The sequence below is a fragment of the Galleria mellonella genome, unplaced genomic scaffold (genome assembly GCF_026898425.1).
Source record: "Galleria mellonella isolate WM207_F2 unplaced genomic scaffold, CSIRO_AGI_GalMel_v1 utg64, whole genome shotgun sequence".
NCBI classification, from domain to species: Eukaryota; Metazoa; Arthropoda; class Insecta; order Lepidoptera; family Pyralidae; genus Galleria; species Galleria mellonella.
In genome coordinates this window covers 9034670-9178848 of record NW_026442133.1, presented here as the reverse complement: position 1 = coordinate 9178848, position 144179 = coordinate 9034670, and the positions used below count along the sequence as shown (strand labels likewise).

The 144179-nt window shown below is 30.8% G+C and overlaps 4 protein-coding genes across 5 annotated transcripts; all 4 read right to left on the bottom strand.

Annotated features, from left to right (window-relative positions):
* Window positions 1-4214: 4214 nt before the first annotated feature.
* Window positions 4215-11379, bottom strand: LOC128201898 (uncharacterized). Its single transcript, XM_052900236.1, has 4 exons — window positions 11342-11379; window positions 8601-8879; window positions 5488-8556; window positions 4215-5025 (listed from the first exon to the last, which is right to left on the bottom strand). The coding sequence occupies exons 1-4, from the start codon at window positions 11377-11379 to the stop codon at window positions 4215-4217; spliced, it is 4197 nt and encodes a 1398-aa protein (XP_052756196.1).
* Window positions 11380-29085: 17706 nt separating this feature from the next.
* LOC113509311 (pyrokinin-1 receptor-like) lies at window positions 29086-134694 on the bottom strand. Of its 2 annotated transcripts, none has more exons than XM_052900148.1 (6): window positions 134468-134694; window positions 72873-73696; window positions 65700-65806; window positions 62654-62761; window positions 43746-43922; window positions 29086-36592 (listed from the first exon to the last, which is right to left on the bottom strand). In XM_052900148.1, exons 2-6 carry the CDS (start codon window positions 73663-73665, stop codon window positions 36389-36391), a joined length of 1389 nt encoding a protein of 462 aa, XP_052756108.1. In that variant the 5' UTR covers window positions 73666-73696; window positions 134468-134694; the 3' UTR covers window positions 29086-36388. The 2 variants fall into 2 exon arrangements, with proteins under 2 accessions (XP_052756108.1, XP_052756109.1); XM_052900149.1 differs by having other exon boundaries at window positions 36442-36592; window positions 43741-43922.
* On the bottom strand, window positions 67431-69142 carry LOC128201870 (uncharacterized). The gene is made up of 2 exons (XM_052900150.1): window positions 69110-69142; window positions 67431-68780 (listed from the first exon to the last, which is right to left on the bottom strand). The coding sequence occupies exons 1-2, from the start codon at window positions 69122-69124 to the stop codon at window positions 68463-68465; spliced, it is 333 nt and encodes a 110-aa protein (XP_052756110.1). The 5' UTR covers window positions 69125-69142; the 3' UTR covers window positions 67431-68462.
* On the bottom strand, window positions 97494-101380 carry LOC128201869 (uncharacterized). Its single transcript, XM_052900147.1, has one exon. It carries the CDS (start codon window positions 101253-101255, stop codon window positions 97629-97631), a length of 3627 nt encoding a protein of 1208 aa, XP_052756107.1. The 5' UTR covers window positions 101256-101380; the 3' UTR covers window positions 97494-97628.
* Window positions 134695-144179: the final 9485 nt, after the last annotated feature.

Here is a 144179-nt window from a genome sequence, read left to right as displayed (position 1 = left end):
GCCATCAATTTTGCCACTAACTTTGATAATGCAGTGAAGAATATCACTCCGAAATGTACTGTCAGACTTTTAGATCCAGGAAGCTATAGTAAACAAACTAACTGCAGCATTTATTATCAAAAAGCTTCAAGTGAAAAAATAAATAAAATTATCGATAAATTAGACTATAGAAAAGCTCCAGGTCTTGATAACATTAAAGTGTCAGATATTAAAATAGTTAGTAAGGCGGTATCGGTAGCTATTGCTAACCTCATAAATTCTAGTGTTAAAACTGGCGTATATCCCGATGAACTAAAGATTGGTTGTGTTAGACCGGTATTTAAGAAAGGGTTAAGAAATAATTATTTAGACTATCGTCCCATTACCTTACTTTCTACAATAGACAAAATAGTTGAAAAATATGTTTGCGAACAAATTCATAAATTTTATCGTAAGCAAGATGTAATTTACCAAAATCAATTTGGTTTTCAATCGGGTAAAAGTACTAGTCAGCTGTTATCTAAATTTACAGATGAGATTAATGAACATCTCAATAAAAAACAATACGTGTTGGCTTTATTCATAGACTTTTCCCGTGCTTTTGATACCCTAAAACATGCACAAATAATTACTAAACTTGATGAGTCTGGTGTACGTGGGCCTTTACTCAACTGGTGCAAGAACTATTTACAAAATCGTAAATTCACCGTTAAAATAGATGATGTATACAGTGATCATGTACCAGTAACTGAAGGTACGGCACAAGGATCTGTATTAGGTCCGCTACATTTTTTGTCTTATGTTAATAATATGCATAATATCTTGAAACACAGTTCATGTTACCAATTTGCAGATGATACGTGTCTAGTATTGTCTGACAAAAATATTCAAAAAGCACGAGACCTTCTACAATCTGATGTCAATGTCCTTCTTGAATGGTGTCATGATGCCGGATTGGTATTAAATCCAATTAAAACACAACTTTTGATCATAAAATCACCCTATTTAAAATTTCGTCCTCTATATAAACCTATCATTGCTCACAACCACAAGTGTCTACATATAACTAATGAAAGGAACTTTTGCAGCTGCCCCGCTATAACGGTCAAGGACAGCCAAACATATCTTGGCTTAACTATAGATAGTAAGTTTAATTGGAGTAAACACATCGAAAAAATTTGTAACAAATTAAGACAATTTTTAGCTAATATAGTCATCCTTAGACACCGAATTCCCTTTAAAGTAAAACTGATGCTGTATAATTCATTGGTCGAATCTTATGTTCAATATGGGTTGTCAAGTTATGGCCGCACTTATAAAACATATTTAAATGATATTTTTAAACTTCAACGTAGAATTTTAAGAACTATTGTATCTCCCAAAATTAAGATGCAGTATTATGACGATGATACTGGTCTTTTTCGACATTGCAATATTTTACCTGTACATCTACAATTTAAATACACATTTCTTAAGGAAAACTTTTTTAACAATAAATATTGGAACGAAATTAATCATGCTGTATATACGAGGGCGGTCGCACGGAAGCAACTTTGTACCAATAGCGCTCGCGTAAATAACTGTTATGGTGAGCGTACGGCTGACTACCTGGTTCCTCGATTTATTAATGAACTACCCACCGATGTACGAGATAATATTACTATTAGCAACATCAAGTGTAAATTAAAACGATACTTCTTGCATGGTTTTAATACAATCTAAATAATTTTAATGTATTTAGTATTAATATAAACCTACGTGGTTTCTAAATGCTAATGGAACATAAATTCTGTAACTTGTATTTTTATTGATAATAAAATAAAAAAAAAAAAATAAGAAAAATAAAATTATTAAAGTTTTAGTTATATAAAGAAAACTGGTATTGTGTATGTTAAGTGTAATTATGAGTATAATTACAGAAGAAAAACGAAAAAAAGTTAACCCCTGTCGGTTTTTTGTCACGTGTGTATGTTTTAATGGTTATATGATTTAAATAATTCCTGATATCAGTATATATAATAGAAATTTAAAAAATGACGACCGAGATTTTTGATAGAAAAATGAACAACATATATGATGAGATCCAATACGGACACTTTTATGAAATTTTGGTTATGTCGGTATCGTATTTCCACAATAAAGCCGGTGAATTTTCGTTTCGTCTTACGAAAATTTTACAGGTTTTTTACGCATACGAATTTATATAATTTTGTTTTATAATAGCTTATCTTTTACCTCTTTGAGTAACAATTACAGTCACTATTTTTATTATATATATTCTTTAACATATATACGATGATCTTCGCCTGGAGTATCCATGTCTTTAGTTTTCAGTCCACGAGTTACTCATGCTATCTTTATGCACGATGTTATCTTTATGCAGCCGAATTTTTAGCTTTATTATATAGTCTTGGGTCGTCATTGCACAATCTGTCTAGGTTGAACACGGTTAGCATGTTTTATGCTACCCTTAATGATGACCACTTCTGCATACTGCGCAACCTTGACTGTCAGATCTTTCAGTTGTCATTTTTAATTTCAGGTATACCAATTATTTCTAAATTAAGCATACGCTCCCTTTGTTGGTAGATGTTTATTTCATTTCTTAGCTAACCCACCTGGTTATTTAAACTATAAACGTTTTCATTCGTTTTCATTAAAGTTTTATTTGCCGATTCTAACTCGCATACTCGCTTTTGCACATCGCACTGTAGGTTAGTTAGACTTTCATACCACCATACCATCATTAAAATCATGTATGTCTTTAATAATTTTAGTTTGGCATACCTGCAGTTTTGAGATTGTTGATTCGAATTTGTCGGAGTTTTAATTTTTTCGAGAAACTTTTCAAATAATCACTCAATTTGTTCGCAAACAAAATCTTCTGGTTGTTTTCTTTTTCGAGATGTGAATCTCATTATATTTTCAGCAGTTAGGATTGGATTTGATGAATACTTTGTGGGAGTTCTCTGCACCGACATGATTACGAGTATGATTTGATATGATGATAGCAACAGTAGTCACTGGGAATTGTGATTTTTTTTATATATAATATTTATATTTAATTAGATCAATTTTAACGTATTTTTAATTTTAGAGTATAAAATTCAAGTTTTAGACTGTAATTATCTGTCAATTTATCTGGTGGGTTTTATAGGAGAAATCTAGGTGTGGCAGGGATAACGAAAAGGATTTGAGGACTCACCGTCTTGTCGTGGGCTATCATATGATGTCCTGTGCAGGCGCCTTGATTTCTTCCGTCACTTTGTCACCAATGTACACACACTAAAATATTGTCTATAACACAGCACTTCAAAATTATGTAAGCGGCAACGCTTTAAATGTTACAGTTTGCAGCACAACAATTTTATTAATATTTTCTTAAACACGTAATTACTCGTTGATTGCGGAGGTCACATTGACGGTTAGGATTGAAGACAGCTCTGAAGTTTCTTATAATCTTCCAGCGTCCTCATTGGTTGTTATAACTCGGAGGTAAAGACGATGACGGTGATTGGAGAGGATAGGATCAAGGGAAATGAATTTAGCACTAGGTATCGATTATTATTATTGAACTAGCATATATAATGAGAATAAATTTATAATTGTTACGAAAAATATATAAAATTAAAGAAACGCGCGAACATGCACCCAGCCTTGAGAATACGTAGTATTTTCAACCTAGTAATATATTAAATAAGAATTTGAGAAGATTTAATTAAATTATTGAGATGGTAAAGAGCAAAGTTTTATTACGGGACGTTTGTATATGCCACTACATGTTTTTACTAACGCGACGCGTACCCTACCGTCTGTCCCGGGATAAGTTTCCATAATTATGCCCATAGGCCAACGCAATGGAGGTACATCGTCTTGATGTACTAACACAACCGTGCCGGGTTTTATATTTTCAGTACTAGCAAGCCACTTCTGTCGTACCTGTAAAGTATTAAGATACTCCAAACGCCACCTTTTCCAATAGCTGCTAACTATATTATCAAGTAGCTGCTTACGTTGTCTAAGACTTCGAATGTCCTCGGATACGTTTTCAATGGGTAAGTGCAAAAGGGGGGAGGCCATAATGAAATGCGCAGGAGTTAGCGGTTCAGGATACGGTTCCTCCGTTAGTACGCAGAGAGGTCTTGAATTTAAAATTGTCTCTATTTGTGTTAAAACAGTTAACATTTCCTCGTACGTGAGTAATTGAGAACCGATTGTACGGAATAAATGGGTTTTTATACTTCGAATATTTGATTCCCAAGCCCCCCGAAGTGAGGGGCGCGGGGCAGGATCATATGCCATTCAATACGGTTATTAAGCATAAGATCATGGAGTTGAGCTTTTGCACCAACGAAATTTGTTCCATTATCAGAATAAAGACATGAGACCGGTCCACGCCGTGATATAAAGCGTTTAAAGGCAGAAATGAATATATCAGATGAAAGGTCTGTGGCTAACTCGATATGCACGGCTTTTGTTACAAGGCAAATAAATAGGCAAATGTAAGCCTTTTGTGACTTTTGACCACGGTGTCTGCGTAACGTTATTTTTATAGGTCCAGCGTAATCCACGCCGGTGTGCACAAAGGCTTTCGTTTCACGCACGCGGTACGGAGGCAAGTCCGCCATTTTTGGCGCCTTGCTTGATGGAGAAGCTTTAAAACACTTGTTACAGGAGTGGACTCTTTGTTTAATTACACTTCTGGCTGATATAATCCAATATTTTTGTCGTAGTAATGAAGTCAATAATGAAGCACCAGTATGACAGTACATACGGTGATAATTGTCTATAAGCAGGTGAGTAATATGATCATGTTTAGGCAGTAATGCGGGATGCTGAGCTTCGAAAGGTAAGTTACTATTAGATAATCTTCCTCCTACTCTAATAACTCCACTTTCATCGATAAAGGGGTCAAGTTTACGAAATTGTGATGAAGGTAAGTTATTTTTATGTATATCTTGAAAAAGCGATTGAAAATATAATTGTTGAACTCCGCGAATAAGATGCATTTCTGCGACGTTTAAATGTGAAGACATGATGCGAGTACTACACGGTATTAATTTTGTAAATTTAAGTATATATGAAATAATGCGTAATATTTTATTCCAGGAGGAGAACTTCAGCGCAAGCTGGTGTAATATAGAGGCGGGGGCGGAGGTAGTACAGGTAAGGGTATTACTTTTTATTTCAGGTAACTGCTCACAATTCACTGGTTTAAATGGAGATATTGGCCATTCGGCCAGAGGGCGCTGTAACCAGACGGGACCGTGCCACCATAAAGGATGCGATATCAACTGGTCAGGTAATAAACCTCTAGACAGACAGTCACTAGGATTATCTGTCGTGTTTACGTAATAAAAATGCGAAGAGGCAAGATTTTCTTGACACTTTGCTACGCGGTTACTTACAAAAACGTTCCACCTATGTGGTGAAGAATGGATCCATGAAAGGGCGATTTGTGAATCGGAAAATGCAAAGATTTTATTAATATTAATGCGGGAATTATACGTGTCTAAGACCAGCTTTACAAGTTTTGACATTAAAACAGCAGCACATAATTCCAGTCTAGCAAGAGTTACCGTTTTTGTAGGTGCGACTTTAGATTTTGCACATACTAAAGCGACATGCACTTTACCTATCGGATCCGTGACGTGTAGGTACACTACGCATCCATACGCCTTCATGCTGGCATCGGAAAATGCAACTATGTTGGTAGTACAACCAACTTCCACATTAACGTGTCTAGGTATCTTCAACGAAGAGAGATGTTTTAATTGTTGTATAAAATTATGAAAATTTGTTTGTATATCCATTGGTGGAGCATCATCCCAACCAATGTGTTGGATCCACAATTCTTGTATTAAAAGTTTAGCAAAAAGAATTACTGGTGCAGCGAATCCTAAAACATCCCATAGACGGGCAATAGCCGAGAGGATAGTACGTTTAGTACATTTCTCGTCTATAGAGCATGTTGAAAAAGTAAACACATCCTCAGAGGGAAGCCATTTCAATCCGAGTATTTTTATACTATCATTATTCGAAAAATTAATAGCGGTTCGGTTAGATTCAGGAACAGCAGATAAAAGATCCACAGAGTTACTCGCCCATTTAGTCAAATGAAAGCCGCCCTCCTTAAATAATGCAATGAGTTCGCGTGACAAAACCACTCCTTCCTTAAATGTCGAGACGGAGGTAGCCAAATCGTCCATATACAGTTCATTAGTCGCTACATCAGCTGCACGCGGGTACCCGGTCCTCTCATCTTCTGCCAACTGCCTAACAGTACGCATGGCTAGGTATGGACTGCATCGCAGCCCGAACGCGACACGATTAAACTGAAACTCACGAATAGGCTCTGTAGAATTAAAACGGTACAATATCTTTTGATATTTTCTATGTTCCTTACGAACTTCGATTCTTAGATACATTTGTTTTATGTCGGCGGTTAGTGCAATAGGAAATAAGCGAAAGTTCAATAAAAGAATTAATATATCGGCTTGTAAGTTGGGTCCCGTATGTAATATATCATTTAGAGATATGTCATTATGACACTTGGCGCTTGCGTCAAGGACTATGCGTAATTTTGTCGTCTCTTTATCATTCCTAATGACGGGGTGATGAGGTATGTAATACCCTTTACCATATTCGTTACTAGTGGGCAGAACTTCCGATAGGTAATCGTTGATAAGATATTCTTGTATGATCTCATTGTAACTAGCACGAAGAACAGGATCTTTCAATTTACGTTCTAAAGAGAGTAAGCGACGAGTAGCTACAGAACGGGAATCACCCAATATGGAGGGATCCTTAGAAAATGGCAGTGAGGTACAATATTTACCCGTAGAATCACGTGAAATTGTGTCACAGTATATTTGCTCGCATTCAGTCTCCTCCGGACTCATAAACCTTTTTGAAGGAACTTCTTCCAGTTCCCAAAATTTACATAATGTTTTATCTAAATTATCATTTTGTGTTTCCTGTTCCGAACATATGAGAAATGTTGAAGAGGCGGGTGCCGTATCGGAGTCAGCGGTTGAGGCGACTTCCCCTATAAGAATATATCCGAATACGGTTTCAATAGCGGCCGGTGCGGGAGGTGCAATAATTTTACCACCTAATAATAAATATGGGAACAATTGAGCCCCAAGTACGAGTTCAATCTGTCCAGGCGTATGCCATAGTGGATCAGCAAGCGGTATATTTAATAAACTACTAATAATCGTTGCATCGATCATGACGGAAGGCATATTCTCCGTTATGACGTCGACGACAAGCGCATCAATAGTGTAATTATACAAGTTATTTTTAGAAGAAACACACAGCGGAACCCAACCGCGAACGGTCTGCGATGCGGATCCTATACCTTTAATAGATGTATGTACATTAAGTGGAATTGGTTTTAAATTAAGGCGTTTACAACAAGCGGTTGTCACGATATGGTTTTGTGACGCGTTATCAATAAGACATCTAACATTTAACTTCTGTTTACAATCATTTAAAACGTTTATCTGTGCCGTGCTAAGCAATATTGTATTGTTGTTATTAATAACATGCGCGCGGGCACACAATGAAACTTGGTTATTAACGCACGGAGTCAGCTGAGTCGGCGGCGGGAGCTGCGCGATTGGCGGGGTTACCGCTAGCGGCGGGTGCGCGGGGCAATTACACAAAGTATGAGCGGGAACCTCAGCTGTGCTAACCGACGGCGCTGCAAGTAATGCGTGCGAGCAGGACGGCGGCGTAAAGGGTTGTTTTCGATTATTTAATTTATTGCTCAGACTAGTTTTATGTAATAGTGTATGATGTTGTTTGTTACACATTTTACAGTAATGCGAAGAATTACAACGCGACACAGTATGTGACATACTCAAACAATTTATACATGCACGTTTGTTTTTGATAAACTCAAAACGTTGTTCGACCGGAAGCGATTTGAAGGTTGTACATTGGTATAATTGCAAATGATCACCATTGTTGCACATTGAACAAGATGCGATATTATCACGTGATAGCAAAGTTTTAGAGTAGTGGACTGTATTGTTATGACGCGGGCTGGCTACGGTAGGTATAACCGTAGGGCGGTTACTAGTACGATCTAATATCTTTACTTGACCTTTAATAAATTCGACAAATTCCGAATAAGAAGGGATTTCCTTATCTCTAATTGCCATTTCAAATGCCTGTGCGGTTACTGAGTCTATTTTTCGTAAAGCAATAGTTAATAGCATGAAATCTTTAAGATCGGTAATTTTTAGCTGTTCTAAGGCCGACACCGCGGCGCTAAACGATTCAATAAACGTGTCAAGCGAAGCAGCATTATTAATAGCAGGTTTTATATTCATTAAAATAGACATGTAATGAGATCCTAATGCTCGTTTGTCTTGGTACTTATTAACTAAACTTTGCCAAATACTAGCGTAGTTCTCTCCGGCTGGTACAATACCGGCCGTCAGTTTTAAAGCAGGACCTGACAATTTACCCAACAGATAATGTAATTTCTGTGAATCAGATAGACCTTCATTATCATGTACATTAATCTTGAAACACTCGTAGAAGCTTGGCCAAAGCTCAACCTGGCTATTAAACGATTTAAGCTCAATAGGGGGAGGGGTATCCCTGACCTTCCCTCCTGGACCTTCATCCGAGAGCCCTGCGACTGCGATTGCATCAATTGAGAACGAACTCTTTGAATTCGCGTATAAATATCTTCAAATGCGGTAAGTTGAGAATAATTAGGTACATACGTAGGATCCTCATCAATTTTATATTGATTTATCGTATCTATATTAGCAATAAATTCATCACGAATCACAGACAATGTTTCTGTGTCCGCCATGAACGCCTCCGTAGAACGAAGCTCAGGACTAGAAACGTTTACCTTTTTTGCCGAATCATGCAGTCTATTTATACGTTGGAAAATACAATTAATTTTAGCGTTTAATATAGAAATTTTTGCATTCATTTTTAGAGATGACAATTAGCGTTAGATATAAAATTTGATGAATATTTGATTTGATATTTGATGAATTAAACGAAATAAAAAATGAACTACCGACAAATGAAATAAAAAAGTATGTGGGTACACAGATGCGGCTTACCAGTACTCGAAAATAAAATCGACAGGTATGTAGCGGTATTAAAGAAATATTGCGATTGGTATGTAGGCATATAAAGAACAATGCGGTTTTAGCGATGAATGTGACTAATTATATTTACGCGGTTTATATTGATATAGAAAAGGTAGATATATATATTTTTTTGTAAAGCGGTTAATTATTACTGCGGTATTGAATATAAACTAGGATATGTATTTTAGCGGTTGTGAATTAGAAAATAATAGAAATAATAACACGTTGTGCTGGTGGGCGGATGCGATCAATTATTAAGAGGGTACAAAATGGCGGATGCCGTGTAATATTAAGATGATGAAATGCTAGTTCAAGCTAGTTTTTTTTTTTTTTTTTTTTTTTTTTTAAATCCGTTTCGATAGGTACCATCAAATGGTGGGTTTTATAGGAGAAATCTAGGTGTGGCAGGGATAACGAAAAGGATTTGAGGACTCACCGTCTTGTCGTGGGCTATCATATGATGTCCTGTGCAGGCGCCTTGATTTCTTCCGTCACTTTGTCACCAATGTACACACACTAAAATATTGTCTATAACACAGCACTTCAAAATTATGTAAGCGGCAACGCTTTAAATGTTACAGTTTGCAGCACAACAATTTTATTAATATTTTCTTAAACACGTAATTACTCGTTGATTGCGGAGGTCACATTGACGGTTAGGATTGAAGACAGCTCTGAAGTTTCTTATAATCTTCCAGCGTCCTCATTGGTTGTTATAACTCGGAGGTAAAGACGATGACGGTGATTGGAGAGGATAGGATCAAGGGAAATGAATTTAGCACTAGGTATCGATTATTATTATTGAACTAGCATATATAATGAGAATAAATTTATAATTGTTACGAAAAATATATAAAATTAAAGAAACGCGCGAACATTATCTGTAATAGTAAAGTAATAAAGTAATTTATGTGTCTATTCAATTTATACTCGTACCCATCGCAATTCACATGTAATATGGTGATCAAAATATAAGCGGTTAAATCAAATCAAATAGTTCTTAATGAAAATTATTATTATACTATTAAATTTGTATAAAATCTAATTAAGAAATTGGAAAATGCAATCGAAAGTAGTGTATATTCTATTACATATCTATTGGAAGTCCTCGAAAGATCTACTTTCTAAATTGTTTACGATTTCGGCGAATATAATCGCATTTCTACCATTTAAAATGAATAGTTGTATTTTTTTCAATAACTATTAACATACCAAACTTACTAAAATCGTTTACTTCCAAAATATGCCCAATATCCATAAAAGAGATTTTTTTACATTTTAACCATTTCTTACTTTTCCTAAAGTCTTTCTTCCCATCAAAACAGCAAGAGAAAGCCTTATTTTTCTGATATTTTGATAAATACGACGTCATCAAAATGTGTATCCCAAGGTAAACATGGCTTATTCTTATTTCATTAAATTCTATTCACTTATATTAAAAATATTTATTCAATAAATTAACAGAATTTAAATATTTTGTTGAAATTATCACAGAACTGCTCTCTAATTAAAACAAAAATATAAATTAATCGAAACATCCAATTATTTAGTCATTTTTTTATTTATACTATTGGATATTGACAGACTATCTTATAATCTGATCAATTATTCGAAAATAGATGTCATAATTATACTTATAATCTTACTTCTTATTTATATAATAAAATTATGTCTATACGTGAAAGATATTTGAAAAAAAATATGTATACAACACATATATATATATATATATATATATATATATATATATATATATATACATATGTATGTATATATATATATGTGTGTGTATAGGTTTTTATATAATAAAAGATACAATAAAAAATAGAATAGAATTTTGATATGCCATCTAGAAGGGACCTATTTCATTAATTTTCGTATTTCTGGATATCGCATGATATAATGTATGAAGTAACTAGCAAAATGCTAGTAAAGTTATATAAGTACATCTTTTTTTATCACCTTATATCAAAATATAGTATACATTTTAAGAACTAAATCAGGCTTAATAGAGCTTAATTTATTCCGGCTAAATCATAATTCAATTTTAATTAGTATTTAGTTTATATAATTCTACTCGAAAAAATTCATAGAATCGCCATAACAGTATTATACTATAAATAATATTTTCGAAAGAATTTAGTGCGAAAAGGGGTTTTACAACAATAAGTAGCTTTTGTAAAATAAAAGCAAATAGTTTCTTAGTAATACAGTTTTAATATAACATAAGTTACCTTCGTTTTATATCTTGATGTTGTTGTGTAGACGTCATGATTTTACAAAAAATTAAATATTATTTTGGCATGTTTCAAATCTATTAAACGATAATAATAATAATAGTAACTTATTTGCCAGAAACATAGATAATATGATGTTACAGTTTATTTTTTAATGTTCAGCATTTTTCGCCATATTTAATAGATTGCAAATGTTTATAAGTACTGTCCATCAAACATAATGAATCCGTTACATTATATTTTTAATATAATTAACATTGATTAACATTCTAATATTAAATTATTTCAAATTAATATTTATAAGAATACTTGTGTCAATATATTTAAATCCAGAACAAGTCCAAAATTAAAATCCCAAAATATAATAAATGGTGAATGTGAATGTGAGAAAGACTTTGTTTTCCGCGCTTAGCCTCTCATTTGGGCCGTTGTGCGTATGAGTCGTGGCTAGTACAGCCAACCTAGCTCCGCCCAGAAGCGCAGAAACTTCCTGGGTTCTTCACAGGCCTCACGGAGCGACCTCACCGTTCCGAGGATTTTTAAACGTTGATGGGCCACAACCTCACATTCCAGGATTACGTGAGCAGCCGTTTCTTCAGCATTGAAACAGCCTCGACATAGAGGGCTGTCTGTGGCTCCTATTGTGTATAAATGTTTGTTTAATGGACAATGGCCCGTTATTGTCCTTATCATTATTTTGAGGTTTTTTCTATCTAGATGTAATAAACTTTTTGATAGTCATTGATTCAACGTAGGTACGGCCAATTTTGATTGTCTGCAATCAGTAGCCTGTATCCATCTTTGATTTTGTATGTCAGCGGATCGTTGACGAATCCATATTCGAAATTGCGAGAACGGAAGAGGAAGAAGTGGATACGAGCCTACCACCCTCGTTCCTGAGCCTCTTCTAGCCAGTTCGTCAGTCTAATCTGTGTATAAAACATCTCTTCGTTCAGCAGTATGATTAGTCATAATTTTAGAATTTAATCATAGGATATCTTTCGATACACGGCATAGCTGGAGCATGATGTACGTAACTTTTGTTGAGATATGGTTCCATAGCTAGATAGCGTAGCTCACTTTAATTACACAGTGTTACTTGTATATCTTATACTTATACTTGTATATCGCGGCGTAGCTACGCTTTGTTACGAATCGGAACTGCCAGTTTTCACTGACATAACGTTACTTGTACTCAATATTAGGTACTGTGGCCAAATTATGAAATTGTTTTCTAGCTTCGTCCACGTGATATAACCAAACTTCATTCAAATTCTTCTTTCGTATATTGCATGAAAATTATCAAATATTAAAAATAATAATGACTTAAACAATATAAACATTTCAATAATTATTTAGATGACTTATGTTGTCTATGTATTTTTGAAAACTATTTATTACAGAACATATTTTGACATTATTAAAAAATATTTTGTAACTTCTTACTATATTTTCTGATAATTTTAATGTATAAGCGATTATTTAAACATAGACTAAAGTTAGAAATAGAAATATAGGTAAATATTCAGTTTAACCGTCTCTAAAAAATAAGAAAATTACAGTTCAAGCTCTATTTTAGTATTGTATATATCTTAAATATCATCCTTAATACTTCTGTAAATTAAAAATAATATTTCATTATTGCCGTTCTTTTTGCATTAATAAATCATCAAACATAAAATAAATATATTTTATATCTACACACAGACTTAGTATAAATCTCAATCAATAATCTGTTACAATTATAATAAACAGTCAATATTAAAATAATGAATAGCGCTGAATTCTATTCTCTATTGAATACGCAATTTTATTTACTGTAAAATGAAGAATGTGAGTATGGTATACCACAATAGTGGCTAAATAAATATACAATCCGCCTAATCACAAATGATTACCCTAGTCTATGGACATCTGCAATACTATGGGTGCCACGTCTGTGTTTCGGGAATTGCGTCTCGACTTTTGCACCTTATCAATAATTAACTAGTATTTAAATAAGATTATAATATGATGCCAGCTCTATTTGAGTAGATACAGTAGAATCTCGTTCATGTATATTCGATTATCCAGACTTATACATTCTCTCGACTCTAATTACCGATTTAAAAATGATATTTTTTTATTAATATTTACCTATAGATAATGTATTACATAGGTAGTATGTAATATATTATCTATAGGTCACATTTTTTTATGTCGTATTGACTAAATGAATGTATTTAAACCCCTTTATATAATAAAAAAAATATTAAAATTTAATTATTGTTTCATTTGACTTTGAAATTGATTATCTATATTTTCGATTATATGGAATACCTCTGGTTTTATTTGATTCGGATAATCAAGATGTACTGTACTTAGAAAAAAGAATACTGACAATAAAAATAATATTTCATTCTGTGGTGTTATTTTGATTTATCTTGCAATTGCCCAATTTTGGGAAGCACGAGCTTGAAAAATGTAAAATCACCATTGACATGAAGACGATAATTTTTTTCTCAGCATCGTAAAAACCCGAATTGTTATGTAATCATTTATAATATTGATAACGTGATGAAACACTAGTAGTTTATTATAGTAACAACGTACGTAATAGTTTACATAGTAACTATTATTTCCCAAAGCACACGAACATTTATAATAAATTATTTCCAAAACCATTTCTTAATACTGTAGTTATTATTTACAAGAAATCCCTGTACAAAATTGCCTGTTACTGAAACTAGCAATTTCGGCTCAATATTGAATAGTCTATTTCTTCCTTAAAATTATTCTATTATAAATATACAAAAGTGTGAATAGGATTACATAAAAGGTAACGTATCTGTTGTTAAGGACGCACTTTTGTGAATCCAAACTATTGCTATAAATCTTCACAAACTTATAAAAGCCATCATACACTTATTCTTTATATACGGAAGTCTCTTATTTAGTTACAAAAAAAATCTTTGCAAATTATTTCTTGAGTTGTAAACAGTTTGCAGACAACCAAACTAAGGACAAAATATAACTTCCATAAATTTTATTGATTTTAAATTTAGATTTTCTACTAACGTTCCTTAAATAACTTACTACTTACATTGGTATCGTGAAGTAGATAGGTACTTTGCATATTTATATTTATCACAATGATTATAATTTTATGCTGATTATTATAATAAATACAATGTTGCAAATATTCCACTCGTTTCACTCCCTTAGTATCGTCAGATAAGTAGAAGTCAAAACACAATACTTCAATGTAAGAGACGAAAAACTGAAAAAAAAAAATCTTTAGACCAAGTTATCTTGCCAGCCTAAATCGATTATATTTGAATTATATTTTTTAAACATTTTTTAAGGTCTTTTATTCTATAAGGTCTGCTCCATCATAGCCTAACCTTTATTAGTAATTTTACATACTAAAAATAGACAAAATTATTAACACAGAAATATAGCAATATATATTTTACTTGAATTATATAGATAGAGCATCGAGCCTCAAAAACGGGTCAACTTTTTTCGAAATTTTGTTGAAACAAAAAAAAACCAGCCAGCTTATTTGACAATAAGCTGACTCGTTTTTTTACACATTAAAAAAAATGCAGAAATTATAAGACAAAACAAATATAGAAGTTATAAAGGAATCACTCGTAACTATTTATCGCACAAAATTGTATGAAAAAGTTGGCCTAAATAATCTATTTTACCTTTACTGTATATCAATCCGCGAATATATTTAGCAATCCAAGAATACGCCACCCCTTCCTTTCTCGTGGATGTCGTAAGAGGCGATTAAGGAAATTGAATTATAGAGAGATGAGCAGCAGCGTCCCTCTTAACTAACCTAATAACTTAACCTAATAACTACTAAATACCTCAACAGATTTAAATATATGTGGCTATTTTTTTAAATAGTTTCTTTTGGGCAAAGTAGTTAAATTTTTTTTTTTTAATTATAATTATACTTATTAAATTAATTCACAATAGTAAAGCTGTGTTTTATTTATATAGGCTGCTGAAATATAAACAAAGGCGATATGTCAAAAAATGTATAGAACAGATCTGCATGCAATATGAAATTCCCTTATACATTGTTACGGCTAAAATTTTTCCATACTAATCATTTGAATTCCCAAAGTTTTCCAATAAACAATTTACAATTAAGCAATTGCAATATTCAAAACTCCAATCGGTATACATACAGGATCGATTCGTCCCCGTGTAACGGTTCGTCATATGTGTAAAAATACACATATGACGAACCGTTACACGTTAACCGTAAAAACGCCGTCTTGTGGAGAAGTGTTGAACTTGCAAGAAATTTAAATAATAAATTAATATTTTAATGTTTACAGAAAAATTTATAAAGCTAGAAAACGATCTAACAAAATTAATACTATATGAACGTCCATTTAATATTAATTTATGATGTTTGATATTGATGCATTGTTAAATCGATGATCAAAATGGCTACGGTAACCACTTACCATCGGGTGGGCCGTATGCTCGTTTGAAAAAATTGTACATCATAATGGATCTGAATAAATAAATAATAATAATTTTCATATGAAAATCATATATATTACAAAATTTATAAATTAGAAAATTTAATAAATTTTGAGTAGGATTTAGTGAACTTATAGGCAAATACAATAAGGACTTAAAATTAATTATTTCTCTGTCGAATTTTACAGAAGAATAGGAAGTTGGAAACATATTCTACATTTTTACGTGAAAAGGGCGCATTGCGTATATAAATTAATAGAAATTCAATAATTATAAGATATTATTTAATGATAAAAGTTAGTAATAAAATAAGAAAGCATTATCGTGAAAATATGATTACTAAATTAACTTTAAAAAGAAAATCTATTTAATCGGACACTAAATTTACTACCACAGATACACTATGAATTGAATGATATTTTATGTACATAGGTGAGAAGAATTTAAATTTATCTCCTGAATAGGAAAAATAATGGAAGAAAGGATAGTAATTAATGTTATAGTAGATTAAAATTTAAATTATATATGTGATGAATTTGATAAAACTATGATATTAGTATATGTTTTGATTCGGAATGATTTTGGAGGAATAATACATTTATAATTTATGAAGGTAGTTGGATAATGTAAAGCGTGGTATTCCGGCGCGAACCGATAGAAATAGAGCACATAGGTAACCTAAATTGTGGATAACCTAAGAGATGTAGAGCACAGCGGGACTCTCGCTCATATATGGAAACGCCCGCCTGGGGAAGGACCTCCACCTTGCAGAAGTTCGCAGCCAAACAAAGCTGTTTTAATAGTGTTGTGTTCCTGCGGTGAGTAAGGTTTCCAGTTTCATCTTGGGGAGGGGTTGTGCCGATATTTGTGGGACCAGCGTGTTTTAATACTGTCTTCATGTTGGGCAGGCGCGAGGTGCCGACACGGCGTTCAGGGAGACCCGGTGAAACGGTTGTTCGCTGGCCGCCCGCAGGTTGTTGGGTTCCCGAACCCAGGGATTACTTAATCTCCGCCCTAGATTGAACCGCCGCCTGTGCATAATCCCTGGTGTAGTGGTCGTGCCGGAGGACGAGACCGGAGTGGACCCGGCTACTGTATCAGTGGGGGGACCGGGAGCCCTTCCGGCCGCCGTGTTGGCAATTTGCACAACCTATTTAGTGCGGGGACGGAGTGGACACCACTTCGTTCCTTTGATATCGGCACAATCTTTCCCTATTAACCTCCAAATACCCCTATTATTTTATGGCCATATATCTAAAAAATAGACCTCTGCTATTGCAGGTGTTCATAGGCTACGGTAACCACTTACCATCAGGTGGGCCGTATGCTTGTTTGCCACCACAGTGGTATAAAAAAAAAAAAAAATAACCAATAGGAAATTGGAGGGAAAAATGAACGAAGGATAGAGTGACGAAGGAATGACGAAGGGAAACCATATAAAAGAGCCTGAATGGAGGGGCTCGGTCTCTTTTCTCATTCGGCGCGCTAGCAGCGAAAATTGTAAGAACACTCATCGGATCCGTAAGGAAGGCTCCCCTTCGTGCTGATCGAGACTCTGCCCGATTCGCTCATTTATTTTAAATGTTATAGTGTTAAATTTAATTAAATTCGGAAGTCGCGAGTGACTCCTGGGTGGCGTAATGCGGGTTCCCGATTGCTGGTACCTGATTAGCGTGTAGCAGGTTCGAAGTTGGCATAATCCAGTGAATCCGTTCCGTTTTCTTGACTATACTAATCCATATTATTTCTTCGTGTTTTCAGGATATTTAGAATAGGATTCAATCAACTTAGAGTAGTTTAAATTCATTATAATCAAGTTTTAATTTTAATAATTTAAATTCAATTTTACATTAGATATAGGAATAGCTAGGGTTTTAATAGGGTTTTCAGCTAGCGAAGATTATTGAAATTGAGAAGAACTTTTATCATTAGGTTTAGCGAATAGCTAGGTATAGTTTTATAAATAATAAATTCAGAAGGTATTTAAATATTAATAGATTTTGCTCAATGATTTAGGACTAGCTAGGGTTTTGCTAGAGATTTCAGCTAGCGTAGGAGAATATTTAAGATATTAAAACATAAACTGATTAAGGAAATAATGCTTTGTGTGACCTAAATAATTATTAATTGTATGACTAATAATGTTATTTTTCTTATTTCATAATTTGGTTTATCGTGTTGCTTTGATATTAGAAACGATTCGTAATACTCTGATATCAAGACTCCTTTAATCCATCTGTGGGACGATTGTTGCTTTATATAGTGACTTATTGTCATACAGATGCGTTGTTCTGAGCCTGGTTCAACGTCAGAGTATGGTATAGGGAACAATTTGCAATCTGTAATATTCTTAATTCACTGTAATCCTCGAAACTATTCATGCTGATATATTACCTGACTACTTAATATGAATTATCGTAACATTAATCTGCCTATGAATATTTTATAAACATGCTATCTCTGAATTACTCATTTGCTCAATACCATTTTCGTCAATCTATAATTCGCGTTGTATTTTTATTATACGTCTGTTACCAAGTCCATTTTGGTTAGATTTTATTTTAACGTAATGCTAGTGTAGGTCTCGAACGTATTACATTGAATTAGAATTTATAATAATTTACATAATCAAGTAAATTGGATTCAACGTTTTGTTATTGTTTAAAAAAAATTTAGTCGCTTTTAATGATATTTTGAAATAACATTTTATTCAAACAATAATACAATACTCTTTCGATAAGTCTATTTCAGTAATTCATTTAACTAAAATTAGGATATTGGTAGCCTTGTTTAAATAGTTATTATGGTTTTATTTCATCTATTAGATCAATTTTTATGATGCTTTATTTAAATGCCATTTTGTTGTCTGTTAAGTTGAATTTAATGATTTATTTTGTTCTCGATTAAGCCCATTTTAACGACTCTTTTATCTAGTTATTATAGTAATGTAATACTAATTATGTAGATTCGATTATTCTTTACTTAAATATTATTTAACTTTATTATCCAAATAAACAGAATTTTAACCCGAATTTAGCGAAATCCTTATCTAAATACTACATTTTATATAGAGCGATTTCGATTAGGTCTATTTTGAAGATTTTTTGTATTAACCATCTTTTACATTATCTAATAAACTGATGATAATTACTTTTTATCTAACCATTAGTCGTTCCCAGCGGCATTACCCGCTTCTAACTATGTAGTTTCGTATATCATTCCCAAAAGTAGTACTCATAATTCCAATTTTATATATATATATATATATATATATATATATATATATATATATATATATATATATATATATATATATATATATATATATATATATATATATATATATATATATATATATATATATATATATATATATATATATATATATATATATATATATATATATATATATATATATATATATATATATATATATATATATATATATATATATATATATATATATATATATATATATATATATATATATATATATATATATATATATATATATATATATATATATATATATATATATATATATATATATATATATATATATATATATATATATATATATATATATATATATATATATATATATATATATATATATATATATATATATATATATATATATATATATATATATATATATATATATATATATATATATATATATATATATATATATATATATATATATATATATATATATATATATATATATATATATATATATATATATATATATATATATATATATATATATATATATATATATATATATATATATATATATATATATATATATATATATATATATATATATATATATATATATATATATATATATATATATATATATATATATATATATATATATATATATATATATATATATATATATATATATATATATATATATATATATATATATATATATATATATATATATATATATATATATATATATATATATATATATATATATATATATATATATATATATATATATATATATATATATATATATATATATATATATAATATATATATATATACTAGCTAACTCGGCAAACGTTGTTTTATCATATACATGTTTTCTAGAACTGTATATGAAAATTTATCGTACTACAATTATTATGTTCGATTGTCATCTTGCAACCCTAATGCAGAATATAAAGATCGCGATTAAAAAACAGGGAATAATCGTAAAAGCGTGAAAATTTGAATTTGTATGTATTTTTCAATGCTAAATCATATTAAAATAAAAATACTAAATTTTGTCAAAAAAATTAAAAAAAAAAATTTTAGTGGTGGGTCACCCTTATCATTGTGTGGTATAAAAAATAGATGTTGCCCGATTCTCAGACCTACCCAATATGCACACAAAATTTCATGTAAATCGGTAAAGCCGTTTCGGAGGAGTTTGGTAACAAACACCGTGACACGAGAATTTTATATTCTTTTTTTTTTTTTTTTTTTTATAGAACTTACAATGGCAAACAAGCTGACGGCCCACCTGATGGAAAGTGGTAACCGTCGCCTATAGACATGAGCAGTACCATGGACATAACAGAGTATACTGTTTCGCCCATGATACCCCACATGCGTTGCCATTCCTGAGGACTCAGGTGTTATTCCTCTGTACCCAGTAAATTCACGCCATATCCCACCCTTCAAACCGAAACACAGCCATGCAAACACAACTGCTTCACGGTTGAAACACGAATGGGACAGAGGTACCCAAGCAATCGACTTTTGTACAAAGTCTCCCTCTGTATATTAGATATATGCTAATTATGTACCTAATACCTTCATAAAGTTTCGGCCATTTCAACTGATCGGTCATTTCATAGCATTTCGTACACGATTATTAAGATTGAAATATTTTTTTTATTTTTGAACCGATTGAAATAAAACAAACACTAAATGTCTAGTAAAGTAAATCGCAATGCATTAGTAAAAACCGCGTTTAAATTAGTTGAGCCGTTTTTGGGATTGTCGTGCACAAACGTACAGAGAATGTTATGCACGACAATCCCAATCCATCAAGTTCTAGAAAACATTTGTTTTGGCTTTATCACATTCATAAATATAATGGGTTTTTTTCTATTTACGTCTTCCATGTATGGACGGCGACCAGTTGCAATTTTATTATATGTATCGATCGCGAAGCCGACTTTAACGAATCATTTATCTAAATACTGAGTTTACATAAACCGATTTCATTTATTTTCCTATTTAGTTATTATAGTTATGCGTTAATTATTAGGTATACTTGATATTTCTTAACTTAAACTCCGTTTCAGTTCATTATCCAAATAATCTTAATTTTAAGCAAACTTTAATTTTAAGCGCATTAATTTATCTAACCATTTCTAAATAGTTATTATAGTTATGTGGTATTTATTTATTACTTTACTACTAGGTAGATTAGTTTTTTAACCCTAGAAGCCTAATCTATCTCAGAGGTTTGTATGCCTAATTATACGCTTCGGAGGCGTACATTATAAATTTTAACCTGTGAGCCAAAATATGCGTATTTATGTCCCAATTTTAAAGGTATATGTAAGGGTGGAGTATTATCTTATAATAAAACGCAGTTTTATCGAAGTTGACAGCAATCATAGTTTTTATTAAAATTAAATAACAAGTACTAGTACCTATTTGCTATAAATTTACTTTTCAAGGAATAACAAAAGTATTGTTTTTATTTTTAATATTATAATTAACTTTTTTACCATTAATGGATAATGCCTAATTTAATCTTTAAAAGTAATCAGACTTTTAAAAACTACTTATCATTTTGGAGCAGTCTATACAGCCATCAACTTTATGCACACAGAATGTTTGCATCGAATGCACACTAATTTTGATATGCTTTTTTTTTTGTATGAGCAAAAAATACAACATTTACGCTTTTTTACTTCAAGTTCACCATACTGTAATCATTCGCTAAATTATTTGGTTTTACGAGTATTTGGTATTTATTCATCGTCATCTTCTGAAACTGATTCTGCCATAGAAAAACTATTTTCTTCCTTTTCTAATATGGTTAATATATTGTCATTATATGCCTCTGAGATCGCGACATACTGGTATTTAAAACAACGCCGTACATATATAAGACCATCGAAAAACTTAAAAAAGAGAGATTAGTTAAAAGTTACACAAAGCCTAATCAAACGTCTCGCAGGCGTGCAATAAATACCTCCGTAAATCAAAAATGGCAGGATTTATTTTAGCGACGTAGATGTCATCGACAAGTTCTTGTCAGTCCCTGAGTTAGTTGAATAACATTGCTAGATGATTACACATTTATTAATTTGGCCAAATGATCAAGTGTAATGATCTAATTATATTTATGTCACTGTAGTGATTTAATTATATTTATGTGTTTAGGGTTTAAAAGGTTGACGACCTATATTACTTTCCAAAATATTTTTATGAAGGGGGGGGGGGGATCATTACACCCGTATTGAATTACTTGAGCTCTTTAATTAATCGAACAGGCAATATATTTCTTTTCTTAGAATTTTATTCTAAATAAAAACTAAAAAATAACAGTATTGTAGAAATCCATTAACTTGTAAATGAAATCAGTTGTTTTGCGTTAGAAAGAACACAGTATAAATTTTCAACATAGTTATGTTCTATATAATATGGACCGTCACAGAATTTAACTTTATCAAGAAAAAATAAAATAATGAAAAAATCAATTCATATAATTGACAGAAATATACGCCTAAAAAGTAATATAATATTATAATGTAATTGAGAATCACTTTTTTAAAGTCGATGGAAAGCCATAAAATTACCTTCGAAAGAATCCTGTTTTTAAATAATTTATACTTCAGACAGTTTTTTTTAAGAGATCTTTTAAAATGTTAAAGTTTTCTATTCAATAATAATTCTAATAATAACTCTACGTAATAAAAAATATTTTAAGAATTATATACTTACATAAACATACTGATCTTGGACAGTGCTGGTAACTGCATACGCTGCTAAAAAGGATCCTGCTGAATATGGTTCCATAAGCATAGAAATTATTACTTTATCTACGCTATAAGCCACTTCACATACAAGCGAAGACGCTGTGATGTTTTAATTTACAAAGACTTGATAGTTAACACCAAAGTACCTAGTACAAATCTGTGAACTAGCTGCTCCACAACTCACCGAGACACCCTCCTGCACATAGACCATCTTTTATTACGAATCCCGCGGGGGCAAAGTCGTGATTTACAGTTATTATGTAATACCTACCTATTTGCTACAAATCATGGCTTTGCTCACAGGATTTTATATATAAAAACAACAGACAAATGACAGACTTTTTCGCGCCTTGAAAGTTCAAATGAAAAACAGAGGTGATTTCAAATTTGGCTTTACTACCATTTTATGGATAAAAAATAAATGAGCATTGAATGTGGTTCACAAGTTATTTCACAAGTCGTGTTCTATCTATTACTTTATTTATTCACCAGAGGGAGACTTTGTACACAAGTCGATTGCTTGGGTACCTCTGTCCCATTTGTGTTTCTACCGTGAAGCAGTTGTGTTTGCATGGCTGTGTTTCGGTTTGAAGGGTGGAATATGGCGTGAATTTACTAGGTACAGAGGAATAACACCTGAGTCCTCAGGAATGGCAACGCATGTGGGATATCATGGGCGAAACAGTATACTCTGTTATGTCCATTGTACTGCTCATGTCCATAGGCGACGATTACCACTTTCCATCAGGTGGTCCATCAGCTTGTTTGCCATTCTAAGTTGTATAAAAAAAAATCTCTCGTAAGATGCTTCCCACACAAAGATTCGGCTTTACTCGTATGATACGATGCTGTATTCTGCGTCGAAACCATGATGACCTGCTGCATTTACCATGTTATCATATGAAAAGACTTGACATTTTACTTGCATATATACAATTAAAAGATTTGAAAAGGGACTTTAATTTTCTTTGTCCAAAAGGAGTATTCCAAATTTCAATATTTACCTGCTAGTCCAAATGGGGTGTCATATGAAAGGACTGTATTTGTTTTTTGTATAATTATTATTAAGTTATGATTAAAAATGTGAGAAACAAAACAATTCTCCCATCTTATCTCGGAAGTTTTTGAAGCTAAAAAGGTATATTTAATTATTACAGAAAATAAAAGTGTATCAGCACCGTTTTTGAGAAAATAAATTTATTACATAGTCTTTGATTACAATTATGATACAAAATATAAAATTACAAACAAATAATAATAACTATTAGCTATTTGTTTTGTACAATAAATAGTAACAAAAGTAGTTTTATATCATATTTAAACAGGAACTATATAGTCTATGAATGCGATCAACCGAAAAAAGAATGTTCTTCTCTCAACGTTTGGCCGCGCTATGTCGGCTCACTAAGTGCTTTTTCACGCTACGTTTGAAGGATTCGAGGTTATAGAATCAAGAAAACACGTTACGGAAAAGGTAATTCCACAGTGTTACGGTACGTTTCACATAAATATTCGCCAAGTTATTTGTAGGCAGCGCGCGGGCGGAAACGATATGTAAGACATTTCTTGTATCAGTCTGGCCAATTCAATTAGAAGTACCTAATTAAATATCAAACAATATGAGATAAAAATCACAAAATTGTGTTCTATCTCTTTAATATTTTCTTGGTACTGACAGTTTATAAATGTCTAAGTATGCAATAGGTATACAGTATACAAAATGCGTTTTTCAATATATGTAATTATACAACAGAAAATCAAGAGTAGGTATCCTACAAAATATATATTGAAAAAATAATATCAAATTTTAGGCCTCTCTAAGTTGGTAGCTGAACACGTGTTTGTACGTATTACGAAAGTTTGTAAAGATGGATAGATAGGTATTTATTACTGTTTCACACAAAAACTACTGAACGGATTCGAATTAAATTTAGTACACGGAAAGGGTATATCGTAACTTAGCACTTGTGATAATGCCTAATATTTTTGTTTCCCAATATATATGTGGACATTATTATTTTTTAACTATCATAAATCATAACTGATACCTGTACTAGTAGAAATACAATTACTTAAATATCCGTTTTAATAACATTTTCATCTGTGGAGTTGCCCAACTAATTTCTGACTCGATAGAAGCCCTAAACCATGAACCCATCACGTGAGATATGAAGATGGAAATTTGAATAGAGTCAATTAGAAATATATCTCACACACATACTGGAAGTTATGTTTTCATCCCTCCGATTCTTAAAAAATTTTTAGAAAATTCACATCTCCCCTCTTAAGGAGAGGAGATGGCAAACTAACCCCCGGCTGAAGCACAGTCGGCCGGGGTTCAGGGGCCCAGGGAGAGAAACCGGCGTACAATGCGGGCAGAATCTAAGAGCACCGCTATCTGCATCTTTCCCGGGAGTAAGCCGCCTCGGAATCCCAACCGTCTGAGATGTTATTCTAGACTGGTTGAGATAAGATCGCTCACCGACAAAACGATTGGAATGATTTCGGTGGACGTCACCCCCACATTTCCGTCACCTCATGAGCCAGGTCGAGATATTTTCTCTTTTTCTCGGTTTCGGCTTTCACGAGGTTCTCGTCATGCGGTATGGTGACATCCACCAAAAACACCTTCGAGAGTGCCCGATCCATCACCATTATTATTATTCTCACTAATAATATATTATAAATGTACAAGGAAGAAACTGCTCAACCAATCCTCTTGATATTTTCCTTTTTCTATTTAGCATGGTCAATCAACATATACCACTCATGCGAACGAAATCACAATTGTGTATTATATTGTTCACGTAACATAATTCTTGTATGCAATGTATGGGCTCAAGGTATGATAATATAAAGTAGTACTAGGCAGGTATATAGATGCTATATTCTTATAAACTGCTAGTTGTTAAATGACGGTCATATATTTGTCCCAATTGATAGGATCAAGCGAGATGCAAATAGATCAAATTGACATAATATATGAACGTAGGCAAAGCGCTTATCGAACGGCATCAATCAGTTGTCTATGCGAATATAGAACATGGTGTCATGGGCTCAAATATACAACGAATTAAATAAACAAATATACACTCGACTGTACAATGTTAGATTAGGTAATAGAGGAATTGGTAAGTTTTCAACCAAGCTGACAACCTACCAGACGGAAAGTGGTAACTGTCCCCTATAGATACGAGCCATGGATATCACAGAATACGCTATAGCTATAATATCTCAATATCAATGTCTCGGGGGGAAAGGGATTGTTAGCAATGGAGTTTGACAGCCCCATTGCTAGCAATATGCCTTATTAGGTCGATCTCCACGTGGTTCCCCTTGGAAACCATCGTGAACAATTCTTGCTGAATTCGTCACGATGGGCTAACTGACCTGCTTCATCCTCACCTATCATACTTCACTGGTGCCCCGCCGGTGTATACCGATAGCGCGGGTGGGGTTGCCATTTCATTATCATCCATAAAAAAAAAAAAATATCAATGTCTCGGTGCCCTGTAAGTTTATCGTCTTATTCTAAAATACTTGTACTTACTCTTCAAATGAAAACTATAAGAATATAATAGTCGAGCAGTAGAGCAATATATGTTGGAGTTTTAATAGTGACAACTATTGACATAACTATTGACATTGAGATTTTTTAGAACAATGTATTATTTTTAAGTTTGTTCTGTGTCAGATTTTTATAAGACATGCCTCGTATTTTTTTTTTCACTAAACTTATTATTTTATATCACAAATACATATATGTTTAATTACTGCATCCTGCTATTTACAACAATATAAATATATCTATGCAAGCATAGATACTTGATGGTAGAGACACGAGTGGAATAAAGATACTCATACAAATCACTTTTGTGCTCTCTCTTCGCGCTAGTAAAATTAAATCAAAATTTATTTGAAAAATTTGGGATTTTAATATTCACAATATCGACGTGTTCTCACTGAGTTATTAATTAACTTTACAAAACGTACCTCTAAATGTTTTTAAAAATGTACACTTTCACGAAATTCTTAAGCGACAGATGTGAAATAAGTATCAAGGGGCACGACAAAAGTTAGAAAGATTAAATTACATTGTGTATATGTTATTTCTTTATTATTAAAAACATTTTATTATTTAGGATCCCTGTTTATAATTAGCTACTTTTTCCTTCCCACTAACTGAGAAAGGTAAATCAAATGTAAACTCGGAAAATGAACATCAAACATTTATATGTAGCAATATAAAAATACTTATCGGTACTTAATGTCGAGCATGAAAAAATTGAATTTGCAACTAAACAGTATTTTTATAATCCTAGGAAAAGAAATCATCAAAAGCAAAATCAAAATAAAAACACGCATGAATAAAGCACATTCTGTTTGCTCTTCCCTATTTGTATGAACTTTTTCAACGAAAAACAAGTGAATAATTTTGTTTCAATCCTGTTCTTAACAATATCGCTGTATCAAACAACGTAATTCGATACAACTGTTTACTTCCCATATAACCTTCGATTCCTTACATTTATGAGTATCTAATGCTACTTTTATTAACACACTAAAATAAAGTCGACCAAGTGCGAATTAAATTCACACGCCTAGGGTTCCTTGAATAAATGTATAAATATTATTTATTTTAATAATATTACTCATAATGTTAATATTACTTATTTTGGGTCATAACTGTGGTTAAAAACTGGACCGCATAAGTTTATTTTTAAAGGTTTTTTGATAATTTCTCAAAAATAGTGCTAGTTAAAAATTTCGTTTTATTTTTCCTATAAACACTACATAGTACAAAACAAAGCGACACAGCGACAGCGCTGTCTGTCCGTCCCTATGTATGCTTATATCTTAAAAAATGCGCAACGGATTTTGAAGCAGTTTTTTTTAATAGATAGAGTGATTTAAGAGGAAGGTTTGTATGTCACAACAGACATATAGACAAACAAGACAGGCAAACGGAAAAAGACGCACCATAAGAGTAGAGTAGAGATCCTTTGTAACTTTTTGATACGAAACCCTAAAATAGTGGAATCATTATCGTGTATTTTATAATATTAATACAGGCTCAATTTTTTTTAGGCAACAGTAAACAAGCAACAAGTGGCCGACATAATGGAAATGGTAACCGTCTTCTATATACATGAACAGCACCATCAGTATCACAGTACACTGTAATGACCACAGCAATTCTCATGTGTTGCCATTCCTTAGGAGAGTTGTATAGACATAATTATTCGTATCCTATGATTTACCTATCATATCCCACCCTTTTACCGTGTGGTAACAGCACAGAATAATTTACCTCTTTCTTTCCCATGGGTATCGTAAGAGGCGACTAAAGAAACTTAATGGTCTAAAGATGAGCAGCAGCCTCTCTTTTAAAACATGAATAAAGCCTAACTGCGGTAACCAACCCAACTGCCAAACGTGGCAACTACTGGCGAAATCCTCCTTATGGGGGAGGGATATGTTCAACAGTAACAAGTTAACGGCTGATAAGAATGTATGAATGAATGAATAGCGAACTTTTTTAACTATTACCAAACTTATATCTTTACTTACCTGACTAATTTACTATGACGTCATTAGTTCAACTGTAACACTTTCTGATGGTTGCGGATTCGAATATGTTTTATAATAATTAATAGGTATTTTTTTTATACCACTGAGGTGGCAAACAAGCATACAGCCCACCTGATGGTAAGCGGTTACCGTAGCCTATGAACGCCTGCAATACCTGAGGTATTACGCGCGCGTTGCTGACCCTGAAGAAACCTCTTTACCCCCCTTTTGAAGAATATGGGGTTCTTGTCTTGGCTGTAGTCTCTTGGGAAAACCTCGGCAGGTATAAAATAACAATGTAATATAGTAGAACAATGTAAGGCAAAGAAACCCAAAATATATGCGATAAAATAGTTAAAAGTCGTTAACTACTCGTAATATCCTCTCCTTATTGGGGAAAAAACCTCTATATTGCAGTTTTGTATTTGTCATTATCGTTATCATTATTTCAGTCGATAATGTGGTTAATCTATTTAGACCCTCAATACAATCTCTGCTTAGTATAGAATTATTTGGCATTGATGATTAAAGTAATTTATGTCCTTTCTATGGGTTTAAAGGGGAATGGGTAACCTGGTTTACTAACTTAGTAGACATATAGTATAGGTAGCGCAGTTGCAATAGGTACTAATGAAGAAACAATAAAAGTGAACATTTTAAATATTTTATTTTTAACATTTATTTAATTAACACATTCCTATTACAATTTAATATTACATTTATTTTTAAATTTTCATTTCTTACAACATCAATAAACGGTAAAACGTATCCACTGGAAACATTTATAGAAATAGAATTATTAAAATAATTCCAACGCTCTTTTATGTTTACATATAAATATTGAATGTTCATGGTTTTTAATAGAATGATCGTTATGAAAATCCAATAAGTTATATTTCATTACACATCATTTATAGGAAATTATGCGCATAGATATTAATATTACTTATATTACATTTTCAAAATAAAAAAATATAAAAAAATGACAAAATTATTCTTTTTGAAATTTATCTTTAACATATAATATTATTTATTTGCCATACATACAGATAGGTGCTAACCATAAAAGGCAATTTTTAATACACAATATTAATCAATTAGGCTCATAGAATATTATTATTCATTAAATATATTTGTTATTAATTTTATTTTCTATCACCACATTCAGCACCAATTTGTATTTATTTTTTATAAATTACATTTTATAATAAAATAAAGATAATTTAATAAAATAAATTAATACACAGAATATATAGCATGAACTAACAATTAGTTCAGTTTTTTTTTCAGTAGACTTTAACATCTAAGATGTATAGGGATATTTTTTTTATGTGTTATACCTAACTACAATTATTCTAACTTTGGATTTGAAGTTTGAGACCACAAAAATATGTTACATATACAGTTACAACCACTTACTTATAAAATTTATACCAGTTGGTAAACAATTAATAACGTAACGAATACCTAGTATTAAACATATATAAAAATCACACATAGTAATAAAAGACATTGATGTTTATTAATTTACAAAGTATTTAACTACTGAATAGAATTACTTAGTAAATAGAAGATTAATTGGTACATATTGACAATTCAGTTAGTAATTAATCACAATTAAATGCGACATAGTAATATTGTGTTTCACAAAATAATTCCCTAGTACAAAAACTTATAACTTCCTTCTGACAATTAAAGACCTACTAGATTAATTTACTGTTTTGCTCTCAAATTTAAAATATAAAAAAGTGATATATACAGTTTATTCTTAGATTATATAAATAGAGTCTGTCCATTTTTGTCCAATTTTGAGTGACAAATAGTTATGAGTGATTCCTTTACAACTTCTATATTTATTTTGTCTTATAATTTCTACATCTTTTTAATGCGTAAACACTCATTTTATTTATTAAATAATACATCAAGATAAATTTTATGCACAATTATATTGAGCACTGATAAAAAAAAACGTGTCAGCTAATTTAACAATTAGCTGACAAAAAGTTGACGCGTTTTTGAGGCTTGAAGCTATATCTATATAATCTTAGAGTTTATTATATTTTTTGATGATAAAATGAGTTTTTATTACAAACTACTCGTTAAAAAAACGAATGCAAAAATCCATAAGTTGCTGACACTTAGTTATACATCGGTAGGTATATAGCACTTGTACCACTCATGGCATTAAATGCCTCAACACCAAATTGTCTCATTTGTCTAAGTTAGCACTTCTCTTATATTACCTCTTACATTTCAGATCGAAATATATTAACATATAAATTGTTATTTCACGTCACAAAAAAATTATTACAATCAAATGAGTTAGTTATAACAAAATTTTGTTAATACTCAAAATAAAAATTTAGAATACTCAAGAAATTAAATAAATTTTGTTAATCCATGGGAATTATTACTTGAAACGCATTTATTAATAAATCCTATTACGTATATTGTATGCAAGAAATTACTCTTGTGAAATATTAATTAATTTAAAAAATATATCCAAATTATAACACATTTATCATAATAATAAACCACTTAGCATTTTAGTTCTTATTCTGAAAATACTATTTAATTATACTAAATGTTGGTGCAAAATTGCTAAAATGTATGTGAGTAAATAAAATTTTTTATTACGCAATTGTATCCATTGTCTGTCTAAAAATGAATAAATAAGAAAAAGAACATCTGGAGATAATCCAGAACACTCTACCGTAAGGCAATTTGAGAAAGTTCATTTTCCAATTGACTAGATTGTATATTAATCTTAAAAGTTCATTTACCAAATGTAACGAATGTTAAATTAAAGGTAGAATACTTGAACATGAAAAAAATATGTATATAGATCTGGTTAACTCTATAATAATATATTTAAGGTGATACTGTACTATGAATATTTAAAACATTTAAAAATTTACTTATAAGATATATAGGTATCTTATATCTAACATTAAATGGTATTTGACGGCTATCTATTGTACACAGCAATATTGTATGTTAAGTAACACCATTTTATTTCCTATTAATGATTTATTATTTGATAGACCTACTTAAGCTAATAATCTTTACAATATAATTAACTTAGATTATATAGATGTATTAGATACTAAACATTGACATGTTATTGAGACTCAATGCTCTATCTATATAATCTAAGATTAACTATAGGTAGTCAAAAATAGTTAATTAGTAATTTATATACAAAGTAGTCCCAAAACATTGAAAACGTTGAATCTATAAGTCTTCGAAATAGTTATAAAAATTATAAAAAAGAGACCTTTTTCTATAATGATAAAATATTGTGTTGACTAAAGAGTGTGGTCTACTAAGTTCCGTTTTCATAATTACTTATATTTCAGTATATATTTACTGATCGGTTATATATTTAACGCTCGATACCTGACTTATGTTGTAGCCACCTATACAGAAAATGATAGTTAATCCAAACATATAATAATGTTGTTAACATTTTTTTTATTTGGTACATACATAAAATGTAAAAAATGTGATTACCTGAAATCGTCTATAAGATCTAAATTAATAAATAGCTACAATTGCTGATAGCTCACTGTAAAATCTTTTTTTTTTATATTCTCTATTGGCCCCTAAATAAAATACGGCTTTATTTTTAATATTTTTATGTACAGTATTATATACAGATTTAGCTTATAATCTGCACCTTCCTGACTATTATAGGTTTTTAGCACATTCATGCCCCGTTTCCATTTTAGCCTTGGATTTCACCTCGCAACTCGCTAAACTCGAAAAAAATATTAATATATTGATATGCGAGATACAATCTCTCATATCAATATATTGATCAGTTTGAAATAATGTCATGAAGAAATTGACGACCAAAGTATCTGAAGAAAATCAACTGATCTTTTCATTTTACTCGTAATATATTGAGAAATATACAGTTAGATGAACTACAAAAATACAAAATACCCTACAACACAGTCCAATACAATTTTATTGTTTAGTAGAATGATTATTTACACTATCCACGAGTATTTTACTTGAACAGGTACGAGATAATATTATTTAACAAACGATGGTCTGATTGCCATTCAGTTCATTTTATTCATCGATGTAGAAGTAATATAATTCTGTTTGTCTCGAATGTTTCTGAATATTATTTAATTTTTACATGTAAGTTATAATTGAAAAATAAGTCTTTCAAATTATTTTGCACTACCAGAAAACGTTACTCTCAACCGACTTCAATAAAACTTTTTAATTAGACTGTATATTTTGTGTGTGTATATGTTGCATATCTTTATTATTTCAATACTGATTGTGATGACTCTTACTTTTATTCAAACAAGTTCCCTTTCTCTTTTCACCTATTAATTACATCAGGATTCTAGTTCTTTCTTTTAAAGTTTCATTCAGAACTAAACAATTAACAATAATCTAATACTTTTTTCGTTAGGACTCTAAGTTAACAAATAAAATGACACGATTTCTCAATAATCTGCTGTTTGCTAGATATTTTGAATTGTGCTTCTTTCCAATTATTTTACCAACCTTCTGAAGTATAAAAATACTTAAAATATCTTGTAAGTTATTATACCTGGTTGCAACGAGCTGTCCAAATATAACGTATGTAATTTTTGCGCAAACCCGCTTCACAACTTTAATAGAATCGATATTACATATACGACGATACGATCAAATTACAAACTTGTATAAGAGTTTTTTTATATACAGTAATAATATCAACTTCTTAACGACCATAAAACGTAACATTATTTTTGTTGAGTTACAATTCTATAGCGATTGTTATGTATAATCAGTTTCTCATAAAGACCCGGTACAATGCATAAGCAAAAAAAAGTATTTTCTAAACGGTTCATCCGTGATTCAATGGAATTGCAACCACGCCTGTGAAGATGTACTCCGACAGATTAAGCAACGTCCTAGCAGCCCTGCCAGTGAATAATGAGAATAAAGTCAGGTCAGTTTGCATATTGTGACCAATTCACCAGAAATAAAACAACATAAATTATAGAGGAGATCGCACGAAGGTTGATACAATATACCCTATATTACTACCAACATTATTATATATTATTTATAGAAACAACCCCGTCTTCGCGATGCAATGAGATTAATTAAATAATACCATTTAAGTAACAATAACCCTAATAACCTTAATCTTGTATCTAATAATTATGTGGGCACTAGGGTCAATACTGAAGCGCTATTTCACCAAACTTATCTCCAAAATCAAAATTTCAATTTGATATCACAACGAAATCTTTATCGTAAGGACCAATAGAAACTGAATTTCTAAGAGATGTAAGTCAAAATTATAACAAAATTTTATTTATGATGATCCACAAAACAATAATTTCGGAAACCTATCAAGTCAAAGTATTTGGTTAAGAGATAAATTTAGATAAATGACATCTTAGAATCGGCCCCATTGTTGTTCCCCATTAGGAGGGGATAGTATCCTATTACTATGTCATGGGCCAGGTGTTTTAGAACAGAAATTTATTTCAATATTTTCTTTATATACTAGTATATTGTATTTTATACATCTGCCCGGGATTTATTTTATACCATTGAGGTGGCACCCAAGCATACAATCCATCTGACGGTAAGCAGTAACCGTAATCAAAAAGTCTGTAACACCAAGGGCATTACGCGCGCGTTGCCGGCCCTGAAGAAACCTATTTACGCCTCTTTTTAATTATATAATTATAATCAGTGGTGACATAATCGTTATGTATTCTTACTTCGTCACCCACCACGGGAATTAAATACATTCAAATGTATTCAATTAATCCCCTTTTATGTTTTGATTTGAACAAACGTCTGTACTTAATTGTATAATACCGTTGCTGTCTCATTATAAGCAAATGTAGACAAACAATTACAAAAAGTGACGATAACTAACATGACGCTCATATGACGCTATTATAATGCTTCTTATGGTAATATATTTATATACTTGCATTGAAGTCAATCAATATTTTTTTATATCGATTATATAGTATTATTTCATCATTTCATCCTCACTCAAAAATGTGTAAGTAACCAATATTTTAATAAATACAGCTGAACAAAGTACAAGTATTTTAAGTGCTGTTTATTATACATGTGTGATCAATATTATGAAATTCCATCAAGAAGTCACAACACATATAGTAGATATATCAACACATAGATATAACAACACAACAATAGTAAAATATATCTATTTTATTTGCTAACGATAATGTATATATTACACGTGTCAAATCCACAGTAGGAAGGTTCCTGCCAGAGCTTCACCTAGTAACTACAGTATGCTCGTTGTACCTAGCTGATATTATAATGGAAATATCTGAATATTTTTGAACAATGGCAGGTTCCGAATAACAAAAATAATATTCTGCTACTTTATTTACAAAACATAACAAGTCATATGAGAGATTATTAACTCGCTCAGCGAGCTGTGGAAATAATTTAAAATGAGGATATACGCAGAAAAACCAAAAGGACCAATAACTCGAAGAATCGGTAGGCCGAAATGGCAATTCGTGGCATACTCGTAGCTCGAAGAACCGCCAACAGTACAAAGACTAAAACAGTATAGGGCGCCCCCCATCTAAATAGAATTACAATTTTAAATTTGTTGCAAAAACTCAATGGTTGTATGCGGCTGAATACCATTTCTTACGGCATTCTCTATTAACATTGACCTTTTTCATAAAAGGCGAATGGCCAGCAGAGAATAGTGAAAAGATACACTGAAAAAAATATAAATTTTATGTAAATTCTAAATAAAAAAAAATATCGATTAACAAAATACCTAGAGAAAAACAACATAACTAACCATTGATAATAACTGTAGTAGTATAATAACAACATAAATACCCATTGTGAACAACTGTAATAGTTGTCCTTCTTATAACTTAAGTGTAAACAGAATTTGATCTATCACAACTTAGTATTAATTACACAAGTTAGGTACCTCAGTTACATTTACTACACTCGAATACATAAAAGAATAAATACCATAATGCGTACTTCATACGTTACATTGAAACAATATACCACTCGGTAATTAATTAATATAAATGAACAAACATTTTAATAGGGTTCAAGATTAATATAAAAAATCGGTATATAATTCAATTATTCTTATAAAAAAAGGCGCCAATTACTAAAATAAATTTATATTTTTACATACAAAAACAGGAAACAAAATTTAGCAATACAAATTGTTTTGTTCCTAGTAAGTATACACACAATGTTTTTCTATCTTACATGCTTAATTAATTTTGAGCATAAATACATGATATAAAAAATAAATATGATAAAAATATATTCATTATCAACATCTTATTATTTTTATAACTTTCTGGTATGTTCATTTCTTAAATGTATATTACGTACTTCAAAATATTCATTTTTTTATTATTTCTAATTTTATGTGCATAAATAAACTTTTTAGTTGTTTGGCCTTCTTTTTAATAAATAGTTATAACAAAATATTCCCTAAAAGTTGCTTCTTAAACTTCGTAATCATTTTATGGAGATATAAATAATCATGCTCTAGTTGTTATCTAAACTTTTGGAAACTATATAAATAAACAAAAGCGGACGGTTAGCTATCACAGCATGCAATTGAAATATGTAATTAATAATTTCCAAATAATTTTAATAACATTAGCAATGCAAATAAATTTTTTACAGTTTATAAAATATATGACTAAATTCTGATTTAAAAATATATTGCTGCATTTTTCGAATTTTAAACCCACTCAAATCAGAAACTTTCCCAAATATCAAAAGTACACTAATACACATATATGCAGGGGAAAAAACATAATATCAAATTGTCTAATTGTACTAAAGTGATACAATAAAACAGTAATAGATATGTGTATGAATAAACACCAAACTGTCTCATCAGCCTACTGATATCAAACAAATGTATTTCAAAAACTGGTGTTTCATACCAGTTTTAGACCGGTGTATCTCAGGTAAGTCCTCCTATGTCACGGTTGACTTGGCCCATGTAGATTGCTAGTTCTTCTCCAGTCAATTCTTCCTCGACTTCTCGTAGGCTGCTATTAGAGATGCTCTGAGCAGAGCAATAGGGCTGTCCGCGCTGCCTCACCCACCCCCAGTGATTCATCCATGGCGACCTCTCATCTAACGCGTGTTCGCCTCCATCGTAGAGCTGCAATACGTATTTTTATTAGGTATTCACTATCTTTATTTTTATGTTATTAACAAAATTAAAAACATTAGTCTTTAAATCCTTTTTGAGCTATATTATACATAGTAATTGAAAGTTACTTGATTGCTCTCAATAATTGATTCAATAAATGATGCTCAAATTCTTTAATATAAAGTTTGTTGAGTCTAGAAATAACGGGCAATAAATAAGCTGTTTCTCTTTTTTATTTATTTTACACGAAATTTAATAGAAAGGGTAAAGAAAAATTCGTTTCCAAAAATCAAACAACATAAAGATGTTCAATTATTCTAATAGTATACCTTATTAGGCAACAAATACAATTTATTTTATCATTCCAAAAGATACAACAACTAAATAACAAGTCTGATTTACACATTAATAAGTTAATGTAATATTAGAACACATAAATCATGTAAATAATAAACATGCGTTATTAGCTTACAAGGAACAATATTATACTATATTGTATGTTTATCAAATATATTATATTGTAGTCACAATTTCATTGACATAACTTATTCCTACACGAGGCAATAAAGCAACTTCATCCCGTTTTATGTCCCTCCTTTCTTCACTTCAGCGCACTGGATGTATATAGCATTTGAGAACCTCGGATTTCTCGTATTCTCTTTCAAGTTATTAGTCATTTCCAACCAATGAATCAAACAAGATAAATCTTCACTTCATAAAAAAATAACAAACGACATCCGAAGTAAAAATATTTAGAGTGTCCTTCAGCATCGAACAAAAGGTCGCGTAAATTGCAGCGGTTAGCGCTATAAATTCAAACTCCCATCCAAACAGCTTACTGAGGTAACGCACAATCAGAAATATGCAGATTTAAGGGTCTTCCACTAAAATACTATATATTTAGACAACTGTCTATTGTAGTATAATCATCATCATCATCGTCATACCAACCATTATCCATACACTGCCATAAGAAACGGCCTTGAGCCACCTGCATCTACTAACTTCCTACAATTCATTTGAGATCATCACTCCATGTAGTAGAGAGTCGTCCACTGCATTTTTCCGTACGGGGTCGTCACTCAAGAACCTTTCTTCGCCATCTGTTATTCTTTCTTTGAGCTACATAACTAGCCCATTGCTACTTTATCTTGCCTATCCTTCAGTTATATCTGCGGTTCAGTTATATTTGCGAATATCCTCATTTTGGATTCTATCATGCACAGAAACTTTGAGCATAGCCCTCTTCATAGTTCGCTGAAACTACTTTTAAATACATTATACGGCAACAGGTAAATTCATTTCAGTAACAAATATGTGCTTGAATGTAAAAATGATAATTCAACTTGGATTAGATTCTTATAAATCATATAGTTATAAATAATTAAAAAAAAAAACACTGTAAATTAGTTATGCGACTAAATATGTCTTGTTAATATTAGCCTTAATTAACTTATTGCGCATATATCGTTTTTGATATCTAGTTATTCATTGTGCGGTAATATTACAGAGAGATGTTAAACCTTTTTAAATTAAACTTCATTCTAGAAACTTCACAATGATTTAACGGATCGCGAGACGGAATGTTTTTTTAACAGTTCATAAATTTAATTTGAAAATAATTTTAAATATAGTTTTTACTATTACATTCAAAATAATACTATTTCTTATTATGTCGAGGAAGTAAATAAATAAAAAATAAAAGAATATATTCGTATAAATTAATGCAACATTCACAGAAAATGATAAAAGAAAAGAATTTGGCTACAATTATTATTACGATGACAACGTAATATGAAAATTAGTTCTTAATCATATATATAAAAATATATTTATTATAATATATATCATTATAATATTATAATAAATTAATAAATACAATATAATAGTAAATACATGCCGTATATAAATTAATGTAATAAACTGAAAAAAAATTCTAAACAACATATTTCAACTCTCCATTTCGTCAAATAAACATTTTCATAGAATTTTGTCAGAAGAAGAGTGAATAAATGAATACTGAATACTCACTGAATATGTTATATAAATAATACTCGTAATAACCATTTATAATAAAAGTAACCTTCATATGAATCATAAACGAAAAAAGATCCATATTGATTTATAACGATAATAAATATGGTTTGCATTTTTTTATGAGACAGACAAACTAGCCGTCAATGTAATTATGTTAGAAAAAATTACACTATCAGTATCTTTCTACCACACTGATGGAAATATAAAGGTAAAACCATTTCTCTTGGATCCAAAAAACGTAATATGATTGTTGGTGTCCTATTCACTAATAAATAAAAATCATTTTAGTACAAGAAATAAATTAAGATGTCTCATATCACTAATAGTAATAATAAAGCTCTACTTAAATACACCAATTGCCTGGTACTAAAGCTTGCGTTACAAAGAACTACTTAACGAACATATTAGGGTACAACCCAGAATACACAGACCCAGGTGAATACAGAATAGGGTAGTTTCCTTAATTAACCAGGACCTTTAGACAAGTGGCAAGCGAATTCGTCGATGGAATCGACATTGCTAGCGAGTCCGTGAGATAGAATGAGATAGCATCGACGAATTCGCTTGCCGCTAGTTTAGAGGGCCTGATTGAAAATAGATCCCGGGACCTCATTTACAGAAAGCAACGTTTCCACCACTATCTCACAGAGGTCATCATATAATTTGCAATTGATTTCTACAAATAGTCAAATCCACCTATTTATTAGATATATTTTGATTTAGAAAAATAGTCTACCTACTGTGTTATAAAAACGTTTATGTTTCATGTAATATTATTATTATAACTCTTTGATATCTATCTACATTCTAAAAAACTGTATGTAAATGAAATCTATAAGTTATTGGCAAGTAGCATCCCGACCCGACTTTGAAGGGGTATAAATTAGGATATATGGCACATACGAAAGTACATTCCCATTTAAAAGGCCTGTAGCACACCTGCAATGCCGTTGGTGTTGTGGGTGACCATGGGTGGTGTTAGTCACTTACCATCAGGTGAGCCGCATGCTCGTTTGCCCCCTGTGTTGTAAAAAAAAAATACAAATCCTTTGCAAAAAGTATTTGAAAGACAGTGAAACCAGTATCAAATTTCGTTATGTGGTGAAACAGAAGACGACTTTCTTTAATATTATCGCATACTATTTAAAATTTTGTGATTTTTAGGTAGGTTCTACCATACTCGATTAATTTTCTTAAATTCACATTTTCACAATTTTTGACAATGAATAAAACCTTATTCGTGTAGAAAACTATGTAGTAATAGAAACAAAAAAAAAACTAACCTTATAGCTTTACAGACACATTCCTACGTAATAGAATTCCGTAGACATTATTACTAACTTTTTATTCAATTTGTAAATGCCAATACCCTTACCTTACTGCTATCTCTGGCAAAATCTAAGAGTTATTTGTTATTCGATCTTGTTTTTCCACCATCAAATAGAAAATCTATTCTAACTCGTATAGTAAAATCAACGAAAATCATTGTTCCATCTTACACAAAGCTTTACCAAATCTTCATTTATATTATTGATACCTCATATAATAATTAAGATTAAATTAAGATTGTTACAATAAGAAGCAAGTAATTGAATCGTGACAGCATTATAACCATAGACTCTAAACGTAATCAACACGTGAGTAAAACCTATCTATTACAAAAGAAATAAAAACTTTTCCGACGTGACGAAGGTGAACAACGTCAATAGCATAGATATTATATTGTATTAAGTAAAATTATATAGCTTATTTCTTACAAAAATAGCTTGTAAATTCTTTGCTTTGAAATTCCTAATGATCGTGACATTAAGACAAATATGCCGAAAACAGGTTCCGCAACTATTTAATTTTACATTATGTAATAACGGATGCAATATTTGTATAGAAACGTGAAATTAGAATAAAAACGAAAAAAACTAAAACACAAAACGTATATTTTAATTTCTATGCTTCACATGGGCATAGTATAATATTTACTGTGAAATTTAACTATTTTTCTACTTTTTGCATTAAATATTTTACAGCACTAAGATTGCCTGTGAATTCTAGTAATAAAATTAATTGCAAAAGCAAAAATATAACTCGTAATGATTGTGCACCAGTCGACGTATTAATTTATAAATAAAACATGCATAGTAGTTTAACCCCCTTATTCATAAACGTTAATTCTCCTGTTTTAATTATTGGAGCGTTTTGTCTCTTTTCTTGTGCTAATTTTTCAATTTAATAGACAGTGACAAAACACTCTAATAGTTAAAATAGGTTTGTAGGATGTTTTAATTTTTATGAAAAAAGGGATAAGTGTTTTATTATAACAAACTTAAATGTACACCAAGAATTGATTTTCTTATTTTGCTGGCCATTATAGATAATATTTATAGATTTTTCTACATAATGAAGTTAAATTTAAATTGCTAGTAATATAAGCTACCAAGTCGAACTTCACGTGCTCCCTCTTGGAAACCATCGTGCTTAATTCCAGAAGTATTTATCGTGGTAGGCTAACTGACCTGCCTTTTCATTCTTACCTATCATCCCTAACAGATATCCCGCCAACGTATACCGTTAGCGTAGGCGAGGTTACCATTACATTATCATGCATTAAAAAAAGAATCATTTTAGATAGGAATGGATTACGGAGACTAACGGCCCGTTTTCTAATAACATACTCTACCACATCCACTACCACACAGTCCTCTTCGTTGTTTTCTGGTAAATTTGTCACGATAAACAAACTAACCTCATCGTCATTTATTAACTCTCACTTGTACCTCGCCAACGTATAACATAAGCAGGGTAAATATTTCATATTCATCCATTTAATAAATTTCAGATAACACATGTACTATTCCGCAAATTGTTTATTTATTATATTTAACCGTTTTCATTTTTATGGCATGATTATACTCAATAAATCCCAGCTAGTAACTCAAAGCAATATTCTAATAATAACGTTACTCTTATATTAATACAATATTTTAATATATATTCCGAATTTTTCGTATAAGTACCGTCCATGTAACTCGAATATAAAAGCTATTATAATATTTACGTACCCATATACCTACATAACTACTGTCTATAATTAAGTAGATACGTAATTAAATATTAAGTAACTTACAAATCATTAGTGAGATCATCTTTATTAATTTATCGTAACTATGTTAAAAAGAGCACGAATTTCTATAATTTTCACAGGAATAATAAATTTGGATTATAATATATATAATAAATATAAAATTAATAAAAAAGTATGTAAATCAAATCGTTTAAAAATCAAAAGTTATCCTATAGATACCAACGTAGTAGGCAATAATTTGTTATTCACATATATTTTTTACTTTATTTCTGTCATATTACACATTAAACAAAATTACTACTATTTATCTCCTGAACATTACGCTGTATACTGTAATACTACATGCAAATTTGTTTAACTTACAACATACGGTATTAAAAAATAAAATGGTGTACATTTTTAAGATAATTAATAGAAGTTTTTAAAATCTTATCACTTATAGATTGTTCCACTTTCATTCTTTAGTAATAAATATTGAAACACGAGATAAACAGGTTGTATTCTAACCCTATTATTCATAAAAAGGTCAATCTTCTTATAAACCTAATTTAACTAATAAAGTGCTTTGTCCTTTTCTTTCATGACAGTGACGAAACACTAATAGTTAGAATAGGTTTGTAGGATGTTTTAGTTTTTATGAATAAAGGGGTAAATTAAATTGATTAATATTGGTTTTAAATCAGTGTTCTGACAGTGATATATATGGATATTTTCTCAGAAAAACATGAGTTAAATAATTACAAAATAATTTTGAGTCTCACATACTAATTAGATAGCTAGACGCGCCGTATCAATGTGAATAAAATGTTCAACTTCACTGTCAGAACGATTCTTAAAAATGGTATTTATAATTCTGATTTCGTTCTGTATTATTATGATTTATATTGATTCAAGTTTTCTTACATTTTAATATATACAATCTAATATATAATATATATTAACTTGATCCTAAATGCAAGGAAAGAATTCGATGGAAAATTTAATTAATTTCGGTCTACCCTGAGCGTTTAAAAACTAATTTGAAATGATCTAATCATTTCAAATTAGTTTATTTTAAAAGTGGACGATTAACACGAATAGCACTATCGGATATCACATGAAAATATTTCTTCTTTTTTTTAATTATTTCTTCAGATAAGAGTTTGTTAAAATTTGTAATAATATTCAAATATAATTATTATTAGTACTTGACTGGTCGTTTTTTATTTATTTACATAATGCGTTACACAATCATATATCCATCCGAATTATACAATGTATTTATTTTCATAACACATCATAAAAATAATTTAATATTTGGAATAAGTAATATTTAATCATACATACAAGTTTATTTAATTACAATTTATCTGACTGCCAAGCATGATTTTTTACGAAGTACTAACTGTACCCCGCAGCTTTGACCGTGGTCATATTATTGTAATGTTGAATAATCTTTAAACTTCCCCAAGAAATAAACTATCAACTGCATTTTTTTATCCGGCTGGTAGGTCCACAGATTAGCGCATTCATACAAACTCTTCTGCTTTATTTTATTAGTATAAATAAATGAATAGAGAGTTCTCCTACATGAAGAATACCGATTTCATTTTTCACGTTACGTTCTGTAAACTGCAAATGTATATATAACTAATTAACAATATTTAGTTACGTAAATAGTGTTTAGCAAACGCAATTGCAATTTAGAATATATCACAATTGTAATAATATTTTTTTTAATATCATTGTACATGCATACTTAGCTCATCCATGTTTCATGCGAATGGCTTCGTGCGAATCGTCCACTAACATATAAATGTCACAGTAATACTGTTCTAATATACACAGCCTTACTACGTATCACTCGTAAGTCTTTATAATTGGCAACAACACGAAAAAAAGAAAAAAAGCAATTTATTAGAGAACATACACGCTGGATGTAAAAATGTTAAATTGAGTATTATAATATTATGTTTCTAGTCAATGCATTTAGACAGCCAACGTTGCGTTGTTAGTGAAGAGACCACAACCGCAAGCCCAACTAAATTTGGTTGTGCCTGACCTCACCTGCGCTCTTGAAGGCGCATCGTAGAGCTGGGTGGTGGCTGTGTTGAGCCGCTGGAATCTTCGTGGGTGATGCTCAGAAGGGCACGCTGCGCGTTGTTGACGGAAAGCTTGAAGTGCACTGTAAGTGCGACGCATCCGCGGTCCGTGTCTACGTCCTAGCCAACTCGATAACGTTACCTGCACAAAAAAATTGATGTGGTAAATATATGGTGTAAAGGTCTCCATGATTTTTTTGTGTGATTCGCTTGTATAGGTTGATAATAATACATAAGTCATTGCATGGTCATATAAGGAGACTTTGTACAAAATTAGCCAAGCGAAGCAACTCGTTTTCCTGTTATATTTCACTTCGAAGGGAGTGGATATCAATATAGTATATCATAACAAATCAAGATTATATCACTGTGTATCGCCATGTGTACCCCAGAACAGAATGGGCTACCCCTTCCTTTCCCTAAGGGAAGGCGAGGGATGGGCAGAAGCATCCCTCTTAAAACATCTCTAAAAGCCTAACTGCGGTTACCAAACCGCCTACTAAGCGGCAACGACTGGCAAAGCTCCCCTTATATGGAAGGCTTATGTTTAGTTGTCTATTATTATCGGCTGAAATAATAATAATAATTATAGCACTGCTGCGGCACAAGTCTCTCTCATAAAGCGAGTACCTAGCATTACCATGACTAAACTTAGTATTGGGTTTTATTACTCTTTTTCTTCTCTTGCATATTATACTGTATTCTAATAATCGACTTTTATGATAGCTTGGCATGACAATTTGTGATAGCATATTATAATGTAGTCCGTTATTGTGAGTCCGATATCGGCGACTCTTACTGTTTCCTTTAATGCACTCTAATGTAAGTAGCGAAACCAAGTCTACTTTTAAAGACTCAAACTGAGTACAGTGTAGTTATTCATCTGGATGTGGATCAAGGTGTTAAGAATCATTCAAAGGTTCAACATTTCTCATCTCAACCTGTCTGCAACTACATTTCCCTTAGTAATCCTTAGTATTTTGTTAAGAAATGCTCTTTCAGTGAATTAGTATATTCCAATGAATGAAAAATCTTAGAATACCTTCAAATTTGGTATCAAGTGGTTAGTTAAAATACCTTACAAATTTTCGATTGACTGGGCAATCGAAAATTTGTAAAGTATTTTAACTGCAGGTCAAATAGTGACCGAACATGACCTTGATAACAACAAGTTTTATCTCAACGATAAAATATCAAAGTCCACGCAACAGTTATTTGTGATTTAAGTAAGTACCTACAATTTAATATCAGGTATTCGAACGTCGAAACTTAGCGTTAACTTGTTAAACGAGTTTCCGATATTTATAAGCACCCGCCAATATCCGAAGCCGTAAAATACACAGGATTAAAGGAAAATCCCAATAAGTTAAAACAAAATTTTTGATTTCAACAATAAATCTATTATCTATTTGATCTTTTATTTGAAAATCTACAGTTACTCTGTATCCATATTATTATAAACTAGCGAACCCAACTCACGTTGTTCTGTCAATGTTTAAATTGGTAGCTACGGATAGTTTGTACGAGAAATAAATATTGGACTTTTCAATTCTTTTTAATTTTAATTAAAATTTTATTTTTAATTTCTCTTTATAAAAACTTTTTTTGTACTTTGAAGAATAGTTGAAAAAAAATGAAAAAAAATTGCTGTAGCGATATTCCAGTTTTGAGTTTAGAAACACATTTAACAATTCATATATAAATACAGATGACACAAATTTTATATGAAAATGATACTTGCATGGATATTAATAAAAGCTATTTATTGATAGTGAATCCCTCTCTCACTGAACTTATTCGAAATATCATCTGTAATGCAACATTTTAAATATTTTTTCGACATAAACCTTCACTGCATACAAATATTTGTATCTATAAGTCTGTTTATTATTAATATGATCGTTGTCTATGTATTACAAATTATACAATTGTTTTCTATGTATTACAAATTATATAATTGTATTTAAATAGCTATGAGTAATAATTATTCCAAACCAACAAACGCTTGTACTATTCTGCAATGGAATTGCAGATACAGGTCGTTGTATACATGCAGCAATGAACAATTAATTATTCAAAAAATAAATACTTATGTCATTACATGAAGATACATTTTAATTTCAGTTTACCGAAACATCATGCCGTGCACGAAAATTAAAGGGTTTTATTTAATTGCATACATTTTTCGTATCTACTTTATCGTGACGACGATTATTCCCGTCCCAAATTATACCGTTTTATTATAAATTGTAAAAGCTTTTATGCATATTTTTTATAGTACACGTTCATTTAAATTTTTCGGGATAAGTCCAAGAGAAAGATACGAATATATACTTATTATGACGTTTTTTTAATTCATCACGTTCATGAACTTTTCTGTTTGTTGTCGCGCAAGAGTAATTCTATGTTCACAAAGTGTCTGATTTTATCTTCGTATTTATATCTCGTGAAAGAAGTTATATGTGAATGTATACAAACAAACGTCCATTTATAAAACAAACAGTATATTTATTCCAACTTCGGACACATTTGGGTCATGACCGCTACTTTTAGCCGACTTTTATAAAGAAAAGATTCTAAATTAGTCTGTATTTTTTACCTCTTATATAAAAAATATAAACTGATTTTGATGGTCTTTTACCAAATAGTAATGACTCCCATGTTATTCCAAATTATAAAATAATAAAAATTACCACTCAAAAATAAAAAAAATCAAAACCCTTATAATAATATATTACCTACTCAAAGTTGAATTCTCAAAAACAAAATGCATATTTATAGAAGTAAATATGTATACAACATAATGTTTATTAATACTTGGAATACATAGAAAAGTTTTTCAATGCCTAGCTTATAACTAGGCATCATAACGAAAAAAACTTTTATCAATGAAAGTCTATTTATTGTAGTTAATATGACAATATAAGCCGTTAAGAAAATAAAAAATACTCCATACAAAATAACAAAGTAAAGAAGCTAAAACTGTTTTAAGAAATTATTAATTCTAATATATATTTTTATGTTTATTTACGCCGTATTGTCACTAATAATGATGAATTTTGATGTTAATTTTTTTTGTAGAAAATATTTACTCTCATTTTGAATTTATACTGATAATGTTCAAAATTTAAAAAAATAATAGAATCCAACGTCGTGAACTAGACTGACTATCATGACCAGATAGAACCTATATATGTAATTATGAAAGTGCACGAATTAAGACACGTACAATATTTAAAAATGTTTTATTAATTTTGGCTGTCTCATAGGGAATCAAATGTAATGATATTAGATATCCACTTAAAAATTGATTATAATTAATTCAACTTTAATTAATGCTAATTCTAAAATAGTAATAGAATAGATAATAAAAAAACATAAACTATCTATATATATGTACATAAATGGGGCATAAATTTAATAAATATGCATATGAGAGTTATTGAGTCCCATATGTACCTATATGACTGAAAACAAGGAGGCCTAGAAAACCTAAAAGAAAGGGCATTTACATAAAATATTGACCATAATTTACGAGCAGCCGCAGACCGCATAAAATCCCGCCTTTGCCCTCTAGCATTGCCAACACAATTTATGAATAATGAAATTGCCCATAGAACATCATTATAAACGTTTTGGTAAGGAAATGTAATAAATATGGTGTCTTAATTTATTTTACTTTTGATTCCGTTTTCAAAAACATACGAGAAACTATTTCTTAGTATTTTCTAGCGTTAACTTCCTAAGATTAGAAAATAAAATTCCATATGAATTTTATTTTCTAAACCTTGATGTACAAGAAAATAATGACTACTCAACAATCAGCGAAAACTGCTCAACTGAGGAACGTGAAATGTTATACACGAATTTCCTAGTACCGCAAATTTTGTGTTAACATAATTATGTTAGAAAGAAAGAGTAAATAAAAAAAAGACCAGCTATTATGTTATTAAAAGTTATGGAGTCATTGAAAGAGTAATTTAAAGTAACAAATACCTACTCTCACCATAACTCAAGAGAACTTGATGAAATCACAGGAAAATTCGATTGTAAAATAAGTTTCATGGGAATTTATGTCTATCATATTTACTTTATGCCACAGATTAAAAACTGAGACTACCTGAGACTTTTTTAAATGGTGTCATATAAACAAAATTAAGACGAACTTAACAAAATCCCATTTACATATAAAAGTTTTTAGATTTTCTCAATTGTCTTTACATTTAATATTCATAACTAGCATTTTAGTAGTAAAAAAACTACTTTTAGATGGCGTATCAAGATAAAACATATACAATATTTTAATTCAGTTGTTTAGAAATATAACTGGGAAAATTGCATCACTTTTAGTACAATAGTTTTTGTTGACGCGTTTTTGAGACACGGTGTATCTATATAGTCTAAAGGGACAGAGTACATAATACCATGATTTTGATAAATAAAAAATACCTGAAGTGTCACAGAGTACTCTATTATATCCCTGAAGCCATTCCTCTCTGCTTTCGACTACTTTCGACTTGCCATCCATTACAATTCTATATTGCATATAAATGTGCATACAAACAACCAAAAAACTTACCCCTTTATTCGAGTTTCATTCGATTAAAAGATATTAATAAGACAACATACAATTCCGTAGTTGTTTGAATGTTTTAACTTCATTGTTCTCACCTAAGTACTTTGAGTCTATGTCTGAAGCAATTTTGCATTTTAATGTTTACTGAAAGCCACGGGGGAGGAGCACGTTTTTGCCACTTTGTAGAGTCATTAATCTAGCGAGAAAGGCACTTAATCATGAAAAAATAACATTCTTGAAGTGAATTTATCTTTGATAAATAATAATTCATTTGACAGGACTAGTTAAATATTTTTTTTATTCAAACGAGAATAATAAATACCACTAGAAATATTACACAACATCAACAAGTTCCAAACAAAGTAGAGATTCTACTATGGACACTGGACAATAACTATGGACACTAAAGATGACTTTTCTCACAAATATGTATTGTACATAGAAAACATCAAGATCAATACAAACAGTACTCATGAATACAAATGTTTGTATTATATGAGGATCGAAACCGCAAACCATCGGGAAGTAAAGCGATGTGTTGAATGACTAGATCACCAAGGTTGACTTAATAGACAGTTACCTACGGTGCATCAAAAAGAATTTATAAAAGATTAGCGGTTCTATTAACACTATTTATTCTTTATAAATTCACCATAACATACATTAAATTTTAATATTTAACGACATAAAAACCATAATGTTGCTACGACAAATTTATAGAGGTGCCCAATGACCTATGCCTAATAATTTGATCTATGCATTGTTTTTTTGTAAGGAAAAACAAGCTGAAGTGGCATTAGGCTAGTCACATAGCTCGAAGAACCGACAACCAATGGGGAAAAAAGATTCTTCAGTGGCAACGCGGCAAACGCAGTATAGGACACCCCCCAACTAGATGGAGTGACGACCTCAAATGCATTGCAGGAAGTCAGTGGATGCAAGTGGCTCAGGAGCGTTCTTTGTGAACTAAGGTAAGTGTGCTGCCATCCTCAGGAACTTACTATAGTTTTCAAAACCTATTTCACTTAATATGTCATTCTCAAAGAATATAAAAATTACATACAGTGAAAATGAAGTAAGTTGCAAAAGGAAGTACAAAATTTTACAGGACAGTATAACAGTTCTATTTTAGCCACTTATTATAAATTTCTACTATTTATATTAGATTCATCACAATATTTTAAAAATCAGTCCTATCTACTCGCTCGTTAATCTGTGAAAAATATATCTATCTAGTAAAATATATACAGTGGTACCTCGACATACGAGTTTAATTCGTTCCATAGCCTTGCTTGTATGTCAAATTGCTCGTATCTTAAAGCAATTTTTCCCTATTGAAATAATGGTCGTATCTCAGATCTTGCTCTCATCTCAAAGCAAAATATCGCTCGCTCGGTGGCTCGTATCTCAAAATACTCGTATGTTAGAGCACTCGTATATCCAGGTACCACTGTATATGATTTCCATTCGATACATTGGCGAACTATAAATAGTAATAAATCCCATAGAATTGGGAAAACTTAATGTGTCAAATAAAAATTTACATCCTTAGTGATGTTTAATATTAAATCTTAAATAATCTATTATTATAAAATCAAAATGTTTTTTTTTTCTTTTTTGGATTCTGTTGAAAATAAAACTTAATTTTTAAATACGTTTGTTTTCATTCTAAGTATATTTCAATAAAACCAGCACTAGCTGCGTAATTCAGTAGACCATTCCACGAATACATGAATAAATAATTAATCTTACTACCGGTTATAAAACCGGACATTAAAATCCTTTAATATATATATATATATATATATATATATATATATATATATATATATATATATATATATATATATATATATATATATGTGTGTGTGTGTGTGTGTGTGTGTGTTTATGCCTAATTTGGTTATATTGTACCAAAACTGATATACAGACAATAATATAATATTATGTGAATCTTTTTTGTTTCCTGCTGACCCTTTTGGTGTGAGTAGATACGTGTCGAGTTTAAGCAATAATGAGGGAACGAATCGTAAACAATCGGTTATTATCGACACATCACGATTTACGGATATCGTAAAGATGATGATTAAGATAGTTGCTGTCCATCACCATTCGAAATAATAAAAGTAACATTTTCGCAGAAATATGGACATTTTGTTCTCGTGAGACACTCGTAGCCTTTATTCCTTTCAATCACATTTCTTTTTTTATGTAAGACTTGAAGTAGCGAATAAACTAAGGGTCCTCCTGATAAACAGTTAAACTCTACAGACTTGATGACCACATTATCCATTAAGACCTAAGCAAACGAAGAATATTTTCTGCGTACACAATTCCTTTTCGTGCCATGAACTGCGTGCGTTATAGCACATTAATACATATAATGCAGTGCATTTTTAGACGTCTAATAGTGACCGAACTAAATTTTACGCCGAATATTGTCACTCGTTACACTTAAGAATCCGAGACTACAAGGCAAATATAAACGGTTTTTTTTTTTTTTTCCGGAGAAAATATCCCTCACATTTTAAATATTGTACACAATTGTAAAAAATACACAACTTCATTGCACCACGTTGTGGTTCAATCCACGTCGAAGGGTCGGCAATAAAGAAGCAGGCATGTAGGTACTATTTACCTGTTAAGGCTTTTATATCGTGTTAAGTCCCGATTATGTATTAAAAATATGTGTAAACAACGGCAAAGTATAAAAGTAACTAAACTATTCCTCATTTATACATAAATGTAAACATTTATTGGCAATACCTAGATAGGGGAAAATGCTTCTAGAAAACATAAAAAAATGTATTTCCTTTCTGTTTTTATTCCAAACAATTAATCAACCTTAGTAAAAAGATATAAAAATCTATCATTTCGTTCTTTATAGAATCGTAAAAGTAAATTGACCCTTAAATCTAAGTTATTTCAGAATAATGTAATAATAATAAAATAAAACTCCATAATTAATACCCTGAAATAAACATATACAATCCTATTGATAAATTATACGTCTACACTAGTATGTCTAAAAATAAAAAAAATTTACATGTGTATACTGGATATACAATCTCATACTAAAGACACTAAAAATAAAATACTTATAATATAAATACAAACTAACTTATAAACAAACTAATATTTTGTTTTTTAAATGTAATGTTGAAACTTAAATAAATTTAATTAAATTTACGGTTAATATTCTTCTTTACTAATATCTTAATATAATATGTTTTTAGGTTGTATTGGGGACAATTTTTAAGTGACTTCCGAAAGAAGAATAAATCGTTTAATTTTTTTTCTCCTACTCGTATATGAAACACAATTGCGCCACCAATTCTAAACAGATTTTCATAATTTCTTTTTGCAAAGGATAATGTTTATTTCTGTATTGTTTTCGCTTTTAATTTAGTGACGATTGGAGCAGCTGTTTATCTTTGCAATGCAAATATATATATTCTACATTTGTTATAAACATATTATAAAGTAGTTACAAGAAAGCAACTTTTTAATTAATAATGTCGTGTAGTCGTATATCTCCGTAATGTAACCTCGGCATTTGTTTTAATTTTAAATTTACCTGTTACAAACTTCCTTCCTAGTTATTATACTTAATTTATAATGTTGATATGTACAAGCTTACCTTACGTTTTACAAATTTAACCTTAACAAACTTCTAAAGCTGGGTACTATGAGTAGGTACAATTTTCACTTGATAAAGTTTAAACAACTTCAAATTGAAAAAAAAAATATCAGAAATTTATATATTTGTATTATAAATAGTATCCACACTCCAAGAAATAAATTCACTTGAATAAAACGTTGTTTTTTTTTAATATCTGCATGCAGTAAAACTTAGGTATAATAAAAACCTGTAAATCTTCCATAACAATAAACCAGTTACAAAATATTTCAATTAAAATATTTAGTATAGTTACGATATCTACGTTTACTAATAATAAAGAAAAGGTTTACAACCACATCTCTTACAGCTTCAATTATTTACTATAGTAACCCATTACAATCCCATCGCTAGGCATGGTTTGCTCAGAGAAAGATTTTTACTAAAAAATGATAATAGAATAGTAACTCTGTTTGGGCTACCGATATATGCTAGTGATGACGGATCATCAGTGAGGAATAATAGGTGAAGACTGCTATCACCCGTAGTATCAATACACTTTATGCATGCACTTAGTCACTCACATTACATTTTCTTTTCTTTTTTTACAGCACCTCGCTCTGCAGATTGTAAAAGCAAACCAATGGTAATACTCACTTGTACATATGTTTTAGGTCTATAATATTTAAGTTCATGCAATGTAATAATTATAAAAAAATTAACTTAAGGCTCTTGTTAATCTAAAAAAATAAACATTTGTTGGGAACCGTGCAGACCTGACGTCAGACAGATCGACCTGATAGGCAATTATATACCCTATATACTAGCAATAGGGCCTCTTGTCTCCGTTACTAACTCTCCTTCCCCACCCTCTCCCCTGAGGAGGGTATTAAGCTAATATTACTTGTTATAGAGTTTTATTTCGTGTTTTCCATCTCTTATACTGACGTATTGTGTTTTGTTTCCATAAGCAACTTTTACTTTATCCTGGAGATAAAACATAGTAATGACACTTTGTATTCATACTCTGTCACCAACATGAAAGTTTGAGATTGTTTGCTTTTTATTAATACAGGGTGGCCCATAAGTCCTTAGTAATGAAAAAAATTAATTAAAATAAAACTAATTACACTATGAATAATATTTTTATTTGTAAATATAGCTAGAAAAACGGGAATTATTTTTTGTAAATAACGTCGTCCAAATGTAATCCGTTACAGTCACGGCACTCTTGCAAACGCCTTTTGAAATTGTCGATGACTGCGCGGCTCGTCACTGCTGAAATGCTTGCCATTTCTCTGCGGATGTTTTCTTTTAGGTCATTAATTGACCGCGGGTTAGAGTCGTACACTTTAGCCTTAAGGTAGCCCCACAAAAAAAAATCCATTGGAGTCAGATCCGGGCTACGTGGTGGCCTGAAATGTCTCCTCTCTTAGAGATAACTTTGTTTGGAAAAAGTTGACGGATAACGGGCATAGCAGTATTGGAGGTGTGGGAAGTTGCTCCATCCTGTTGAAACCATGTTCGAGCATTAAAACCTGGAAAGTTTTGCAATTTTTGTGTGAAAAACTCCTCGATCATGGCCACATATCGCTCCGAAGTAACAGTAACAGCACGCCCTCTGCCGTCCTCAAAAAAGTAAGGCCCTATGATGCCATGGGCTGACATAGCGGCCCAAACTGTAACTTTAGGGCTATGTAAGGGCTTCTGGTGCTTAAGTTTTGGATTAATCGGGCTCCAATAGCGGCAATTTTGTTTACTAACATGTCCGTTAATGTGGAAGTGTGCCTCATCAGAGAACATTATGTTATTGAACGAAGTAAACCGATTAAACATTTCATTAGCATAATTCACTCTCTGAATAGCATCAGTTTCTTTTAATTCTTGCACCAACTGAATTTTGTAAGGGTGCATAAGTAAATCTTTCTTCAAAATCCGTTGTAACGATGTCCTGGATACGTTTAATGCACTGGAATGCTTACGAGTTGACTGTGTAGGATTTTCACGAATAGATTGTGCCACTTTTGTTCCGTACGTGATGTCCTTGGGCGACCCAACCGCGGTTTATCTAACGTCGAACCGGTCTCCTCGAACTTATCAACCCAATTCTCAATCGTTTGGAGAGCTGGGGTGTCATCAAAGTTGTGTAAACCTTTGTGTTCTCGAAATTTACGCCTCGCAACGGTTACCGAATTGTTGTTTTGATAAAACTCGCGCACACAAAACGCACGGTCCGCTCCGGTGAAACGCTCCATCGCGACTAAATTCCCAGAAACCGAAGTTACTGCCCCCGCTTCCCCTGCACCGCTCACGCGCGCCATTTTCGTTTAATTCAAATTTTACTTTTCTAAGGACTTTTGGGCCAGCCTATATAACATTACTATATTAAAATTATAAGAATGACACACTGCCTAGCTTATTTATCTGACTGCCTGTTTGTGTTGAAAAGCTAGGAAATAATATAATTAAGTTTTGGATATCCTCTTAGTTTATATCATTATATTTGTAACCGGTGTAGCATATATATTAATCCTAACAGATTATTATCAGGTATTTTCATCAATTCTAAATCTTTAGGCTCTAATATTACAATTAATGACAGTGAATTTGTTTGTTTAACTTAACAGCTCAATAGCGGACCAATTACCATGTCGTACTTTAAAAATTGCTTTAGTGAAGAACATTAGTTACATATTATCTCAGGATATAGAAGGATTATAAATATGAAAGTGGATTTGTTTATTCCTTTCGTCATCACCGTCGTTTTTGTATTAAAATTTGGTATACATATATGTAATATAGCAGGCTACTTTTTATCACGATAACGTGAAAATAGTCTCAAACCCACCTTGTATTTAAATAACAACGGATTTACCTTGCATCCCGCTGATATTATGTAAACTTTGGAACCAAAAGCTTATGATTATATATGTTTCAAACATTCATGTCAAATTGTTAATACAAATATTTAACTCGGCAAATATGATAAAAATCCTTTCAAATTCATATCAAAACTAAACATTATTATATTATATTACACATCTGTACACTTAAATTTTCTTCATTTTACAAGACTCATATTTAAATAGCTCCAAGATCACTTTCCTACTTTTTTCTACAAATAAATTTTATTCCTAGGGATGATTTATTCTATTCCCTTGCTTGCTTATTCCACAAAGCGAACCAACTAAAAAAGTTTCCGATCCTCTTTTTTCAATATTCGTCAAATTCGTTAAAAGCTACAAAAAGACTAATAAATATAGAATATGTTCGATATATTTCAATTGTTTTGTGTATTTTTCTTGCTAATACTTTTTACTTTACTATATTTTATTATACATTAGAAATTTGTCTAACCACGAAATGTAGAATTATTTATATTCCTGTTATAAAAAAAAATACACCTATTAATATAGTTAAGATTTGTTAAAAAAATAATACCAAATGTATCAAATTATTTTGACAACAACAATAATTGTTGTATTAATTCATTTTTTCACTAACTTGTAATATACGTACTCATCGACAGTCAACAGCCAACAGCGATTAGAATAATCTTAACACTAGATAAAAATTGAAACTTGCTATTCCAGAGTATCGTTTAGAAAAAGTTAATAGGCTATTTATGGGAATGGGCATTAAATGTTATTATAACATACCGAAAGATAATATAAATATATTTTTTAATAAATTTAAAACTGTTATTAAAAACATTTATTGAACATTGTGCATGATGTTAGTCGTCATGCACAAGCTTTTTAATGACCATGTAATTTTAGACATAGTGCATTTAAATAAATACATATAATGTTAACAGAGATTTAAAAGAGTAACTATTGATTAATTTTTCATCGTGCCTTCCACCAAATTGTTTATAATTACTCCTCTCCATCCAAAGGTTGCCAGGAAGAGATCGCTCTTAACGATAAGGTCGCTCATTGTTTTCTCATTGTGATTTTTTCTTGTAATTATTTATATTTATAATGAGTTTACTATTGTAATCTTTTGGAGGAAACAGTCAAGAGTATCTATCTATCTATCTATTGAGTTACTTGAAGGTTCTCAACAGACATCAACTTTCCGAACCCCGTATTCATAAAATAATAACGATTTGAATGAAGTGCTTGTAAACAAGCCTATTTGAATAAAGATGATTTCAATTTAACATTTTAATAAGTTTTAATACTTATCAATACTTGTAATAATATAATTCCGAAATAGTAAACTGATGTACTATTCTTTTTTTTTTTGTTACCATTATTATTCGAATTTGGAATGTATTTTTTCTGTAATTCACACGATGATGATGCGCAATTATTGTTAATGTATAATAATATAATAAGTATCAGAATAAGACTTAATAGACTGTGTGTTAAAGGGATTTAACAATTAAAAATAATAGTATAATAACGGATTTTCATACAATATTGGCTTCATCATCATCACACTGTTTCAAACTTAAGACAAACTCTCTTCCTTGTTTCGGGGAAAGAAAGTGGCCACTTTCTGCGTAAGTGTAATATAAGAGATAATTAAAATGTCTTGTTGTATTTGAAACCTATTTAGGGAAAAATAATAAATTATAATAGGTACCATGAAGATGTAAAAGAAATTAATATCAGAGAATACTTAAGTAGATTATTACTAAAAATTACTGCCATCTGAATAGATATTATTAATTTCTTTGATTTAATATTAATAATTTCTATTTTCATCACATTTTCTATGTAATTCTAACTAAAGAAAGTTGTAAACTTTCAGCTGTTCGTCAGACAAGCACTCGTCATTTAATTTAGCATATGCGTAGTATTTGAGATGGAGAAAATTATAAATAAACTACAACTAGGACACATAATAGCACTGTTTCTGTTCTGTGTTTTAGAATAAAGTTTTTAACCCAGTCAATCAATACATGTCAATAATTCCCGGTTGTAAGGAAGAAGTCACTTGTTAAAACTAGTGACAAATAAATAACGCTTGGTCACATACTAAACGTCTCGTAATCGTGACGATTCACATTTTCATAGTAACAGTCGGGTTCTATCTCTCCCCCAGAATGTCTTTGATCTGATTGATCAATACGACTGGGTGTCTATTGCCATTATTTATGTGTGTTTACACTTCGTCACACCATATAGGAAAACGTAAATATTTTTGTTAGTACAATCTACTCATTTACCCTATTAGTGGGGAAAATAAATCTGTAGATTATGTTTGTTTCTGGGAGGATATAATACCACAAATCACGAGCGTGGAACTGTTATTGTGTGTTTATAAACTTCTATTGATGATGATACTATTTTATACTTTTACTGGGTCGTCTTAAGAGGTCCTCTACGCTAAGAATGGCAAGGATGATCTTTTATTAAATTTTGTCATTGTTACTTTCGTTTTTTGAGTAAGTTATTATAAACAGGAATTATAACTATAGAAATATGACATACATAAATTGAAAAAATGCTTTCAAAAATTGTTTACTGTAAAGATTTTATCAGTTTGCTATTCGATTTAGATATATAGATGGACGATCACGTCCACACTATCTATATAGTCTATATATATATATATATATATATATATATATATATATATATATATATTATTATCATGTTGCATGAAACATTTCAACCATTGCCTAACAATCTCCGTAGTAGAACTTAGGCAGGCATTGCCTTGCACAGTGACGTTTCGGGTTCAACTCTTATCAGGTCCATTAAAAGAAATCCTTCCTAATTGTCACAGACCTAGGTATTCTGGACTGTACCCCCACATAACCATTGTCCTTTTCCCTAAAACATTTGAATCCTTTATTTGAAGTAAATAAAAGATTATAAGTAAATAAAAATTATAAGTAGGCACCAAAAAAATGAACAAAAGGTACATTTCAATATTTTTTTTATTATATAATATACAAGTTATACGCAATTTTTTTATTAATATATATTTACATATATAAATAAGACATTTTTTTATTTGTCTGTCTCCTTTGGACGTTTTGACTAATGCTCAACTTAACGTCACAAAATTTAGTATAGTGGCAATCAATCTATCCCAGTTATGCAGACATAGTCGTGTGAACGACTAGTGTACTATAAATGAAAACTCATTAAATAGCATATTAGCAGTCGTCATATCAATCAATCAAATTAACTGTGTTGTCCCGACATAGAATTGGCCACCGTTTTTATCCCCGTGGGTGTCTTAATAGGCGGCTAAGGAAATCTAATGGTCTAGAAATGGGCAACAGCGTCCCTCTTTAAAACATCACCAAAGCCTTACTTTCTTAAAGGTGAGGTCTACGTTCAGCAATCGGCAATAAATCAAATTGTCTATCGTTAAAGTATGCTATAAAATAAATAAAGTTAATATTTTTTTAGTTTGCAAAATTTTAAATAATTTTCCAAGGACGTCGTCAATAAAAATTAGGTATGTAGGTCCTATTTAACTATAATCGTAATACGTAAGTCCCAATCGTGATTTTAATAAAATAGGTGTAAACAACATGAAAGTTTAAAAGTAGCTATATTTCAATAAATTATTAAACACATTTTGAAATATGAATATAATTATTGGAATATAATTTTCATATTTTCAAATATATCTGTAGTAATTTAAACTACTAACTGCTGTTCCCATCCGCCTGCCAAGCGGGGCAACTGCAACTGCAAAATCCCCCTAAGTCCGTACTGTTGAAGTGAGGACTGCTGACCGAAAAACTCATATAAGGGCCATATCTAAAATAGTAATTTTATATACCTATAGAATAATTAAGGAATAATTTATTGTTTGTTATTTTTTTCTATGCTCTCAGAAATATAAACTTTGATATAATAGGGCTATCTGAAGTTAGAAAAATGGGTTGTAATATTGAAGAATACCAAGATTATATTTTATGTTATATTGGACAATCAAAAGGTTTATATGGAGTTGGATTTTTAATAAAGAAATCATTGAAAAACAACATAGTTAGTTTTACTGGTGTCTCTGAAAGAATAGCGCTACTTCAATTAAAATTCGAAGATTGGAATATATCAATAATTCAGGTATATGCACCAACAGAGAGTAGTACAGAAATAGAAATTGAAAAATTTTATAAAGAACTTGAGAAAGCACATACTTTAACTAATAACAAACTGATTGTAATCGCAGACTTTAATGCTAAAATAGGATATCCTAAGAAAGAAGAAAACATCATTATGGGCAAATATGGATACGGAAAAAGAAATAAACAAGGCGAACGACTAATAGAATATGCTCTCGAATATAAACTATCGATAACAAATACATTTTTTAAGAAAAAACCGTCCAAAAAATGGACTTGGCAATCACCAGATGAAAAAGTAAAAAATGAAATAGATTTTATATTGACGAATATGCCAAAACTAGTAACTGATTGCGAAGTTATAAATAATATAGAATTTCCATCTGATCACAGACTTGTAAGAACAACTTTACAATTAATATTACCGAAAAAAAGCAGAATTAAATTTAATAATATACCAAGGATCCCGAAACAGAAATGGAGATAACAAATTTCAGGAACTGTCTGAATTCTCGTATTGAAGCAAAAATAGAAGGAATCACAAATGTCCAAAATTACTATGATGTAATAGAAAAAGCAATATTATATAGTTCAACGATCAATACAAATAGTAGAGTTAAAGAGAACAGAAATAAAATATTCAGTGAAAATTCCAAGTCCCTAATAAAACGAAGAACAGAATTGGCATTTACAAAAAATAAAACAAAAGACATGAAAGTAGAATTAAGCCAACTGTATAAAGAAACAAAAAAGTCAATTAGGAAAGACTATAGTGATTATAGACAAAAAATAATTAAGAAAAATTTAAAAAAATATAAAAGCACTAAACGAGCTTTTAAAGAACTAAACCTGCATAATACATGGATACAAAGGCTAGGTAACAAATCCAATACAATAGTATCCAGAGACGATATATTAGTCCAAGCAACAAATTTTTATAAGGAACTTTATACAAAAAAGGACGAAGAATTTAAAGTAGAACAAGAAATAAAGTGCACTAGTAAAATAAAAACTATCGATGTAATACACGAAAATGAAATATATGAAAGAATAAAACAACTAAAATCTGATAAAAACCCTGATCTAGACAGAATAAGCAATGAAATTGTGAAAATTAGCACACCTGTTCTACTTAAATACCTTACACAGCTTTTCAACATGATATTAGATACTGAAATAGTACCAAAACAATGGTGTATGTCAGATATCGTATTATTGTATAAAAAGGGCAATCCATTAGATATAGCAAATTATAGGCCAATTAGCTTACTTGTGAGTATATACAAACTCTTCTCATCTATAATATTAAGACGAATAACAAAAGAAATTGATAGAGCACAACCGATAGAACAAGCCGGTTTTCGTTCAGGATTTAGCACAATAGACCATATACAAACATTAGAACAAGTAATAGAAAAATACAATGAATTTAATAGACCTTTATACCTAGCATTTATAGATTATAATAAAGCCTTTGATAGCATTAGCCATAATTCTTTATGGACTGCCCTGAAACAATTTAATGTAGATCAAAAATACATAAATATTTTAATATACATATACTCAAATAATTATAGTCAAGTTAAACTAGAAACTAAAGGAAGTAAAATAAAAATAGAAAGAGGAGTTAGACAGGGGGATCCTTTATTACCTAAATTATTTATTGCTGTATTAGAAAATATTTTCCAAAACCTAAAGTGGAAAAATAAGGGTATAAAAATAAATAGGTGCTATTTAAGCCATCTTAGATTCGCAGATGATATTGTTGTACTGGCTGAGACAGCTAAAGAATTGGAGAATTTGATATATACTCTAGATCAGGAAAGTTTCAAAGTAGGCTTAGAAATGAATACTACAAAAACTAAAATAATGACCAACAGCTTAAAAATACCAATTAAAAGAAGGGAAAACAACATAGAATACGTAGATAAGTACATATATTTGGGTAAACAAGTATCATTTAACAAAATAAACAACGAAGAAGAAATAGGAAGAAGATGTAACATAACATGGAAAAAATTTTGGTCCCTTAAAGAAATTTTAAAAGGAGATTATTCTATAAATATGAAAAAAATTGTATTTGACACTTGTCTTTTGCCTTGCTTATTATATGCTAGCCAAACATGGATTTTTACAAAGAAAGTTAAACAAAAAATTACAACAACACAAAGAGCTATGGAAAGAAGTATATTAGGATTAAGAAAAATACATAAAATTAAAAATGAAAAAATCAGACAAAAAACTAAATTAACAGATGCAGTCACACATGCTCTACGTATAAAATGGCAATGGGCGGGTCACATCTCACGATTTACTGATAATAGATGGACGTTTCAAAGTACGAAATGGACAGGACCACGAGGTAAGAGGAACGTTGGTAGACCAATAAGACGGTGGACTGATGATATATTAGAATATACAGGAAAAGACTGGTTTATGATAGGCAGAAACAGAGAGTTGTGGAGAAAGATGGAGGAGGCCTTCACCCAAAGAGGGGTCCATATCCAAGAATCGAAGAAAAAATTACACTAACAATTAGTTATTAAGAAAAAATATAAAATAGATTAGATACTAACAATACTGTATATATATTAGGAATATGGAAATAAATAAAAGGCTTTATTATTATTATTATTATTATTATTTTCTATTACTTTCTACCGCGGGCAGTATGTTAATACATGAAAACTCTTTTTGTTACTTATAATAATTTGAATTGAATAAAAATAATAATCATTCTTTTTTCTTCAATCAGGCTTATGCAAAAAAAGGCAAAGGACAGTTAAAGGCTGATATGATGAATTTAAATTAACAAAAGTTTACTTATAATTAATTATTTTACGTTTTGGAACAATTTAATAATTATTATATAACAAGATAATAGTAGGTTATAAAATTGACAATATCTCACGACAATATGACGCGCGCTTAGCCAGGAGGACCCTTTAATGCAATGAGTAGACAATTTATATAATCTACACCTAATTGTTTTTTCCTGAGATCTTTTATTGGATGCATTCATTTATATTAATATAGGAAGAGCCTCGGGGCTTTGTGATTTAGACATCTTATTAAATCTTACAGCTTTTAATGCTGAATACTTTCAATACAACATTTTTTGATACTGCATCTACACTTAACTTATATGTGATAAATGTTTAATAACTTGATTTATAAATAAAATTTTATTTTTAATATATAAATCTTTAAATGAAAATCTCCTTTTTGAAATGTTCAGTAATGTTTTTCATGCATTTAGGATATAGCAAACAAATTAACGGCCTACCTGATCGAAAGTGGTAACTACCAGTCGTCTATAGATATAACAGATATTCAGTGATATTGTTAATACTCTCCATATGTTGTTATTTAAGATTATAAATCTATACCTCCATGCCCTATAATTTTTTTATCATATTCCATTTTTTATATCTAGAGACAGTCATAAGAAACACCGCTGTTTCACGGCAGAAACACGAGTGGGACTGAATTACTCAAGCAGACAAGTTATATACAAAATCTCCCTCTAGTTTATTTTTCTACAATGAAGTATCTAGCAAAAAACACATTTTTTTAACATGAAATTTTCTATTTCTTATCTACCTAATTAAATATTAGATATAGTAAAGCACTAACCTTGAAAGCGTTTCTAAACTTATTTGACATAATGCTGTATAGGAACGGGTTGATAGCAGTCGACAAGAAGTAGAGTATCCCGGACAACCAGGTCAGCACGATGTACGCCTGCAAATAAATATTCAAATAAGTATACAAGATGAAATCGAAATCATTAACATACTTTTAAGTAATAACTGGAAAGAATTGCTTAGCAATAAGGCCGCCTTTTTTATCACTTCATAAGAAATAATAAAATAATTAACTGTATTTAATATTTTTATAAATAGTGCAATAAAGTGTAAATAAATAAACTCTAGTAGTGAAACTGAAGATTTTTCCCAAAGGAACAAGAATCGAAAAACGACAAAAATTAACTTAATTTTTTTTTTAAATCAACTGAGAGCTGGACGCACTAAATTAGTCAACTAGCAATCCAGCCCGGCTACGCAAGGGTAAATAACAATACATTAATTTTTCCGAAGTAATATAAGCCTATGTTATTCATTGATAATGTGGCTTTATGTAGAAAAAAGAATTTATAATTGGTTGAGTAATTTTTAAGTTTGTCCATTACAAACAAACAAATTTTTCCTGTATAATATTAGTATAGATATGGAAGATTCAAAATTTTTTTCGTTTTTCAGTTCATGAGCAAAATGTTCAGTTTTACCGGCACAATACTAATTTAAATTTATAGACAGTCCCTGTCTCTTTCTCAAATTGACATCACTCCCTCTCTGTGACTCAAATATCATTTAAAAAAGAACGCACCACATTCAAAGCATACACACAATGGTCCATGTACAAACGTCATTTGCTTTTGTATGAAGTGGCCGGGGTGAGATAACACCTTAATCCTCAGGAATTACAATGCACCCAGGATACTGTGGGCGGTATATTGTACTCTGTGATATTTATAATGTTATTTATGTCTATAGGTTATCACTGTCCATCAGGTGGGCTCTTAGCTTATTTACCACTCTCATTTTATAGTATAAAAATCACTTTATCAAATACACGACATTTAATATAGGTTCCTTTTATCATGTAGGTAAGCAAGTAACGTAGGATTTTCAGAAATTCCCTCCCTTATCAATTTTCTTTTCTTTATAAAACGATATCACAATCGAAGTTTAATGTTTCATATAGAACTTTTGAATTTATTGAAACGTAGATACGATTACGCCCTTTGGTATTTCAATTTAAAATTTAATTTCCTTTTCCAAAATCGAAGCGACACCCCGGGACAGCAAGTTTGTGTTTATGTCTAGTATTATTGTTGTTTAAATAGAGTTGTATGTATACTGTAAAATTTGAGACATTAATTTTTATGACGGACTATCTTTTAGTTATTTTCTACTATGATACATAAAGTTGAGGAAAAAAAGACGAAATATAAAAACTATTTAAATCAGAAAAGAGAAAATATTGGGATACTTGATACGTCACGATGAATTTATGAGCATCATAATAGAAGATAGAAGGAAGGGGAGGAAGGGAGAGACCAAAGCACAGGTGCATCAGGCAAATCAAGGAAAAAGTTGCTATCGTATCGTATTAAAAGGTGAAGTGACTCGCTGTAAACCGTACTGAATAGTAAATAAGTTTTATTATTTTTTTACCCCTTAAAAACATTATTTGTAAGAATAAAAAAAGGTACAAATTTCACCTTAGATCAAGGTCTCTCTTTTAAAAATTGTGCTTAAATTAACAAAATCTAATGTATCAACAGTTTGTTTTTGCCATTGTAAAAAACAAGTGGCCGTTTATAATTTAACGATATCATTCGTAAACGGGCGAATTATACAAAATGACGGCGACATAATAATGCATTATACATTAACCTATTCTGAAGTCGGAAAAGTTTCCTTAATTGTAGCTGCCCCAGCTGAAGTTGAGTTACACCCCTAATTGTGAATGTACTTGTGTAATTTGGGTTAGTAATTACTTCATTGTAAGATGTTGTTTACTTTTCAAATATTGTACATGTGAAATTTTGTTAAGATGTTTGTTACTTGATCACAGGCCATCATTATCATCATATCAGCCGTTAACTGCCTACTGCTGAATATAGGCCTCCCTCTATTAGGAAGTTTTGCCAGTAATTGCCACGCTTGGCAGACGAATTGGCAACCGCAGTTAGGCTTTGATAATTTTTTTAAAGGAAAGCTGCTGCCCGTCCCTCGACCATTAAGCTCCCTTAGTGCCCTCTTACAATACCTACGAGAAAGGAAGGGGTAGCCCATTTTATGTTGGGACCACACGACGAAAATCACAGACTATATTATATGATATTTTTTAATCCTAACTCCTGTGAAAGTTTATAAATATGCATGAATTATTGTTAGACTATCACGCTTAAACTATAGACTACTATACTTAAACAGCTAAAAAGATTAACAGATAGGATACTTTTTATTCTTATTTACGAGGCAAAACCATAAGATATGGATATTATCTAAATATATAAAAAAAAGGTTTGCGCAGACAATTTTAATACAGTACAAAATTTCAAATTTTGAATAAATATTTAACTCGTCTTCCCAGATTTTTAAAATCTACAAGAAACAAATATCAGTACATATTTTATTATTATTTTTATGATACTTAGAATGGCAAAAAGTCGATGTCTTATCCGATGAAAAGTTCATAACGAGAATAATAATAAAATCCTTAAAATTGCATGGACCAACGCACACGTTTTGTAACAATACGAATCAATAAGAGACATTTTTGTTCGTTGTCTACATAGGCCTATACATAACGAATCATACTGTAGTCTGTTTCAATATAAAATAACGAAAATATAAACAAATAATCGATCCGAATATAAAACACTCTCATAGTAGTACTTAAAATTGAATAAATTAATGGATTTTTCCGATTGTTTCGAGTTCCATTGAAACAAATTATAAATAGTTACAATTATAATAATATGAAGAATTTATTGTTAAAAGTTTCGTAAGTACACATTATATTAAACTATTCTAACATTCTCAACTAAAATACATACATGTCAGTTCGGTTGTTCTTAAATTTAAGTATATAAAGATCACATAATTACCAGATAAAATGTTTCAGACGGTGTGTTCAGCCGCTTCCCGTAGATGGCGAGCAGTCTCTGAACGTGGAATGGAGCCCAGCAGATGAAAAATGAGAGCGCCACAGCCACTAGATAACAGACACAAATCTTTAAAATTTTCTCCACGATATTAAAAAAATATATATATATATATATATATATATATATATATATATATATATATATATATATATGTGTGTGTGCAAAATATAAAATTATATTGCGAGTATACTCGTAAGTGTGGAAAGAGCCATTGGCATTAACTAACCGTACATATTTGCCTACGTAGTATCTACATTAATTTACAGTAAAATTATAGAACATGATATGACACGATGGTACTCAAAAATGGTAAAACGTGGACACTACGAGCTTTACAGTTTTTTTTTATACAACTCAAATTGGCAAAACTGACGGCCCACCTGATGGAAAGTGGTAACCGTCGCCTATAGACATGAGCAGTACCATGGATTGTTTCGCCCATGATACCTACCCATGCGTTGCCATTTCTGAGAACTTAGGTGTTATTCCTCTGTACCCTGTAAATTCACGCCATATTGCATCCTTCAAACCGAAACACAACCATGCAAACACAACTTCTCCCTCTGAAGTTGTGTTTGCCCTGTGTCTATAGATGGCAATTTTCCCTTTATCAGGTGGGCCGTCTGGTAAATGTGAAACATGATATTTGCATAGTCGCTTCTATATTTATTATTATGTATTTTAATGCAATTGCTTTCTTATTTACTTAAGTTGTCGTTAATTAGTCTACATAGTAAAAGACAATTTTATCTATAGAATATTAAATTATAGTTTCACGTTGACTTAATATTTTGACAGATACTAGTGTAAATTGGTCATTCTCTAATGCCAACAGCTACTAGGCCGCTTACGTTATAAATTATTACGTATCCTTTGAAGAACAAAAAAAGTGAAAATTATTTAAAAAGTAGCGATTCGCATCGGCTTCATATGGATAACATTTTCGAAATTTATATTTAAATTATATTTCTATAGGTCAAAGAATTTATAAAATCATTTGAAAAGTTTTTGAATTACAAATAAACAATGATCCAGACATAAATAAAAAAATTATGAGGATTAAATAATTAAGATTGAACAATCGTGGTATCTCCGGACCGTAATCATGCATTATTTAAATAAGTTGCATCATTCACAGGAAAATAGCAGATAGACATAGGACAGATTTGTGATATGATATCATAAATCTGTCTGCTAAATTTATGATATTAAACGACTGTCACTACTAACGAATAAATTAGAAAATTTATTATATTTGTAACTTGTATTTTACAGATTATAAATTAGAATACACTAGGTTAGAAAAAATATTTCTTCAAATATCATAAAGTCTAATTCTTGTAATACGTTTCAATTACCATTGATATATTATTTCTATTTTATCTCATAAAGCAACGACGCTGTACACGATCTTTATTCACATATACTATTTTAATAAAACCTAATGAAAATTTAATCAAATTTTGTTGTAATTATTACAAGAACACTCTCTAAATAAAATTAGTAAGGGATCAAAATATTCAATCGCTTTTTTTTACTACTATTAGACATCAATAAACTGTCTTATAGAACGTTCAATTATAAATTGACATTTACTTTAAATTCCATTGACACGAACTATAGGGGAAAGTGGGGGAATTGGGAACACTTAACTTCCAACGTCCAAAAATAATAGAAAAAAGTCTTAGATATAGCAACTTTTATTACAATATAAACTTTACTTATCTATCTACTTATCAGTTACAGAAAAACTCTCAAGAATCAACGTTTCATTAGAAATTTTAACGAAAACAAAAAACGTTGTCGTTTCTTTTTACCCGATACCCTATGGGGTAATTGAGATCATCCCGAAGGGTAAATGGGAACGGTATGGGGTAATTAGAAACGACACAATTAAATCTTTATAATAAACTATAGTTTTTTTGGTTGGCGCATATCACACACGTACCCTAGAGTCTCGCCAGCAGTACATTTTTCATGTGCCCAGAATTTACAGATGACGCACATAATCCAATCCTCTGTCGGCGGAGATTCATATTTTTCGTTGCACATTATACAAAAAACTCTTCTTCGAACTTATTTTCTTGCAAAGCCTTCTTTAAATTTTTCCCTCCTTTACCCTTGACTCTTAGATTTTTTTTTATGGTTTTAATGTTCTTTTATAGTGTTTTATTCGGAACTTTTTCTTTTTTAGCTTTTCTCTCATTTTGTTTTTTTCTGCTTTCCCTCAAGTTCAATTTTTATCGGTGAGCTGGATAAAATTTGAGAATGTCTCTTATTCTGTCGCACAGAAGTGGTTCTTGTTTTAGGTATGATAGGCATATTAATGATTTCGGTAAGAGGCACAGAAGTGGATGGAGAAGGAGTTTTACTTTGACTGACAGTGTTATCGGATAAATTTAAACTTTGCTCAGCTGTAGTTTTATGAGCATCGCATTCTTGAATCTGACTGATGTAGGATTGATTAGATGTCGTATTCTCAAAGATGTCTTTAAATTTGTCAGGATTAATAGGATAAATTCCAGCGGCTCTAAATCCACTGACAGCCTTGCTTATGTTAGCTGTTTTATTGTACGCCTTTGTAAAAAGTTCTCCAACCTCGTATTGGATTATTCGTTTCCCAGGATTGTTAACCATGTACAATGCACATTCCTTATTGTATGCTATCTTCGGTTTCTTTGTTAAAATTGTGTTTCAGCTTTTTTAAGAATTAGCTTCAGCAAATCGAAAAACAATTCTACGTAATGAAGTTGGTGTTATTCCATAAAAAGTCTTGCAGCAATCAAGTATATATTTTTCTAGCTGGTCTTCTTGTTCTCTATTAAATACAGCAGATCGACCTTTTTTTAGTGTCTTGACTTTGTTTTGTTTTAATTGTTTGAATAATGTTGATTTTGGTATTGAATATTTGGTAGCAGCTTGGCCTAATGTGAGCTTCTTACTTCTAACATCTTCAACTGCATGGCGAAGATCTTCAATTTTGTATTTCGATTCAGTCTTTCGTATATAGTTTCGAGGCATCTAAAACAATTTTTAAAGTTAAAACATTTTTACATAATTAACCAGCAGTACTAGGGGTAAACTAAGAACGCGAGAGGTAATTGAAAACGTTCCCAATTACCCGCCTGATGCCATTCCCAATTGCCCAAATTAGTCAATATATATCAAAATGGCCGCCATCCTCAATAGTATTTTTGATAACCTTCAATCACGTAGGGTTTGGAAGCAGATAGTACATGCATGATAATAACAAAATATGGTGCCTTTGAATTAAAAAATATGATAGTTACACCTATTATAAGACACGACAAAAATTATAAAAGAAATGCAAAAAACATTGTTCGACTTACCGTGACAGCGTACATGTGGCCTTTCACTCTTACTATTTGGTGTACACTGAGGGGCGCTGGATGCGTCCGTTGAACAAGCGCGGGATGGTGTAATGTGGGGGGAAGTATTATTTACCTAGCTGTTCCCAATTACCCACCGTTCTCAATTCCCCCACTCTCCCCTAAATAACTGCATGTGAGGTTGTCTGCAACTCTAAACTTGTATTAATTGTTATTTAAACTAACTTTTAATAAGAATGTACTTATCAGTGAAAAAATTTAAAGGAAATCAATATAACAATATAAGAGATATTTTTACGATTCACATTTCTGTAAAAAAAAAATGCTACCATTTAAAAACGAATAAATTCGCCATCAGTAAATCAGAAATAGAAACAGTTGTGATTTACACGATGTTTCTGTCATCACAAAGCGTTGAAATGCACAATATTATTACGATAAATTACTACCTACTCTTTACAAAAAAAAAAAAAACAGTAAAAGAAAGAAACATAATTATCTTTATGTTTAATATTAACAGTTGTTATACATACATATAGACATCATTTAAAAAAACACAACAGTTTAAAAAGTTACATATTTAATTTTTTTTTTTATTTATGTATATGTGCCATTTTAATTAAAATGGCTTCTTTGCGTACTTTATTCATAATTATGAGTAATAATATAATTAATATGGAAATAACCACTATAACTAGACCTATCAATTCCAAACAGGATTATCAAAATTGATTCAAATTTACCTAGCTTATTCGATTCGGTTAAAAAAAAGTTTAGAAAGTTGTTTACCATATCGGCATCTCGGATAATGTAATTTTGTGGATCGCAAGTGGATTAAAGTGTTACTCGAAAATACTTAATATTTTTTGCAACTAAACCAAACTTGGTGTATATTTTTTGTTGCTATACCGACAGTAGGAAATTATAGTTTCCGACTACAGCAAACCAAACTAAATTATTTATATTCTATATTTAATTTATAGCTCATGGATATTTGGAACACGTAGTTTCTGAAATTGTTTGATATTTTCCGTCATTTTGTAAGCTTTGTTCTTTGTTATAAATATAGAAACAAAATACCAACGTTCAGTTTTTATTTTTATACGTAATATAAAAATTATATTCGAAATTTTGTGGCTTCTTTTAATGCCTTCTATTTTCCTCGATATTTCCAAAAAAGTCCTTACATATTATTGTGAGTACCTAAGTCACCAAGCAGATTTTGATGAGTGTTGACATTTAATAAATTTTATTATAGTCAGATATCTGTCAAAGTACAATAGAAATTTTAAATAAAATTATTTTGTTGCAATCAATAATTAGTATCTGTTTTATTTCTAATACAGTTGTGCGTGTGAGTTTTTTTTCTTGCGAAACGAAATCCTGCCTATTATATGAAGTAAATTCTATTTATACACAAATTTATTATATTTGAATGTGGAATGCATTCTACATTCAAATATTTTAAATTAACTATATTCCTTTATTTTATCTGCGTGAATCTCTCTAATTACACTGGGTTGGCTGGAAGAGATCTTTTTTAGAGATAAGCCCTCCCTTTCTAACAAGTTGTTAAACTAATCGTTATATGTATTGATCAAGTGCCATAAAGAATATATATATATATATATATATATATATATATATATATATATATATATATATATATATATATATATATATATATATATATATATATATATAAAGTATCATCTATGTTAGGACATAGTCTACTCGTGTACCAAATTTCATTTAAATCCATTCATCTGTTTAAGCATGATTAACAGAAATAACAGACACCCAAAGTTCTTTACGAATTTTCATATTTACAATATTACTAAAGTGTAACTTGCTTCGAATTTCGTGTCCGATAAACCATATGGCTAGCCTTCATATAGGTCGAAAGCGCCATAAAAACTTTTAGACAGACATTTATTTTTTTATTACATTTATTTACAATGAACAAAGACATACATAGTTCTTCTATGTTGTAAATAGGTAATATAATGTAATGTAAATTGGACGCTTATTTCCGCAATAGTCTTACATTTGGCTTGTGCAGCCAGTCAAGCTCCGTCCATAAGCACAAAATGTTTCTAGTATATTCAGAGGCGGCGCACACTGGTATCAAAGGATTTCTAAACATTAAGAGGTGACAGCTACAAATTTAAGATTACATGAGCAGTCGTTTCTTTAAAATAGGTACTATCTGTTTCACATTTAATGAGTTTTTGTATTAGAAAACCATAAAGTAACACACTAAGAAAGTTAATTTTTTCCAACGAACACTCTATTCGTCGATACAAATTAAGACAAAATCCGTTACAATATATATATATATATATACCTGCAACCATCGAAAGTTGAGAAATATTCTTAAACAACCAAGGAAATAAAACAGTTACTACGAACATATTTGTGAGATTTGTCTCCATTTAATATAATCCGCAATCTGTTATCGTAGGCTTTAGGTACTGTATTGTTTACACATATACACAGTGTCCTAGGAATTCATTAAGACGGTACTTAAGATTTTTTGAAATATCGACGTGAAACTTAAATAGCCATTGTGAATCCAGTACAATAGAATCTAATCAAAGAACTAGAGTTGAAAATAAATTTTATTCTACAAATGAAGTCGTAGTTACTACATTGGTTCGTTCATAAAATATCATAAATTAAGCCCGTTTGTAATGTCAATAGAATAACAACAAAGAACTTCATAGTTGAAATAGTCTGCTTTATATGGATCTTAACTTTATCAAGACTTTATTTACCTAAATATATTTAATGCTTTACAATTCCATATTCCGTTGAATTATTATAAAATTACATAATTATTTACTTTATATGAAATATTATACTTAATTTCATATAAAGATAAATTTCATTCATTAAAATTCACTCGATTACAAGGAAATACAAATCCCAAATCCTTTTTGAATTGAGGCTTCCTTCAGCTCGGACATTGAATGTCATGCACATTTTTATCTCCCGATAAACAGTAGACATATCGTCACTTCATATACAAGCTAATATGGAAATTACTAGTATTCTTCTAACTATGAAACTGGCTATTTTTATCAAAGGAGCATAATCGACAAAAAATTTTGAACCTCCCATTTTTAATACAGCGCGTCTAACTGTTAAGTTAGCACAAGTATGGGAGCACAAAAGTTTGTCGCCATTTGTAAATTTTTAACACAAAAATTTAGTATCAGTATATTTAAAACATGAGTAAATTTACGTACTGGTAACAAATTGAATTCTACCTATAAAGAGATAGATATTCGATTGATATAAGGTCAGTTATAATTAGTTTCAATAATAAATAAAAATAAATAAATAATAAATAAAATATTCAGGATACCTATTTATTTATCATATAATTTATGGTATTACTGATACAAAACTATATGAAAAATAGTTGTTTCGATATGAGCTTATAAATATCCAAATCTATGAGTTGGACAACGAATTTCTGTGATGTATATACAAGAAGATAAGTAACAATACAGATGGATTATATTAGAATTTTTAAAAAATATGTAGATAATGAAAATATATTTTTTTATAATAGCTGTCCACGTGTCCTCCGACTTCGTTTGCATAAACTAAAATATATCAGATATAATATTTTAATATATATCAAAATATATAAGATATTAATATGAATATGTATCAAATATAAAACTGAAAATAACAGATTTGTATCGCACCGAATAGAAAATAATATTGTTGTTGTGCAATTTAGTCCACCCACCTAACATTCTAATAACTCGTCCTTGGGCTGTTCCATTTTTATATCGGGTGCTAGTGCCAGTGGAGCACCGCTCTTGACTTTCCACAGATGGTTTTTTCACCTTCAAAACAGTAGAAGTCCGTAACTTGATCCCTATTAACGCGTAGAGCACACAAATCACAGACATTGGCACTACGAAAAATACAAAACTCGAAATTACGAACACTTGATGTACACCTTCACCTTTGACTGTACATACACTAGTGTTTTGTATATTATCGACATCCGTCACAATCCCGAACTGCATAGCTTGCGGCACTGCAGTACACAACGCACACACCCAAATCACAAAAATGAAACGGACCACTCGTGACAACTTGGACATTGTATGCGACATGAACGGTCGACATATCGCTATATATCGCTCAACTGTAAACGCTGTTATAGTCAACACAGTAGCATTAGCTGATGTCTCTGATGCTAAGCCCAGTGCGATGCAATGCGGCTCACCCAGCGGGTACGTAAACGGATGCCATATGCGGTGCAGTTCGATAGGCAACCCGCAAATAAGGAGTATAAGATCGGAAATTGCGAGGCTAAATAAGTAAAAGTTCGTAGCTGTGTGCATCGACCGGTTCCTCGCAATGACGACGCATGTACTGATGTTTCCCAAAATGCCAGCGGTAAAGATGATGCTGTACGCGATGCTCACAGGCACTAAGAGATTCAAAGAGTCAGGTTCGGCGTACGCGGCCGCGTGGGCCGTAGCGTTTGAAATATTTAGCATCAGAATATCCTCGTAATCAGTCTCCATAGTTGCCAAAGTAATGACGGCATCACATTACCTGTAACAACAAAAAGAACGAGTTTTAGTATACTTGTCGGCCTTTGCTTTTAATATCCCTATTACTATAATAAAATATAACATAACAGTAACAGTAATAAAAACAATTTCCCTAAGTCTGAGTTAGTAATTTATGTGACTCTAAAATAAAGTTCTAGATAATAAAAAACTAAAAGTGATAAAATACAGATTTATTCGTATAATCTACTACTTTACTCTTGGTTTATATATAAAATCGGTTTATGTATAAAATAATCGTAATAATGTTATTTTTGGTATTATTATGTTGAAAAATATTAAGCGTATATTAAAAATTATAACAGAACACTTTTAATACGTAATAAATACACAATTCTCGGAATCAAATCCGAAAAAAATACGGAAATCTCCAAAATAAAGAGGATGTATTATTTTTTTTCTCTCACATAACTGGTGAAGCCTAGTTAAGGGATTTTCAACACCAAAAAAAAACAAGATTTACTACGGTAAACGAGACAAATTGTATAAAGTCATCGACCGACCAAAATAATTGCTGCGTCGTAAATAGATACCAAGGTTCGTAATTACTATAGGCTTGTGTGTAATTTTTTTTTTGCGGAATGTATTTTTGTACACAAAAATTTTTTGTATATTACACGAGTATGTATTATATATGTTATTATTGAGATAATAATCAAAAATAAAAGTGACAAACAATCATAATAATTGCATGATCTATATAAATACTACATTTGTCGTTATCGATAGTTGTTTCTACTTCATCCAGAAGAAGGGGAAGAATTCTTCAAGGGGCATACGTTTAAAAACATAAACATACATATGTACAATAAGTTTTAAAAATAATAATTTCAAGGAATAACTAATATGCCTGGTATCATGAGAAATTAAGTAAAAATATAAAAACATAAAATAACTTATGCACTATTAATTCGTGGTCCTCCCTAAAAACTATAATGGTTGATTCTTGATAAATTTCTCGAGATGATTCAACTGACCGGGCTTTGTCCTCGCCTATCAGCACTCGCATACCAATTTCATCCATTAAAAATTGTATAGAAAAAAAGATAATAAAAATGTTCTATATAAGAATTAAATCCGGGCCCTTATTCATAAAAATTAATAGTTCTCCAATTCTGCCAAGGAGGTCAACAAAAAACCTCAAACGGAATTACGGTGATTGACAGGAAATAACATAAATGCCAGATCAACATATATTGTTCGGTCTTTATGGCTGTTGCTAGGAAAAATCCTACCGTACATATCAAACATTTACACACACTAACTACAGCTACCCATCGTGTCCTAAGTATACATCGCTAATCAATGTATTTGTTTTAATAAGTTTTACCAAATAGGCGACGTGCTGAAGAAGAGCCAAATTAAAAGCACCCGTAACCGGCGAGCGTGTATGAAAAGATTGATGAATGTGGAAGAAGCGAAAGAGGTTTGTTTGAATCGAAGCATTTGGCGTTCCATTGTTTCTGCCTACCCTAATGGGAAACAGGCGTGACAGATATGTATGTATGTTTTAATAAGATATTTATATATATATATATATATATATATATATATATATATACAATATATATAAATATGATACAATTAGCTATGTATAAACTTAATTTCTTTTTTTTTTAATTTTCACATTATTGTACACCGCTTTAGCCACTGACATTGATGCTCCATTTCACTTTAGCTTTGCTAAAAGAGAACTCTTTTAAACTCACCTTTGTACATTTATTAACCTCTGTTATATTTTTATGTACTATTAGTATGTAAAATTAAGTATAAATAAATAAGAAATAGTTTATTTCAATAGACGTAATGAAAAAAATAACCAATAAAATTAATAACAAATCGAAACATTCAATCGACTTATCTGATATGATTTAAGTATTATTGAATATCAGCAAACTGTTTTACTGTCGGATTAATAATTCTTTTGTTTATATTTTCATTAAGTCCTACTGAAACAGACTAGTAATAAATAGTAAATTAATCCCTAGAGTTACCATAACATAGACCACAGATTACAATAATATACAAAAAGGTAGATGACCTTTCTGTATATCATTGTAATTTATGGCCACAATTTGTTTAGTAGGCACTTTCTTCCACGCACAACCACTGTTTGGAATCAACTTCCAGCAGCAGTATTTTCGAACCGATACGACGACATAACCTTCAAGAAAAGAGCATATTCCTTTTTAAAAGGCCGGCAGCACACCTGCAATGCCGCTGGTGTTGTGGGTGATCATGGGCGGCGGTAGTCACTTACCATCAGGTGAGCCGCATGCTCGTTTGCCCCCGTGTTGTAAAAAAAAACATATTTTTTTTTAAATATCACCCATGAACAAACATCGCTTAGTTACAAATTTATTCTGTTAGTAAGATTTTTATATAGTATTATTAAATTTTTCCTTTTATATCTGCCATCTTGCATTTTACATGAAGTTATAAAGACTATAGCACTCACGATAATATTAGATCATTATTACAGCTCCTTTATCGTTATCCGTCATGTCGTTACAGGCAACTAAAAGACACTATCTATAATACCCCTACATACATTAAAGTTAAAAACTTCACAATTCTTTATTGCTTAGCTTTGTCTTGACTTATTTTTTAGCTTGGTTGATTTTTTATAAGTGAATACATAACTGGATCAGAGAGCTAAAAATGTGAAGAATGTGACTTAAGTATCATAAACTGGTTTATTTCAATAGGTACATTTAAAATAATAATATATCTGACAATATGTAATGTAGAGCGTTTTCGATGTTGTTAATAAATTTATATATTCACGACTGTGGGATATTGGACGGGGCGAGAAACACGTATTTTCCAATGTTTAAAAACATGTCTTTAAATGTCAAGTCAATAAATATTTCACTAATATTAATATTATACATCAAAATAGTAATATCAAAACATACAAATGTCCTATAAGTTAGCTGGTTTTTTTTTTTTATATTTAGTGGTTTTAAAAGTCAGCTTTTCATGCTGGCTGTATGCTCTATTTTAAATATTCTATACGAGTATATAACTTTGTTTATTCTACCATGAATATTTAAGATATAAAGAACAGTATTTCAGACAATGAATCCAACAAATCAAAGTCCAATAGCTATCGACAATTTATTCAGTATAGTAGCTAAACCCGCCTACCTTAACAACTTCACCCCCATCTCGTAGAGGTATTTGGATAAATGACATAGTCTCAGACTATTTTTGTGCTACCACTCCCACACATTTAGTCACGGTCGGTTTGGGTATTCCCGACCTTGCCCTTTAATTTATCGTTAACTTGATAGATGCCAGCCTAAATTTATAGTTTCAATGATAGATACATAATATAACTATATTAATAATTTATCTATTTTTTTATTTGTCAAATATTATATGCTATATTATTCACTAACATTAGTGTTTCTTTTCTCTTAGGATTTGCTATAAGAAAACTCTTACAAAACTCGCCTATATATATATATATATATATATATATATATATATATATATATATATATATATTTGTTTTCCATCACTAAGTATATATAATTCGCATGTATAGTAAAATATAAAAATAAATAATTTAGTTCAATGATATTAGATTAAAATAAAAAACTGTTATTCTTTATTATTCGTTATTTATAATAATAGAAGAGAACCTTAATCTCCATTTATTAGAGGCGCTACTGCATGATAACGCAAATAAAGTGTAATTAATATAATTATTTCCTACATTTCTTTGTCTTTTACTAGCGTGGGTTGCACCCACGCTATTGTCCATTGTCCATATAAAATACATATGCTCATAGAAAAAATAATAGGATTCTATGCATTAATTAGGATAAGCCCCATGTGTACCCGAATAACGAATTCCATTAAAGCGAACAATGTAGGATACTCTACTATTAATGAAGCGATCACCTCAAAAAAAGTTGCAAATTATCAATTCGTAAAGATGAATAGCTAGATGTTCTTTATGAAAATGTATGTTTATTAAATTATTTTTATAAAATATAACACCACAGATAGACATAATTTTTATACTGCAAACTTATAACACTCTTAAGAAAGAAAAACGTGAGTATGAAAAGTCGAGAAAATGGAATCTAGACTACTATGCGATAAGAGCAGTCACTAATTGAAATTTAATTATTTGCTAACATATTAGGAATTAATTATTTATATTTAAATATTCAATTCCTGTCACCTATATTATCTTCGACTCATATTTCTGGAAAGCACATCGAATGAATGCCGAACAGTGCACAAACTACGTGGCATAAAGTAACCGATAGGTTCATTTTTTTTTTAGAAAACTGATTCGTAACGAGCCCTATTGTTGTGCATTTACATTTTTGTCTTACCCGTGAAATTATATATAAACAAACTGTGAGAAATTATTATATAAAAAATTAGCGGAACACTAAAAATTATATCAAATTATGATCACTATTTATAATGAGCTATCACCCTTAATTTGTTTACACTAATGAATTGAAATGGAATTTATTTAATATTGATTTTGACCTTGAGGGAAAACCCCAAGGGTGTAAAGAGAAGCAAAACTCTAGTACCCGTTCACCTTGACTGTCTGTGAATATGACCAAAACAAGTGCAGTAATAACAAAAAAAAAATTAAGGCACCATTGGACGATAAGTTTTCCTTTTAATCAATTATTATGTAATACGGTAGAATGTAATTTACTTAAATCATAAATATTTTAGTCTTATAGATTACATGTTATTAATAGTAAATAAAATATGCCTACATATTATTCGCTTGATCGCATCCATCAGCTATTCAATCATACGCCTCGATTTCTCTCAGTAATAGCTGGGACTTTGAAAAATTGTCTGCAAAAGCATCTATCGTCTAGTAGACATCTTACCTATATCATAAGTATAAATATCCAGATACAATTGACACTTCCATGAAAATATCTATGTTGGCACGCTAATGACTTACGTCTTATTAAGACAGGACTTAAAAGCAACAGATTCCTTTGCAGTTTACTATTACAAAAGCTTTTTATTAGACCTATCGTCTATTAGACTCCTTACTCTCAAATGTAACTTATTAACATACATAAACATTATTTAGAGACAGACGGCGCACGTATTTGAATTCATATGAAAAGTAAACATGCCATTATTATTATATTTTTGCTACTTATTACTATGCTTTAGGAGCAACTACTCATATTTATTGTACCAGCCTACAATTTCACAAAGTGGGAATTGATTATTGTTTTTATGTTACTACCCAGTAGTAATAAGATTGTTATTGGCATTAAATTGTATTGACATTTAGTAATCGCATTGGCAACTTCGATATTTACTAAGAGTAATATTGAAAAACAAATAAAGATTTATAAAATCTGCAGCAAACACTTTCACTATAAATTTTGTCAATCTTTGAAACATTTTCAATATAAATATTATATAGAGACTCCAAATTGACAGAAATCGGTTTAATAGATTTTTTAAAACGTTTGGCAGGAAAAATTAACAACATTAAAAATTAACTGTTTACAACCTGTGTTTAATCTATGTCTGTTATAACAGGATTCAATTCATATCTCATATGCCAAAATTGATTTTGGCTAGATTAAATTATTACCAAAATACAAAATCCAACCTCAAGGTCAGCTACATACCCACTTACAAAAAAAAGCGATTACATACCTTGCATTTGTCAACTAAAAATAAATACGTATAGGTACATATGCGCTGTAAGAAAAAGGCGCTTATTTATACACACTGAAAGACAAATAAAAATCTATGAAATCATAGAATTTGGCAGTCCTCTCCCATCAACTAGTCATCGTAAAATGTTTGTGCAAATATTTAGGTATTTGACGCTTAATTAAAACGTAGGTACTTATCAACTTTCCTATTAATTTTCCCCTCCTCTGTGGATCGTTACATGTAAATTTAGGTATATTTTAAAATTTATATGTTAATATTCTTCCATCAAATATAATTATTAGCATTATTTACTTTACAATGTAGTCATTAATTTAATATATATATATAGATGTTATATAAAAAATAAAATAATAATATATAAAAAAGATCATATGATTATCGTAGATTATTATTAACCCTAAAAACATACAAGAAAAGGTCTGTAGTGTACATTTTAGTGGTACTGTAGCCAACTGTAGCCAGCCAATATGTCAAAATTTATAACCACTATTTTAGTCGTTAAAGCCGGTGGATAAGAAGTAAAAAAACTCGGTTTTTATGAGGGTGCTTAGCATTTTTTTTTTTTATCTAAGTATTATTAACATAATACTTTCAGACTAAAGACATTTTTAGAATTAAGAAAAAACTTTAATAATTTTAACTGCTTATATTATTTATAAAGTGGATCTAGACATTGTAGTCTGTATATGGAATCTATTTATATATTAAAATATTAAAGCAATATTTTAATTTTAATATAAACATCGTAGTATATACATCTTAATTTGGAATCCCTTTACATCGAGTGGACGCCATCCTCAATTTCATAAGAGCTAGCGATCCCCATTGCAATCGCTCGTAAAATATCAATAAAAATATCGCATCTAATTTATCCCCACGTTTTAGTACAAACAATAATGCTGCTTTCTTTCAGCTCTGTAAATGTACCCACCAAAGTCATTCATTATTCATATTAATCACATCATATTAGACCATCATACAATCATTATCTATACTTGTATAATATAGAAATATCTGTTCGTTTATATAAACTTCATATATTTTATCGATATGTTTAGAAATATTTAGGAAATGTGCTTGTTGAATCTGTTATCGGAATGATCCATATTCTAATAAATTTCTTATCATTGTTCGTATTTATAATAAGTTTATTACTGTAATCTTTTGAAGGAAACAATAAAGAGTATCTACTTTTCTAATATCCAATATTACTTATTTAATATCCAAGCTAGCTTTGTTACTAATTTGTTATTTTTACGGTATGTTTTAGTGCAGTAAAGAAATATATTATTATTATCACTTATAAATTGACCACCTTACAACAAGACATCCAAATCTATAAGAACTAGAACATCAATACATTTATGTATCTAATGAACTTCAATACACCTAGATAATCGATGAATAAAAGATGAACTATACATACATAAATATAATAGACACTTTAACCGGCAATATAGTGTTATGTGTTATTAGTGTATATAAATATGCAGGTAAAATCAAATTATTGTATTATTTATTATCTATAATATATATAATATTTTATGTAGGGTTTTCATAGTAATTTAACTACGTAATCCTAACTTTACATGTATATGATATATTCTCTAGCAATATAAAAGTTATAAGCCTCTTAGCAATAAATAAAAATGAAATACAAGTACACTCAGTTCATTTGATTTTTAAAAATCATACTATTATATCATATTTACTTATTTTATTTAGTATATAATATATAACAAGTAATACCCAACTTCTGTTAATCCATTGACACTTATTTAACTATAGCTGCTTTAGAACTTCTATCAACAATAATTGTGATATATTTTATATAATTACCACGTGGTTTTACTAAACTTGTTCATTCTTGATATGTCAGGAAGCTCCGCTCTGTTCAACTGTTGGACAGAAAGTGTCTCCCCACCCAAATAACAATCTTTTATAATTACAGGACTGAATTCGACTAAACAAGCCAGCGGAACCGCGTGTTCTTACAATTTCAATATATTTTATTCAAGTATCATTATAATAAATTATTATAATAACAATTTTAACATTTTATTATTTTTTAAAGTAGTTAGTCTGATTTTTATTAATAAATGTAGGTACACATTTTGTCACAAGATGTATAAGAAAATTAATACAATTTAAAAAAATATATCTAACACAGACAAAGAAAATACTGTTTCCTAAAAAAGCTCTCTAAAATCTAAAATTCATAAACGCAAACTCATTAAAAATGTCAACTCAGACTCATTAATGAAAAGCAATTGCAAATATTCGTTATACGATACAGACAAAATTATTCTTAAGTATCTTTCAAATATTAATATTTTATGCCAAACTCTTAATTAATATTATGAATATGATAGTGATTTTTGTTTCTTTATCTCTTAGCGCCTTAATGACTAAACCAATCACTGTGAAATTTAGTATACACATACTAGGTATATGAGATGAGTTTCTTTTTTCCCGCTTAGTGAATATATCCCTGTCACACAGACAAAATCGCGAGTAAAAATGAGATAGTGAGGATGGGATTGTCAATAACGAGATCTAGCGGCCCCATTACTAACAATACAACCTATCAGGTCAACCTCCACGCAATCCCTTCTAGAAACGACCGTCGTTATCATATCGTATCCTATCAGCCGATAACTATCCACTGCTGAACACAGGCGGAGGCCCATAAGGGGAATTTACCAGTAGTTGTCACGCTTGACAGGCGGATTGGCAACCGCAAATAGGGTTTATGAGTAGTAATATTTTAAGAAGAACGCTGTTATTCATCTCATTACGTTCCCTTAGTCGACTCTTTTGACACCCACAGGAAAGGAAGGGATGGCCCATTCTATGCCGGAACAATAGACCAACACTGTAGTTAATTCTCGTTTAATTTATTACGTTGGAACAACTGGTCTGCTTACATACTCTCCTACGAGTATCATCCTTCACTGGTACTCAGCCAATGTATACCGATACAGCAGAAGGAGTTACCATTCCATAATCAACCATTACAAAAAATATTAATGATAGTTAAGGTAAAGAAATTTGTACAGAAATAATAATTTCATGAATTTACGAATATGTTTTTATTCTAGCCATATTATGTTTTAAAAAACTCTATTTCACAATAGCGGACCTAACTTTTTCGGGATAATAATTTCTCTCATTTATCGTTACCCAATTTCTCATGATAATCATGCAATTGAGAATAGAACGAAAAGACAAAATCTGATAGAGGGGTTACTAAAGGAAAGTTTACCTCAACGAATGTTCTGTTGACAAGTCCTCTAGGAACTCTGTGAGAGCGCTTTAATGGTTTTCCAAGCTAATTAATTATTTTTGTATGCACTATTCCTCAACAGATTACTATTTTTCAAGTTTAATATGATTTAGACTATTTTGATATATTGTATATTATATCCTTTTGGTTCTTGATTTGTTAAGGGAAAATGTGTAAGAAGTGCAAGGGCAGAATATTTAAACTGTGTATGTACGCAAGTAAGGCAGGGAAAATATATGTAAACTTAAATACAAAAACATAATTATTTTGTTTTTATTTATAGTCAATAATTTATTCCGTATAGAATATAGAGTGAATACAAACTATCAAATACAAATATGTACAGTTAATGCCAAATACGAGTACATATTTGTATTCGAACTTTAAAAGAAATCTCAAGTTTTTTTCATCTGACAGTATCTGAAAGTGTACAACTTAATAGTGGGAAAGTTAATACTCGTAAAATAACTAGTTAATTTTAAACTTTTGCGTTATTTACCATATTTTAAATACAAAAAAATAAAGAAGCATGTATGTATATACTATTTACCTGTAAAAGTTTTTACATCGCGTTATGTTCCGATTGTGTATTAAAAATACTAATAACTAGTCTTCTCTATCTTCGATTATGTACTCTCAACACAGAGTCCGTGATTTCCGCGAAGTTAATATAGTAACAGATTATCCCATTGATCTTCTAGACTGAGATACTCCTGTCCCATTACTGTAATATCAATTTGATGTACATCTCAATAAGCATGAGAGGATGCAGGTCTCATGCTTGTCTCCAATCGTCTTATAAATAAATAAAATAAAATTTTATTGTATTGCCTTTATCGTAATAAAATAGAGATAGATATTTATTAAAATTGCGATTCACTCACTGAACCATAGTTTAATAATATTGTGATACACGTGTACATACATTACATATGCATAATATATAGCTCAGAGTTTCATAACTTTTATAAGAACTTCATGCTCCGATAAATCTCCTATCGTCAAAGAAATATAATCCTCAGATGAAGTAAAGTAGGTACCAACATAATAAAAAATCAGTCGTGAAAATTAAATAAAAATACTAAAACATGTAAAAATTATTTTCTTTTAAAAGATACATGGTTTCATAAATACATATATGATTCGTATTAAATTATCCACGGTGGGGCAAATTTATTTACTTATCATAATCGCTACGTCGTTTCACGTTACATTATTTGCGTGTTTTACGCATTGGATGAATGCGTAATTTATTCTGCCTAATTTACGAGATAAATAAATTGTTATTAATTTGTGATTTTAATACCGGTTTAGTATTTAGAGATAAGGTATGGTACACAAAAATGTAATGATATTAGTCAACATAAATCTTAAGATTAATCACAGATTTTAGTTGTAAACTCTATGCTCGCTTTTATCGACTCATAACTAAGGCATTTTGTGCAATTGGAAAATTCAAATCTAAAGACCCGTGAGGTTAAAATAGTTGCTACAATAAATCATGATGCCATTATTCACTTTATGCACCTACCCGAATTCATAGTAAATACGTATAATTAACGAACTAAGTACAATTGCATCGGAGGATTTTACAAAACAACTATTTCATTTATCGAACCTCGATTAAACAACATTCAGGAAATATTCCAAATCTTTTAAATGCTTCTTTCACCAGAATTTTTTTATACTTACTCTTTCTATGTCACTATTAAAAGCAATAAAAAATACCATTGGTATGAAAATTTAAAAAGAATAAATACTAATAATACCTATTGTTGGAAAGCAGCTCTAATTAAATCAGGCCCCTGGACAACTGGCAAATAATATGTCGATAGATACGTTATACCTTTATACATACATAATTTTATATTATATGAGTTATACATTATACTATAACATGCATGAAATACAACAAGATATCAACATCCAACGCCTTCTTTCTCAAACATACTTAAATGAAAATGACTCTTCCGATAGAGTCATTAAAAGTGCCAAGCGTGGCGAGCACATAATATGTAAATAATCCTTACATTATTGTATTATAGCTAAACAGCTATATTTTCAACTGCTTATTGAACTAGACGATTGATATTCTTTAAATTGTTATCTATCGCCCTCGCAGCTACAAAATTAGATAAAATATAAAATAGTTGTTTTTATTGTACAGTTGTTTTAAGTATCTATTGGATGACTTGAAAAATAAAAAACAAACTAAATATTTATAGGCATATAAACTTTATGAGCAAAGTTATAAAAATCAATTGTCTACATAAAAACAAGCTGATATAACAACGCATAGCAGAAGTTTCTGATTCTACAATTTTGATTTTTTTAGGTTACTATATTATTTTTCTAAAATGAAATAGATAAGTGTTTTTGCGGAATTTTGGCATGATTGTGAACTGTAATGCACTATATACACTGATCTGTATACATTATACTGCAACAGAATTTCTGAAATTGTACAATTTACGATTTTGCTTATTTAATCATAATAAAGGCCGTGTGTGTCCCAGCATAAAATAGGCTATCCCTTCCTTTCCCGTGGGTGTCCTAAGAGCCAAATAAGGGAGGACTAGGGATGAGCAGCAGCGTCTCTCTTAAAACATTTCCAAACCAAAGAATCTGCGGTTGTCAACCCGCCTGTCAAGCGTGGAAACTACTAGCAAAACCCCCCCAAGGAGAAGGCTCATATTCAGCAGTGGATAGTTAAAAATTGATATGATGTTATGATGAGTCATAATAATATTAATATAAGACCATTACAAAGTAAACACTATCGATTACAAAAATAATGATTTATCAAAGTCGATTCAGAATTGACGAAGGTATCATATGTAAAAAATATCTTTTGAAAGCGGTAATTCCCCTCCTCCTTACCGATTAAAGGTCTATAAATTAGATGAGTAATTTACTAAAATATGAAATCAACAAATCTACCTATGCTTATTTTTTCTGTTAAAACTTGACTCAATAAAAAATAACACTATACGTTCAATGAGTGAAGCTATAATCATGACACTACAAAAATAACTTATAAACGTGTTTACAGATTATGGCTCATAAATAATACAAATATGTTTTGCTTATAAATATATGAAAATTTTAGTTTTTCATTTATAACATTACAATTTTCATTAGTACTTATAACATGACATTAGTATAATTTTTTCCTATTAATATAGTTCCTAATAATTTTGTCATGTTACAATAATGTTTATATCAACTACAAGATTTTTGCGTGGCTTTCTGAAGTAAAATATATAACGGAAAAGCTCTCTTATAAGATAAAATATAATCAGTTTTTAATTGAGATCCTCAGAAATACAACAATGAAAACCGCATCCAATTTGGAGCAGTATTTTTTGCATGCTATCCGAAACAGACCGATAAAATATCTAGAAATTATTGTTTGATTGCTGTTGCCCTTAATAAGATCCCTCATATCAATTTTTCTTTTCTTTTGAATATCTTCAATATACAGATATCGTGTAGTTACAATTATATTATATTACGTAAAATAAGATACAAATATACTAGAGATGTCATACGAAAAAATAACATACCAAACATATCTTTTCATTGTAAGTTCTAAGAAATCAACTATTCTGCTGTAAATATACTATGTTTTTGGAAAATCTGTCATCATTATAAGAGATCCGCTTTCAAGAATCATTAACATACTTAAATTAAAAACGCTCCTATGGTAATAGGTTACTATGGCGGAATGCCATAACAAACAAATTCGTGGAAAATATTCACAACTATATATATATATATAAAGAACGTTTTAAAATTTTATAGATCGCGAGATAAATATTTCTTTTGATAAATAGAAGTATTTCCTGATTATTATTTATTTCTCAAACAAGAAAACGTTATATTATATCAATAAGCTTTCATATTGCGTTTGGCGTATATCCAACTTCATATGCGTAAACACAAACATATTAAGATAAATTATTTAAATACAACTTTGAAAAATAAATTGCATCTAGGTACTTTGGAATTTGTAATAACAATATTAATTTCTCTTCTCCTAACAAAGTACGAACTACGCAGCATAAGGATTCTAAATGTTTCTAAAACTTTCTATTTTATTCGCATAAATGAGAATTTCAATCGGAACAATTTAATAAACAAATTGTTCTCAATAGTTCTAGATGTTAGGGTCTTGTTTAAATTTTTCATAATTTGTTAAAGAACAACACGTTTTATTAAATCATGTGGTTTTTATACATACATGAAGAAATTATGTTTATTAGTTTGTAACACTTTATTTTAAAGTCTGAAATTATAATATATAGAATTAAAACAGATTTCTTCCAGTCAACCTTTGAATGTCAATTGTATAAAAATTTATTGGTTATAAAAATATTTGTAACCAAAGAACACACTTTCTTTCTTTCTTTATTCTTTATTGTACACAAAATATAATGTTAACCACAATTCATTTGAAACATAATGTACAAAGGCGAGCTTATTTATTTATTTATTTATTCATTAGTACAAATATGTGTACATGGCGGACTTAATGCTAAAAGCATTCTCTCCCAGTCAACCATAGGGAAGTGTCAGAATACTCGAAAGCGGTACTAGTAATTATTGTTATACACATCTTATCTCTAATAAGATAGCTTATCTCTAATAAGAGATTTCTTCCAGCAAATTTAGTTATTTATTATTCCTACTTCTTGGCCATTTGATATTACTAACGACAGTCATCAGAGAATTTTAAATAATTATTCTCCTCGATCTCAGTTCAAGCATATTACTAATATTATAAAGTACAATTGCATTAGACATAAAACTTTACTCTTAATAAACCTTAACGATTTTTGTTTATTACTTTATTTAAACTTTACTGATAATTAAAATGTGGTGCAAAAGGCAGACTTTATGCTATAAGCTTTCTCTACTAGTCAACCATCAGGATGTGCAGAAATACTCAATGCCAGTTTAAAAAAATAAAATTATTTCTATTACGATAGTACTCTTTATTTTAATGGCAATTATGTAAATTGTAATTTAAGTACAGAAAACACCTATTCATGCAAGTAAGTACTTACTGTACTTAAGGACGGATATATATCCATCGTAATCGGATAATAGTTGCGGATATACGAGTACTGAAATAATGATACGCATATTAATGCGTATGGCCGTCAAGTCATCTTTTTTTATTAACAGACATGTTTACATAATACACATTTGCTTAATATAAACACGCAACCTTCCCTATTAGTGATTAGTCCTCTATCCTTAATATGTTTACACTCATGGTATCGCTACTCAACTATGTCTCATCAAAATACTTGACTCGCGCATCATCAGACGAAAAGAAACCTAATAATTTCTACTTATTTACAGCTACGGCATTCTCAGTGTGACTTATTATATGACGTTACTTAATAGTAACTTCATAACTATAATACTTATTTAATAATAACAATATAGACTTATCGTATTATTATAAATACACATACATACATACAAAATAGTATAAAATAGTCCACATATATACAAAAACACACACACATACACACAGATACACACACAATTCTTTGTCATTTTTTAACCCACCTTTTTTACTTTACCGTACGATTTTTTAGTTTCTTTTATACAAACCTTGTCCTTATAATTATAAACACAACGAAAAAAGAATGAGGCAAATAGGTATAACCATTCTGAAATGATGCACTTACATATAATATATTCAACAATTATTTTTTATTTATATAAATATTAAAATTCTATTTTCACTACTGTTATTAACTTCTTGGACCTTTATAACTTCAGCGAACATATGTATAGGAATAGACACTAACATTTTTATTAATGTGAAAGTGAATTCATTTTTCGTTACACCTTGGTATTTTACCGGCATAGCATTTGAGACAATATTATATATAAATTACTTTTTAATCTAGTATATCAATATATCGTAATTGCATGAACGAGGTCGATAATAAATAATAAAACTAGTTTCATATAATAAATTTATTGGGTGAAATATAACACTGCTCATTGTAACCGCCAAGTTAATACGGTAAGCTCTATATACGTATATCTTATTATATTATCTTTAGGAAAAATATTCCATTTCAATTACAAAAAAAATACGATGCAGAAAATAATTATGATAAAGATGATATAATTAAATAATATAATACAACTCCCGTTTATAATACAACTTCAAATCCCGTTTTAAAAATTCGACATCTCATTGTTAGCACTCGAAATATTATGTAATCTTAGAGATAATTCCAAGCGTGTACCTCAATATATATGAAAACTAAGTATATCTACTTATTTTGATATTACAATAGTTATTTCACGCATATCCCCTTCTAGGTATATTATTTGTAATAGTACTGTTTTTATCGATTCTCTAAACTTTTTTAAAAACTACCTACTCAACATTAATTATACCTACGCATATTCCATTTACAGAGTAGATGGTAAATAAAACGACATGCATAAGTGGCAAAAAATGCCCTACACGAATAAATGGTTTTAACTTTTTACTTTAATTTTATTAGCCAAATAACATACCTACTTGGTTGCTCACGTCCGTTTACAAAAAAATCTGCAAATTAATTTTAGTTGTCTCATTATTATTAATTGGACTAAAGAAAAAGTAAAAAAAAAAAACAATTTTGTTATCCTCTCTGCACTGAGATACATAAATTTATTAAATTAGTGATTAATAAATTTATTAAGTGTGTCACAGATTAACGCGATTGTTAAAATTGTAAAAAATAAATTTATTAAACATATGATAATGAATTTAGGTATCAAGTTATTCGGCATGTCGCTAGTTTAATTAGATCTTGAATAACTAAGTACAATGCGCTGTCATCGTAGTTACTGCGACTTTCGTAACAATTTCATCTAAAAATCACAAAATTTCTACCCTAACCTTATTCTTATTCTACTTTTTATTATTTAAATCATAAACTAGCAACGTTTACGTTTCGTGAGAACTAATTAATTAACTATTTATTTAAAATCATGATAATATTTGTTTTATCTTGTTACAACACATAACTTACGTAAAGGAGTCGAAAAGCAAGTTCGTTTTTCTCTTACATTATACATGAGGGTATAGAATTCCATATATTCAGACGTATTATTTAACCTAGTTACTAGCTTAGACGTAGTTACTATTTATTATAATTGCTCTATATAAATAAAAAATATTTAGATGCTTTTCACTTAATAACGTTTAAACGACTCAACGGCTTTGAGCAAATTTGGGACATATTTGGACCATACTAACAAACAGAAGATTAGCCATATGTCACATAAGTTTCGCGAGTAAAACTGCAATACAAATTGTTTTCGCTTTATGTACCTATATCTAACTATCATCTTCATCATCATATCAGCCTTTAACTGTCCACTGCTAAACACAAGCCTCCCACTTGGGGGGTTTTGCCAGTAGTTTCCACGTTTAGCAGGCGGATCGACAACCGCAGTTAGAGCTTTAGAGATGTTTTAAGAAGGACGCTGCTGTCAAACCCTCACCTTCACTGAGTTGGCTCTTACGACACCCACGGGTCAGAAAGGGATGACCTATTCTATGCCGAGCATCGTCCGCCTTATTTAAACTCATACAAATTAAAATATTTACAGACTTTTTTTGTTAAAATTTCCGAGACCTTCAGCAGCCATAAGCGGCCATGACGCGAGATGATCCCATAACAAGTCATGTATTCTCGACTAAAATACACGAAAGGCAATCCGTTTGTTCTTACATTAAAATATTAACAGTCATTTCTTATTTTAGTAGAATTTATTCCCACAGCACAAGCATATTTTTGTATATGTGCCTAGTTTTATACACGCTTGGTATTCTAGACATAAAGGCATACTAACATTGCGAACATCGTTCGTTTCGGGGATCGTTAACCACATGAGAACCCCATCTAGAAGCCTCTAGAAATCTTTAATTATACAGACAGCTCTTTAACGACATATATTCTCTTCCGCGCCACGTCCATAAAACAATGAATTATTGCTGTACGAACATAATGGATTGTGTTGAATGAGCACAAGGGACATCGAATGATCAGCAAATCCATATCACAATGCAATTAATTTTTTTTTCCTAATAAAATAATAAATATGGAGGATTGTAAAGACGCTTAGATATTTGCTATTCAATTGCGCTTAAAAGGCTAAACGGCTTTAATTAATTCATTATCGTTTACTTAAATAAATACGTTTAACATAATTAATAATTAACACTGTTAAAATCCTCACTAAATGTATTGTACAAAACAAAAGTCGATTGCTTGGGTACCTCTGTCCCATTCGTGTTTCAATCGTGAAGCAGTTGTGTTTGCATGGCTGTGTTTCTGTTTGAAGGGAGAATAACACCTGAGTCCTCAGGAATGGCAACGCATGGGGGGTATCGTGGGTGAAACAGTATACTCTGTTATGTCCACGGTACTGCTCATGTCTATAGGCAACGGTTACCACTTTCCATCAGGTGGGCCGTCAGTTTGTTTGCCATTCTAAGTTGTATAAAAAAAAATTATATGTAATAAGATACATTATTAATATGCTGCGTGCGGTCCCGGTATAAAATAGGCCACCCCTTTCCCCGTTCTCAGGGGTTGTAAGAGGCGACTAAGGGAACTTAATGGTCAAAGGAAGGGCAGAAACGTCCCTCCTAAAATATGTACAAAGCGTATCTTTCGTTCCCAACCCGCCTGCCAACCGTGGTAACTACAGGGATAATCCCTCCTTATGAGAAAAACCTATGGTCGACAGTGGACAGTTAACGGCTAATATAATAATAATAATTATTATTATTATATTGCTTAGACTAAATGTCCGCTAATCTGATGGATTATAAACATAAACAGCATGGCCAATACAAAATACACTGTACCGCCCATTGCACCCTTTGCTAGCCTTCCTGTATTAGATTATAACTAAGACATATGTTATCCTGTAATATGAAATACTAAACAACAAATATCCCGTAATACCTAAGCCCGAACCTAAAAAATAAGCAAAATAAAAATGAATTTATAAAATGAACTTTTGTAAACTAGCATAACCGAGAATCAAACCGGAGATCTCATTTAATCAAAGCCACATACCACTACGCCTTGAAGGTCGTCACAATAGCAGAATCAACTAGTAGCTAAACACACGAACCACAGAAAACTCTAAATATTTATTGGTATACCTACAAAAGAAATCTAAAACAAATAAATATCAATCTATTCCTAATAAATACTGGAAGGTAAAACCGTTTACATTGGGATAGTCTTAACAACAAAGGTCCTATTGAATCAATAAAATACAGTTACCGACAAAGAATACATATAGAAGGCTATCTCTATTGTATATGCATGTATTTATACTCGTATTTTATAAGATGGATATTGTAAAGAATAAATGTAATGCATCTAAGGTATATTCTTAAATATATAAAAATATTATATTTCTAGTTTTTCGCACAAGTAAACGCAATAGAGGAATCATACGGAGTAATCCTACTTATATCATAAATGTGAAAATTTTAATGCTTGCTATACAATCACTCTTAAACAGCTGGGCGGATTTAAACGAAATTTTAATAATTTTGTAATTTATATACTTTTTTTTTTACTTGCGGCTTACTCCAAGTGATCAGTAGAGTAATTGTAGAGGGATTCTTTATTTTTTATTGTATACAATCATACTGATAAAAACAATTAATTTTCAACGTAATGTACAAAGGCGAACTTATCTCTAATAAGACATTACTTCCAGCAAATCTATTCAAGTGAAATTAGTTGTTATTTAAGAATAAAAATAGGCAGTCATACGATTTACATTATATACATGAACATATTTGTAAGATGAGTTATACAAACCATATAATAATTACACAAAATACATACGGATAAAGCCGCGGCATTATTAATTATTCTAAAAATCGTTTCCTAATCAGAGCCTGACGCATAACAATCGTCATTGCCATATTGACTTATTTAATTGTAATATTGCTACATATATTTTATCTTTAAAAAATATTAATTAATTTCATTACGTTAATTTCATTTCATTCATTATATTATTTAATTTTCAATAATAATGTTCCTTTTTGTATGTTTTCCTTAATCTGTGCAAACTTTATTGGCTGGTGTATTATTTAATTGTGTAATTATCTTATTTGTTTTTAAAACTGTATGTTTACCTTAAATAAATAAATAGATCTAGTATTCTATAATTGATCCTATACTAAGAATCGCATAGGATAAGAAAAGCACTAATACAAAAACCAATGTTTGTATACCAAATTAATCCATGAATCTATGTTAAATGTGACTGCTTTAAGCGAAACAATTTGCCTTAAGTTTAACTTACATTTTAATAGACATAATAAATTAATATGTTAGTCTTCAGTAATGGTAAATAACGTTAATAGAAATGGTAGAGCGAACTTATGTTTGTTCTATATGTGACTTTATATTGCGTTTTTTTGCATTTCATTTTTCATACAATACGTTTTTTTTAAAAATACACACCATTATTAGCCACAATTACATCATAAAAGCTTCAATGTGGTGAATTAATCCCCCATTGTAGCTGCAGGGTAAATGGCCCATGTATTGGTGGTGATACAGTATCGTCCTTATATTATATAAGATGGCTAGTATATACGAGTATATATACAACCACATATGTACATTTGTAGGCTGCAATTTAAACAACATAACGGACTTACAGATTATTGATTCTTGTATGTGCAAGTATTAGGTAATCCTGCTAGTACATATTTAACTCACTGTCCTTTAATACGTAGGTATGTATGATAAGTGCAGGATAAACTTAGCAGCATGGTAAAGCTCAAATATCAGTAGAGACACTGATTCGCAGAGAAAGGGACTAGGAAAAGCTCTTAATATAAAAACGATACGGAAAACGGCTGACCCAAAGCCTAGTTCGTATGCGTCCCGTGTGTTGTCTTTGCTCAAACTAGTTTGCAGCGAATAATAAAATATCGAATATATATATACAGAGAGTAATATAACAGAAATAAATAAATAACAGAAATTAATTCTAATATATATATATATATATATATATATATATATATATATATATATATATATATATATATATGTATATATATATATATATATATATATATATATATATATATATATATATATATATATATATATATATATATATATATATATGTGTGTGTATATGTCAATTAAATGTCATGTTTGTGACACCCTAAGGACTAGAAGTATCATCATGAAATTGGTATACACGGTATATTTGGAATAAAGATGGAGGATAGAGGTTTCTTTTTATCTGGGTCAATCAAAGTATGCCGATCACACGAACGAAGTCACAAGTAAACACTAGTATTATATTTAACCAAAAGAAAATGTAGATAACATTTTGTCGTCTCTAACTGCCGATGCTATATCAACCTTTAAATTTTATATTATTATAACAAGCCCGGAAACTTTGAATAACAAGGTTAATGGCTGTTCGAGATTCAGTGACAGACAGTGTATATATTATCTATATAAATCGAGAAACGCTTTGTTTCTACATCGATAATTGATTGTTTTCCTACACGTATTTGAATGTGTAAGAAAACAATATGAATAAGCTAATATTTGAATTCAGCTCATTCTAATATATTCTTCGTTTTATGCTAGTTTTCAAAAGTCATTCTTTGGATCATTTTATTGGTTTTAAAATAAGAATAATTAAATTAATTATATATTTTGTTTTGCAGTCGATAAGATTTGGTTCTATATTAGTTTTGTTATATTTGAAGTCGCAGTATTTTTGCGAAACAAAATTTACTTGTTTACATCAACGCCTTTACTTTAGATGTCTTATAACAATCACGCATTCTTATTATGTGTTGGCTTTCTCCGGTGAACTGTTTGTTCTCGATCATATTTATTTACTAAATATTATTTACAAAATTATTCATAGAAAAAAAGAACATACACATATATCTCTCTTTCGTCCGTGTTCATTTATTTCTAAACAATTTATCATAAAAGAAAACATAGAAAACTCTTTATCAATCCCCAAGCTTTCCGTTTTTTTTTTCACAATAACAAATACCCGAAATACAATAACATAAGCCCTTAAACGAACTACGTAATATGCATATCGGTTGACAAACGACTACAATATATCGTGTTCTATTTTCGACATTATTGGCAGCGAAACCTTATAGCAACATTTACCTACGTAACGTCATACAATTTTATGGTTTATCGTTAGAAAGCCCATATATTCAATCATCCTGTAGTTCTCCTTACAAGAATTGACCACCATCTGTAAATACACAGAAATAATAAAATATGAATATAATTTATATCTTATTATATGCATTATTATTTTATCTATAGTCTGTAACAATTAATATAATGTTGTATGTAATGTATGTCGTAAAAATCGTTCACGTTTCATCATAACATACAAATTAAAACATATTAAGAAGTTATACATCGCTTGAAATTTCCTATAATCTCTTTATACTATGTAAAATTTATAAACAATAATATTGACATACTATTAAAAATAATAGTACATAAAATAATAATAATATTGCGTATTTTACATCTACATTTTTATCTGTTTGATTTTCAAAGTGTTATTTTAAAATTGTTTTCTAATTTCTAACCATGGAAAAACATAAAAAATTAATTATAGGAATTGTTTTACGTAGTGCATTATATATAGGTACAGAAATTTTCCATTTCGTAACGTTTCCATCTCTAATTGTCATATTGTTATGTATATATGTAAATATACCCATCAGCATAATATTTACATTAATTAATATTTTGACCTTTTTGTATATTAATATAAATACCACATACTTACTTACATCTACTAATTACACCATATATATTAAGTATCATCGGTCTCACAGTGTAAACGTTGGGACTCATGAAACATAACATTACTTTCTGATGACAATTGATACCATATTGTGTCAATTGTATGTTACTACTAATTAATGTATTTAAAAAATAGCAAAAGATTTCTAAATTCTATTTTTTTTTTCTTGCACTAAAGACAAAAAACAAAATCAGCGGAGTGCTATTCATTTATTGAATAACTGATTATAGTTTCCTGCAAAAAATAAAGGTCACAATACTTTAAGATTCTTAAACTTTAATGATATAAGATCAATATATAATGCACTGTTAATAAAATTAGTTACAACAGCAAATATATTATGCCACAAAATATGTAAACGTAATACACACATATGTCTAAATTAAATTTCGACTAATGTATATAGGTATACAAATTTTTACAGCTTATAGTGATGATGAAATGTTAATGTAATCATGTAGTATATTAAAAATAGTCTTTTATACTGTAATATTATTGACATTTATTACTCTAAAATATTAAGACAACATTAATATCTTTAATCGAATTATATAAATATGTAACGGGTGAACACGTTATTTATTGAAAATTGTATTACAACATATTACAACATTTAACAACAAAACAGTATTATATGATATCAGTAGGACACTCATCGCCCAACTACTCTCTCGTTCGTTAGTCGCGAACTTTCTCGAAGCGCGAGAGGCGCGCTCCTATTGGTCGGTCGCGCGGTTACCGCGCGACGCGCCTGCGCTGTACGTTTAGATGGGTCTCACGGCGTAGGTACTTACTATGCGTGCGTAATATATATACCTTTCGGTGTTACAGCCTCCCCCTCTAGTCCAAACAAGGCGCCCTTGCGTTTGGAGTAGCACCTGGACATTCGCATCAGATTTTTATGATTTACGTGGACGTCCCCTCCTGCGCTTTTCTTGCAGAGGCTGTTGCAATTGACCCACAAATGGAACCAATTGCGACGAATGGTACTTCCCTAATACCTCTCCGTTGCTCCGCTCTAAAAGGTAAGTCGAAATACTTAACACTTTGCCTATCTTATAAGGACCGTCGCGCCTAGGGATGAATTTGGGAGTCTGCCCTCGACCGGCGTCGTTTGGACCCTGAGTTTTTAGCAAGACTAGATCACCTACCTCATATGCAGGAGTAGCACGTCGAGCCCCATCGGCATACTTTTTGTAATATGCCTGCCTCTTTTCGTGTGTGTCTCTCGCATCCAGGAGGGCTGTAGATAGCCTCCTGAGATAGGGCGTAATATTCGGAATGAACCGGTCGTTGTCAGCGATAGCACGCATATCGTTGACAACATCGGCAGGGGCGCGCATTTCTCGCCCAAACATCAGCATGGCTGGCGAGTAGCCAGTGCTGTGAGTTACAGCTGAATTCATAGCGAATCTCACAGTAGTCAAGTGCAAATCCCACGTAGCGTGATCTTGACCCACGTGGATGGCAAGTTGCGGCTTTAAGTCGCGGTTCTTACGCTCGACTGGGTTCGCCTCGGGGTGATAATACGGAGTCAACGACTGTTCAATCTTGAAGACATGGCAAACCTGCTGCATGACCTCGCTAACAAACTGAACGCCATTGTCGCTGACCATCCTGCGAGGGACCCCAAACCTTAAAAATACCTCATCTATCAAGATTTTAGCACAATCCATGCTGGTGGCACTCTTTAGTGGAAACAGCTCTACCCAACGCGAACAGACATCTTCGACAATGAGTATCCATCGGTTTCCAGCATCCGTCTCCGGAAGGGGACCAAAAAGATCCACAGCAACCACCTCGAAACGTTGCGTTACAGCGGGTGACTGGATAAGTCCCGCTGGTTTACGAGTATCTACCTTGTATCGCTGACACGGTACACATTCTTTTACATATGCTGCAATATAAGCTCTCATACCTGGCCAATAATATCGCGATGCTACACGTTGGAGTGTACGTTCCACTCCCAGATGGCCCGCTGTCGGTGCATCGTGGTAATCGGCGAGGATCTTCTGTCTCTCACTGGCAGGTACCACTAAACAAGCGTCGTCGCTTTCATCAGTTTCAGGTCCGTACCTATATAATACACCGTCTGAAATAACATAACCACGGTCGGACCATTGTCTCCCCCTAAACGGTTCGTCTTCCGCTTCCAGATCTTCGAGGATTTTGCGAACGTCGGGGTCTTGCAGCTGCAATCTCCTATAATCGCGAGCATTTGTTGATGGTACGTCGACAACGACCTGACAAAGATCACAGTTCTCGGGACATGCCGGACGCGATAAGGTGTCAGCGAGGACGTTCGATTTACCTGGGGAATACGAAGGAATACAATACGAAGATTGAATTCTTGCAGAGTAAGCGCCCATCTGGTTAAACGTCCGCTCGGCGACTTAACACTCATCAGCCATTTTAACGGCTGATGATCTGACTTTACGATGACCTCGGCGCCTTCAATATACCCACGGAATTTCGTTACGGCCCATACTACAGCGAGAGCTTCCCTCTCGGTGGTTGTGTAATTACGTTCAGCCTGCGTCAAGAGACGGCTAGCGTATTCAACAGGGCGCTCTTCCGGGCCCTCCCCCTGCATTAGGACTGCCCCGAGGCAATACCCACTACTATCAGTCCTAATGATGAACGCTTGTCTTTCGTCGGCTTGACGAAGTATCGGAGCCGAAACAAGCAGCCTTTTGATGTGATCAAACGCAGCTTGTCTGTCTGTGGTCCACAGCCAAACACTGTTCTTTTTAAGAAGCGCCGTTAGCGGCCTCGCCACATCTGCGTAATTAGGAATAAAACGCCTAAACCAACTGGACGTTTGCAGAAAACACTTTAGATGCGTAATATTCTTCGGCGCTGGCATGTTGTCAATAGCGGCCGTCTTGTCAGGATCGACCTCGATTCCGCCTGGAACGATAAGATGACCCAAAAATTTCACAGAGCTGCGGACGAAGGAACTCTTCTCCCGGTTGACTCTCAATCCAAATAGCTCTAACCTGGCGAAGACGGCATTAAGGTCTTCAATGTGCTTTTCGAAGCTATCAGATAAAACAATCAGATCATCTAAATAACACAGCAGACAGACATTTTGCAGGTTAGACCTGAATCTGTCCATTAAACGCTGGAATGCAGCGCCAGAATTGCGTAGGCCCATAGGCATACGCTTAAACCTATAGGTGCCTAATGGCGTGACAAACGCAGTTTTGTCACGATCCTCTTCAGCGACATTGACCTGAAAGTACCCAGATCGCAGGTCCAAAGTGGACATAAACTTGCTAGTCTTAGCAGCGTGGAGCACATCATCCATCCGCGGCAGAGGGTAACGATCGGGTTCTGTAACCGCATTGAGTTTCCTATAATCGATGCACAATCGCGCAGCTCCATCCTTTTTACTCACCAAAACCACGTTAGCTGCCCATGGTGATTCGCACTCTTCGATCACGTCAGTGGACAGGAGCTTTTCCAGCTCTCGTTCAAGAATCGCCCTTTTCCCAGGCGACATGCGGTACGGCGGCGAAGCGATGGGTTCCTGCTTTTCACTTACCTTTATGCGGTGAGTGATGAAACTGGTAGGTTCGCCTTCCGCGGCGAAGCGATCTACCTTCTCGGCTAGTAGCTTATTAAGCTGGGCGCGCTGGCCCTCTGAGAGGTCGGCGCCCTCATCTTCCCTTAAGTTCTGGAAAGTGTCAACATAAAACATGTCCTCGTCAGTCTCCGACCGGAGTCTGTAACTTTGCACAAAATCGTAATTGCGCTCAGGTTCATCTACAAAATACCATGAACGTTGAGGTATATTCAGCACCATACCCGCGCTTTGAATAAAGTCTCCTCCAATAAGCGTCTTTGTATCCGCTCCGGGTATGACTAAAAATGTGGTAAGTATCCTACGATTTTGTAATTTAACAATAACATCGCTAGTAAACACAGTACACACTTTTGCGGTACCGTCGGCTAAACGAATAGAACGTTGCGTTTCTAAGAAACGTGCGTTACTACGCTGTAACACACGATAGAGCATCGGGCTAGCAATACAATGCGTGGCACCGGTGTCCACCATGGCGACACCTTCAAAATCCCCAATACCGATGTCGATCAAGGGTCGCTCCCGGTCAGACTCCATAAAGGCGTTGCTTATCTCAATTGGATTCATAATACATTCGCGGGAGGGTATGCGACAAGCCTTTGATGAGCTAACGTTATCGGATGAAAAAGTGTGAAATCGAAATTTATCGGGGATCGAACCCGGTTCAAAATACGATTTAGTACACGACGGTTCACTATCATTACTATTAAAGCATTTACTAGGACGACGACTATTAAAACTATCACTCGATAAAGTATAAGGACGTTCTACGTAATACGGACATCGTTTATTATAATCAAAATTTGTTACAGAATAGGGACGTTCTCCAGAATACGCCCTTTCGTTATTCGAAACCGTTCCTATGCAAGTAGGTATATTGGTCGGCGAACTCAAACGTGGTTTGTCTGTACTATAGTTATAAACATAGGCATGGTTGTTATCTATAATTGCCGAATTGAAATCTGGACCTTTAGAATAGACATTTTTATCTTTACAGTTTCCGCATTTTGACTGAATAACGCCTGCTTGTCCGCAACCATAGCAACGGACCGTGTCGTTGTTGCCGGTCGGCTGTTGTTTGGATTTTCTACAATCTTCTAGACGGTGCCCATAATTTTTACAATACGAACAACGTAGTCGTTGTGTTTTAGGAGCCGTGTTTGCACTAGAAGGGGGCGCGGGGCCAACGGAGGTTGACGGGTTCAATGACCTATCAGCTGTTTTATTATTATAAGCTTTTGTATTACTTACAGTTTTCCCGGACAATTTATACTGTACCTCCGCCATGGACTCCTCTACATCGCGTAATTTTATCGCTAAACTGTCCAGGGACACTATAGTATCGCGCGGAACACGTTTACGAATTTTATATGATAATAGGCCGTACACAATGTCCACTTGCGCGGCTTCACAAAGTTCATATGGCAGTTTAGTTAAGAGAGCCCTAACCCTACACACAAAAACTTCACTCTTCTGGTCGTCGGGTTGTTCTTGAGAGAAAATTTCACGGAATATTTTGTATCCCGGCTTCGTGGCTCCATACATCGTGCGGAGGCGGAGAACGGCTTCGTCCCAGTCGCGCACGTCTCTCTTGATGCCCTGCCACCAAATCGCTGCGTCTCCGCCCAGCAGCATGGGCAGGCCGCGCAGCGCGTGCTCGTCGCTGACGCTGGTGCATTCCTTGTAGACCAGGATAGCGTCGATGAATGCCTCTATTGCTTCATTATCCCTGGATTCTCCGTGGAATCGAGCCGTACACCTACTGAAGTCGCCGCTTTGAAGGACGGGCGTGGCTCTGCTCGCCGCAGTCGTTTCGGGCGTCGCTGGTGTAGACGATCTCAGTGGTTGGGGAAATACTGAACACAGTGTTTCGATGAGAGTCCTGTTTGTTTCTGCTTGGTTCCTTGTGAACGCTTCCATGTTCCTCGCGAATGCTTCCATCACTGACTGGTTGTGTGACGTCGACGGAGGGTGCGTTTGTGGGGGGACTCCACTGGTCAGCTCGCCCACTTCCTGCAGCTCTTCGTCTTCTACTACCTTGTCCAGTTCTGGACGATTCGCGCCTCGTCTAGGCATGGTTCGGCCACTAGTTGAGCGCCAATGTAACGGGTGAACACGTTATTTATTGAAAATTGTATTACAACATATTACAACATTTAACAACAAAACAGTATTATATGATATCAGTAGGACACTCATCGCCCAACTACTCTCTCGTTCGTTAGTCGCGAACTTTCTCGAGCGTAAGAGGCGCGCTCCTATTGGTCGGTCGCGCGGTTACCGCGCGACGCGCCTGCGCTGTACGTTTAGATGGATCTCACGGCGTAGGTACTTACTATGCGTGCGTAATATATATACCTTTCGGTGTTACAAATATTATTATTGAATATCACTATAGTGAGTTATATTTAACATAAAGCCCAAAGTTAATATGTGAGTATAGCCGATTTAATATATTATACTTGTATGTTAAATACTATTTATTTCCTATTAGTAATAAATATTCTAAGCGAAAATATAAATAAACCAATATCCACAGTTCAATGCCCGTTATTGAATTGAGTTTTGTATGACAATAATAATATAAGATCTCAACGATGTCTTACAAACTTATTTATAGTCATCACATATCAGTCAAATACCTGCAGAATACAAAAAATTGTAATATTGTACCTAAAATGTTATATTGGATTCTACTAGATTTTTTATAAAGGTAAAATATTTGTGTCCCACGAACTTATGTAGAATAACTATTTAGATAGCTTATTCTCTAGCGAATAGATTGATTTAATATAATATTATTATAAATAAACATAAAATGGTATTATATATATATATATATATATATATATATATATATATATATATATATATATAGTGTTTAACATGGTTTTCTTTCTGTGGGGGACAGATCTGACGACCAAATTATCGACCACATTTTGATATCTCATCAAACTGAAACTTTAAGTACTTCTCTGGTCCATCCGATATCCCATAAGTTACCTATCACAAATTTTCCTGTTTGTCATTGGCAATGTTAATCTGGCCATAGAATTTTCAACCATAATATCAAGAAATTATATTATATTTTTATTTCCACAGTTTGAGCTTCTTAAAAAAATATTTCCAATACAAGTATACGTATTATATGGATCTATATGACTTTTTTAATTTATAGGTAAGTAAATACGAGTTCATAATATCCTAACAAAAGGTGTCTAATAGGAACTGTTAACAACACAGCTTTAAGGCTTTTAAAGTCTAATTTATTTTCGGTCGTTTTATTTTACTATAAATACGGTATTTTCAAGTGGTTATTTTTTACGGTGGCATAAATACAAGCGAACACATCCTCATTCTTCTTTATGTTGCTTAAATTTTTATAACTTTAAATTAAATAAAAGACCTACACAACTTTCATTAACAATAATGTTATTGATAGAAGCAAGTTAAAGAACTTTTCAAATTATTAAAACTTATATAATATTTGCAACATGAAAACATAATTCTCATCTCTTTTATTTGAAAGTCGCTTAAAAATATATTATTATTACATTTACGATATTATTACAGTATATTACGTATAATAACTATACTTCATATTTTCAATTATATCAAGTAGTAATTGTACAAGTAATTATAAGAAATCGGAAAATGTTTAAACTCGTGTTGAATGAGAATATTTTAAGATTTGTTCGCATTAAGAGCTTTTGATCATTTAAGTCACCATTTGAAATATCTGAGAAAGAAAACACTCCAACCAAAATGCTTTCTTAAATAAAAAGGAAACAACATACCAATATAAAAAAAAAATATTTTTCCTTAAATCTAAGAATCGCTAGAGTTGTATGAGAAAAATCACATTTATCATCGGTAATGTCATACAAGTGAGTATTCATTGAGTTTATATTTCTTTCAAATGGTGTTAATATCAAATAAGCACTTTATTAATTTGAACTATAGCATTTTTCGCTTTAGTCTAGGGTAATAGAATGGCAAACCCGCTTGCACTAGCTACTTACGTTAACAGGATATTAATAAGGGATAGTATACGATGAAAAAAGGACTCATCGTTGACTCATCGTGATAAATTCTTCATAATTCATAAACATAAATAAAAAATAACATAAATAAATTCCCATGACAAACTATCCCTTTCCAGTCCCCACCATCCTTGTAACACCAAGTTGGTATATCGTTTGATGGTACAGAGAAGGTTCTCTGTTACCTGCTTCAATATACAATCTTCCTGCAAACATTTCAATGATCGGTACAAATTTTATTTATATTTATATCATACGTTCTCTCACGTGTCACCTGCCAAATTCATGTAATCTTATAATTGAAAATACAGTAACAATAATCTGTCCTCTTTACGAACATAAATCACGAACAATAATGGATTAGTTGGTTTGAAGCCAACTGTTCATATGTCACGCAGTTGATGTAAAGATTAAAGAAAATTGACATTTATTTTTGCTTGTACCTCCTCGTATTCCAATATACATATGTTTAGAGATCCAGCCCATAAATTTACATAGATATCGCCGTGCATACCGTTATCGTCTTATCACAAATAGGCTTTAAGGGAGTATGGAGTTACAAATACTTATATATAATCATAAGTATCTTCTCACTTTATATATGATGCTGCTTAAACTGTTAGTTGGACATTAAAATTCATTCTTAAAATACTAAATGTAGTAAAGGACAAAGCAATAAAGATGAATGAAACTCTTATAATTAGCATATATAATTCCTTACCTATGTAATAAAAACAGTGTCAGTAGATGCCTAACATCATTAAAAAAAATTTTTCATTATTACTATAGATATTTCTCTTCGTAAATTGTACTTGAAACTATATTATAGAAAAGTCATCTGTACGTACCTTTGCAAATACTCTGGTATGCTAACAAAGTCAATTCAAATACGCGCAAGGGCGATAAAAGTTAAATAATAAATCCTACAAATCTAGAACGGATCTGTAAGCAAGGAAGTTAGAAAATCCTCATAAATTACATTTATAATAACACTACCTTCTACCCGCGATGTTACCCATGTGACTAAGATATGTATAGTTAAAGATGTGCACCGAATACAATTACAAAATTCAAGTGGAATGCAGTAACATAAAGTACATATCAAATAATAATCATAAAGGTATAAAAGGCTGTCTTCTCTCTAGGGCAATCTCTTACTAATAACCTTTGGTTAATAGAGAATAGATAGCAGGAGTGAATTAATAATTTTTACATATATAATATATGTAATCTTTGTTATACAAAAATATCAAACACACGCATTATACTTACTAATCTACGTAGTATAACATATAATATATAATACATAAAAAAATATACGTAGCACACATAAGGAAATAGGACAAATCCAATGAAACATTGCAGAAGAAAGGAAAAAAGTAACTACAATGAAAGGATATGCAGTTTAGCGTGTCCCTTGAATGATACTAAGAACTAAGCACTTCATATAGAAGGTGGCAGCAAGTTCCATAGGCGTACAACCTAAACGGAAAAGGATTTGGTATAGTACAGAAACGTATGTGTAGAGGTTTTTAGCCGAAGATTATTCGTGGTACCCGAAGCATGACTTTGCACTTCACCGAGAAATATAAATCACTCTTTGAAGTAAAACGATGTGAAAGGATTAAACAGAATAGAATAAAAAAGAGAAAGTATTTATATCCTAATCACAGCACATGAGTGTGAAAATAAAAGATGTGTTCGTATTTACAAACTCCAAATATAAATTTAATACACATATTTGGAAACGCTCAAGTTTGTTAGGTTGGACTTCGATAAAATGAAACAGCTAGTAAATTCATAAAGCTACCATAATGGAGCTAATGCACTAGAACATTCTGCAGTAAAATCAGGAAATCCGAATTGTAATAGCTTGTAAACAAGTCTATTAGAATAAAGATGATCTGGTTTTTGTTATTTTGAGTGTAAATAAAAGGTCTGGATATAAATAAGCTTTTATATAGCCTTACGTTACATCGTCAATTTCTGGGCACCATACAGATTTATAGTTCTTATGTAAGTCCCAATCTATCGATTTTATCATGTGTAGTTTACCAAATCCTATGGCCAAATTTCAACATAATCTAAAGCTATCAAGTAGTTAAAAATCCGATCATGTCAAAACCGACATAGCTTGCAACTGAATTTATACAAGTAGCTTAAAATTTATTTATATCCAAACCATAAGAATAAATAAATATTAAAATTAATATTATCGATGAACGTTACGCGCGAAGTTAAGCCCTACATAAATGCTTTAAAGTTAAAACTTACACAGTCAATCCACGCGTATTAATGAGATTTAAATAGTTAAGAGAAATTTTAAAAATCATAGGTTATTAATCTTATATAATATTTATTTTTCATACTATTTATAGTTTCTCTGCCTATCAAGGAATGCTTAAATATTATTTTAATCGTCACACTATTAGTTGGACTTAAACCCCATCTGTCAATAATATCATTCTTTATGCCCGACGCAAAAAGAGAGGTCTTATAATTCAATACCAATGCCACATCATCATGTCAGTCATTAACTGCCCACTGCTGAACATAGACTTCCCCTTCTTGGGGGGCTTTGTCAGTAATTGCCCGCTTGACAGGCGGATTGACAACCGACAATGCCTCACTATTTAATAATTTAACATATAAATAATTATATTATTGTGTAAATTTGATCGATATTTGTATCAACTTTTAAAATGTAAAAAGTAGTTATTGTGACATAACGATAATAGTTGGACATATAGTATCGCGGAGTTTTTTGTAGTTATTGATATTTTCTTCAATATTGTAGAACATACTTTTGTTCTATCACCAATAATTTTCGCAGCGCACGCAACGAAAGATATTTTATAGCATTTTTTTACACCTTGAGTTACGTTACTAAAGTTTTAGTACAGATTCCTAATCTTTTCTAGCAATAAATGCCTATGTTACTCGGGATGAATGTAGCTTTCTAATAGTAAAAGAATTTTTGAAATCAGCAAAGTAGTTTTTGAGTTTATTCATTACAAACATACACACAAAAATACAAATCTTTCCTCTTTATTAATATAAGTGTAGATATATTTATATGATAATATACCAATATGTACCTATGAATTATAATAATTATATTGTATGTAGCAGTATCAGACAACATTCTTGAAATCAAATATATGGAAATAATATTACCGGTTAAGGATGAGACAGATAAACAACCTTCATACAAACAAGTTTTAAACTGCTCCTAAAGTAGTATAATTGTGTTGTTGTTAAAAAATAAGAATAAATTACACACATGTAGACACGACATCATTTGAATTGTATTCCTCCATAATTACGTTAAATATAAAGTTATAATCTACTAGCCACTGCTGGCTGCTTCGTTTAAGCGGAAACATGATTGTCCATGTAAGAAACCACTATTATATCAACTCAATTTTTTCTATTTTATTTTGTTAATTTTATTGCCACTAAGCAGTTATTTTACATGCTGTATTTCTGTGTAAAACGATTAAATTTGATAGCAAAGAGGCTTTTTTATGGGATAAAAATGGAATAGTAACCCCGCTTGCGCCTTCGACATTTACTAGCGAGGTTCCAGTGAGGCATGATAAATGAGGATAAAGGTAGGTGAAATCAGGAATTTAGCCTGATTTCCAGGTACTAACAATCCTTCTTCCTCACACCACCTCTACTCGAGTGCAAAATGGTAGTAATTATTGGCAACATAGTATGGTATACAGAAAATATTACCTACATATAAACGGATGAAAATTACCTAGTAACAGTTTTATAAACAATGAACGCCATGAAAGATGGCCGAATATATCTCAGATTTTTATAATTATTATAATTTGACTTTCATATGTCTAATAATATACATGTTTCGTAAATATTATACATTATTATATTAAAAATAATGTCAATGCTGTAACAATAGCTTGAGTCTCAATAGTCTTCAATGTTTAATCTATGAACACTATTGTCTATTGGTAATTTGATATATGAAACATTCCACCACAGGAAGCCAATACTACCAGCTCCCCGAAATAAGAAGCTACCCTGCGTCGAAGAGAATTGATCATCTTATTTGTCGTTTTGTACCTAAGTATTGAATACTAACCATCAACTGCACAATAAGAGTAAAGCGTCTATCCGCAAGTTTATTAGCCATTAGATACAATCTCTAAATCTATTTCTAAAAGTATCTGTACCTTCAGATAAAAGTATAATAAATAAGATTAAATATATATTTTTCGAGGAAAAGGATCACAATACACATAGACGTATGAGGGAAATGTCACACGCAAACAGAACAATATATTTACGGTAAATAGGATATATAAACAACATCAACGATGCAGGTGGCTCAGGACCGTTCCTTATGGAAGTGTATGAGGGAAACCTATGTTCTGAAAAATCACGAAATATCACGGGAGGAGAGGTGTATGTACGATAACACGTGCTATTATTCTTTTTTCGTTGATTGTGTCCTTGACTTACCATCTTAAACTGGACTGTGGACGTGTCTGCTGGACATTTTTATCACAATGCTTAATTTTCCATAAATAAATTAGATTGTGAGTAGAGACCTGTATTTTGAAATTATTTAAGACTACTTGGTACCAAAAGAATACTCTGAAAAGAGTTCTCCACCCCCCCACTACCCAAAAAAATAGATGAGATTAGTTTCAAATCTCCTCTTAAAACAAGATCAAAACCTCGTTGCAATTGCCAACTCACCTACGACGCATAGCAACTACTGGTAATCCCCTTCCCCTAATAGTGAATACCGGGGCATTAAAGTGGAGGTCTATTTTCAACAGTGTAATGTTAATGGCTGATATGATAAGGATTTTCCATTCGATACCCGAATCAAGTACAGTGACTTTAATATTCGGCTGTATTTTTTTTAATAAACCAAACAGCGATGTTTTTGGATAAAATTATCTTCTTAGAAAAGCCTTAGATCATACAATATACATATAATCAGTATCAGAGCTGTTACCGCTCAGTAATGTAATGTAATGTACATTGGACACTCTTTTCCGCGCTTAGCCTCTTATTTGGACCGTACCGCTCAGTATAATGACACTTAAGAAATCCGTTTATCAATATTAACATTGTGTGTTTACGAAATATTTAGAAGACAAAAATAAAAGATAATATTATAGGCGCGATTCAATTTATGAAACTACAATGTATTGAATTAAAGCAAAAAATCACTAAAATATACTTAGGCTTGAGAGCAAAGCTCTAGATAAAAACTTGTTTACAGTATCAATATCAACAAATAAATCAGTGTACATACAATAGTGATATTATTCTAAGATGTTTATGTATTTACCTCATCTATAGAGTGTTATAAGTGAGTTTAATGACATTAAAGTGATGGTGAAAAATTTTGTTTCCATTATTAGTGACTTTTTTTTATCAAATTGAAGAAAAAAGAGACATTGAAATAGTGTAACATTTACTTACAGGGTTTAAACGCCCTCAACAGTCGTTGATCACTGTTATATCAAATTGTATTTTAATATGATTATTGCATATAAATATAGAGAAATTATGTAGATTTCTAGCGTAATACAAATACCTCAAAAATATGGGTAATTAGTGTAACGTTTAAATAATTTGGAAGAGAAAGTCTTACGCCTAACTGGCAAGACAAATTAGGAACAATTAAAAAAAAAATATTTTCTTAATAAATTTTTATAATTTTTAATTATTTATTAAACAAAATTTAATGAAAATAAGTTCAATGCTCATCATTGGTCAAACTATTACTTCCTGCTAAATAGCACTTCACTGATCTGGTGAAAGAAGCTGCCATCCTTTTATTTATTTACACACCTTAATTTAATTGTTACGAATATTCGAAATCCAATACAAACGGATTAAGTCATTCTCTTACTTACGTATGTTCCTATGTACAATAGACTTATTAATAAGTGTATATTCATTTTCATAATATATATTATTTATAATTACGTATTTTACCTTAAATGTACACATATATAAAAGTAAAATAAGTAATTCCTAAATACTCATCGGGAATAAAGATCCAATATAGTAAAAAAATCGGATATTATTTATTTATTAGAAATCAACAGCGTTACAGTTAATATTTACAGACTAGTATTTTAAATATTAATTGTAATAACAGGTTTCTTATTATTCTAAAAATACAGAATTGGTTTACGCAAAAAGGGAAAAGAACAATGCAGATATGCGATCACAAGACACGCAAATACATATGTTTATCAATGTATGTACGTTACAATATATGTTACGTTACAATATACAAATATATATAATTATACAAATTTGTTTACATTGCGTATCTTAAAAATATTAAGGATATGAAGAACTTATGTTTCTGTTTTTGGAAGTCATATAAACAGTCTTGCTAATGGCCTTGTTTTTTTATGGATGAAAATGGAATAGTAACTCCACCACGTGTATAAGTAGGTAGTGTGCCGATAAACGAGGTTTATCTCCAAAATTATACAATTTTTATCGTGTCTAATTAATTTAATTTTAATCATAGACCTTTCTTTATATATTTCGACTAAGTCTTACTAAGAGAAAACAAATCTAAACTAAAAATAAAAAGTAAAAAACCCGCTCCGTTCCTCCCCTAACATTAACGTTATCGTACTTCGTCTTTTAATTGTTCACTTTTTCTTACATTGTTACTAATTGTTATTATTACTGTATGTTTTATTATAATAAAGAATATATAATTATGTACGGTTCATATATATCAAAACTCTCAAGTAAATTATACAAAATTCACCGCAACAATTTTTTCTCCACAAATTATTCTAACAAAAAATTAAATTAAAATTATTCTACGAGTATTATTACATTTCTCCAAGTGATATATTTTTAGACAAAGTTGCGAAACAAATAATCAACCAATCTGCCAACGCCTGTGACTAGTGAATTCATCTCCACCAGTCATCTTCCCCAACACGCCTGATAGGATTAAATGTCACTTAAGCAATAAATGAAAATAGTCTGTATAAATGAGTCCATGAATAAATTATCATAGTAATAATAACATTTAATATCACAAGCATAATCAATTTCGTCAATTAGATAATGTATGAAGGCTTAATATACCGACAAGTAATTTGTGTGTCAAACATGCACAACCCGTTTCCGTATAATATCTATACAATATAAAATCTTATGCATTATCCTCTCATATTATGTTTATATGTATTTATCGAAGCGTTCCATTATTTTTACCTACCCTAATGGGAGACAGGCGTAACAGATATGTATTTACCATTATTTCATTTATTTTTACCAGAGGACAATTCTGCACAAAAATCAATTTTATACTAACGACACTGATGCAGAACAAATATCTGTACTTACTGCATCCACTGATATCCTGTAATGTATTTGAAGTCGTTACTCCATCTATTGAAGAGTCGTTCTTCACTGCGTTTTCCTATACGGGGTCACCACTCTAGTCTTTTTTCCCCATCGACTGTCGGTTCTTTGATCTATGTGACCAGCCCATTACCATGACACCTTAGTCATTAGAAATGGCAGCTATCAGAATATATCTGATTAATGCTCATAGTTTCCATCGGGTGAAACAGCAACGTGTTTGTCATGTAACGTCACATAAAAAAATAAACAACTTTTTTTTTAGTTAGACACATCAAATTTGACTGTTAACCCGTCGCATGTTTGAGCGTCCCAAAATAAAAGCTATTTCGTTCGTCGTAACTTTTATAATAATAACAAACTTCGTGATATCCTCATTTCTTATTCTGCCATTCTACGTCACCCGAATGTCGATCATACATGTAAATATTTTAGTCGCGTCATACGTAGCCATCATTTACCCATCCTTCATGAAATAACAATGTAATTAATATATTCTATATGTAAGATTTTTATCTACACTATACACGTATAGAAAAAGTGCTACAGCCTAGTAATTAAGTAATATAGGTAAGTTACATACTGCACTATTATATAAATTAAAGCGACTTTTAAAACTTATTTTTTTATGACTATGCATCAGAAATTCTTAGCCAATTTTTACGATTCTTTTTGCAATCCTTATATAGATTCACAATTCTATTCACTCTCGTGTTGGTCTCATATTAATTTAGTGACGATTTAAGGTGTCTTTTTTCTTTGCAATACAAAATCTATAATTATTTACATATCTATAATTAATCTATCATTTCGGTTTCTAAATTTTTTATTATTTACTATATTAAGTTTCTGCGAAAAAATTCCTCATGTGCATGTGCACATGAGTCTATGTGTGTGTGTGTGTGTATGTTTGTGTAACTGTTTGCAGTTTTCCTGATTAAAGTCGCTTATTTTTTAATCGTACAGAGCAAAATGTACTTGTACTTCATTTAATTAGATGTAAAATTAGTATAACCGTTACTTGACTATTATTATTTAAATTACACATACTGTAAAAATATACCTACATAATTGAATACATATACAATGCATACAATTTCTAAAATAAAATTTTACGTTGATAACGTAAGTAAACAAAAGCGTGATATAAACAACTACATGAAAATATCTGCGTGTACTTACAAATTTACAATGCCAATAACCGTTTCTCATAGTTCGTCACAAAATTTATCGTGTACAAACGTAATGCCTGTGGCTTTGTATAGCTCTCAGTTATTTAGGAGCTATAACACGATTTCTGTCATCTTTTCGCTACAGCAACGTAAAAATATATCTTATTTTCTCTGACTAATATCATAAATATGAAAACGCATTTATATGTTTGTAATGTGTAAATGATTAATCAATTCTCATTAAACTTAGTAGACTAAACCGATATCTTTCGGCGAGCACTGACAGGGTTGATTGCAGATGCTGACGTAATAATTACACTACGTCCTTGTAGGTTAATGGACGTCCGATGGTTTCCTTGGATCTGCGAGATTTGATAACAATTCGTAAGCTTCATCACCCATCACTGATTTCAGTATTGGCAATTTTAATTCCATTTCACCTCATTTGCCACAAAATACATATTCAATCTTTGCACGTATGCCGACCACGTACCATTTCCAACATTGTATTCACTGACTTTCCTACTGACATTTTTTTTTTCTAAAATGATGTTTTTTCTGTCTTTTTAACTATAGTTTTGCACTTCCGCGTAATTTTGACTTTAATTTCGTCTCCAATGTAATATTCTATAGTAGCGGGATAGAACACAGACGAGCGTTCAACATACAACACACTTTATTTCGTAACTGCCCTCCAATTATTAATAACAATATTACCCACTACACATACACGTACTATATTAAATGAAAAAAGACAAAAAAAATTAACCAGGTCAATTAACATATCCCTGTCTCGAGGATAAAGTTGCGGGTTTTTTATGATATTTAAAATGGCAAACAAGCTGCCGGACCATCTGATGGAAATCAGTAATCGTCACCTAACATATACGAGTAGACATGAACAGCACCGTGGAGATTACAGAATACACCATTATGTCCATGGTAACCCTCATGTATATAAGATAACAAACTGTACAAAGTAAATAGTTAATAAATAAAATAGTAAATAAAAACTAATTCACTATAATTTATTAATTCGAAACACAAAATCCGTTACAATTCTATGAGTACTTTTCCATATTCCTGACATACATAATTATGTAATAATATGGGTAATTACCCTATACTGTATATAAGAAGGGCAAGCAAACTAAAGTGGCAATGGGCTGGTCACATAGCTCGAGGAACCGACAACCGATGGAAAAGAAATGTTCTTGAGCGACGTTCCCGTACAGGTAAACGCAGTATAGGACAACCCCCCAATAGATGGAACGGCAACATCAAATTCATTGCAGGAAGTCAGTGGATGCAGGTATCTCAAGACTGTTGCTTATGGTATGCTATAGGGGAGACCTACTTGCGCCAGCGGCCAGTAGACACTGGCCGTGGCCGTGGCCCCTATTTACTACTGTCTAGTAGTAAATAGCTTTTTTTTATACAACTTAGAATGGCAAACAAGCTGATGGCCCACCTGATGGAAAGTGGTAACCGTCGCCTATAGAAATGAGCAGTACCATGGACATAAAAGAGTATATTGGTTCGCCCATGATATCCCCCATGCGTTGCCATTCCTAAGAACTCGGGTGTTATTCCTCTGTGCCCAGTAAATTCACGCTATATCCCACCCTTCAAACCGAAACACAGCCATGCAAACACAACTGCTTCACGGTTGAAACACAAATGGAACAGAGGTACCCAAGCAATCGACTTTTGTACAAAATCTCCCTCTGGTAAAATTAAGGTGTAGCTAAGATAATCCCGTCTTTTATAATAATTATACTAACTGATATAGCTATTTGAATGTTTAAATCATAAATTCTAATAAAATATAATCATAATTTGCTAGTATTATATTTTTCAAACACATTAAATCTCGTTTGCAGGTCTACTCCCTAAAGGAAATAGTTTAAATTGGACCTCATTTTATCCAGGTCATAGATCCCGTAGCGAATGCATGACTTAATTTAAACTCAAACACAGGATATTTTTTTTTTTTTAATTTAGATTTAATTCAGATTAAAGTTGTATTTTTTATCAATGTTAATAGTGCACTTCCAAATTCAGATTTTACAAATAGAAAAATTGTAAAAGCTGAATATAACTCTGAGCCTCATTATTTGAATGACGCGCACAGAATCACAATCCTATAAAATAAAAATAATTATTCGAGGGTTCCGTATTACTTTTTATAATTGTCATTAATTATTGATAATTTATTAACTTTTTTATATTGTTCTTAAAAAGTTCCAGCTACTGTTATGCAGCATCAGAGTAGAATTTGCAATGTGGTGATCCGCAGTTACAACTAAAGTGATAATAGGCCGATCACATACCATATAAACGACAGCCAATAGATAAGAAAGGTTCTGGTGAAGCGATCCCGCAGGAGCAAACGCAACTTTGGACGACCCGCGATTAGATAGAGCGACGAACTCAAATATGTTATAGAGAATATACAGGACTGGAAACGACACCAAAATATTATCTACCAAATCTTTAATACTTACAATGTACAGTCAAAATATTGACAAATAGACAAAACAATGTATAATATAAAAAAAAATTAAAGGTTAATTTCAAATACGACAGTTCAAGTCAATAGCTCATTTTATGTACAAGTTTAAAGTTACTATTACACACAGTTTAATAACAATATAGATCCGTTTATTTCTTACGGTTACGGATCACTAAAAACTTCGTAAGCATCACGACGAAAACATTAAAGGAATTTACTTGGTTTCATTGGAGATAAAAGAAAAAGCGGATTGCTAAGCCAATTGTTAGAGATCCTTTTTTTCCACTGCAAAATAAAACAATTTTTTTTATATCCGCCAACCGCAGCATTTCTATAAGAAAATTGTAGGTACCTTTAATACAAAGGACTTACTTAATATAAAAACAAGAAGCTAATTTAGAAATTAATTAGTTATAAAATGTTATTACTTTTCTAATGACAAAAATATATTATCTCTTTTTATTCAATAAGTAACCTATACATTTTATATTTACGAGGAAAATTTGTACTACAACATTTGTTTTTTTTTACAATCAATCAATGTTTTTATTTCTATTAGACAAACTTATAGGTATACGTATATACAAAGTAACTACAATGTAATGTTAATTATAATTACACATAATTATTTATCATTCATTGTCATTATTTAACAAAGCGCAATTCAATTTTATAGCATTTTAGTTAGATCACCCTGTTGTCTATATAAACAGTTTAATATATTGCAGTATTCTTATTATGAATTGATTTATTTGACATGTGGCTGTTTGTTTACATTTATAACTTTCAACTACGCTACTCTGTGGTTAAAATTAAATCTAAAGTGTTGAGATCTAAAATTAGAATTAAAAAATATGTATTGTTCTATTTGATCTTGCTGAAAGCAACCGAACTCTTTATTTTGATTCATGTCATAATATAGATTAAAAGCATCTTCCTAATTTTACTAAAATAATGAAATTGTAATTTATATAGTACTACTTATATAGGAGATATTTAAGATAAAATGGATACATATGATAATAACAAGAGCATTCAAAATCAAAACAGTGATGTTTAGAATTTTTGTCTGTCTGTGTGATTTTTAATTACTAAGCCTTATAAAATTGCAAGTCCCTTCTAGATTACCTCGTGGACCCATAACTTCGCTAATACCTCCATTTAGTAGAACTGTTCTGGATAGTAATCCTCCAATAGTAAGGTTCTGTAAGATTATAAACAGCTGCAGTGACCAGATCGATATTAATTTTGATACTCCAATTGCTTTTGTACGAAATATCTATAAATATATAAAATGAGTCGTGCTGCTGGATCTGCTTATGGATATGGTGGCTTTAGTTGTTGGTTGTTAAGCATTTAATAATAGTTGTAAGCTATATATATTTCTCCATACTTATTGTTATACATGTATATGCTGTGTTTGCCTATAAAAAATTGTTACACTTAGTTCTAAGCTCCATAATTGTATATATATTTACATTATTTTGTGGAAACAATTGTTGGTGAACCTAAATAAATAAATAAATAAATTTTTCAATCAAGGATAAACTACTGCATCAAACTGAATGTCATTATTACAGTTTTATTCTATCCTGATGCACCATCTAGAAGTTGTATGTATATATATATCATTGGTGTTCCTACTTCTAAAATTCACGTGTACAAAATTCAGATAGTCCAGATATACCACGCAGATGCGTACCGAATAAACTAATATTGTATACCGTAAAAGTTATGAGATTCAGTGACTGGCGAGAAAACTGTATTTTATAAAAAAAAATATTGTGACATGGCAATCGCTATATCACAACGCAGATATCTCTTCCCACCTTTCTAATAACTTTTACAATCTTGGCTTTACATGGGTTACTTATCACAACTTTTAGATAGACTAATCTTGTTGTATAAAAAAGAACTTTTTACGATGTACAATATAAATGATATAAATATAATTTAATATACACTCGCTTTTCCGGCATTATTGACAATACGTAGACAAGAATGTAAAGTGTATTATAAAATTATTTGTGCAAAAAGATCCCACCATTAGCAATGTAAAAAAAAAATCCTTTTAAGGTGTTACTGTACTGATGTTTTCCTGATTGAACGTATTGGGAGACTATAAAGCTCATCTTGTTGATGAAATAAATAAATAAAACATACCAAACTTTACTTACTAAATATTTTAGTTATCTTTTCGTATTTTGTAAGCTCCTCATAAACATTTCTTTCCATTGTAAAGTTATGAAAAATATGTCTATACACATGCACAACGGGAATTTTATGAACTTACTGTGTTTGTCCTTTCCAACAATTATTTCAACTTCATCCGAAAGTCTTCTTCAGGGGACGTACGGCGCTTTACGTCATAACGTCTCGCTCGCACTACGGACTGCAGCCGCAGAGCGGAAGCGGAAGTTTCATAATTGTTTTTAATGAATAAAAATAATTATAAAAGGTACCTATTACTATAGGTAATAAGATATATTTTGTTACTTTGACAAGCACTTAATTCTATCTACAATATTTAGAATGTATTTACATTCTAAATATTGTAGATAGAATTAAGTATGTTTATATGTACTCTTTATGTGTGTTGATGATATAGTATGTATGACTTACGGAACCGAAACGTGGTCCTACACGATTGTCCATATGCAAAAACTACAAGTTACTCAGCGAGCTATGGAGAGGACTATGTTCGGAGTCTCTTTGCGTGATAGAATCAGAAACGAGGATATCCGCAAAAGAACCAAAATAACCGACCTAGCCCGAAAGATAAACAAGCTAAAGTGACAATGGGCTGGTCACATAGCTCGAACAACTGACAACCGATGGGAAAGAAAGGTTCTTGAGTGTCGACCACATATGGGTAAACATAGTGTAGAACGACCCCTAGGTGGAGTGACGTTCTGAAATACGTTGCAGAAAGTCAGTGGATGCAGGTGGTCCAGGAGCGTTCTTTATGGCAGTCTATGGGGGAGACTTATGTCCAACAGTGGACGGATAGTAGCTGAAATGATGATGTACTCTTTATAAATACATACCAAAAAGGTAATTAAATAAAGTTCCCATCCATAACACACGTCCATCTGTTAACGGTGGGGTCAATAACTAGCGATTATCCGTGGTCACAACCACAATAATTAATTTCTGACGACGTTGTTACATTAATAAAAGATCTTACCTGTGTTATTTTTTATATTTTATTATATTTTACAATTTACAATTTTAATTACTATTTTTGCAGTAATTACAAATAAACACACCGGATTCATAACCATCACTAGTATTGTGAACCCATAATTCTCATATTAAACACTCAATATCTTCTTCAGTAAAGACTGTATCCTCATTTATCGTTGCTACATTATCGTACAGGTCTATGTATGTATAGTTCAAATTTTGTCATTTTTTTGGGATTGTGGAATCTTCGAAATCGTAATATTGTTGACCGGAAGACGTAGAAGTATTTAACTGCCTTTAAATATTTTAAACATATTTTAAATACACAATTGAGACTTAATCCAAAGAAAAACCTTTGCAGGTAAATAGTACGTACATACCTGCTTGTTTATTGCCGACATTTCGACGTTGATGTGGACGTGGATTGCACCACGTTGTGGTCACGACAGGACGATGTGGTGCAATCCACATCAAAGGTATGGTACAAATGTAGGTACAACGCGAAAGTTTAAAATTAACTAGGTATTGCCTTTAAGTATCCCATTTTTTTTTTATGAACAGCAGCGATAACAGTAATAATGTTGTTCTCTCTCTCTTTCTCTCCCCGTATTTATGATATATTGCAATTTCTAAAAAAGAATATAATAATCAGAAACAAAAAGAATATTCCAAATTATATTCACTTTTAGTATTCTACATCAACATCAAGACGTCCTGACCTAAAGTGCCATGTCACGTTTTTATTCCTTGAAATATTCATAAAATCAAAGTAAAATATGAATAAATAACTACAATTACTATTTGACGTGTCATAGTAGATTTTTTATTAATCATTGCATTCTTATTGAAAAAATAATTGTGTGTACCTCTCGTTACCATACAGCAAAAATATAGAAAAGATATAGAAGATGATATACTGTTTTTAGAACTCGTTGACTACTTTTGTCATATGACGTTACGTTTGCAGGAAAAAAAAGATATCGTTTATATTAATTCAGATATCCAAGTACTCTACATTACCTCCAATATTTCAAATTTGCTGCACTTCGTATAAAAAGTTTAAAATAAAAATAGAACGATATCAATTAACAAAGGAAAAGGTAATAATATACCTCCTTATTCGCTACGATTAACAGAGACATAGCAATTTAATTTTGTTACCAATTCATGATCAAAATTTATAGAGAGGCTTCTTTAATAAAAGGAGTACTATCAATAATTATTTATTAATTAAAGTTACTTTTTCATTACATTTTTGTAAATAGACTTAATCTAATAATTATAACTAATACAATCTCATAATCAAATATGAATATCAATAAAAAATAAATTAATTAATGATCAGTCTTATTTAGTCTTTAATAAAATGTATTTATGTCCATCTCTAATTATTAAATCAAGTCTCATGTATTTGTGAAACTAACTATATCCCCCGGCTTCATAAAATACCCTATGTGCTAAATTAGAATATACCCTACCTATTCATCAAATTTTATTCAAATTCATTTAGTAGGTAGTATTTCCACGAAATAGTAACAAATATTCATGCATCCTTTACAATTTTTCACTTTAATAATATTAACACAGTGTTAGATTTCTTTGTAGATCATTTCGACGAGGTATACCATTACTATAAATTCATTAAAAATTTAAACGCAACGCAAACATCTTCATAAATTGTAGCCAAGAACTATCTCGATCATGTCAACATTCAAACAAAAACCCTCAAAATAATCGGACCATTCCTTTAGATATTTTATTCTCGCTAATACTTCCATGTTTTGTTTATAATGGTCTCTCATTCTAACTGTTATTGCGTGGCATATCTATTAGTACTCTAAATACTATCCTCGATCTATGTTTTAATTAGCCACATAGAAATTCTTTTGTATCAATGAGTGTATTAGTTTCATAAAACAAAAATGATATAGTGCATCCAAAGATTTTTAAATAAATCTAATACTCTGCAACTAATTGCATCATGTGAACACAATATGAAACTAATATCGAGAGGGTGATTATAGCCTAAGATCCCGCCGCTGACTTCTGCAAGTATAAAGCTTTTTAATGAAAGTTTCATTGAAAAGTTTTAATTGAAAGATGAACTAAAATATAATAATACTTATTTCCTATACCTGCAGAAATCAGCGGCGGGATCTTAGGCTATAAATATCGATATGAAAGAGCTTTCGTATTTAATAAGTGTGTTCTACAGCTATCAAGAAATTAACACTGCTATTACAAAGACAGGTTTATACAACCAGTGCTATTGAAACTAGTTCAGTGTAATTAATTTCATTTAATTTAAGCTTATGAAGACTGAAAAGTTTAAAATCAAATCCGGATAAACTATAAATGATGGAAACGAATAAACTAGAATTAATAATTTTATCCATCAACCATACACATAAAACTAATTATAGTGCATTCAGAAAAGTTAACCATTACGTACTGTATCTATCTATATTATATCAGTGTGTCAATTAATCAATTCATAAAGATTTACTAATTAATAATTTAAGATTTTTTTAAAAAATAAACAGCAACCTCAATCATGATAACCCATGATAATTATCAAAATCGGTCCAGAATTGATAAAGATGTAACATAATATCTACATAAAAAAAGATACATCACTTAAGACATTAATCGTGAACAATCAATCGTGCTCAATCATACACTCCATTGAATACCAAGATCTATCATAGACATATTAGCTTGAAAATATTTAAATTTAGAATAGAATCGCATATCTATAAGTAGATCGATTGCTTCGCAATAAGACACTTCAACCGTCAGATCTATATTATAAATATAACGAGAGTATATGTTTATTTTTATGAAAATTAAACAAATAAAAAACTCAATTTCTAGATACAATTTAACGTGGGTAGATACTTGATATACGCTTTACTGAATTAGGTTTTATTTTACGGAAGTTTTTTCATGATAAGTTATAAGATATTACTGGATATTTCATTACAATTATTTATTTTAATTTCACTACCAATAGTTTGCGAGCGACTACCAATATTTGAGAATTGACTACTATTAGAGGATTGACGTATTCAAAATTGTTTCCGGAATGAAGAGGAGTTGGGTCTCTTGAAAAGAGCACATTATGTACTCTCAAGTATCTTTGTTTTTGTTAAAATTTTCACTTGCGTCCAGAAGTAGATACTAGACAATTCTGGGGTAGAAAAGCCCCCTTTTAAGTACTTCTGTCGGCTATATTAATTATCAATCTCTGACCATTATTTAGTTTATACTAATACTGCAACATGTAATTTTATGTGTACTAACAATAGTCAATCCACAAATACACCAATAGTAGCAAAATTAAACAAAATAATTCTAAATACCTAACTTGATATCTAAGCTAAATAGGGTTGAAAGGGATCATTTTAATCCATTAAGCTTAAATTTCCAAAGTAGACGAAACACTTTGATCCTTGACAGGACCTAAAACTTGATGTTTATCGTTTTGGGTAGTGCAAACTAGCTATTACTACCTACGTTATTTTGTCTACGTCGTTTACAAAACAAGAGATTATCTCGCAAAATTTTGCATTTTATTCTCATACTGCCATTATTTTTATTACTACCTTCTATGTCATCTTCTATTCAGGTACTACTATCTATCATATGTCAATTTTAGAGAAAACTTTATCATATAAAGAATTATAAAAATATATTCCACATTAGCAGAGATATCGAAATTAAAATCAAAATTCATTAAACTAGTAGTAATAACTTTGTTTTCTCAGATAAATTAATATATATATTGAATATCTTTTCTTAAAGCTTACTTGCTTTTATTCGTGTATACCACGCAAATTATTAATGTCAAATGCGTCAAATAATAAATAGATACATCAAATGATAAATAATGTAATGTGACCAAATTGAAAACCACTAAAGGTAATATTTAAAAATAATAGCACGGCATGTGACCATACCATAGTGAATGAACACAGGGACAATACGGTCTGTGAATACATTCAACCGATTAGAAAATGTACATATGATAGAAGAAAGTTCCGAATGATTTCACTTCGAATAAAACGTACATAATTTTATAATAATAATTTGTTTAGTTTAATGGTACACCTGACTCAACCTAATGTCTATTAGAATTCAAATAGCCTCCTTACCATTCCCAACCGACGATAATTTCTACAATGTCCACCGAAATCAGATGAAGCGAGTTCAGATGCCAATTAAGATACCCAAACCACGAAAAGGAAGGAAAAGCAACGAGTCGGCTTAAATAAAAAAATAACACTCAAAATTAAGTAAATGAAAAAAAAAGTATTTATAAATCAAATATAAAAAAAAATATTTCAAAGAATTTTTTATTTAGCTAAAGAAATCTTACATAAATTAATACTAAAATATTTTTTATAATTTTTTTAATGAAAAATAAATCGTTGTATGTTAAATCACGATTATGGTATTATATTAATATGACCAAATCACATGTTATGTTCAGGTTTTATGAGGCACATACTATATTACCTTATAAAGGTAGATTGTAGGATAGAATATATACGAGAGAAAGCCAATCTCATTTAGAGGGTCGAATTGTTGGGGTCTCGCCATAATGAGACTTTTAATTCCTTTGTGGGAAGTGTTGACTTAACTTCTTCCTACTTTTTGAAGGAAGAATCTAAATTGAAGATTTGTGTATACCTCTGTTATAGAAGCGGCCACGTCGCTATCGTGATATTGCGAGCGTCATAACAGGTCGCTGACATTACATTTAAATTAATTTCAATTACGTCGTTTATAAATACTTACCGTCAATGAAGTTCTAACATCGCGTAAGTCATTGTTTTGCAACTTTCAACCAATCGGGTACGAGCTAAACTCACACGCCGAGAGTTCCGTACATAGATAAATCAGAAATAAAATTACCTTTACTGCTTTTCTTATACGAAATAGACACCTAATAATTATTTATATTTCAATTTGTAATTTATTATTTTAAGCCATAGTTTTGGTTAAAATTTATTTTGGATCGTATACCTATTTGTTTTTTAAAGTTCTTTGATAATTACTCAAAAATGCTAATTAGATACATCATATTATTTTTCATGTAATATTCAAATATACCTTTATAAATTTCAGAGATATATGAAGGTAATAGTATTTTTTCTCATCTTTTCAATCATAAGTAAAAACTACGCAGTATAAAAATAAAGCCTTTTTTTTATTTATAAATGAAGCTCTATAATATGAAAAACATTTTTGTTCTTTTGTAGTGCCATTATATCATTTTAATTTTTAAAATTACATACCTTAAAAATACTATATGTGCTTTGTAATCAAGCTAGTTATCTTAAAAATGTACACTAAAAGAACTCTGATAAAAATTGTTAAAAATAAAAATGATAAAGCTCATCAGTTTTTTTTTTCTATAAACTTTATTGCAACTAAGATTATTTTTACCTTGTTAGGTGCAAGGTTAATATTAAAAATCGCACAAATTCTCGTGAATGTAATAGAATATTCCTTATTTTATTCCGAAAAAAAAAATTAACCAGATGCGACACGTATTGTTTCGATATGTGTATTTGAAAAAAGTATAAAAATTCAGCTTTCATAGCTAATTGGACACTCGTGGCAAGAATTAATATACCTAATATTTTTTGTGTCATTGCAGTTCTCAAAGCCGCTTGTGAATGAGCGCTTGTAACAAAAATTTTAAACAGTATACTCGTAAATATATAAAGTGCGCTCGATTCCCAAACATAAAAAGTACTCTACATTTGTTAATTTTAAACATTCACATTATTTACACATATTTTAAATTCAAATTCAAATCATCTTTATTTAAATACACTTGTTTACAAGTACTTTTAAATCGTCATTTTTTATTAGTGTAAGATTCGGAAAGTTGCTATTTGCTCAAAAGAACCCGCAAGAAACTCAACAGTTACTCTTTTAAATCTCTGTTTACATTATGTGTATTTATTTAAATGTACTATGTCTTTTATGTCTAAAATTCTACGCTGTATGGTCCCGGTATAGAATGGAACATCCCTTTCTACCCCGTGGTTGTCGTAAGAGACGAATAAGGGAACTTAATGGTCGAGAGCGGAATAAAACATCACCAATGTCTAACTACAGTTGTCAACACGCCTACCAAGCGTGACAATTACTGACAAACCTCCCAGTCTCCCCTTGTATGGGAGATTATGTTCAGCAGTGAGACAGTCAACGGCTGATGCAAAATGTCTAGAATTACACGGTCATTAAAAAGCCCGTGCTGGATTGACTAACACCATGCACATTTATCATTTAAGTAAGCGTTTAGGTATTTTTCAATTGATGTTTTTAATGACAGTTTTAAATTTATTAAAAGGTATATCCAAAATATTCTTCGGTATCTTATTATAACATTTAATGCCCATTCCCATAAAAAACCTAATATTTTTTTCTAATCGATACTTCGGAACAGCAAGTTTGAATTCGTATCTAATGTTAAGATTATTGAGATCGCTGTTTTTAAGAAACAGTTGAAGATCCCCGATCACAATTAAAATCAAGTAGATACTATTTACCATAATTTACCTGTAATCACGTCGTATTAATTCCCGATTGTGAATATAAAATACTCTACATTTGCATACCACAAAGGTAATAAACAACCGTACAGAGCATTTAATTAATATACCCTTTTAAAGAAACTCATCCTGCAGTCTGTAAGAATATTCTTAACCAAATATCCTGGCAACGACGAATAGTTCAGTGATGGTGGAAACGTGTAAAACTCTGTGTAAACCATTTTTTTTTTTTTGCATTTTAAACATAATTTATTTAAATTGACTACGTATCTTGAACAAAATATTAATCAATTGGTATTTTAATAAATAATAGATAACATGTAGGTATTTATTTATTGCATGTAGAAATTTCAGTAGCATACCTATATGAGAATTTTCGGATTCCAAATGCCTGCTACCTATTAGGCCTGTATTATGAATAATATTAAACAACAAAATATTACTTTAAATAAATATATCTATTGTATGCAAGTAAGTAATTTATCTACCTACTAATAAACCTAAAATAGGTCATACTTTAAATAATATAAATTTATTACCGTAAAAAAATACAAAAGATTATATTATGGCAAAATTTACACAATTACATAATTGTGAGAATTCATTAATATTTTCTATTATCATTGTAATCTATTTAAGTTATAAGCTTTTTTTTTGTGAGAAAAGTGAAATAAATAAACTACCCAACCAAATATATTATATCAAAATCCTGAATGAAAAATATTTTATATCAAAATCCTGTTAAACTCCAGTACGTTTATTCATCAAATTTGCCAAAAACCCAGAAAGGTTAATAGCCCATGATACGGTAAGTAAATAACAGTTGTATATAAGTACCTAATCAATTTAACATTTCTGTTAGGTATTAATTATCCCATAAATTCACGAGAAATCCACACTGAAAATCCTAAAATAACACTAAATTGTTAGCATACACATTCAAATCAGGTATCGTGACTATGTTATAATAAATCTGATAAAAATCTTGTTTCACTTTTAACACTAATTTGATAGTACTTTGCTATGAAAGAAAAATTAATAAAAATAAAAAATCGTAACCAGAAATTAAAAGAGTCGGTATCATTTTCACAAAGCGTGGTGGTATGAAGAGATAATAACTCAGTCGACTGTTCAACAAGCGACATGGCGATCTAAATCTCGGATTTCATCAAATTTATGTTTTTCATAATTGTTATAAGCTCTTATTTGACTCGAATATTAAAAAAAAATAGTGAAAAAAAAATTTAATACCAAAAAATATCAATGAAATAAATGAAACCAAAACAAGCTCATAATTTTATTCCATTATACATTTCTATAAGACACAAACTAGCCTTTGGCCGAAATTTCGAACTCGTGGATTTTAGAACTAGGTACGCATTTCTCGATAGCGTATTTAAATAAAACATCTGCTATTTATGGCATTGCTATTGGCACGGCATCTGCTATTTATGTGGTTATAAAATATTTTATTAATTACTATTTCTATAAATATTTGCACATAATTACATTCTTAGGAGGGTGCGCTTTTTGATTTTCATCCACGAAAAAGATCCATTGTATGTTAATTTAGAAAGATGATAAACAAAATTCAGTTTAAGGAGGCTTTCATATGGCTACGTTGCAAAACAAAATCAATGAACACGTAAATAGGAAGTTATCTTCTACTAAGCCAAAATAAGCGGTTTATATTTTAAAATATAATCAAACTGATTTTAAATTGAGTAACATGAAAAATTAAAATTCTTAATAAGATTATGTTTCACAAAAAATACCAACTTCATTTATAGCAAAAATTTTAGTCAAAAAACTTATCGATGGAACCGATTTTATTAAAACTTGATAAAATAACAAAATAATAATATATTTTTTCAAGTTTGATTATAATTGAGAGAATTATGAGCTAACAAACATAATAAAAAATACAACTAAATTAAGAACCTCTTTTTTTTAAATCAGTAAAAATATGTATATTCACTTTAAAAAAAATATTCTTGCAATTAAAAACGTAGAAATATTAAAATTAATTATTATTTTAAAATATTCAATTAGAGAAAATCTATTGTTAACATCTGTATATATTTATATGCATATTTTATAAATAAATAATCTTAAATCAATTACAATTTAAAAAATGTTTACTATTGTCATTATATCATTATATTGTCAGATCTTTTGTTATATATATTTTAAAAATAACTGTTTATACAATTTTAGTGATTGATAATGCTGTTAAAAGACAATTATTGTGAGTAACTAAATTGGAAATCAACCTACACAAACATGAAACTAATCTCCAAGAAATTTGAAACGTAAATTTAGCTCATGAATGAAGACTAATATATATATATATATATATATAGCTAGAAGTCCTAAGTGACTCTATAGAGACTACTTTACATGATTGAGATTTATAAAAAATTGTGCAGTTTGAAACCCAAGCAACCTCTATTTTATACAAATATATCACCCTTACGAATATTATAGACAATGTTAAAATACGTTTTTTGTTCGTTATCTCTTAACGCCTTGGCCTAACTAATAGTTATAATTTTTTGAATTCAGGTAGATATTATCGTATATGAGATAAAAAAAGACATAAGACACTTTTTATTCCAGTCACGAGTTATGAGTAAAACTAATAATAAATATACACACCAGTCGGGTAAATTGCATAACCAAATGAACAAATCAACTTGTTGGGTATATCTCTCTTCATAAGATGTGCCTGTTAAAAGCTATTAAACTGATAATGGGTAATTTGATTTTATTTTATAGACTAATTTTATTTTTAGCTTTATTAACATAGGGAGCTCGGAGACCAATAATTACATGTATTTTTGACAAGCAATACACCTACGTGTTGCAATTGCTCACGAGCGGCGGTAGTCATTTGCGAGGGAATAAAAAAAGAATTTACATCATTCAATATTGTTGAAAAGGCTAAAAGCAAAAACAAAATTATATTCCATCAAATATTAATTAAAGATGGGAGGATGCGCCAAAAATTTATATCTAATCGTAATTACACTATGTGTGAGGGTTAAAAGATTATATGAAGAACATTCTATTTTTACCCTATCAAGTATTTTAAATTTTATAATCAATGCTACACTGTGTACCAGTGTAGCATTGATCAGTACTGAGTAACATATAAATAGACATTTGACTTAATATCATATCTAAATCCTAACGCTATTTAAAAAATCTAATACCAAAAGTCTCTATCTTTGCTTACCATCTCTTGCTTCATTTATACTTACACTCATACTTACATACCACGCCACTTTGTCTGTGTTTCGTGACAAATTTCACTTATATCAATTCACCAGGAATTGATATAAGTGAAATTTGTCACGAATTTAAATTTGTTGTTAAAACACGTTTTATATCTTTACAAAATTTTATATGAACTTTTCTAATATAATAATAGTACGATACTGAGATCTAATAATTTATAACTGCAAATTTAGCAATATTATATAAAAATTACGACCTTGTATAAAAATTTCTCCACTCAAGCAAGCACTCAAGTAGTAAGCAATATTAAGAATGTTTTTTTCACTGAGTGAAACTCGATTGACGTAGTTTACTACACTAGTCATAAAACTCGCACCCTTGTCTTTTCTTGTAAACAAACAAAATAAAATTATTTTCATTAGGTTACTTCGAACTGACTTCTTACTCGACTGATTATGGTTTGTTTGTGTAAGTATATATCAAACTAATGGTAATCAAAGCATAAAAATAAAGAGCAACAAAGTAGATACCTAATATATTTTTGATTCTCTTTATACCATCTTATTAATATTATAATGCAAAAATGTATAAGGATAGATGATGGATAGATAGATGGATACATACATAGATAGATGGATGGATGTTTGTTGGTCTTTCACGCAAAAACTACTGAACGGATTTGAATTAAATTTTGTATACGAGTAGGCTATATCCTAAATTATCATATATAATAAACATAGAATACTTTATATACTAATTCACGGGAGCATAGCCGCGGGATATAGCTAGTAATTAATATAGACCCACTCGCGACGTAACATTCTCCTCTTCGACTAAGTTACAGTCTTACAGACTTAAATAATAATAAAATAATGATTTTGCTGAAAATAAATATTATGTTAATTTATTTTAAAAAATATTACAAAAAAGGAAACGTAAATGTTCAGAATAATTCCAGTATATTAAGTATTGAACAAATGTATTTAAGCGATGTAATTAAAAAGCTACAAACCGACTCACTTAAGCTGGAATAAGCCTAATATTCCCATGTGTAGGCGAAATGAGATGCCAGGTTTTAATATAATAAAGTATACCAATTTATCTGGTTTACAAGCAGTATTATTATAAACCAAATGACGTACTGCATATCACAATCCATGCACAGTCCATAATATAGAGATAAGCAGTTCAGGAAGTTATTTTTCTCTTTTATATCAGTTTGCATATATCCTAATCGAATACAATCTATTAATTATCTAAATATTTTCTGCTACTTTACCCGCATGCATCAATATATAAAGCATCCTGTGTTAAATTCGAATATAACTTACCCATGTACCAAATTTCATACAAGTCCGTTAAGCGACTGCAATGCGTAATAAACATCCGAATATCTTCACATAATTACTTTATTATATATTTATACTATCATTAAAATACTGAAATCTCATAACATCATATCTTATTCAACAAAGCACAATAGATATCATGAATAAAATATTAAGAAGACCAAAGATTTATTCTATATACAATTATTATAACAACACGACTTCTGGATGAACTTTTATTTTTATAGCAATATAGTATTTTGGTTATGCTAAAAAAATATTTCACTTCAATGTTCTTATAAATATTTCCATGAGAAAAACAAAAATACTAATTTATTATATACTAACTATTTGGAAGTAAATAACGACTCCTAGATGGCGTATCAAGATAATACATAGACAAAATTAAAGTTAGACCTTTAGACACATAATCGTGAAAACTACATTCAATTTGATACTGTAGTTTTAACATAATGCTGGAATTAACATGCAAACAGACTCATTAACAGACAGACAAACAAAAATTCTAAAATATGTAGTTTTGACTTCTATTGTTCTTATTAAGAAGCTTCTCATATCAATCTTATATCTCCTCTATACAGATACACATTGTCTTCAATCTCATATTTATTGTATTAGTAAGAAGTAAGATTAACAGGATACTATACTTTTTTTTATGCAACTCAGAACGGCAAACAAGCTGACGGCCCACCCGATTGAAAGTAGTAACCGTCGCCTATAGATATGAGCAGTACCATGCACATAATAGAGTATACTGTTTCGACCATGATACCCCCATGCGTTGCCATTCCTGACGACTCAGGTCTTATTCCTCTGTCCCCTGTAAATTTACTGACGTATCTCTTCAAATCGAAACGCAGCCATGCAAACAAACACAACTGCTTCACGGTAGAAACACGAATGCGACAGAGGTGCCCAAGCAAACGACTTTTGTACAAAATTTTCCTCTGGTGATACTTACTAATATTATAAAAATTAACGGCTTAACCAATCACTATAGAACTTGGTATATACATACTACATATGGCATGGAGATGTATAAGCTACTTTTTATCCCGTTCAGTAAACATACTCTGGTCACGCGGACGAAGTCGCGGGTGAAATCTAGTAATACACTATCAGATCAATGGAAAGTTTTACAATATCTTGTATGTATTTATAGTTTACGTAGGATAATCCAATGAAATAACATTTTATTTTTACTTTGTACATTTGTGGCCTGATATCCTTTATGATTTTATATGACATGTCAGAGTAGAACAAATCATAAGAATAAATAAGACATAATATATTCATGAAACTGAACAGTATTCCTGAAGAATCATGTCAAAAAAAGAAAATAAGTTTACACCTATATCATAAAGGAGAAGTCTCTCAATTCGATTATATTTATTTTTGTGTTAGTCTGCATATACTATAAATACGTTTGTAAAAATATTTTTTTAATCGAAAATGTAAGGGGGGAAAGGGATTGTTAGTAATGGAGACTGAGAGTCCCATTGCTAGCAATATACCACCATAACCAAGTCGACCTCCTAGCGGTTCCCCCTGGAAACTATCATAGTTAATTCCTGATGAATTCATCGTGATGAGCTAACTGGCCTGTTTTCATTCTCATCTATCACCCTTCACTGGTGCCCCGCCAGCGTATCCCGTTAGCGCAGGCGAAGTCACCATACCATTTTCACCCATCAAAAAAAAAATCGAAAATGTAATAAATAATAAATTCACAGTTTTGTAAATATTGAATTTAATTTTATTTATTTATATTCTACACATAACAAGAATTTTATTTAGTTGAGTAATATGATATACATATTACATTATGATATATATTATACAGGTACAAAAATTAAAACAGACAAATAAAATTCTTAAAAAAATAAAAATATACTGGTTGTAGGTAAAAGCGTCTTGACTTTTGCAGTCTCAGTTAGAAAGTTATATACCTTTAATAAAAGATGCATAAAAGTGACCTCGTAACTAGTTCTACGTAAGTAACTTTTAAATTGAATTAATAAAAGGAGGAAGTTCTTCGTTTCATGCCAGTGCCTACAGGAAATTGGAATAACTATCAACTGAAAAAAAATATCTGAAACATAATATGAAATCCTAAATACACACTAATATTATAAATAATAAATAGGCAAACGCAGTATAAGACGACCCCCCACTAGATGGGGCGAGGACCTCAAAATATTGCGTAGAGTCAGTGGACGATGAGTGAAGATAGGTGTTATGAGGATGGATGATGGAGTATTATGTTCAGCAAGAAATGGATAACGGCTGATCTGATGATGATTATGTACACAATAGTAAGTATGTTTATTACCTTTTGGTACCTTAACAGCTCTACCATCCTGAAATTCAGTACACACGTAGTATTAAAAAAGTCCATAGACTACATTTTATCATCAATCAATCTAAACTAAGAAAACTAAGTCGCTTGTCAATACTAATTACAATATGCCTATTAAAATGGCTAACATCAGATTTTTTAACTTACTGATTTAAAAAATATATATTAACTACCATTTTGTAACATTTAAAATTTTTAGAAATTGCTTTTTTTTGTTCTTTTTATACATCAGAATAACTCTAAAATCATACATTCTTAATGAATTTCACATAATTTTGCAACATTGCTTTTGAATCTAGTAAAATCCGTCAATTAAATATGTTAATTATGTTTCATTAGGAATGAATACATAATTGTTATCATAGGCACCAATTCTACTTTAGGTGTTTTTTGTTACAAAAATAAATGAATCCATTAGACAACCTTACGAATATACATAAATTCATTACCATCGCATCACAAATGAGCGCGGGTTTCTAGTCAAGTGGTAAGGAGACCTCACCATGCAGACCAGATGGCTTGTTTTCCATCTCTTTAGCTGATATATTCTTTTTTCAACCGATATCTAGAATAAGATTCCCTTTTTCAATTTTTGACTATTTTATGACTATATGCAACAGTTCTGAACCGACTTTCGCAATTCTCTTTGCATTAGTATAACCCTATCAGGGTTTACTCCCTAGTTGATGCAACACGATTAAAGCTAGCGTTTTTATTTTCAGAACAAAATCATTTCATTTTGCGGTTACATTATGACTATACATCGACAGTTCTAAACCGATTTTCGCAATGCTCTTTGCATTACCATAATATCAGAGTTTACCCCCTAGTTAATGCAATACGACTGAAGCTAGCGTTTTTATTTGCAGAAAAAAATCCTATTGTCAAAAAAAATTGTTTCAAAATGAAATCTATTTTATAAATACACAATTTCGCGTTCTAAATTCAAATATTTTTAATCCAATGTATTTCAAACATCTCGGTGCTCCTCGGTGTATTTATGAAAAGTTTACGATTGAAGTCGTTTTTTTTTAAGGAGTAAAAAGTACTTGAGTTCCCCTGTTACGATATCCTGTATAGGGACCAAAAAGGAATAGTAATACATTGTATTCTTACTGCCTCGACTCAAATAATTAACTTCTCGTCAAATAATTATAATCAATACTTTATATTCATTTCAAAGGATCAACACGGTGACCACTTACCATCAAGTGGGCCATATGCTTGTTTGTCACCTCAGTGATATAAAAAAAAAATGTTTTTTTGAGCGATAAAAATGGAATGATAGCCTTGGCTATCGATTTACCGCTGGCAAGGTACCACTGAAAGATGATAGGTGATGATGAACATAATTTGGCCCACCGCACCATCACTGTTTCATTAAGAATTAAATACGATAAATTCCAGAAAGGACCACGAGAATTTTTACATCGTAAATTGCTAGCAATTGTACCGTTAGATGTAATTACTAGCAATACACAACGTTCACAATCGAAATAAACATACATTCAATATATAATCATTATATAATAATAGCAAACCAATTAACTGCCTAATTAATTTCTATAAATATCAAATGATGGAATGTTTTAGGCGCCTAATACGAATAAATAGATGAGAAGAATACAGGGAAGAGAAAATCGTCAAAATAGTTTTAATATTTTTATAGCTGACCCGACAGACGTCATTCTGTCAAAACTATTGGACTTATTTGACGTTAATATTTGATTGAAATGTTTGAACTGAGTACAGTTTATAAGAGAGAAATAAAATGAGGATTTCACATTTTTCGTTAGGGGAATATTTCCACATTTTACTCTTCATAAGGATCGTTCTCAGACTTCACCAAATATTTGAAAAGAATGGCGAATTATTCCGGCTGTTCGCGAGTTTTATACTTAACAACACATTTAGCGATTCATTTATTTATTTATATATATATATATATATATATATATATATATATATATATATATATATATATATATATACATACTGACTGACAAATAACTGCAAAGTCAAAATTAAAGTTTAAGGAAGCATTATATATATATATATATATATATATATATATATATATATATATATATATATATATATATATATATATCTTAGTGCTTCCTTAAACTTTAATTTTGACTTTGCAGTTATTTGTCAGTCAGTATGCTCTATATATTTATTTTACTAATTTCTTTGCTTTGGATTTCAAACCATATCGTGTTAGTACAAAACTTAGAAAACTATTTTAATAAAAGGCAAAGTTGATTAATTCATATGTCTATGGTCACTTCCAGTTGCACTGGACCCATAACAGAGCGTAGCGTTCCAGTGCGTCTATATAAAGGGCAAACAAGCTGAGGCTCTATTTGATGTGAAATGAAAATTATTGCCTTTGGACCTAAATAACACAATACATGTTACAAAATACAACTACAATCCGTCAATGGGGTCCCTTGCACATTACCACCCTAAAGAATAAAGCGGTATGTATATTGTATAAAAGATTGTATTGGTAACAAGTCATTTAAAATACCTAGGAAATAATACAAGGCCGTCCACCTGCGAATATGTAAAACTTACAAAATGGACTAGCTTCTTCATCTGCTTATAGGTATACCTATCCTATTGTCGAGCTATATTTTAAGTTAGAAACAAAAAAATAAACCATCTGCTGAGAACCAAACACAGAATACTTTGGCGATGTAAATCAAGCGCAATCGCCCAAAACCGAGACGATTAAAAAAGTTCTTATCCTAAATTGACTCGACCGTTAATAAAACACAGAGCGTCATTAATGAAAAGAGACGCAATTCGAAGGAGGTCGACGAAAAATGGGATCAGTATGAATTATTCACACATAATTTTCGCGGTACGAATTTTCACAAAATTTTTTTTCGCGCAGATTTTTTTATCAGATAGTGTATATTATTTTCGAGCGGTTATTTTTTCGCACTGCCTATAACGTCAAATAGTTACAATGTATTAGAATTGTGCGGGTAAAAGTGCGCGAAAGTAAATGTGAATAGTAAGTTTAAAAATATTCTAAATTTGAATTATTTTCATTTTTAATTACCTATGGTATATTTTTAATACTTACATATTTTTAATTATATACATATTATTTAAATATAAAGAAATTGCAATAATAACCACTATCAGTTTAACAATGTACCTACCTGCCTTCGAATCATTATAGCAATAAAAAAATTAATTAAAATTCGTGTTACCAACCATACCAGTAATAAATATAATTGACATTGTTGTGTATAACACGTGTTAATAAACCGAAGTCAACAACATAACATCAATCAACTAATCGTAATTTACCCTGAATAGATCGATCGATTTTCTGCCAACTTTTTAAGTAAATAATTGAACGAATAGTAAATGCGCTCTTTTCGGTTATTCATTATTCATGTAAAAGTTATTAAACACCTAATTATAATATTTAAAAACTTACTCCGTAACTTGAAGATAAGAGAAAAATTCCAAAACTTCTAATGAAAGGTTAAAGTCTTGCATAATAAAATCATCAATTAAAATCACTGAATGTTCCACATCACTATTTAATCGGTCATGTGTTAGTTTTAATTCAACTTTATTACATCGTCAGAAAATAAAATGGAACGATCGCATTTAGTTACAGACTGATACGACTAAGTTGCGACGCGGTCGAGCCACCACTGGTATCAAAATCAGCTACCGGTCTGCTCGGCGTATAGGGACGATCGACGATGTGAAGGTCAACGAAAACCTGTGCACTGGTGTCAAGTGTACAACATACCAGTAATAAACAAATAAAAAATGTTATAATATATTTTAATAAAATTCTTGTAATTATTATTATACTTATTTTATTTATTATTTATTTATTGTATAAATATGTTTGTTTATTATATAAATTACAATGTGCAAGCACAGGGACAATATAGTCCATGAATGGAATTAAATTCAATAGAGAAGAGAATGTTCCACTCTCATGTTGGTTGGACGCACTATGCCTGTTAATTGCTTTTTCCAGATATAAGAGTTTTACAAAGATGCCACATTTTTAATAAGCCTTTTGTCCTCGCCCCTTCAAAATATTTTTTCTCGTTATTAGTAAAAGTAAAAATATTTACAAATTTTCAATCAATTTTCTTTTCTTAAATTGCAATAATAAATATAAAAATATTAAATAACTCAATAGATAAAATTGTAAAAGCAAATACAGATAATAGAATTCGAAAATGACAAGTAAATCATGCACATGCTTGTTAATACATTTATATGTACATGTACATAGACAATTTTTCTAAAACGTTAAACGTTGAAAAGTCTTTGAATATTTGGAATATATGTGCCAAAGGAAACTACATAATCATAGATAGTAACTACCTTCATAATTTGAATCAACAACAAGTCTATATATGAATATTAACGCTGTTTTACCGTTACCTATCGGGATATTTTTTTCTGACCAAGATAAAACTACTACATCAAATTACGAGTAAATGCAGTCTTACTTGTGCTCCTGAAAGTCAAACTTAAAATCCGGTGTATATTTTATACGTTGTCTAGAAACCATCTATTTCATTGGTTTTCTTACTTCTGAAATCCACGCATACAAAGCAGTGGGCTAGTAACAGAATAAAACGAACATCGTCTATATACATAAAAAAATATTGTATGCTTTATCTCACTCCAACTTTCATGTTTTATTATTTTTGCTTCCTTTTTTTCCTCGTGACAGAAACGAAATAAGATGCGTGAGAGCGAAAATCTATAAAATTAGATTTAATATGGCATTTCGCAGCTACATAAAATGAAATTGCGCTGCACTACCGATTTCATTGAATTTTCTATTTCCTATGTAGTTTCGCGGTACATACGTTAAAATAAAAATACACACATACATCTTCTAATAAAATTCTCGACTCTTACAAATTGCTCTCTTTCCTGATTTATTTTCATATTTCTAATTTATTTCTTAACTTCTTTTTAAAAACTATATTGATATGTCAGTTTTTTTTTTTTATTGACGAGTATCTATGTTAAATAGTGTTGAAATTTTTATCATCACACTGTTTACCATCGACGGGAATTTAAAAGAACAGAGCATATTTTAACAAATTCTGCAAAATCATTATTTTAATCATGCTGCAACATGATATTTTTCCAAAATATTTGTACCTATAATTTACATATATTTTCGTAAGTAATCATAATGGAACACTGTAAAATTTACCTAGTTTATTAAATATATAAAGATTTTGAATGATCGACGAGTCACACGTTAATTACGAGTATTAAGGCTTTCAAACAAATGACAGAAGTTGCTACCCAACTTTTAAATTAGCAAATTCTTCTAATTTAGCTAACTACATTTTGTTTTTATTTAAAAATTTAATTATAAAAATTTCCGACGAAAAGCACTTAAAAACTGTGAATATTCTCTCATTCTAATTTAAATTCTATATAAAACCTAATACAAATAAGTTCTGTTGACACTGCGAATTACAGCGAAATATAATTTATTGTCGTTGTGATTATGTTATTCAATTTATTATACACTCCGGAGATTTAGCAGTGCTTGATTTCCTGGCCAGTTCATTTAGTCTTGAATACTAATCGATTAATACCACATTATTATAGATACCTACATCTACGGAATTGTGAGACGAATCAAATCGTAAAATTATTAAAATAAAGCTATGTAAGAGTATAAATATTAAACAATAATATCCATTTAATTAATATGACTAATTAAATAGAAACTCGAAATCGAACACACGCCTATTCTATTCTTACTTCTTACCTTACTAATATAATAAAATTGTAAGTTAACGAAGGTATTTAAGAAAAATTTACATGATGACTCTTCATCATCTTCATCATATCAGCCTATATCTGTCCACTTCTCAACATAAGCCTTCCCCTTGGGGGGTTTTGCCAGTAGTTGCCACGCTTGGCAGGCGGATTGGCAACCGCAGTGAAGCTATGAAGATGTTTAAAGAGGAACTCTGCTGCCAATCCCTCGCCTTCCTTTAGTTGCCTATTACGACACTCACGGAAAAAGTAGAGGTAGCCCGTTCTATGAGGAGGCACATACGACGAACGCATATTATACTCGAAATATTCTAAATAAGATTGTATGAGTACCTTACTATATAATAAATTTATTCTATATAAAAAAACGTTCTAAGAATATCCCATGTATAATAATAATATATATTTATTTATGACACACATGACAATTCTATGTGAGTATGCAAAATATTCAGCTTAGAAACAAATCTTTTATTGTCTTTACTACAAGTGATTTACGGAAACATTAATATTATTTCATTTATGTATAACACTTAAGAATGTATAATAAAATATTTAATGTTCCGTTTTAGTGACGAACACAAATAAATATAATGGTTTGTAGTTAACGAAGTAAAGTACGCAGTGAGAAACCAGTCATAATTAGATAGTAAAGCTAAAATTATATTTAAAACTATTAATACAATGAAAATCTATAAGTATTCAGTTTAGATATAGATACTTTTAATTCTAATAAATCAAAAATTTGCATAGGAAATTTTAGGTCTGCATATTTGATTTTAGATTTCGCAAAGCACTAAAAATAAGTAGCCTAAAATGTTCAATACTTATGTTCTACATATTGAACCGACAGCACAGATATGGTTGATATTTTTTTAGTTTCTGCTACAAATAAACTGTATTGAATATATTTCAGTATCGTAATTAAGTAATAATTCATAATTATTGCTTTCCTACGATTATAAATATTTTGTCGAATCTATAATTCATCTTGTTACAAATTGTGTTTACTAAATTGTTACTGCGAGTAACAATTTTATTGTTACTCGCAGTAACAATTTAGTAAACACAATTTTATATTTATTAAAAAAATTTACCTATTAAAAAAACATACGTTACAATCGCGCCGAAAATAAAACCTATAGATGATACTAATTAGTGCCACATTGTAACATTTGTATGTTATGATAGCCGTTAACTGTCCACTGCTGAACATAGACTCCCCCATAAAGGGGGTTCTGCCATTAGTTGCCACGCAGTGGCCTATTCTATGCCGGGGCATACACGACAACAACAACATTTGTAGTCTCCCTCTTATTCATAAAAACGAAAACCTGCTACAAATCTATTTTAACTATTGCACTTTTTTGTTACTTTCTCTCAAATTAGGAATTAAGCACAAAAGAAAGAGACAACAGAGTTCTATAGCCCAAATAGGTTTATGAGAGGTTTGACGTTTTTATGAATAAGGGGATTTTATACTTCTTTCCATACTGTATAGCCATGTTGGCAAGTGTTTGTCATTTGTGCGGAAGTATTTATTTCAAACCAACAGTCCGTATCAGCTTTGCACGAGTGTGCAGTGCAAGGAAAATAAAACTAAATCCTCCCTCACACTCACTTTTTAGGTTTCCATGCCAAAATTATATAAAGAAACACTTATGGTGTATCTTTGTCCATCCGTCTATTAGTCTATCACAGCGATTTATCTAAGCAACTATATGTTTATATATTCTTTATTGCACTTGAACAATACATATAGCGATTAGTTTAACAGCTTGTTAGCAAGGGAGGACTTATCACTGAAAGAGATCTCTTCCAACCCAGTATAGTTAGAGAGAAAATAATTAATTGGCGGGTAATCTAGTGCAAGAAAGGTACCGGTAAAAATAATGTAAAAACAACAAACATACACAAATTTTGAATAAATAAATAAATAAACTATTAATGCTATCGATTTGAAATTTAATATAGTTTTACATATAATTGATCCACGCATATTGCAATAGAGATAATTGAAAAAATAATTGAATTTTCATTGCTAAACATTTTTTTTTATGCAACTTAGAATGGCAAACAAGCTGGCGGCCCACCTAATGTAAAGTGGTAATCGTCGCCTATAGACATGAGCAGTACTGTACACTCGCCCATGATACCCCCCATGCGTTGCCATTCCTGAGGACTCAGGTGTTATTCCTCTGTACCCTATAAATTCACGCCATATCCCACCCTTCAAACCGAAACACAGCCATGCAAACACAACTGCTTCACGGTTGAAACACAAATGGGACAGAGGTACCCAAGCAATCGACTTTTGTACAAAGTCTCCCTCTAAAAGGGTACTCAAAATTTAAAAAAATTCCTACTAGTCTACCATATGAAAAGGGATTCATTTGTAGGTGATCGAAAATGTAAGAAAAAATAATAACCTCATCTCAATTATTTCTTATAGTTTTATAATACATATAAATTTTACAGAAAACTAGAACCGTTTTAAAAAAATTATCAAAAATCCTTCAAAACTAAATTTAGTTATGCGGTCCAGATTTTAACCAAAATTATGGCACAAAATAAGAATTTACCAATTGTAAAACCGATAATAATCTGTCAGGTATTTATTTCGTATATAAAAAGCGATAAAGATAATTTTATTTCTTATCTATCTATATACGGAACCCTCGAAGTGTGAGTTGAACTCACACCTGACCAGTTTTTATTTATTTGTAAATTTTGAAAACCCAAACTTTTCACTTTTCAGTACAATTTTGTAAACATTTTCTTTCATACAAACTTTGTCCAGATAATTACAAATAGCAGTTTTAAAGTGTTGCACTTTCATACATTCGGCAATTGATTTTTATTTGTATAGTTTTATTATTTGACATTATGCTGAAATACCTATGTATGCTACCATTGTATTTAGTACGCATATGGCCATAAGGGAAATCTTTGTTTTTAAGCCGTAACATAATGAGCAAAGTACGTATATAGATAGGTATCTCGTCAATCGCACTTCAGTTACAAAATATGATTCTTATAACAAAAAGTATTTGTCGCGGAGAAAAATCCGAAAGGAATAAAACGCAGGAATAACCCGTAATATTTTATCGATGTTGGTAATAAATTAGCTATAGAGAAATTTGTAAAAGATGTTCGAGATATCGCGGGCATTATTGAACGTGACATTTTTCGAAAGAAGTTTAAACATTTAAAAAAGAAAATCCGCTATTTAAAAGTGTAAATAAAATGTCTTTGCGGGATTATATAATAGATAAAATAATTGTGCAAAACATCACGTAAAAGTATTGGTAATGCAATAGCATTAGCAGAAGGAGACTATCAATTATTATCCTTAACCCTTTGTGTATTTTTTTCGCTTCATTTTAGCACATCGCTTTGACAACAAATAGCAGTACGAGTATTTAGCCATCTAGCGAGATTCTGAAAAACAATATCAATCTACCAAAACAAAAATCGTAGGATAACGACGTCAATAAACATAAAAAAAAATGCGAACACGTCGAAATCGCGGGAGGCGTAAAATTACACTAGTAGATACTGCACGCGGAAATCGTGGGATGCCCGATCAGAGGGTTAATCTACTAAGACAATGCTATGTCTTTAGTAGGTAAACAGCAAATAAATTAGCATCTTGTTGTAGTATGTAAACTAAACTCAAGTTACTTTTCAGTCTAGATACATTAAAAATGGAGCGGATTCTCAATTCAGCCATATTTTTTGGATAATATGCTACTTTACTACTTAATAGTTCGAAAGTATATATTATAAGTATATATTAAAGTAAACTTGCCCATAAAATGCCCCGTAAACTGTTTCATCGTTTAATACTAAATATTAAAATGTATTCTATATTTAGTATAATTCAAAAATCGCATACAGACAATCATAAACTTCCTATCCAATTTATTTAAGGTCGGGGTAATATGATTTTCTCTTATTTACTTCTATTTGCAATCATTTCTGCATTCACTCCCATTCTGGTCATATCATCTTTCTTCTTGTCCTCCTCATCCTTATTATCAGTCATTCACATGCAACTTAATACTTTAGAATATTCTGTTTATCTCTAATCAATCCATCCATTTTGATCAATGGCATTATAAAAAAATAAATTGCCTTTTTTTACTTTATTGTACATACCAAATTTATACTAAAATAATAAGGTAACTGGAAGCCGGAAGCATAAAAAATCTCAGTGGATCAGAACGGAGAATATGTTCCTGGCCGTATAATTTCGAAACTAAATTGAAACTTCAAATATGAGCCAAAACTTGGCCAAAATTAAATTGAATTCAATTAAAAGTTGAATCAGACACTAAAACATTAGCAATTCCATTTCCACCAAGTAATATTTTTAAATCTTGAAGACTAACTGCATGGTCACATGATCAATTTATAAAAGATTTGAAATTTTATCTCAATACATCATTTTGTTCGCAGATATAATTTCCATTTGTGTAAGCTGTATACTTACGAGTACATAGCGTACACAAATGAAAATACTTACAATAGATGTGAATTGTAGCTTGCAATTTTAACCGATTTAAATAAATTCTCAATTCAATTATATTTTTTTGTGTTTGTTACTTCATAACTTCATCAGTTCTAAACCAATTTGAATTATTTTTTTCTGAAAGGATATACTTACGAATTACTCCCATAGAAATTATATCGAATTCTGTTTAATAATTTAGATTTTAAATCAAAATCATTGATTTTGCCGCAATTGAAGACGGCTTTTTTTTTTGGAACACAATCTTTAATTATATAGATTTTATTATAACTGTACTATGTTATTTACTCCAAAGATTATGTCTAAAGCTTGAAAAAATGGCACAAACATAAAGGAAAATTTTGCTCACAGACAAATTGGCCCTCGTATACGCAGGCTATTATAGTCAAAACTATGTTTTTTATGGAAAATAGTTTAAATACTGTCACTGGGTTGGTACATCATTTATAACTAAACCTGCATCCACCTACCTACACAAACATCATATAGCAAATGAGATTTTCAATTATCAACAACTACTATAGTATATAGACTACTATAGTAATAAATGGCTATAATCCCGTTTAATAATAATATTTTCTTACTACATATTTATAACTAATATAAACCCAAACGTCTGGTTTCTAAGGTGCTTTTTATAAATTCAGCTTTACACGCACGAAAGTAGTTTGCTTGTGACTTGTTTCTTTTTGTGCATAATTTAGCTCCTTTTGACACTTACGCCTATGCAAAGGATAACTGTATACTATACAATAATACCTTTGTTCCACTCGTATTTTCTATTATCAAACAAATATTGTTGATAACTATATTACAGTTTGAAGGGATAAATTAGAAATAATGTATTCAAATAGAAAGGATGTATTCTAACTAAACTTGTATCCACCTACCTACGTAAATATTACATAGCAAATGAAACTTTCCATTATCAATTTACAGAGTACAGAGGAATAACACCTGAGTCCTCAGGAATGGCAACGCATGGGGGTAACATGGGCGAAACAGTATACTCTGTTATGTCCATGGTACCGCTCATGTCTATAGGCGACGGTTACCACTTTCCATCAGGTGGGCCGTCAGCTTGTTTGCCATTCTACGTTGTATAAAAAAAAACTACGATACTACTATAGTATACAGACTGCTATAGTAATAAATGGCTATAATCCTATTTAATAATAATATTTTCTTACTACACATTTATAACTAATATAAACCCAAACGTCTGGTTTTTAAGGTCTTAAACAAATATAATTGGATAGCTGTATTACAGTTTGAAGGGATAAATTATTGGATTGGAAAGATTAAATTAGAAGATATAGAACATAATGCTTAGTCTATAGAAATGACATCATATGAGAGGTACCATATAGGCATATTCTATGCTATCCATCAAATTAAGCGGTATGTTTGTTTATAAATTAATAAAATGCACCTAGATATTATTGTATTACAAAAAATACTGTGTGTTCTTCAATTACTGAACACTATGCGTACACACAAACAGGAAAAAAGTGTAATAATACATTTAATATATTCCCGACTTATTCCTAACATGTGCATACGAAAATATGTAATATGAATTTTATAAGCGTATAACGAAATAAATCTGCAAACCATTTGTCCGTTTATTATTTTATCAAAAATATAATGTGTTACAATACCAGTGGACCTTGCTATATTTTTTAGACCAAAATAGCGCCAAACAAGCATACAACCAGCCTGATATTCTATGATATTTATAATACTGTTCATATATACTGACATTTTTTTTTATTTGTTTATTCCATAAATAATTTTTAACTGTAATTGTGGTCCAAATAATAAATTACGAACTACAATATCCATAATAATAACTATTTATCCATTTAAATTAATATCTATTTACGGACCCTCGGAGTATGAGTTCAAGTCGCACTCTTTACCTTTTATCTCTCTTCCCTACCTATATTTGAACCAAAAAATTAAGTACTAAGCTCAGTTATTAAAAAAAGTTTCAGTTATTTTAATTATAATAAAATCAATAAAGGAATCCCAAGACATATAAAATTGAATAGGAGACGTAATGAAAATTCAGCGACGTGGTATTCGAACCGATTTAGTCAAGGAACCGACCTCTACTTTATCAAATAAGCTGAGATAGGCCAACCCTTAACCCATCTCAGAAATTACCAATAATTTTACACGGACTTGGGAAACAGTGAAATCCGATGTCACGCAAACAACTCGCCTCATTTTATTTTCCATTGTATTCTTTTAGGATTTTCGCATTCATTATCAGTGTTTATTACTAATCCTCAATAAGATGTTTTTATCCACATACAAATAGAGCTCTTACATATTTTCCATAATCATATTTATTTTATATACAAAATACATATACAATAAGAAAAGTCAATATACAAAATGTATTTACAACAATCATGTAACTATGCATCTAAACGGTCAACAAGTACATGCCGTGTGGTCCCGGCATTGAATGGGCCATAATGGTTTAACCATAAACCATTATGGCGTTGTAAGGTAACAAACAGACAAACTCACTTTCACATTTATAATATAAGTAATGATAACAATTGACGGGGATGATTTATGCCGTCACTCATTTGCCAGTCTTCGAAAATTTTCTACTTGTACCTATCAAATTTACAAACTGAGTAAAAAAATTCATATAATATAGCATATCAATAAACATGTCTTTGTAGAATATTACATGAACATGTATATGTAGATAGAAACTAAATCATTATATAGAATTAGCTAGTACCCAACTAGATAATCAAATAAATGGAAAATTCTATTTAAATTATGTATTAAAAATTGCCAACTATAC

Excerpts from the sequence above, each read along its gene's own strand:
- LOC128201898 (XM_052900236.1), bottom strand. The coding sequence starts at position 11,379 with ATGACGTCTACACAACAACATCAAGATATAAAACGAAG. Across the intron at positions 8,880-11,341 it reads CATCAAGATATAAAACGAAG|ACTGCATGATTCGGCAAAAA; the intron begins GTAACTTATGTT and ends ACGTATAAATAG. Across the intron at positions 5,026-5,487 it reads GTAAAGCTGGTCTTAGACAC|TACTCGCATCATGTCTTCAC; the intron begins GTATAATTCCCG and ends AATACCGTGTAG.
- LOC113509311 (XM_052900148.1), bottom strand. The coding sequence starts at position 73,665 with ATGGAGACTGATTACGAGGATATTCTGATGCTAAATATTTCAAACGCT. Across the intron at positions 65,807-72,872 it reads ACGAGTTATTAGAATGTTAG|TGGCTGTGGCGCTCTCATTT; the intron begins GTGGGTGGACTA and ends TCTGTTATCTAG. Across the intron at positions 43,923-62,653 it reads AGTTTAGAAACGCTTTCAAG|GTAACGTTATCGAGTTGGCT; the intron begins GTTAGTGCTTTA and ends TTTTTTGTGCAG.
- LOC128201869 (XM_052900147.1), bottom strand. The coding sequence starts at position 101,255 with ATGCCTAGACGAGGCGCGAATCGTCCAGAACTGGACAAGGTAGTAGAA.